This window comes from Schistocerca cancellata, chromosome 11 (assembly GCF_023864275.1).
Source record: "Schistocerca cancellata isolate TAMUIC-IGC-003103 chromosome 11, iqSchCanc2.1, whole genome shotgun sequence".
Taxonomy (NCBI): Eukaryota; Metazoa; Arthropoda; class Insecta; order Orthoptera; family Acrididae; genus Schistocerca; species Schistocerca cancellata.
Window position 1 is genome coordinate 140432172 of NC_064636.1, and position 144179 is coordinate 140576350.

Genomic DNA, 144179 nt, shown 5'->3' on the forward strand with positions numbered 1-144179 from the left:
ACAATGGATTTCTTAAGTTCAGCCTAACTGAAAATGTAATCACCTTTATTTCAGGTTTAGCTCTAAAAGATCTAATGTTATCTTAAATTGCAGCGCAGTGTGATTCTCGTGTGAAGTTCAGATTATTTTCCGGTAGTTGCTTTGTCACTACTTTGTGAGTAAAGTGGAACCATGTGTTGATCAGTAACTCTAACTAAGATCAATCTTAAATGTGAATGCTTGTGTGATTATAACGTCTCGTCTTGACAATATTTTTCAATATAGCAACTTTTCTTTATGTTCAACCCACGTGGGGTGTGCTTTGCGAGACCAGTACCACATGCTTATATAACTGTTTGACCCGTCAGGTTAACAGTAAGACGTTAGTAACCAGTTCGAGGTTTTTCTTTTGTAAATTGCTTCTCGATCTAATTTATTTTAATTATCAAAATTATTGTGGAGTTACACTCTTTGTGTAAACCAAGTTGACCACGTGAAGCAAGTGGTGTAATCATCAAAGTAGCCCTCAGCTATTCTTTTCGTGAAGATTTCACAGAGTTAAAATGAATTTAGTATACCAGTGTGTGGTAATTACATGACGGACAGGATTGTGCTAAGTACGTATCTTCTTTGGGTGAAAATTTGAATCTGTTGGTAGTGGTTAACTTTCTCTTGCATACGTTTCAACGTTCTTTGTGTGTTGTTTTATGAATGCAGTGTTGTATGCAGTCTCCCGATCTTGCCTCCATATTTGATGTCTTCTGTAAGATTGCAAACTCACATTTTCACAGTCCTAAATAAGGCACCAGCTCAGTTATAACTCACGTTTAATATGCTGAAATTTCAATGATCAATGTTAAAATAAATTTCCAAATATAAACTGATTTATTTCTTTTTATTTCAATTCACTTTTTTATATACATATCACCGGTTGTCGTATGACTATTAAAAGATTATAATTAATGTTAGTCTGGTTGGGAATTTGGGAAGCTAGACTGGATACCTGGTGAAACAGTTGCGCAGTAATGCAAGGTTAACTTCCCCAGGCAGCTCACAGCTTTTAACCCGCTTTTATTGTCCATCAGTACCGCTTTCATCACAGCAAATTAAAGTATCAATCTTACACATGGCGACCCTGTTCTGTGATTCCGCTAGACTCTGGAATCTCTGAAACGTTAGATTGCGAGCGTGTTATAATCTTAAGTTTTTTCCCTACAGCGCTGAAACAACTTTTGCGCTGTTTCCGAACAGACTTTCAAAAGATTCACGGCATTGTTGATCGGCGTTGTGTTGTTTGTCTTGTTTTGTTTTCTATATTTGTGTGTTTTATTTTTCTCGCTTGTAAATTCCACTGCTTCGATCAAAGATAAAAATTTGTTTTGCGTGTGAAAAAGTGCGTACTAGGTTGGGTATCTTTCATGTGACTGTCGTAATTTTTGGGGGACACATTTATGTTGATTAGTGTGTCGCGTACCGGGTATAAATTGCACTAATGCAGACACGTAACCAAGCTAAAAGTAAGCGGTCCGAAAAACTTAAGCAACATTGACCAAGGGGATAATTTGATTTCGAATGTTAATGCTTCGGACAGTTCCGAAAATACAATGGGAAATACTTCAGACGAAATGCAAAACAGGACGAACGGGCTCACAGCAGAGCCAGAAACAAATTTGCCTCCTACTAACCAAATTGATTTGGCAGAACTCATGAAAGCCTTATTGCAACAAAATAAAGAAAACGCACAGAAATCTGAAAAATCGATCCGCGAGCTAGGCGAACAAATGACGCAGAAATCTGAAAAATCGATCCGCGAGCTAGGCGAACAAACGACGCAGAAATCAGAAAAATCGTTCCGAGAACAAAAAGAATCATCCAAAAAATCGATCCGCGAGCTAGGCCAACAAATGACGCATAAATCAGGAAAATCGATCCGAGAGCTAGGCGAACAAATAGACAAAAAACTAATCCAGCAGACAAATAAAGTCGACAAGTCGATGCAGAGAGTGTCCGATGATATCTCACAAAGAATAAACAATCTGGCAAGTGAAATAAAAAGTGATATTATGAAAGAATTAGGCCGTACATTTGAACAAATCGATGACCATCTGCAAGCCTTAGAACAGGGCAAGCGGAGTGGCGATGCCGAATCTAAAGAGAGCGAAGAACAGCTACTTCCAAGCACTGAGAGAAGAATGCCAAAGGGAACACCAGCAGGTACTCTCGAGGGTCCAAGAGGCGGAAACGCATTGTCCCACGTCCGTTAGCAACACAATAGCGGACAACAGTCTAGCGATTCACGCGCTGGAACAGCAAGTAGAACAATTGAAGCAGACTGGGGTGGAGGACAAGAGACAAATACATGATAAGATTGCGGCATTAGCGGACATTGTAGGCACGATGAAGCTGACGGAAAGCGGGAACAATACTACACCGGTAGCGGCCGCAGAGACCGAAGAAGTGCGTTTGCTTCTTAGATTTCAGAAGGGACAGTTCGAAGTGAACAGGCAGCACAAAGCTGTAACAGGCGAATTACAAGAACGCGTGGCGCATCTGGAAAACCGCATGGCGTGTGATTCCGAACTCGCCAATAGCACTAAAAATAGCCGTACGAACAGTGCAGAGAGGGACTCTGGCCACGAGGGAGATTTTGACGACAGGGAAGAATGTATTTTGAGGGGCAGACATGAGACGAATAGAAACATACAAGGGCCTCGCCAGGAGGAAATGCAGGGATTTGATTTCAAACATTTCCTTACGGTGAGAAAGTTTGAGATATTCCGAAATTCGCAAAAAGGAATACATCCACGTGCATGGCTCGAGCAATTTGAGTTTTGTCTTCCCCCCGACTGGGCAAGTTCACATAAGATAGAATATATGTGTGGCTATTTGGAAGGCGAACCGGCGATTCGCATAAGGTCGGCAGCGCGTCACTGCAACTCCACTCGGGAGTTTCGACAAGCCTTTCTGTCCGCCTATTGGTCGGAAGCGGCACAAGACAGGATCAAACATGGCATAATTATGCTGCCAAATTTGAACCAGTCTGGTTTCGGCAGCCCTGCACGCCTATTCGACCACATGCTGCAGGCAAATCAATTTTTATACGACCCATACGGGCCTGCGGAACTAATTAGGATATGCATCACCAAATTGCCGATGCACTTGCAGCACGTCACTCTTGCGGGACGATGCAAAGAGGACATGGAAACGTTTAAAACACTTCGCCAAGAGTTGGAATATAATACAGCAGAATGCCCGCCTAATCAGGCACAAAGTTATTACGGGGCACAGCAGTGCGATCGCAGTCATGGCCGTAGTACTAATCAACGGCGTGACTGGTCGTCGCGACGCGAACGGAACAATAATCGGAACCGGCCGTATAGAAACTGGGGTAACAGTCGCGAACACAGGTGGAACAACGGAAATGATCGAGGACGTGGACAAGATCGTGAACGCTACAGGTACGGCAACCAGAATCGATACTACAATGAATACGGTGGGAATAGGACTGTAGGCGGAGCACCTCATGATGTTGAAATTCGGCCGGCTAACTCTAGACATAATCCAGCAAATGGAAATGAACAAAACCGGCAATGACAAACGATCAGCGCAAAAGGCGCCCAATCGGAACAAATGAGCGACATGGCTAATGAGTAGAAAGGACAGTGAGAAGTAGAGAGGACGGTGAGGAGAAAGAATTGATTAGTTTAAATTTGTGACGTATGCATTTCGAATAATATGCTGGTAAAAATAATGATAAAGATGTTTCTATGTGATTGATTGAAATGATGTTTTTAAATTTTTTTCTTTCCTTCTGCAATTAGGATTTAGGTTGGTTCAAAGGTGAAGATAAAAGGTTTCTTTGTGAACGAGTGAAATTTTGTTTATGTTTTTTTTGTGTAAATTGTAAACAGTTGCCCCAGAGAGAAGCAAGATCTGTGTTGAATTAATTCAAAACTTAGGGGAATATCCGATCTGTGGGTATTATGGGTCTGGCAAACCCAGGTCCCCAGCTGTTAGTAGCCTTGTTTCCGATTTTCTGCTTTCAGTGCTACTATCTATCTATTACTATTCTATATCTGTCAGTATAAATGAGGATCTCTTACTATAGTATGCGTGTTGTATAAATATTTTAAGATAAGTGAACTCTGAGAAAGGAATGAGTAAGTTTGGAATCTTGAAAACAGGATGCGATAATACGATTGTTCAACCAATGGCTTCCCAATATGCGATGATATGTTAATATTGATGATATATGTTTTTTTGTTCTTTATAGCTGAGTACGTAAAGTGCTGTCTGTGGATTTCGTAAGTATATTGATTCCCTTCAAGGTGAAAGAAGAATTGTGGTTTGTGTAATTTACGTCGCCCTGAAATATTATTGTGGCAGTTAAATACGAGCAGTTTTCCAGCAAATGGAGAATGGAACGGAAATGTGGATCCTTTTTGTAGTCTTGATTGATATTGAGCCAAAGCCTGAAAAATTATTCTGCGTTGATACTTGTCCTAGAAAAGAGTGGTTTATGTGTTTTGCTGATGCTGTGAGCATTACAGCTTACTGTTTTCGCTGGTGCGGGATGCACTGCAGCTTATGTGATTTGTACTGAGGAAATTTCCCTCTTGAAGGTAGAGGAAGATTAAATAATTTTGATTATGGGACCGAAGGAAAGCTTGGTTTAAGGTAATAAGGATGGTTCAAATGGCTCTGAGCACTATGGGACTTAACATCTCAGGTCATCAGTCCCCTAGAACTTAGAACTACTTGAACCTAACTAACCTAAGGACATCACACACATCCATGACCGAGGCAGGATTCGAACCTGCGACCGTAGCAGTCCCGCGGTTCCGGACTGCAGCGCCTAGAACCGCAAGACCACCGCGGCCGGCGGTAATAAGGATGAAGCAAAACATTTGTCATTTGGACTACAGGAGGATTCGGATCTTTTGTTGTAAGTTCAATATGTTAAGATGAAACTGTTTTACAGAATAGCGGTGACCACAATTTTGCCATTCATGAGAAATGAATCCAGAATAACCACCAAAGGGGAATACCTGATTTGGAAGCGAAAGGTAACTTCAAGAAGGAACGAAATCTCAGCAAAATAGGTAAGAAAAGGTAGTATAACCTGTATGATGCAGATATTTTTAACCTTCTCAGAGTCATCTGCGTGATTAACTCTTGTGATAACGTAATTTTAGATGAAATTGTCTTACTGTTTTATGTATAAACATATGAGTATGATAGATGTATAATTGCGAGTCTCTTATCAGGTGTGTCAACTGGTATAAATGTTTTTGCGTGTAAATAACCATTGTTCTTCTTACTGTGTATGTTTAAGGAAAGTTCTCCATATTTATCATGTGACAAGACATATGCCGCGAGCGTCAAGAAGAGGACGAATTAGAACAATGTTGTAGTGGTGTAAACACTTTGTTGAAGTAGCATTGAAGTAGCTTGTTGGATTAACTAGTAGTGGATTGAAGTAAAATTTTGAGTAACGCATGTTTATGGGTAGTTAGTTTGTAGAATAGACAACAGGTGTGCATGTGTGTGTGTAAATAACATGTGAACCCTATGCTCTCCTGACCTATACTTGCGCAAGGCATAACCCTATTCATTTTAGTGAATTAATAAGTGGCATTTGATTTATTAAAACACAAGTGAACCACATTAGTGATGTGGATTTAGATATTATATTGTCAGTTCATTTAATTCTTATTTTTTTCATTGTCAAGCCATTTAACTTTTATTTTATATTGTCGATTCATCTAATTCTTTTATTAAAAAAAAAAAAAGAGAGAGAGAGAATAAGTCTCACTTTTGTTCTTAAAAATTGTGAAAGACAATACTAAGTGGTATTATGTATGACATTGTGTAATAACATAACTATGATAAAAAAATTTCTGTGAATGCAGTTGAGAACGTGAAAGCGAACCGGCTAAACTCTTACGAGACAGCGGGAGCAGCCGGACTAGTTGTAAACTGGCGGGTTTCCCAGCAGGACACGCTGTCAACCGGGCCACTTCGGGAGCGCGGCCGACAACAAAAGAAGGGTACGCGGCAAACACTTTCCCTTGCATCTGGAGCTAATGGGCGGCCGCCCCGTGCGACCCTTCCTGGAGGCGATGACCTGAGATGGGCGAGCGGTCCACCGCGCGGAAATCCATCTGCTGGCAACGCACCACACGCACGCGACCGTGACGAGACGGCCGCGGTGAAACAACACAAGGGGCGTGGAGCCTTTTGACAGGTACTGTCCAGAGAAACTTGCAGACGTCGACGACGCCTATTGACATTTCCTGACGGATGCCTACTATCAAGCGACAGTAAATCATGGTTTGATGTTCTCTGGTCGCTAAGGGTGGCACAAAAGAAGAGCCATTAAGTGTCATCCTTGCCCAGGAATATCAAACCGGCGAGCCAATTGAGGATAACTCAAGAATGTAACAACACAAAGGGCGTGGAGCCTTTTGACACATACTGTCCAGAGAAACTGGCAGACTTCAACGACGCCTATCAACATCTCCTGACGGATGCCCACTGTCAATCGACAGTAAATCATGGTTCGATGTTATCTGGTCGCTAAGGGTGGCACAAAAGAAGAGCCATTAAGTGTCATCCTTGCCCAGGAATATCAATCTGGCGTGTCAAACGAGGATACCGCACGAATTTGACAACACAAACATGGAACCGAATCGAGATGCACGTGACACGGGCCACCAAGAGAAACTTCATGAGCGGGCAGAGACGGCGGGATCGCACGCAACAGATGGACAAAAATCCCTACTGACAGCTGCGGCGACGAACCCCCCCCCTTCCCCTTATATTGTGCCTCGGAACAGTGGAACTACTGAGTGTGTCAGTGAACAGTGATTATACGGTTCTTAGTTCAATGCATATACGTGTGTTGCTGTCACAGAAACTTTGTCTCGTGTGTTTTGCAGGGTTTCGATTTATTGGTGTTTATTAGACTGACTCTTGTATTTTGCCGGTGTTCTATTTATTGTGTTTTTTAGACTTTGACTCTTGTATTTTGCAGGTGTTTTATTTATTGGTGTTTTCTTTAGATGTTGACTATTGTACTGTTTTATTGATCAATGTTTGTTCTTGTGTGATGTATTAGATTTGTGTTATTTTGTTTCGTAAATTCATTCAAGTGGCATTGCTTCATTTATCAGTCAGATTGCTATTCATTCTCATTGGACTGTGATCGATTAGCCTTTGCATGGGGCATATTTATTATGAGGCACCCCTTAAGGGTAACAGTCACATAATTAATTGTGGTCTCAGTATAACGACACAGTGATCATTGTTTGCTAATTAACTGAAATATAGTAGAGTGATTAAATTAGTGCCACAATGTTATTTTAATTCTACAAATTATTAGTTTTATAAGATATAGAATTTTTTTGTGATAACCACTTTGTAAAACATGTTTTTTTCTTATCAATTTTTTGCTTTTGCGGATTGTGCATTGTAATGTTCTGCTTCATAATACTGATGTTATTTCATGTTCTTTTTTAATTGCTGTGGCACCTTTGCTATTTTCATAAATTTTGCTTGTTAATAAACAGTCATAAATTTTCCTGTGATCAGTTGGCTCTTGCAATGAGCAAATACTGGTGAACTCCATAAGGGTAACAACCAGAAATTGTTTTCATATTAATGACACAGGAACCATTGTTTTTACTTGCTGACCGAATTAGGTCTACACTATCTTTTAAATAGGTGTCACAGATTGTGTTCTTTTTTTTCTGTTTGAAATTAGTAGATTTTAAAGATTTGTTGAAATTATTGTGTTTTAGCAAGTAGCTGGTGACCTTTTACCTTTTCTTTACACTTTTGGTTTAAGTAGGGTGTGAGAAGCCTGCTTGGGAATGTCCTAGTATGGCAAGAAAATTCCCTGCACAGTCTTTTCCCGGAGCGTTGGGGTTATGAAAGGTCTCTGTTGCATTCCTTTCATGTTTAATTACTTAAATCTGTTGTCATTTACGGCATAAATTCCTCTTCTAAATTTACTGTGGCGTTTCTGACTATCTGGGAGGAGACTGAGTAGTGGAACGTGTTACTTTTGCACATAAACAAAAACAATCTGTCACACTACTACACTTTAAAACACAGTTTATATGTAATTCATTTCACACAGTCTCATACGGAACCTACATCCGCTTTCTTTTATATACTGTATATTATAAGATACTGTCATCCCCCTTCCCTTCTGTGTGAGAGGATGAATGAGCAAATGTATTTGTAGTTGCATGCTTGAGGGTAGCAGACAAGTCTGTCTGCTAGAGAACAGTAGGACCAACGTCGGAACAGGTAGCTACGCTTTCTAAAAGCAAAGAGGTTTCTATCCTTAGTATGGTCCTGTCCGTCCGTTGTCATGTTGGTATAGGAAGCTGCCCCTCTGGTCACTTCCGTTTGTATTTGGGAAGCACGCTCGGTAGGAGCGCAAGTCAGTCGGTCCGTGGCGAGCGTCTGAAGTGGTAAGATCTCCGGCTAAGCACGTGTCTGCTAAGTCCGTAGGACAATGGATTTCTTAAGTTCAGCCTAACTGAAAATGTAATCACCTTTATTTCAGGTTTAGCTCTAAAAGATCTAATGTTATCTTAAATTGCAGCGCAGTGTGATTCTCGTGTGAAGTTCAGATTATTTTCCGGTAGTTGCTTTGTCATTACTTTGTGAGTAAAGTGGAACCACGTGTTGATCAGTAACTCTAACTAAGATCAATCTTAAATGCGAATGCTTGTGTGATTATAACGTCTCGTCTTGACAATATTTTTCAATATAGCAACTTTTCTTTATGTTCAACCCACGTGGGGTGTACTTTGCGAGACCAGTACCACATGCTTATATAACTGTTTGACCCGTCAGGTTAACAGTAAGACGTTAGTAACCAGTTCGAGGTTTTTCTTTTGTAAATTGCTTCTCGATCTAATTTATTTTAATTATCAAAATTATTGTGGAGTTACACTCTTTGTGTAAACCAAGTTGACCACGTGAAGCAAGTGGTGTAATCATCAAAGTAGCCCTCAGCTATTCTTTTCGCGAAGATTTCACAGAGTTAAAATGAATTTAGTATACCAGTGTGTGGTAATTACATGACGGACAGGATTGTGCTACGAACGTATCTTCTTTGGGTGAAAATTTGAATCTGTTGGTAGTGGTTAACTTTCTCTTGCATACGTTTCAACGTTCTTTGTGTGTTGTTTTATGAATGCAGTGTTGTATGCAGTCTCCCGATCTTGCCTCCATATTTGATGTGTTCCGTAAGATTGCAAACTCACATTTTCACAGTCCTAAATAAGGCACCAGCTCAGTTATAACTCACGTTTAATATGCTGAAATTTCAATGATCAATGTTAAAATAAATTTCCAAATATGAACTGATTTATTTCTTTTTATTTAAATTCACTTTTTTATATACATATCACTGGTTGTCGTATGACTATTAAAATATTATAATTAATGTTAGTCTGGTTGGGAATTTGGGAAGCTAGACTGGATACCTGGTGAAACAGTTGCACAGTAATGCAAGGTTAACTTCCCCAGGCAGCTCACAGCTTTTAACCCGCTTTTATTGTCCATCAGTACCGCTTTCATCATAGCAAATTAAAGTGTCAATCTTACAACACATTTTAAATAACTTTGTTTATTAATGTTTTTTTACATGCACAAAATAAAAAAAATTGTTTACACATTTCTTAATATTCATTCTGTCTTATATCTCTACATTATTCTTTAAATAATTGGTTTTATTTATGCTATAAATTCTGCTTCCATTGTGTTCAATCCAAAAGGAGCAACGACGTATCTCCATTCTCTGTCTGTAAACCAGGCTCTACAGTTTCAATATTTATAGGATTATAGTAGTAGCCCTTGGTGCTGCAAGCATACATATGTTTACGTATTGTTCTAAATCATCTTGTATGCAACATTCATTTACATAACATACAACATCGTTTAGTAATGCTTTCACATATACTTGCCACCGTATTTGTCTGTTGCAAACCGTAGTGCACTGCATAACCAATACAACTTCATGACACTTTTATACAGGTCGATGATGGTTGCCTTATTGCTACAGATGTTCATCTGAAGAGGAAGTTGAAAAGGATTGTAGTCTGTTGTCATCAACCTCTCAGTGTGCTTCATCAGCTAACTCTGCTCGCTCTAACTCATATCTGTAAATTGTGTTTTACATTACGACGGACATCCTCAGTTTCTACTATAACTTCACACTCACGATCTCATGGTAATCCTACATTTACATGTTCTGAACCATAAGCTAACATGTATGTACTGGTAAATAGTAGCATTCTGAAATGAACTGATAATGTCATATAGCTGTATGGTTTATATACCTCTCTGCAGTATAGATGACCTCGAAATCCCAAGACTCAATGCAATAACATGCAAAAATTATATAGCACGACCACAGGGCAATTAACACACTTTCTAAGCAGTGAATACATAGTGAAAATGACACTGTGCAACTCTCAACATATAGTAACAATCGAAACACACTCTTTCGTTAAGAATAAAGGCGCTAGCCCAGCTTATGAAGCGAAAGTCATTTAAGGAAGAGAGACTCTCTCTAGTTACTTATATCGAAAATGAGTATGAGCAGAAATTAGTAAGTGTAGCTGCCTTTTTGGCCCTATCAGCTGTTCTCGACATTGCTTGGTGAGAAGCACTTCTTTAGAAATTCATGATTGTGTCGTAAATTTAAGGACTTAATGCAATAACATTCAAAAATTATATAGCACCACGACAGGGCAATTAACACACTTTCTAAGCAGTGAAGACATAGTGAAAATGACACTGTGCCGCGACTCTCGTCGGTAAGTACTATTTCAGTATCCACAGTCCAGTTCACCTCAGGATACAGAGACCAAGACCATGGGAGAAGCATAACTGATAAATAATATGTAATTATTTAATGACATTATGACATACACCTCAGGATCCAGAAGACAGCCCCTGGGAAATTGCATATCCTGATGATTAAGCATGTACATAATCGAATCAGCACGTGTGAGGATAAAGAGATCTCTGGAATTAGCATTAGATTTGATCATCATGTGACGTCACAGCAGCGGGCAAGACATGCAGCTGTCTCAAGCGTGTTGCAACATGTGACCCTGTTTCTGTTATGATAATTTTGAGGCCATTGAAACTGGAATATTTAGAAAGTGGCATTGAATTGTCTGTAAATTGAACACTCACCCCATGCTTAAGATAAGCACATCGGCCTTCTCCACTGCTAATCCATTTCAAGATCCTCTACTGATGTCTGGGGAGATCGAATCCTGTCTGCGTGAATGGGTCCTTGACTAGATGATTATTGACTATTGATGACGGATTCCACTGAATTTTCCGTAAATGGTTGACAATCAAAGAGGACACAACGAGGTTTTCTGCTGTGCATGATGAGGGTTTCCTTGATCTCAAGTGTTGATGTTCTGCCTGTGGAGCATCTCGATGACTGGCCAGCTGAGGATTCTTCAGAATGTTCTTCCAGACCTTTAGGATAGCTGGTTTCTTAGAGCTGGCGGTGGGATGATGCTGAGAACAGGAAGTCTTAGAGCGATTGTACTCTGAATACATCCCATAATACCTGATTCAGTTGGACATCTATCCTCTTAGTATGAGCACTATTGATCCTGGTCGAGCAGTAATCTTCAGCAACAGAGCACCTATGATAGGGTTAGAGCTATGGATCTCAAAACACGTGCATTAGCTCCCCATAAGATACCACCAAATTTTGGCTCTGAGCCATCAAGCAAATGTCATCAGCATAAATCAATTTTTTTGAAGACTTTTGGTAAGTTGTGCATGTACAGACCAAAGTGGTAGTGGACTCAGAACAGACATTTGAAGTAAACTATCATTTGGTTTAAGTACCCTGCATCTGTCGTTGTGAGAATGGATATGAAAAGCATGTTGTTAAGTAAGTCCTTAAATTTACGACACAATCGTGAATTTCTAAAGAAGTGCTTCTCACCAGGCAGTGTCGAGAACAGCTGATAGGACCAAAAAGGCAGCTACACTTACTAATTTCTGCTCATACTCATTTTCGATATAAGTAACTAGAGAGAGTGTCTTTTCCTTAAATTACTTTCGCTTCTTAAGCTGGGCTAGCGCCTTTATTCTTAACGAAAGAGTGTGTTTCGATTGTTACTATATGTTGAGAGTTGCACTCTGTAACTTCGTTGGTGTGACCAATAGTCTATGGAACATGTGGTTCATTAGTCAGCATGGTATGTTTTCATTATTTCTATTTGCTTATTTCTTTAATATCTGAAAACAGTTTACTATTCACATTCACCCGATAGGTACTTTCCAGTTACTTACACAGTTCCAAGATATGCTATTAGATGATGGCGTTCAAGCCTACAGAATTCATAGCCATATTGTATTTACCATGATTGGCATATCATCACGCAATACTACGTAACTTTGTTAAATTTGGTTAAATCTAAGGCAATTTCCTGTTTATTGTTTCTTTTACAAACTAACAATAGTTGATTGGCAACCAAAACGTGTAATGAATGGTAAAGCAATGTGTTTTTGCGATCAAGAAAATTAAAAGGTTTCGTAATTAAGTTTTAATGTTTTAGAAATACATAAGATCACTTGTCTGCAGCACCTGATAAGTCAGGTCTTAATAACGCGTGATTAATGTCAAGATCATTCGTCGACTACTTCAGACTGACTTTGTTAAAGAATGTCTGTTTCTGAGTTGCTGATCCCAATTACAGTCACTGTTGACAGGGGAGAGGTGAAAATGAAAATATTTAAGTTTAGTGTTACTCTTTGAACGGAAATGCGCTTAATGATGTAGTGACGCTGTCCATATTTAGTCTGATGCTCTTATTTTCGTTGGACACAGCGTGTAATCCTGGCGGATTGGAGGACGATGCTATTCTTACTGCTGACTCCTGGCATTCACCTTATGAATGGGTTAAAACCTTACTTTAAAAAAGCATCACCTGCGATTGTTTGTCGATCGTTATGGCATTTTGTGTCCTGTTACATTGTACTAGTAGTCTTTAAGACTAATGCTTAGGAACTAATCTCTAGTATGATACGAAGAGATTTGTAACATGACCGTGTAAGGCAGAGGTAAGTGCCATGTTATGTAGGAGAAACTGCTGTCTGAATGGTGTAGTGGTCTATGTCTTTGTATAGTCAATAGCATAGCCACAACATATTTAGAATATCTGCTGTCATGACATCACATAGGTTTTGTTTTTTATTAATGTAGTTATGTCAGTTATATCTCACTGAAGGTAATATTAAAGATAGGGAAGTGGTCATGGATGTAAATGAAGTGGGAGATGTAACAATGCGAGATCAAATTTGATAGTGTTCTGAAATATCTAAGTCGAAACGAGGCCCAGGGAGTAAACAGTCTTCCGCCAGGATTACAGGCAGCCTCGGGAGAGTCGGCCATGGCGGAGCTCTTCCACACGTGGGAACATGCGAGGCACAACTTGACCAAATGGAGGGGCGGTTGGTAGGACACGTTCCGAGACGTCGACAGGTAACCAATTTAGTTTTGAAGTGAAGTGTGGGTGAAAATCGTAGAGGTAGACCAGGTGGTGAATACAGTAAGGAGATTGGGATGGATGTGGGCTGCAGTATGTACTTGGAGATGAAGAGGCCTGCAAGTTATACAGTAGAATGGAGAGCTATTTTTAAAACCAGTCTTCACACTGAGGGGCGCAACAACATCTCTCTGTGTTATAACATCTTATTTTCCAGTTGGCGTATTTCTTCATTGTTTATAACTGACTGTCAGAGTACCTCTGAAATGACGTGAGGAATACATATTTATTTAAAGTATGAGTAGTTGAAGATCACAGGTTGGTGCTGAAGGATAGATTTCGTGGATCCACTGTATTTTAATCTACTCGACTTGCTTAGCGATGATTCCTGCTTGTTTGTGAAGGGGCTGAGCTGCTCGTTAATTCTGCCGCATGTCGGGCCGCGACAACAGTACGCAGTGTCGTCTGTGTACAGGGCTGTTGTTTCGATCCTCGACCTTTAGAGATGTCAGCCATGTTGTCGGTGTGTAGCAGTGGAGACGTGACTGTCCCACGTCGCGTCTCTGCGGCTGGCATAATATTTGTCCAATGGTGATCACCAAGCAGCGCTCGTACTTACTTGTTTCCAGCAACGTTTTTAGTAAGCTGCACACTTTGGCATGCGAAGTTCAAAAGTAACGTTTCAAAGAGCAGCCCAGCATGCCACAACCAATGGAAGGCGCGTTCGCCGTCCACGAGAAAGCGTGCTGGCGTTGCGCCTGCCGTGTTGCGTTCAGCCTGCGTCGCTCTGCTGCTCAGTCCTGGGACCGGGTCGCCTGTGCTGTGGTTGCCGCTGAACCCGGCTTGTTCTTGTGCGATTATGTTGCTCTACTCCTTGAATATTTTTAGTCTGTCTCGAAAGCTTTCCCTGTCACTGAGAGCACGCTAACCTATGATTTGGTGTTGTTTTTTGGTCTTTTCGGTTGGGAAATCATCCTGATTTTAGATTGCTTCTATTTTAGAGAGACTATTTTCAGTTTCATGGCCGCGATGAAGAAACGTTTGATGTTTTTGAGGCAGGTGTCTTGTGAAAGGAGTGATTTATTTTGTTATCTTCCAGTGCCTCCAGTCTCTGAGCTGCTTTCTTTCCATTTCATATTCGTCAATCTTATAAAGTAGTGGATGTTAAGCGGTTGCATTCGGATTTTCGAGTATTATTTCTTCGTCGGTTTCATCGAATTTTGGATACCGTGGATGACCGTGAATGTTTTTCTAGTACTTTGAGGAAATTTCTTGAGGTCGTCAGTAATGAATGACATTCTCATCTGCTATTAAGGATGGCTGTTCGCAAATGGTGTGGTATGACCTGTTGGAACTTTTTTCCAAAAACTACTGCTATTGTGGGACCTAATTCTTGTGATTACCTCGCGCATCATTTGGTGGGTTTCTCTTCTTATTAGGCCATTGAAAACGTTCAAGCCAATCGTAGCATATCCATTTGGTTAGTGCCGTTTTAAGTAGGCTGTTTAGGTTTTTATATTGGTAACGCCACATAGCGCTCTGTATGAAAATCACTGGCTGTGCTGTATGCAGTCTGTGGCTCGTTGGCATTGCTGTAATACTCGCCATTGTAGTGTTGGGCAGCTGGATGTTACCAGCGCGTAGCGTTGCGCAGTTGGAGGTGACCCGCCAGCAGTGGTGGATGTGGGGAGAGAAATGGCGGAGTTTTGAAATTTGTAAGACTGGATGTCATGAACTGCTATATATATTATGACTTTTGAACACTAGTAAGGTAAATACATTGTTTGTTCTCTATCAAAATCTTTCATTTGCTAACTATGCCTATCAGTAGTTAGTGCCTTCAGTAGTTTGAATCTTTTATTTAGCTGTCAGTAGTGGCGCTCGCTGTATTGCAGTAGTTCGAGTAACGAAGATTTTTGTGAGGTAAGTGATTTGTGAAACCTATAGGTTAATGTTCGTCAGGGCCATTCTCTTGTAGGGATTACTGAAAGTCAGATTGCGTTGCGCTAAAAAAAAAAAAATATTGTGTGTCAGTTTAAGCACAGTCATGTATAATTGTACAAAGGGGACGTTTCACCGTATGGTCTATAGAATTTCCCTACTGTTTAATTTTGTTTCTTATGTGCGTCAGGAGTCTTTCTCTTTGTTATGTTATTTTCTTCTTAGGGTAGTTTTAGGTATAGCAGGCTGTAATGCTTCCACTTGTATTTAGTGATTACAATATGTTATAAGGAGGGGCTTGAATAGTTGATTCGTTAGGTTTTGTGTTAAAACGTATCAATCTGAATTTTTCGACTATCCGATTTCGTGAGTTTATGATCGTTTTAGGTTTTTTTCTTGTTTTTGTGGTTCATAGCATAATAAATGTGAGGTATTCGTTAGCTATGCAGTCGACAAATTCAGTGTAGCTTCAGAATCTGGGTAGCTATGTTGTACGTAGTATATGTTCTAAGATAGAAGTGCAATAGTGATTGGTAAAAGGCGGCGAGTCATTTCTGGGTCTTGCGTGATTCAAAATGGCTACAAAAAGTTTAATATCTTTCTTGTTCAATTTTTCAGCAAATATCGCAGATATGGTACTGAGTCTCCTGTTCCTTTAGCTGGGCAAAATGAGAGTATATAATTCACGAGATCAGCTGGCAGTTCCTCGGCAGGATACATCGTTGTGGTGTTTTATATGAAAGACTCTGAAGCATCTATCTCAGCTTCTACTACGGTGTGGTTTGCGTGACAGTTATGTAGATTGATTTCTCTACCTGTTCATGAGGTATATGCTGCGACTATAATACCAACTTCTTTTTCTCTTACTATGCCTTTAGGGAGTTTGTTTTTAGAGCAGAAACCCAGTGCGTTGACAATGCAGATAGAGGCAATATCTTTCTTAGGCTTGAATGTGAAGGTTAATTCTTGTTTCCTGATGTCTCAGGCTAGGTTGGGCATAGGCCTTCTTGTCTATCAATATGGCGATATAGACTTGGATCCGTGTTCGCAAAAGAACGTAGTAGGAGGTTTTTAGAAACTGCTATTATTTCCCTTCTTTCAAATATCATGTAGTGAAGATTCAGAGTATGTTTTCCGTTTGATTGTTTTCGTGACATTTTTGGACGAAGACCGTGATAGTTTCATCAATGTGCTTAATGTTTTCAGTTTTGTTTGCTGAGATAGGCTGTTTTGGTCTTTCTTTGCAACTCTCATCACTATTAACGCTATCAGTGTTGCAGCTCCTGCATTTTGGTGCTTCTTGTTTCGGGTCTATTTTGCAATTAAAAATTGGATGTGCTCGACTCCGTTCTTCACATTTCAAATTATATCGCAGCTTTTCGTGTCTTATTGGAAAGTGTTGCAATATGGACGTTGCTGTTATTGAGGAGGTAGTGTTTAAATAGTCCAAGCTTGTGAGGTACACAGTGCATTCTGAAATGGTGAACAAGTAGCTTCTTAGTTGGTTCTTTGTAACTATAGATGACTGGAAGGAATAGCGGGGAACTTTGATTTAGTTTCCCGGTACCTTTAGGTCCCCTTCAGTTTTTTCGTTTGTTGTATCACGGTCAAAATTGGTTATCACAAAGGCGAGCGTGAGTCTGTGTGGTTTCTCTTTGGCTTAGTGTTTGGCGTGCGGTGTGATTAGTGTTACTGTTGCTTCAGATTGGTAAGTAACTCAAACTGTTCTCTCGGGTTTCGATATCTGATGGGTGTGTTGTGATGTTGGCAGATTTTTTCGGATTTTTTTGTGAACGACTTGGTGGCCCAGGCAACTGTTTTAGCGCAGGTTACAACGATTTGGCGATTTCTTTGCCACCTTCTTAGTTTATAGTTTATTGTAGCGTTTGCTAAAGTGCCATAAGTTGTGTTAGATGTGCTTTAATTCCATCTGCACCCAACCAGTTGTAAACTTTGTTCTTCGTGAGATGTATTTGGATGAGTGTAAACTTTTTGTAATTGGCGAGTTTCTTGTCCGGGTTTTCGGCTAGTTCGCGTAGCGTTGCGTTTCTGGAGATCTGCTGGAGACAGAGTTCTCTACTTCAGTCTGGTGCGCTCAAAAATGTTGTTGCATATCGGAAACAGGACGCCCTGCTTGAGAACGCTCGCAGTCAGTGTTGAGTTCTGTGCCTTTAGCCTCGGCAGATGCGAGTTGGTCGTCCCTGTCTCAAAGTGTGGCGGTTGTGCAGACTGCCGATCCCAAGTCTGAGTCGCTCTGACAATGCTGCATTTGCCGACAGAGGCGCGAGTTACGCGTCATGCACTTTGCAGGGGACATCGTCTGAGTGACACGTGTGCTGTCGAACAACTACGTACATGTAACAACAGTTCGAGCAGTTTCGGCTGCGAGAATGCTTGTCCCCAGATATATCAGAGGAAACCCCTTAGTAGGTATATCGGGTGCAGAAGTTAATGCTTGATACCCCACGAGTCAAAGGGTTGTAACAGGTAATTCCCTGACCACCCATATCTGCTCGCTGGTTCGCCTTTTTGAAGACCAGAACGTGACAGCAGCGGCTGTAAGCAGCAGCAGGGAGTGGCCAGTGGTGGGGCTTGCAGTCCTCTGCTGCTCCTGATTGGCTGAAAGGCCCACGTGTAGAAGGATTTCGTGGAGAGGCCCGGAGCTCGGGGAATCGAGAGCTGGCCGTCGGCGCCCGTGTGGCCGACGTGGCGGGTCGCGGGCGCTCTGGAGCGGAGTTCCGTGTCGCGACGCACAGTGTTCTCGAGTTTCCAAAGGCCTTCTCGTTTGCGCGCATTGATTACCGCCTAAGAACTTTGCTGCCGTTATCTGCGAATGTTGCATAGTAATTAGTGTGGGCGTTTACGGCGAATTGTAGCTCAGGGAAAACTCGGTGATGTTAGCTAAGTGGCAGTGGTGCTCCGACTCAAAGTGACTGACTTGGCTGGGGTAATCGGATAGCGATAATCTCAGTTTGTTATCCAAATCTGGGAGTAATGTTTGTGAGTGACCGTCTTCCTGTTGAGTTTGAACTGTGTATTTCGTACAGCCAGTCGAAAGTAATTTCCTGGACTTGGCTGTGAATGTTCCCAGTACTGCGGTCGGAACTCGGGATCTTGCCTGGGGGTAAGTAGGTAGCACGAGGGACGTTACCTTCTGGCTTTCGAGCGATGAGGTTGAATACTTTCCAGCGGGTCGAGGCTCGGCTGGCGACCACTGTGTCGGGCTGACTTTACGCGTGTCCCGGTGGTGCAGGACGCTTGTCTGGGTGGGCCCCGTGTCGGCTCTGGCCGCCACCACCTAAAGAGAAGGCCAGGGCGCGCTCTCGTGGCGTCACGCAGAGCGGGCCAGGGTTGGCTTGGCGCTGCGCTGACAGAATCGAGGCGCACGGCCTGCAAATCTTCGTCAAACGGTTTTACGGAATGTGTTGAGCTGCCGGCGCCCCCCTGCGGCCAGGCGGGCTGCACCCGGCACCTGCCTCCCTCGTGGCGCTGCGGCCTCTGGTTTCACTGCGTCCAGTACGGAAATCGCGGTTAACACTGCGGGTGCCTGGTAAATGCACAATTCACGAAAATCACTCCACGTAATACTATTTGTCACAGGATTTTCAGTTGGGCTGGATACTGAATTCACACAAACACTCCTTTACTTTGCACACTCAGGTTTTATTTGAACAAATTGGAGATCGTCTACTGATTACGAATCACAATTCGCCGTACTGTGTGCTTCTAGTGAAGCTACTATGGCACATGTTTACCAGGACTCACAGTACTGGCACAAGTTTATCCTTCCACAGTACTGTTTCTGTAAATACGCCTGTAAGTAATGTTCTTCCTTGCTCAAGAGTGGCACATGGAACATTAACTTTTAACATCTGCCATAGTACCCTTACAAACCTCTAGCTTAACAAATCACCACCTTGTCTCACAAACCCAATAATGCTAATCTCATATAACTCTGCCATTCGACACTTTGCGTTCACTTCAAGCCACATTTCACACAACAAGTCATGTGTTACTTAATTACTATACCTGTTTGAGCCACTCTATGTGATCGAACCACTAATAAGCTCAACAAACCCATTTACACTTTCATGCACACACCACTTCAGTCATTGGCCCCTCTCTTTTGATTTTATAAGTATCTGAATGTCTCTTTTCATGGTACTTGACATACTTATATACAAATCATGTAAAAGTACATCTTTCACACACATATGGAAAATTTCCTTGCTTCAGACATAATGTTATATACTAATATCATACATTATACATTAATAAAACCGACAAACTGCAAAGACAGATCCTCGAAGGAAAACGGAGAAAAAACGTGCTACGAACATGTGTCCAGAAATGCACCATCGCCACGGTAGATGACCCTGACGAACGGGAATTCCTCCGACAACGTGCTGCGTTTTCCTTGTATATAACAGGCCGTGTGATTGACGCAGCCTATTGTATACACAAAGCATTTCCCAACAATTTTAGTAAGTAGTCTCAGTGCATTAGAATAGGTAGACAGAGGCTACCACTCACAAATAAGCACACAGTTATAAATGAAGGAGACGTTAGGAAAGAGAAGTACTGGCTGTACGATATCAGATTTAATGACATTTAATATTGTCATACCAGGTAGAGTCCATTTTTATTTTTGGGTTTAAAGCAGTGTAGTGTGGAGACAGTTATTTGCGAAAAATACTGAAGGAGGCTACAGCGAGGATTCTGAAAAGGGAGACTGTTCATTGTTTCTCCTGGCCAGATTCCTCTCGGCTGCCGAACACAGCTCTAGACCTGCAGGGATGTCGGTTGGGTTCCACCAAAGAAGTATCCTGTTCTTCAGTACGGGGAGCGTCGTTCCATTGCAAACGAAACAGACGAAGAGCAGTGGTCCTTGCACCATCGTAGCTAGATGCATATAGTAGACAAACTGCGCTATTCCCTGAGCTTGGTGGAACCCAATTCTAATAATAATTCCTGTTCCACTTAATATAATAGCTTTAACTGACATAAAAAGACATTCCTTCTTTGAGGCAAATTTCTTGTTATCAACAATTTCGAGTTGCCGCATGGAGCACCGATTACGTAGGTACATGTATCCAATCAGTCCGAGACAAACCAAGTTGAATGCCACAGAGACTGAAATCCCTGCAAGGACTACTATGCGACTGTAGATCAGGTAATATTTACTCGTCTTTTCCAAAGCAACAGTTGCCACACATACTATACTCCACGGTATAAGCACACACAGCACCTCACGACGGAATAACTGGCTTACTTCAGCAGGTAGTAGCTGGTCAGGAAGCCTGAGATGGCGAACACAAGAATACATCTGGTAGCAGAATGAGTTCAGCCAGATACAGCTGAGAAGTGTGAGGGCGCTGTCTATCAGCACTGCTGTAGGTAAGTCAGGGACGCCTGCCATGCGATACACGACCTCAGAACACAGGATCTGGGTTATGCACGTGATCTGAAAGGACAAGAGTATCTTTCCAGGCAAGTTGCGTAACTGGGGAAGGTACATGTATACTCCGGCAGTCGAAAAACGGAAAATTATATTTACCAATACAAATGAGATTTCTAAAGGCTTCAAGCTGTCGATTTTGAAATCCTTGTATTTCAAGGTGGCGTTGGTTAAACTGTTTTTGTAGTTCAGTGTTTCTTCTGTTACCTTTTGATACAGTAGACTGCGACTACTATGGTATAATCCAAATACGGAATTAGTGAACGTACAATTATGGGCTGTCCTAATGGAGGAAAAGTCGCGACACTTTAGCAACAGAATAGCTCTGGAAACAGAGCAGATGGCGTCTGTAGCGTTCGATTGCAGACATGATTGATCGTCAGGACTATCGAAATAGCAGCGAGCATCGTGCACGGACTGTATCATACTAAACGGGATGTCCTGACAAATGCCGTACGAGTTGACCGCCATCCAGGCCAGCAGACAGAGGTTGACGTTCACCCTCTGCGTGTAGGCCAGGTAGCTGGTGACGGGTACGTGGGGCGACCTCTGCACCACGTCGTCCCACAGCTGCTCGCGGCACTGCTCGCGCTGCTTCACGGCTTCCAGTGGCAGGTCTTCCAGCGGACACGTGGGGTGGTCCAGGGCGTTCACCAACAGCTGCACGCAGTCAGTGCCCACGGAGAGCGTAGCGTGGCTTCTGTCCTCCAGCTGCCACTCCTCGTCTGCAAGAAAACGACAGCCAGTAGGTGGTGGCCGTACACTGCAGGCAGCTGAATCCAAAGTCTTCTCTGGATGACGAGCCTGGCCGTTGTTTACCCACATTATCCAGGTTCAGTTACCCAGAGCTATGTGAGGCGGCATGTCAACAAAAAGTAAGAGTATTAACAAAGACAGGTATCATTGTTAAAATTCACGTCTATTTCATCTACAGGGTGTCCAAGAAGTCCCTGCATCGCTCTTGACATAGTAAAAAAGAGGAAGTAAATAGGTTTTATTGATATTCCTGCATTGGAGATGGAAAAAACAATGTTATCAGAATTATATTTTTGTTTCACCACTGCAGTCTTTGAGTTCCGAATCCATGGACCAACAGTTATCTTGTAAAGGAGAGATTAGTGGAGGGTTCGTGGGTGCATGAACATCTGCAGATAGGAAAAACTATGTAAGGCATGATGAGACCATTTGCCTCAGTCCCCCTCGTAAAGAAGCCATGCCTGATTGAGATAAATGTCCTGTATTTTCAGGCTGTCTCAGACCACATATTGGAAGCAACAAAAAGTGACAGTAAAGTGTGTCACCCAGTCTCAATCATATGAGCAGTCTCCAATGAAAACCACTTGCAAAAGAGCTGTTCGACTTCAAGCATCTTGTTCAACAATGCACGACCATATTAAAAAAATTATGAATACGAAAGGATTTAGGCACATGTTTGTTACTGAATTATCTGACATTAGTGTGGAGCAACGATTTGTAACCTACCGTACTTTGTTGTGGCGACTTCTGCCATGTCTCGCTCAAGAGTGTTGTTTACGTATAAATGTGCCATATACCACTGTTTGATCAGGAAAATATTGTTTTCTTGTCTAAGGTAAGTACCCATTATCAGCAAGAGTTGGAAAGGAACCTACCTCACCTTATGTGGGCCATTGTGTGATTAGAATACCTGTTAGGACCACATTCTTTTGAAGCTTACATGAATGGGAACTTCCACTTCTCTGTACAACAAAAGTTTTCAGTAACTCACCTCCATGACAAGGCAATCGCGGATCTTGTGTGGTTGTAGAGGCAAGGAGCTCGAGTCTCATTTTGTTGTTCAGATGTGTGAGTTTCTTAATGAACAACTTATTCTCGGATTGTATTTGGTTCTGCAGCATTTAAAGCCACATTAAAATGGTTACCACGAAATCCCAACATTACCACCTCAACAACCTTTTGAAATCGTCATGACAAACTTTTGATCCTACCATGCAAATAACTGAATATGAAGAATAATAAAGTCTCATGTGGCACAACGTTGAAAGATTAATGGAAAATTGACAGAAGTGTTGAGGAAGTCTTTCTAAGCAGATTTACTAGAACGATCCGCAATAAAGCAAGGGGGACAGCGAGACACATAGATATCTGAGGAAGGTGTGATCGTCCATACACTGATACGTTGGATACGTATTTTTTTTAATGTCTAACTACGTCCATATAAAATATACTGTTTTGACATAACTCCATAGGCGTCCTGTACAAAGAAATAGGATGCAGGCTGAATTCTCGTCTGTGTGATATTTCACTTTCCTCCGTGAACTTAGTGACCCCATCACGCAGCGTAAAAAAAGGTGATGGAGCATATTTGTCACCAGTTTGTTTCGTTAGCACGAGATAGTCGAGAAATAGCACAACAAAATACAGTAACTGACGATTTTGGGAGTTCCTTTACCACAATGAACGATTTACTGTTAATACTCTGTTTGCATACATTCCAAAACACGCAACAAATGTAATTACTTCGTCTCATTCGTACCTTGTGTAATGATAATGATGCAGCAATAAATGCAATTGGGACATACATGCCTCAGCTGCTGAGTGGATGAATGTGGGATTAGAACTCCAGAGATTTGTGATTCAGGCATTGCTCCCGAGATTCCTTCTGTCACTTATCTCTTCTTTCACCTCTGACATTGATTTATGGAAATCGAAAATGTTGGAACTGTAGAATTGTTCGGAGACCCAATAATTAACTGTGTCAAACAATTATTAACTGGGTAAGTTAGTTCCAAAGTAGGAAGGCGGCGAGGGACCACAACGTGCAGTGGGACAGTGGCTCGCGAAGCACTGTGGTGACCAAACCAGGTCTCAGCTTGATGACGGCTTCACCTACTGCATTCTGAGAAGTCCTGATGGTCGTTTTCCTCGAGCACTATTCCTGTTCAGAGTACAAATCAAAGGAGAATGATACTGATATGCTACACATCATCCAATGTATACAGAGTGAGTCACCTAACGTTACCGCTGGATATATTTCGTAAACCACATCAAATACTGGCGAACCGATTCCACAGACCGAACGTGAGGAGAGGGGCTAGTGTAATTGTTTAATACAAATCATACAAAAATGCACGGTAGTATGTTTTTTAACACAAACCTACGTTTTTTTTAATGGGACCACGTTAATTTTGTTAGCACATCTGAACATATAAACAAATACGTAATCAGTGCCGTTTGTTGTATTGTAAAATGTTAATTACATCCGGAGATATTGTAACCTAAAATTGATATTTGAAACCTCCGACGTTCAGTTGCGTCTTGTAACAAACACGGGCCACGGTTGGCGAGCAGCATCTGCAGGGACGTGTTTACGATGACGACCGTGTTTACGAGTGTGGCTGTAGTGCACTGTTGTGGTTTGGTCTAGCTGTCGCAGGGTGCGCATGTAGCGCTTGCTGCTATTGTTATTCTGCATTCGTCTCCGCACGCAGACCAACTGTAGTACACCGTGTTACCAGACGTCTGTGATAGTGTAGTGTTGTAGGAACTGTGACCATGGTGTATACGAACTCTGAAAAGGCGGAGATGATACTCATCTATGGAGAGTGTCGACGAAATGCAGCTGAAGCCTGCAGGGTGTATGCAGAACGGTACCCGGACAGAGAGCATCCAACGTGCCGCACATTGCAAAACATCTACCGCCAACTGTATGCAACAGGTATGGTCGTAGCACGCAAACGGGTCCGTAAGAGGCCCGTCACAGGAGAAGCGGGTGCAGTTGGTGTGTTAGCTGCTGTTGCCATGAACCCACAAATGAGTACACGGGACATTGCGAGAGCCGGTGGACTGAGTCAAAGTAGTGTCATGAGCATACTGCATCGTCACCGCTTTCACCCGTTTCATGTGTCGCTACATCAGCAATTACATGGTGATGACTTTAATCATCGAGTGCAATTCTGTCAATGGGCATTAACAGAGAATGCGTTGCAGTTCTACCTGTTTACCGATGAAGCGGGTTTTACAAAACCACGGGGCAGTGAATCTACGGAACATGCATTACTGGTCCGTGGACAATCCTCGCTGGCTCAGACAGGTAGAGCGACAGCGACCGTGGACTGTAAATGTATGGTCCGGAATCATTGGCGACCACCTTATTGCTCCTCACTTCATTGCAGGGGCCCAAACAGCTGCAACATACATCGCGTTTCTACAGAATGATCTGCCAACGTTGCTCGAAAATGTCCCACTGGAAACGCGTCGACGTATGTGGTATCAGCATGATGGTGCACCTGCACATTCCGCAATTAACACTAAGCTGACCCTTGACAGGATGTTCGATGGGCGTTTCATAGGACGTGGAGGACGCATAAATTGGCCAGCCCGTTCTCCTGATCTTACACCTCTGGACTTCTTTCTGTGGGGTACGATAAAGGAGAATGTGTACCGTGATGTGCCTGCAACCCCAGAGGATATGAAACAACGTATTGTGGCAGCCAGCGGCGACATTACACCAGATGTACTGCAGCGTGAACGACATTCATTACGCCAGAGATTGCAATTGTGTGCAGCAAATGATGGCCACCACATTGAACATCTATTGGCCTGACATGTCGGGACGCACTCTATTCCACTCCGTAATTGAAAACGGAAACCACATGTGTACGTGTACCTCACCCCTCATTGTAATGTACATGTGCGTCAGTGAAAGAGACCAATAAAAAGGTGTTAGCATGTGGACGTAATGTGCTGTTCCAGTCTCTTCTGTACCTAAGGTCCATCACCGTTCCCTTTGGATCCCTACATAATTCGGTGCTCTCCGATACACACGATCGAACAGCGGAGGAGTGGTAGTCAAGCGTCAACTTTAGGTTACAATATCTCCGGATGTAATTAACATTTTACAATGCAACAAACGGCACTGATTACGTATTTGTTTATATGCTCAGATGTGCTAACAACACTAACGGGGTTCCATTTTAAAAAACGTAGGTTTGTGTTAAAAAACATACTTACGTGCATTTTTTTATGGTTTGTATTAACCAATTACAATAGACCCTCTCCTCAAGTTCGGTCTGTGGAATCGATTCGTCAGTATTTGATGTGGTTTACGAAATATATCCAGCGGTAATGTTAGGTGACTCACCCTGTAAGGTTCATTGGCGTGTTGAGCGCAAATGTATACCCAGTAAGACGAATAAGTTGTGAAAGATTCTTATACACAGGCACATTCTGTGAAAGGCCGAATGCACGACTTTGTCGTAGACACTCCATTTTCCTTCTTATTCATTCCACTCCCACCACATTATCGTGTGGTGCGCAAGCTTCTGACACTTTGCTGCTCTTCAGCCTATCGAGGTTAGGCCAGTATAGCTTTTATGGGAGAAAGAATAAAATGACAGGTTTCAAAAAAATAAAAGCCATAGCGTCTCTACATAAACGCATGTACATTGAAGTTGATGATGGTGCTATGGTGAAGATAAGGCTCGAGCTTCTGGAAAGTCACTGGCAGTTAGTTCCCAATAACTACTACGAGGGTAATACAGTATGATGCAGGTGTTCGCCAGAAAGGGTGTATGTATTCAAGGTGTTGGAGTGGGCTGGGAAGTATGATTGACAAGTTGATGTGGGTAGAGGTAGGTGTCAGGGAGGGATTACAGTGGTCAGGAGGCTGGAAGCGGGATCATCTACATATTGAAGAGGCATATACGCTAGGATTATAGCTGGTTGGAGGAGTAAGTGTCTACATACTATTATGGAACAGGAAGAACCAGCCAGCTGAAGTTCCGCTCGAATAGGATACAGAAGGGTGGCAAGTGGAGGGTGGATATGACATGTTGGTATAGGCGCACCAGAAGCCTAGGTATCCAGAGGATAGGCGAGAAATATTGCTTTTGTTCCCCACGTTTGTGGAACGTTTACAATTTGTGACAAAGTCTGAGGAACTTCAGAAGAGAGGACAATGTAATCGGCTGGCAGAGGTTGCGTCTGAGACGGCAAATATGATACAGAGTGCAAGGTGTTCTAAGACTGTAAGGAATGGTAAATTTTTGAGAGTGCTGAGATCCAAGCTATATTGGCGAAAGTAACACTGGGGCCACTAAGGCTTTTGGAAAGACGAAGGAAGAAAGAAGATCAGGGGTTAACGTCCTGTTGGTGAAACAGCTATTACAGCATAACCCAGAATTGGGAAGAACGGGGAAGCAGGACAACTGGGTCCATCCATAGGAACCGTCGTGTCATTCACCTTAAGCTGTGTAGGGACATCGAAGAGAAACTAAATATGGTCGAAAATCAAGTTTGGAGCCAACAGCTTACCACAGCATCGCCTCATTCAGTGGGTTTTAACCAAGTACAGAGGATGGCTGAATGATGGAATCCCCACATTGTCGAGTTTCCTGTCTTCTTAATTTGAGTTTGTTGTAAGCTGAGGATGCGTGATTATTCCAAGATATGAGAAAGTGAGAGTCCTCTGCCCATGTCAGCAGAGAGGAATGGAGCAGCAGGTCCACCGCCTTACTGCAAGCGCTTATCTTCCTCCACGTAATTGGGCACTGTCCTTGCATTGTGAGAGAACTGTGACTCGGAGTTATCTGTTGAGTCTACGTGACTGTAATGGATGCGTTAAGAGGTTAACATCCACATCCGACACACACGTTGTTGTGTCATGCTTTTAATAAATTTACAAGCAGATAAATGAAACAGTCAATGATCTGAACGCCTTATTGTTTGGAAAGCAATACACTTATCTTTAGCTCCTCGTGGCTGTGGCTGTGTGAGCACGTGTGGTATTAATTGGGGTCCAAATACACAGGAGCTGCTGAAAACACTGAGCGGCATTACAGTGCAAGTCTGCACATGATGAGCACTGAACGTTTACTACAACTGTGCCAAATATGTGTCTGTTGTTGGCCCTCGACTCTCTGTACGTGCATGCTTGGCCTAGGCTTGACTGAGTGACGTTACGCCGACGCTGCACTCTGAAGGCAGAAATTCGTCGCTTCTCTGCAGTCGTCATGGAACTGTTGATACCCTCGTAGACAGAACAGAACTCAGGCTGGACTCTGGCAGAACTCGTACCAGGCACTGGCAGAGCTGGAAATACTTGTCGTGTGTGGCGCCTCGAAGCTACAGGAGGAGTGGCTTACTACTTCTTTCTCATAGGCGGTGGCGATGCTGCTTAGGTGTACAGCATCTCTGCGGTGGTCGATTGACGATTTGCTGCAGGCGATTATCGTCGACACCACATGTGTCACCTTCAACAGTGTCACAGGCCTCATCAGTGTATCATGATACACTGAGGAGAGGCAATGTAATGTAGAACACTGACACGAGGTCTGGTGATGAGAAACTTTATGCTTCAATTCCCCCTCCCATTACTGGGGAAATACCAGCAATGCAAATGTCTTCCATCACCTGGATTCGAATCAGCTTACCTTTGAAGAGAGTACCACCACACAGTCATGTTTATGTGTGCCATGGTGGAAGTTAGGGAGAGAGAAATGATTGGTGGTATTTATTGTAATAATTCCTTGGGTTTTTAACATAAGTGATTTTGATGTAGCAGAGGCTACAAGAGGAGAAGTTACTGAGGCAATGGAGATACGCTGTTGAGTAAGATTTACAGTGACAAAAGAAGCATGGTGTGCCACACAAGGAGCTATACAGTAAACATAATTCACAGGTACACCTGGCACTTGCCAGTTTCCTCCTGGAGATCCGAATGTGCGACTAGTGCGGAGTATTTAGCTAATGGAGGAGTCATCGTACCACTTTTCAATTATAGGCCACATGTCCTGTGGACAGACACCAGTGGTTCCCATTACCTTCTGCATTCTCATGCCTTTGAGCACTGCTGACTCTTCAGGGTTTTAGGAGCAGGGGAAAAGAGTTCCTTGAAGCTCTATCCGCCCATCCATCATTACTGATGATTTGTATGCTAAATTTATGCAGTAGCGAGATTCGAACCTGGGTCCCATGACGTTTTGATTAGTATACAAAGACACTACCCTTAAATCATAGGTGAGCCATGGGATCTAAACTTGCATACAGTATGATATCACACAACTTGACTAGAGATAGTAGGAAATAAGAGTTTCTTTTCTTTTTTTTTTTTTAAGAAGGTCGAAAGTTATGGAGTCATGAGCAGCCTCTCATAAGAATTTCCTGAAATTGTAAGACGTCGTGGTCTCCTTCATTGCTTACATATTCCGCCCTCACAATCATATTCTGCACACCAAGACGCTTCATTCGAGCCCAAACTCGAAAAGATAAAGTCAGTATTGTATGAATTCATGTAAACGATATGCAAATAACTAATAAATCGCAAGTGCGCACCGTGGTTGAAATACTCGAGGCTAGCGTACACACATACATTCCAGACACGACGGTCACAGGAGCTTTTAGCTCGAGAGAGGCAACTGCACCCCAGGAGGCCGGTCCCAAGCTATCTACGTCGGCCAGTGACCGCCTGTAGAGCAGACAGCATTAGCCCGAGTGAAAGGACGACACCGTGTTCGGCTTTAAAGCAAATTCCGCTACATTGTGTGGTAGCGGTTAGCCTACGCATTCTTTACACATAGCACGCAGTTTCAGAGATTTTCACAGGGAGACAGCAAACGCCAGACACTGATACTACAGATTTCCGGATTGGTCACCTTAAACAAAACGTGATTCTCCCGTTTTAGAAGAGCAATGCTGATTGGCAGACGATATTTGTGACGCCTTGAGCTGAAGGAGTACTGGAACAGATCGAAAGATATACCCCTTCACGACTGGTGTGCAGAGGGGCTGTTCTGTTGTCGCTCTTGGAGCGAGAACACGTAATGAGAGCGTGCGCGCTCGTACATGTACTCAAAGAGCGAGGAACAAGTCTCTCCTCAGTACTTCACTGGGAGAGCACCTCTGTCGCACGCCAATAGACTAGGGGCGAATAGGAGTCCTTGACTTCATCAAGGCGTAGGGAGACTTTGATTGGCGAAGATCAATCCAGATAGAACGAGAGTTATCTTATTTGTCGGCAGCGAGCGGCGAAGACAGCAGTCATCACAGCTACAGTTCTTGCGACCCCCACATTTCCTCCACAACAGTACCCTTCTGTGCACATCACACGTGACAGCCTCAACTGTACCTAGCAACATTCTAACCCATAATTATTCAAGTCTAGTAGGTGCAGCTCTCAGCCATTCTGCCAAGTCAATAACAATCTTAAACTTTGTATAGAAATTTCATTTGCGAATCCTATCCTTGAGAGGTAACTTCACATTCTGAAAAGAACCCGCAAATAACGTGTTCAATTCATAACTAAAAGTGCTATTGTGATTTCTCAGAATTTTTGCAAAATAAATAATAATTTTCGTTACTTTCATGTTTTTCTTACACTAACTAGCACTACTCCAGTACCCAAGAATCCCACTAGTTACGTAATAAATTTTGTGAATTTTTGTGTCATATCCTTACAGTGGACGACTCCAGAAGGTATTTATTGCTGAAAGTTTTTCAGGCATTTCTCTTTAGAACGTTAGGAGTGTCCGTCTGACTTCTGTAGTAGTGTGGGGGTGGAAATTGCATCTTGCAGGGGCCAAAGGGTGAAGGGTACATCTCAGATTAATCTGTTGCGCAGAATGACAGAATAGCACCAACCCACACGCTCACAAAATGTGTGGCTTTATAATCTTGTGTCGTAAATACTATATTAAATTCGTTTTGTGGTGTTATAGACAGGTATTTTAAACTGGGACCAAGAGATATGATGGTCGTATTTATGTAACATTGTATGTACCGAATTGTCGAGCAGTCATTAGATACCGTGAGTATATCTTTAAGATATGAAGCACTGAGTCTGGCTTGTTGAGGTTGTTTGGTAACGTGAGGTTGTTATGGATGAGAGGAGAATGAATCCTTTTTCAATAGATTGTTCAGTTTATGGAAAATGTGGCAGTGTTTTTGTTCATGTGTACCACCAATGCCAGGGTTTCTGATGTGCAGAATGAGGTGCTGGTATCAGGATATCTCACAAGCACCCATTGGCAGTACCATCTGATTCTATGTTGTATCAATTATCTGTGCTTTGTAGAGTGTAGAGTGACTGGGACTGTGTTACGTGACTGTAACAATTTTCATTAAAGTATAGTTGTAGCATTGAGATAACATGTGACTGATGAAGATCTCGTTGGAGCTGATGGAACAGACATATGGATGGAATGCTATGCTGCTGGTTTGTCTTGATGTTTTATGCGGCGAAACAAGGTTAGGTATAGGTTTTAAGCTGATGTTTTGGTGTGGCTGAAGATAAAGTTGGATTGCTTTTTGGAATAGGTGACTTGGATGTTGAAATGGAAAGTGGCTGTGGCTGTTATCGTCAGCTGTTGGACGATATGTGGACGTTGAAGGAGAGTGAATGTTATGGAAAGCAGTGGTTCAAAACTGGATGTCTTTCATGTAGGGATGCGACACAAGAAACTGTTGAGATGATGACGGTGAGCAAGACTGACGGTGTAGAAGACTGTGGATCTGAACTCAATATCTTTGATGCTGAGGATGCAATGCATGTAGTTGTTGGGATGCGGAATGTAAGTTTAGTGTCGTGAATAATGCGTTTACTTTATATTTATTAGATCATTCGAATTGAGGCTGTGTAGATGATGCAATTGTGCAAGGATTGTACATTTGACATAGTTAACATGGGAGGTTTTACGAACTTCCAGTATGCTGCAGTAGTTTGGGTCAGCAACTTCTGGTAATCAGTGAACGAAAAACCGTTCCAAGGTTTTGTTCATTCGATGAGTTATCTCTATGCACTGTAAATGTTCATTCCACGTTTTTGACATCTTCGGAAATGCCATTTTCGACTATGTTATAGTGATTTGAAAATGGGTCTCGGTCCGAAACAAATCATCGAATGAATAAAAAATAAAAATTTGCATCTTGGACTGGTCTTGTTTGTAATTGGGATAGGCCAGGTGGTTCTGCGATACTGGGTCAGATAGTCGTCACACAGGAAGTATTTTTGACATCTGTAGCCTTGGATTTGCGATTTAGTTGATTTTACACATTGGCAGCGACAGCAAATCAGGGCTCAGTTCCTGATACGTTGGACTGTTGTGAGTAAGCATCTAGTTCTGCTGGACAGAGATGCGTAAACCAGCCGACAGTAAAGCACCACGGTTTTAATAGTGGCAACTCTTTCAGACAGGGCCGTTGTAGCAGCCTGCTGGATGTCGCAAACCATCTCCAACATCGCCACGTGCTCCGAAGAGATTCGCACCCGTTTCTTCTTTCCCTCCCCCCCCCCCCCCCCTCCCTATCTCGACCGAACTGCCACGATCTCTCCGTTCTCTCGGGATTATCATGACAACTTTCCCCTGAAGATATCTTCAATGTCGGGCTTGAAGTTAGCTTCCAGACAAACGGCTAGTTGTCGACAACTCTGTAAGGTCTTGTCGCTGCTCATTCTTTAATATCTTGTCGCTACTCGCGAGGAATAGAAACATCAACTTCAGCTCACACGTTTGTTCCCGATGTCCATTACAGTTTCAGTCATACTTATAGACTTGCTGCCGAGTGCAGCTGAGTCTAGAAACAGATGGGGTAAGAGTCTGCTTGTTTAGTAACTTGCTAACAATGCGTATTTCCGTTTATGTGCCACTATTATTCTTATGAGTGTCTGCAGTAAATTATCGGCTGCAGCAGAAATTTTGTAAAGGCCGTTCTTCGCAGTATTACAGTCCCTGGTTCTAATATACGCATATTCTTATGATAACTTACTTCTTTATCTGTTGTAACCCTTTTCGACCACCTTAGTTTCTTAATTAGTCGGTTTACTACCAATTAAAGCCCTGCAAGTTCGATTGCCTGAAGCGGTCAAGAGTGACAACAGCAAGCATAAATAATTTTTCCGCTGAGGGAGCACAAGCTCACTGTCTCCCCTTCCTCTCATTTAAATGGAGTTACCCCCTACCGAACAAGAAGCTATCAGACAGTTACAAAGAAAGAAATGGACGATTACAGCTCGTTTCATGTCTGGTGCACGATAGATAGATGATCGAGTAAGAGATAAAGTCCAGCAACGAGACTAAAATAATAAATTTAAAGAATATAGTGATTCGAACAAATAGAGTTGTTTAGCAGACAGGTGCGATAGCTGAAAATGCAGTGTTTCCTCAGTCCTACTACAGTTCATAGGATTAACACTTCTAAGGATAATATTAACAGTGTATTTCGTACAATTAAGTCTACAGTTACAAATGGAAATATTATTCGTCAAAGAAAATTAGTAAATACGAACAGTATCATGCCAGGATCACAGATGAGAAATGTAGAACACTACACCAGTTACAGTATAGACAAAACTTTAGCTTGTATGTAGCCGTTAAGTTGCAGAAACTATTCGCCATTTTTAAAACAAGCCTTAGACTAGGTCTGAAAAAAAAACTACGTGTACAGAATTTTAGAGCGTTTATAGAAGATAAGAAGGAACGCTTTTTTATATGAGGCACGTGTCGAACATGTATGAAGGTCTTATCTGCACTGGCGTTCAGAGACGTTGTTCAAAGTGCTGTGGGATGGGCCGTGGTTTAGAGGTGCTGCGTGCCTCCTACGGGAGGGAGACGAGTTGTTCAGTGTACCAGACACTGGCAGACACCACAGGCGAGGTGGTTGCCTGTTAGGCTGAGGCTGCAAACATTATTTGTGAGACACCCACTTGTTTCGAGTGTGTTGCACAATCGTTAGCACCCAGCTGGCACTTGAGTAACGTCTCCAAAACATCACACAGCCTCTGTACATCGCTGGCGTCGAAACCTTCACGGGCCACGAGCAGGTGGGGGTACACCTTTGACCTTTGTGTTACATAAACTTTGTTCTTTTTAATCATCTGTAAACAATCCAAAATTTTGTGTACGTAGTCTTTTTTTAGTCCTTCCATAATGAAGAAGTCAATAATACATCGAAATGAAGTAGTTAGCTTGTCATAGATCCAGTCGGAGAGTTGCCGAGGAATCTAAACACTGACTTTGGAAAGAGCACCAGAGATTATCTTGCGTGGCATGCCAAATCACGCAAGAGCTAAAACTACATATTCAGAAGGATATTTGAATGTCATTCCTCGAACAACTGATCAGTTGTCAGCGCATAACCTTGAAGTGGCCAAGTCCCAGTATTAAACTTACCTACAATCTTGAAATCATCTTCATAGAATGAATCGATGTACTCAGCTGCATGGTACCAGTAGACACGATGGAAGGCGTACAGATCGTCAGCGAGGCTGAACATTTGCGACGCCTCTGGCTGCCGCTCCTTGCACAGCGCACTGAAGTCGTCGTCAAAGGAGAGGTTCCACGGCTGATAGCGCAGCAGGCGTACACTCAACAGCGGCCGCCTGTAGCACACAAGGTGCGAGGTTAAAAGTTAAAAACCTAGCATGTATAGTTTATGCAAGAACGTACAAGTATCCATAAATGTGTGTGAAATTTTATGGGACTTAACTGCTAAGGTCATCAGTCCCTAAGCTTACACACTAGAGATGGGCAAAACTGTTCTTTTCAGAGATTGGATCTGAACTGTTCACTCCCTGAAATGAATTAGCTCTTTTTCATGACTCACCACTCATTTACAATAGAAAATAAATGGAAGGTACATTGCCCTTTAAACTTGGTTGATTCCAGTACTATACCTGTATTTTGATCTTATTTGATCCTGTTTTGAAGTAACACAGATAATGAGTAAGAATTTTGTATTGTTTATTGAAATTTCCACGATATGACAAAGTTTTTGATTATTGATTTATTTTGCACTATCGTGGTTTTTTGGGTGATCGGAAAATGTTGTAACTTGAGATTTACATTAACAATATATTTGGCTATAATGTATTAAAATTTCATTAACCTCATACAAATGCATCGCAAGCCATATATTTTTAAAGTGAACGTTTCCTTCCGAAGACGCCTAAAATCGCAAAACCCGTACCACAATAAGAAAAAAAAAATTTGACTGTAAAACGAAAGTGCTGCATATAGCCTTACGCAGAATAAAACAAGGAAAATATTGGTGTATCACATTTTGCGATACGTTTATCGGTTCGCTCGTAATTAAAGCGTAAATTCGAGTGTCCATAATAAAAATCCTATAGTAAGAGGAGTCATCAGGAACCTAATCTAATCAGTTTAAACAAATAAAAATAAAATAAAAACAATTGATGTATACATAACATAATAATGTAATATACATAGCGGTATTACTACGAAGAACAATATCCAGTAGGGACGAACTCCGATGCAGAGGCGCTGAGTCGAGCAGGTCGAGCCGCGAGCTGTATTACTGCGTGAGCTGAGACCGCAGAGACCAGAGTGACACCTGAGTTGCTTTGCTCAACGCTCTGGCTAGAGTCGAGACGGTGGGGTGAGCGTTGAGTGGGCGAGTTCCGAGGGCGGGGGGAGCGGTGAACTCACCCGCTCCGAGACAAATCGTCCGTTCCTTTGCGAGCAGGTTGTTGCAAGTAGTTCCTATGTTATCCGCTAGGTGGCTCTCTGTCCTGTTGCTCGCATCAACTGCCCAGAGGGCAGGACGTGCGACTGAAACGATCGCCGACAGAGTGCGATGCGAAGTTAAGCTGCGCCAGACACTGCACGCGGCAGACGACGCACAGAGACGGCACGGCATATGTGAAACACAAAATCCAATGGGGCACTGCACAATGCAGGCAGCCAAGGTTGAAGCAGGGCAGAGGCCGGCGCCGGCTGTGTTGTGTGGCGTGCACTGTGCTCTGACCAGCAGAGGCGCTACTGATATGCTCCGTCTCTCTCTCTCTCTCTCTCTCTCTCTCTCTGCCCTGGGAAACATTTGGAGCTACCGTTCTTTTTTTCTGAATCACTGATTGTTCACTCCTTTGAAAGATTCAACTCTATGAATTAGTTCAAGAGCGGATCCCCCATCTCTATTACACACTACTTAACCTACATTATCCTAAGGACACACACACACACACACACACACATACACACACACACACACACACGCCGGGACCAGCCGCGCACCCCATGACTGCAGCGCCCTAGACCGACCGATCAGCTAATCCCGCGTGGCTAAAAGTATCGAGAACGGATTTCCACTCAGCAGTGGATGAGAAACTTCCTGACAGATGAGTACTGTGTGCCAGACTGGGACACAAACCTGGAACTTTTTCATTCTTTAAAGGATGCATCGTAACACAGCAAAACAATCGCAAATCCATTGGTCTTTTTAGCATTTTAGCGCATCGAGATTTCATCTTTAGATTTCAGAGCACTTGAGTGAGATACCTATTGTAACTATTTCTTGCAGATCATCCACTCCGTTCTGTGCTGCTATATCGTTTGAACTGGTTTCAGAGACATAAAACAGCAGAACTGCAGCGCTTGCCGCAGAATACCTCTTTTCTTTAAAGAAGAATTTCGTATGCATTGCAAGAGAGTGAACATGTGGTATTTATGTTAAGGATATGAATGACTTGTTCAAATTTTGTTATAGATGATTTTAGACGCTGACATGTAGACATGTCTGTCATGAGCTGAAGCAAAATCTTCCACATTACCAGTTGAAAATGGCTCAAAAGGCCGAAACTGCAATAGTAAAACAATTTTTAAAGTCAATGGTGAATATGACGTCCTTAAAAAGATAGACATCGACCTAGGCAGGCAGGAACCGAGAGCCGCCGTCACAGCCTTACGTCCGCCAGTAGCTCAGCCGCTGCCTTCCGGCCGTCACAGAAGCTCCCCTGCACGGCTGGCGGGACCAGCGCTCCCGGAAGGACGGGCACTGCAGTGACCAGAGGCCTCGGGAGTTGCTTCCTGGCAGTGGAGAGTGCAGTCACTTGAAACGTCGGGGATCCGACACACGGCTCTGACCTGCCAGGGAGTTTCCTATCTGCTTTAGGTGATGTGACATCTGCGATAATTTTCCGTAAAGACTGTATGACAGCTGAAAGCAGAACTCCCACAGGAAGATGAGTTCAATGGACAAACGTGAATGTACCGTCAAGCAGGTCCACTTATTGAGTCCCTTTCAGCTAATCCAACGGCTAAGGACAATGCCATACGATGACTTAAGCTATTTCAAATCCGTCTTTGCAAGTACCAAACATGTGTTTTTATTTCACAATAAGTGTTTTGTTTTACTCATTATCAGTTGTGGCATTTTTATAATGTTTCTGCTTACATCCGGCAGTGTGCATCCCACCATCTCACACTTGTATGCTTGACGTGCAGAAGTACATGTCTGCTGACGTAAAACTTGACAAAATGACGCTTCACTATTGCATACAAATGTTTGTTTATTTGGCTCTGAAGCATTCGCTCGGTCTCGTTTCGTGAGTGGTTGGTGCGGGTCTCTCGTTTGGCAGTGGAAATTATCATACAGAAATTGTTGGCCGTAAAACTTTGTCCGAAGGTCAGTGTTCCGTATATCGATTCGATGCATCTGTGTCAGGTACATGTTGTGATGAGAATGGAGCCCTCAGAATCGGGTATGAGACAATTTTTTTCCTGATTAATCTACGACCGCATTCCCTATAGCCCGTCAACGATGGAAAGTTTCCATTCTGCCAGATACAATGCAGAACAATCAGTACTCCCTGTACTCCTTGTAGTATGGTCCTTGGTTATCACTGTTACTTGACAACGACGATGTCAATTAAAGCATGAAGCTGCATCATAATGAGTTCCGTTTGATGTCTGGGTCCCCAGTTTGACCGAAAAACTGTCCCTCCCATAAGACATGTGGTGCCATGGTGCTAAGGCTCGCAAATCATTTCCACTCTACGTACACCAGCTCGCTGTTCTGCTTGGAGCTACAGTACCACACCTACTCCACTGACAAGCTGGGACTCATAATCTGTGCCGTAAAGAAAATCATCATTTCTACGCCCCAGATGGAGGATGTACGTGCACACTGACAATGATCTGAATAAACATTATACGGAGATTTGGTTGGGGAAGAAATTCGGGAAAGGGCTGTTTTTAACGTAATAGAGCCGTTCATTCCATAAGGCAACGAAAGAACGGATTTAAATGCAGCAAGGAGGTGAACATACAATATCCACTGAAACAAGCTCTAAAGAAAATCTCGAAACTTGTGGACAGTTGCGAATGTACTACACAGCTATAATGATACAACACTGACTGCCATATTCAGTTTAGAAGCAAGTGCGTTGCCACACAAAGTGGTAAATCAACAGAGGACGCAATAAATAATCGCCACATGGAGCTGGAGTGTCGACAAGCGGGGCAGACCGCTGCCACGGAAGGCAATCGTCGACAATTTGCGTGCAGAGGCACGGTCAGTGTGCTATAGGCATCTTTGGCCTGTAGTGCTGGAGCCATTACTGAAAGTACCATGCGAGTCCAGTAACGAAGTGGATTGACGGAATTTAGAAAAGGCCGACTGTAAATGGCGATACGTGAACTACAGAAGAGACACGAAATGGTGCGCTGCCTGGACTACGAGGGCTGTACCTAAGCTGCACCACTGCCGCTGGAGCTCTGTGAACCCCTCCCCTCTTGCATCTCCGGTTTTCGACTTTGTACTGTGAAAGGGTACAGTACCGCCCGACATTGAAAATAGGTACAACATACTTCATTATTTTTGTCAGAACAACACATTTTTTTTGTAAAATAACTCAATTTCAATTAATACAGCGAAGCCGGATACCAGTGTGGGAAAGAACGACAATTTATTTAATTGATCACATGTGCATTCCCACAAAGTAAATCCCTACATCCAGTTTGGTGAGATCTGTGAAATGAATGAATGTATGGTCGTCTGCTAACCGCAGATAGTGAATGTGAATATATGATCATCTTTGAGACGATCCTTTGGCCACCTTTGGTGGGACCAAAGAGATGAAATTTACCTGAGCTTTGAGCGCGTGAAATGTGGCTGACCAATACGGTAGCATGCTCTTCCCCCACCTCGAGAGAGGTGCGAGATGACCTGGAGAACGGCCATGTTTCAGCACTCTGCCGCTGGATCTTGTGCTGTTAAGACCTGTTTTAGTTGTGCTCCGTAATGACGAAAGAGTGGAGACATGGTATGCATGTGGAATATTTAAGAGTAGTTTGAAATAATAATTTCTCTAATTCAGGAACTTTTGTGGGGAGAATTAAATGTCAGGCAGGTAATATTAATGGGATTGTAGTAATCTTCGGAAGTGACCAACGGTCACAATGAAACCACGTGTAGCAATAAGTTGAAATACTTCCGTGTGCGTTAGTTAAGCTGATTTACTAGCGTGTGTACATTAAGTTGAAATATTTAAGAAATAGCGTGTGTACCATAAGTTGAAATATTTAAGAAATGGCGTGTGCAGGACTTGAAATTAGAGACGAGTACTTCCACGTGGTGAGTACTGTGTGAGTCTCAAACTGTGTATGAGACAAAAGATAAAGAGAAGTACTCGTCCATGGTATCAGTTGAGGACTCGCGTGTGTGATGAATATGTTCTTAACATTACTTTGCGTGATATGATTCCGTGTGACGCTAGATTCAAACTCTGAGAGAGAAACAAGGAGAGTCGGCCGTCTATCCAGCAACGCCACTTGGCTTGCATTGCACAGGAAGACGTGCATATATCTCCAGAGTTCATAGTAGGAAAGTAGAATTACAAAGTGGGACAGTGTCGTGTGAAACTGGGATAAATATTAATTGAAGTGGGAAAGCTGAAAGTGATAGTGTTGTGACTATTTAGTGTTTTGTATTCCATGTCGTAGTGTGGTGTATGTCATGTAATTTGGGTATGTGTGGTTTGCATGGGAGAGTAGCAAGGTAGTTTCAAAAGATTAGTGGGTTATGCTTGTTCCTTCTGTGCCGCTCGGTCTGGAGGAAAGTTTCGTGATGATGATTGTGAGAGTCGAAGTGTGAGATATAATAAAAGATCCACCATCCTATCCAGAAAGTGCACTGTAGCTTAAATAATTACGAGACCATAATATAGAGATTCACCAATGTAGAGCCATGCCCACTGGGCGGAATTTCTCATGTGTTATTGTTGTAGGTTGTAGAATTTGTGTGTTTAGGTTATAGAATTTATCGGAATAAATAAGATAGTGAAAAGAAAAAGATTGGTGGACTTTTCCTTCAATTGTATGTTGTCATGATGTCCCGAATTTATGATGTGTGCGCCATTCATATTCAGTGCGGTGGCCACGTGTTGATAAAAGCCGTTGAATAAAAGACATAAAGAAAATGTGGTATTGCCAGTGCGTAGTGAACAGTCTGAGTTCTGTAAATCACTGATAGTCAGATGTGCGTTTCCGTTGCGTATTATTCATACAGGAGGATAATTTGTAACTTAATTGTGAGTACGAGAGTTGATGTTACTCGATAAATAAGAATGAATCCACTCGCTTGGCAGACCACTCATCTTGCAGGCCTGACTGCTTGATGCCACAATATGAGCAGGGCATGTGGGTGCCTCTCAACTGACATCCAACAGAAGGTAAACACGCTGGGTCGTATGAATAAACAAGACGACGTTCTCTGGAGAAGATTCTCCGAGCAAAAGAACATCCTCTGAGAAAGCTCTTACGAGCAAAACATTCGAAGCCATAATCTGTGACGAGAGGGTTCCTTTTCCTCACTACCTCTGCTCCCTGCTGAGTTCTCGGTGTGTGTGGTCTGCCGTGTCCGGCACAGAAAGCACGCGCAGTGTCACGTTTCATTCACCTCGTTCAAACGGGCGACATGTCTGGAACCGGCACCAGTGTGTTCAGGCAGAAATGCACTACGTTTCATTTTGTTTATTTTATGTGCAGCAACAAATTATCAAGACAATTACGTACAGCTTATGAAAATGCATTTTCTTGAGGTTACCGAATTTACAACATGCGGAAAACTTTTCAGTTATAGAAGTTAGGCGAACATTATGCGAACGAAATCTTAAGATTACGTGACTTTTTATCTACTCCAAGCCGGAACTCTGTCAGAGTTCTCCAACACGAGACAATTTTGGTTAAATACGGCGCACAGTGTTCTGCTCGCTTATCAAGTACGGAAGCGGTCGCCCGCTCTGTTCGTTACGGGAAACAGGTCGCTAGGTTTGTAAGAAACCAGTTAATAATTTTTGTGATCCGCCTACTTATTTATATCGTACCAAACTATAAGACTTATGCTGTCAAAAGACATCATGGTGAACATCTGGAAGTGTCAGTGACACCGTTGTTTGGTGTAGGCCTACACCGAAGTTTTCTCGTACGTTAGTCTGAAAACTTAGGTCTACTAAAAAGCAGCAAGAATGTTTTAATTTTAACTTCTTTTGAAAGGTCGTCCCCTCTTCTTTGGTGATTTTCTGGAGGGAAGTTCACCAGGCAAGTAATGTTCTTATTGTGAAACCCATATAAACTTCTGCAGTGTCTCTGTTCAGCATTTTGTTGGGCTACATATATCTTTTATTGCCTTCGAAGCAGCATGAATTCTGCCATTACTATAAAAAAGTATGTAAAACTTAACCGGAACAGAACTTACTCAGCTCAAAGAATGCTAAAGGGCTCGTTTCAATGTTTTACGGTTGTGAGAAATCGGAGAACGTTCTTTGTCTTAAGCAACATCCCTCACCTTTTTACTCACGTTGAGCACGTTCTCGGGTGGGGTATATTCTCTGACTCATTTTACTCATGTTAACCTCAAAATGTCCTCCCAAAATTTCCAGTACGAAGTATATCCTCCGTTTTACTAAAACGTCCCACTGTACTTCGCCAGCGCCTCAGCTCTCACCTGGACTCTCCCAGTGGTTCTTCGCCGATCATCTCCCACCCTTCGCCGTCGTCTTCATTGCTTCACCACTCACAGAGAGCCGTAGTCTGGCAGCCCCTTCGCCACTGCCTCCGTCAAATGCTCCACCACCGTCGCCGCCACCTGCGCCACCGTCGACTCCCTCTCCAGCAGCGACGCAGCCTCTGTCGCCGACACCGTCGCCAGCCCCAAACCGCGGCCCGCCCCATCGCCCCCACCACTGCCGGAGCCAGAAGTTCCAACCACATCCACCACCATTGCCACTTCGTCACCGTCGTCATAAACTCCTGTCAATGTCCTTCTCTACACCCAACTGGTGCCACCTATTACACCACAACCCTCATGCATGCAGTCATAAGACCAAACAAATGAAATAGAATAGATAAAACCTCACGATTCCAAATGAAACCAAGCCAAAAATGATTTCACTAAATTTACGGACATGAAACCAATAATTCCTCTCAAGTATCGTCCTTTGTATCTACATCTACATACATAATCCGCAAGCCACCGTGTGGTGCGTGGCGGAGGGTACCCTGTTCCACAACTAGTCGTTTCCTTTCCTGTTCCGCTCGCTGACAGAGCGAGGGACAGACGCCTGATATATGCCTCCTTAGGAGCCGTAATTCCTCGTATCTTGTCTTCGTGGTCCCTACCAGAAATGTATGCTGGCGTCATTAGGATCGTTCTGCAGCCAGTTTCAAGTGCCGGTTCTCTGCACTTCCTCGAAATGAGTGTCTTCTTCCCTCCAACAATTCCCTGCTGAGCTCCCGAAGCATATACGTAACACTTGCATGCTGATCGAAACTCCGGTAAGAAATCTACCTGCTCACCCTGAATGGTTTCGATGTCTACTTTCTATCCGACCTGGTGCAGATCCCAAACACTCGAGCAATGCTGAACAACAAGTCGCTCTGGCGTCCTATACGGGGTCTCCATCACACACGAACCACACTTTCACAAAACTGTCACAATAAACCGAAGTGGACCGTTGGCCTTCCCTACCAGAATCCTCACACGTTTATTTCATTTCATCTCGCTTCGCAACATTACGCCCAGATATTTAAACGAAGTGACTGTGGTAAGCAGGACACTTGGAGTGCCGTATCCGGATATTACGGGTTCGTTTTTGCTACTCATCCACTTTATTCTACAGCAAGAGCCACCTGCCATTCATCACACCAACCAGAAATTTTGTCGACGTCATCTTGTGTCAACCTGCAGTCACTCAACTTATTCCATATGCTCGTTCTTCCGTTAGCACCCCGCAATGGGAAACCGTGTCAAATGCTTTCGAGAAATCTAGAAATATGGAATCTGCCTGTTGCCCTTCATCCGTATCTCTCAGTACATCATGCGAGAAAAGGAAAAGGTGAGTTTCACAGAAGCGATTCTTACCAAAACCGTGTTGATTTGTGCACATAAGCTCCTTAGTCTGAAGAAAGTCGATTATGTTCGAACTGAGAATATGTTCAAGGATTCTGCAGCAAACAGGTGTTAGGGATATTGGTCTGTAATTTTGTGGGTCCGTTCTTTTACCTTTCTTATACACTGGTGTCACTTGTACTTTTTTCCATTCGCTTGGTTCTTAGCGCTGATCGCAAGATTCGCGGTATATGCAAGCTAAGTAAGGGGCCACTGCCGCACACTACTCCTTGTAAAACCAAACTGGCATTCCACCTAGGCATTGTCACTTATTTATTTTCAGCTGTTTCAGCTGTTTCTCTACGCCAGGGTTACTCATTACTATGATTTCCATACGGGACTCTGTGCGACGGTCAAGCGACGGCACGTTTGTACCATTCTCCTGCGTGAACGATTTCTTGAACGAGGAATTTTTTACTCTTTTTTTGTCCCGAATAGGACGAGGACACGCTCGCTTTTCGTGTCAGTATCTGTAACCACTAATACTTTCTCTAGTAAATGCAGTAACATCAGTTATTGTGTCAGTTTTCTCTGCTTGTCTGTTACGTAATACGTGGCACATTTTAAGACACAATACGAACAAAATATCGAAGGCAAAACGGAGTCAAAAAACTTTGTAAATCACGAGTTTCTGCAACCATGTCCTTCACTACTGTCTATTAGTGCTAGTTCTTTACTCCATTCTGAATTAAATGATCCCTGTGTTTTCTATAACTCTATGGAATACTTCCATGGAGAAAAGTGAGATAAACTCCAATAAACCATAGTGAGTATGACAGACATTTGAGTGTACACTGGTTTATACCTGAGTATCAAGTGCCCTAGCCCGTCCTTGTCTTCTTCCACCTCGTAGTGCTCCACCTGTTTGCTGGCTAATTGCATGTCATGTACCCATCCGGTTGATTTCGTGCGCAGCATGTCTTTCACACGTTTCATGTCCTTAATCCAACCGTGGAGTTGCTGATCGCTTGCGTGGTTACCCTGAGACACACAGAAAATAGTTCAAATTACTTTCATAACATCCACAAGCAGCAGCCTGTCTTAGTATACAGTTACATGTAGCACTATTACATGACACTGAAATTACTACCAGCGCATGAGTGTAGTACATTCAGTTTTGTACAGGCACAAAAGCATTAATGCACAGCAGATGCCTAGTGGGGTTTTATTAAATAAATACATTTCTCAAACTGTGACATCAGATAAGAGAGGTGCTGATATTTCTTGCTAGTTGACATTACAGACGTCTGAATGTACGAATGTATACTCCCGTGACGATGTATCCAACTGAAATGTTCTGGAGCTGGCAGCAGCGTCGAGTTCCTACTGTAAAGCCACATGGCGTGGCTGTAACTCTGAGGAGATTCTATTCAAACTTTTGAACGATTTTCGAAAATAGAATGGCCAGACTGTTGACAAATCCGTCAAAATTCTACTCGTTACCAACGCTGTGAGAAACCTGAACACACGTTATGACCTTCTACAAACGCAACGATAGACATCAGCCGCTCCATATCTGAAACATTGTCTGAGGTAGTTGTGCACACACGAAATGTCAGTTTGACTCAAAATTTTGTAGCGTTTGTCTGTTGCCTGGCTGATCGCTTTTGCCGAAAATTTGCGTTTGTTGCTCGTCATCTAACACAATGTCGTCTGTATCTGAACACGCCTCGAATATTGCAGATGTGAAGGAATGTATTGACTGTCCGAGTGTTAAGATCATTTTTTCTGGACCATTTTCGGGTACGAAGTTCACATTTATGTCACATATTAAGGTCTATGCTCCTTTGGCGTTGTACAAATTGTAGGCTTCTAAGTCAATGCAATAAAGATATGGCCATTTAATTACACATGTTCATACTTGAAAAATCACTCACAAAAATCTATAAGGCGCTCCCTGTTGATTTACAATCATGACTTTTGGAAGAAGCCAGATTTCACAGTGCAAACAAAGGAAAAAATTTTAAAATCCATAATTGGTAACTATATAAATCTAGAAAATACTTTTCGTATTATTTTTTATCAGTCTGTCTATTTGTCTGTCTATCTGTTGGGAATATTTTTCTCTGGATCAGTTCTGGGTATCATGTTCAAATTATGTCACATACAAAGGTATATCGACCCTTGGCGGCGTAAAAACTGTAAGCTTATAACTCACTCCAGTCAACAGATACGGCCGTTTATGTCTCGTGTTTTGATAATCGAAAACTCACTCATCGAAACCTATAGGGTGGTCTCCATTGACTTGGAATCATGAGATTTGGCAACAACTAAGTTTTCCGGTACAAGTAAAGTAATTACACTTTTCCTAAGCAGGTGCAGTGTATGATCAACGAAGCGTAGCTGCACCGCAAATGTAATAAAGAAGTCGTTCTTTAAACATTCTCGCAAGCTATGAGGTACTAACTCTACAAAATGTTGGATACATATCAGGTAAATTGCCTTTGCTGCAGTGAAATGCATGGATGATGGTAACGAAAACAAGATGCAATGACAGGACATGATACGATGTCGGCAGAAACCATTCTTAAACACGGAACCCGCAACTATCAATCTTTGAAATTACCATCCAGCAAACATCCGTAATATTTATAGGAAAAAGATTTAATCTACCCAGAACCTTTCCAGTTCACTAAAACAGGTATCGCCTAATTCTCCTCTCAAAGGATCCAAAATGAGGCTCACACGATACTTTAGGGATTGGCACGTTGCTACATACGCCACAAAATGTTACACAAAGACACAGATCATACTGCGTCCTTTTGCTTTCCATTTATACTACTGTCAGAATCCAAAGAGTCATAATGTACAGTGGCCATTCTATGTGTTAAGGTTGGGTTGTTTGGGGAAGGAGACCAGACAGCGAGGTCATCGGTCTCATCGGATTAGGGATGGTCGGGGAAGGAAGTCGGCCGTGCCCTAAATCAGAATGGCCGGACACGGGATTGAACCGTCGTCCTCCCGAATGCGAGTCCAGTGTATGTGTTAAGACCACATAGCTTTTATTCTCGGTCGTGGGAAAATCACTGGTGGTAGTGTTCATAAGTCATAGACAGAGAATTCAGACTCGATAATGGTTCGAGTTAGGCCACGAGACACGTGCAGAAAGGCTAACGACTGAGATGAATGCTCTCAGAAAGCAGCATCCGGTTTCACGTTAGTCTGGCACAGATTTTCATTGGCCTTGACGCATTCACCAGATATTCCGCTTGTGACTGTAGTAGCACAGTGCCTTTAACAAAGCCACTCGCTGGCGCAACACGCGCTAACTGGTGGACCCCAACTGCAGGTTTTCGTTATTGACGCGCGTCCTCTGTGGCTGCGGCGGCTGGGGCATTGCCGTGTCACACGGACAGTGCTGGCTGGCAGTGGTGAGCACAGGGGGCCACCAATGGCGTCGAGCCACAAGTGTCAGCTGCGCTATCGTCTTCTCACGTGAATGTTAAGGTGGGAAGAGTTTGAGCAGTTGTGTCGAAATGTATGAATTATGTGGTATGTATACAGGTTCATTACGAGATTTAAAGTTGACGAACCTCCATGTTGAGAGAAGTAATTTTATAGGCCTTCCATATGGACTAGAGATTCTTAGGAAGAGAAGATGCTGATGGTGACTTGAAATGCCACACTGAGACTCTAGACCACTCTCCACTAAATTTGAAGCTAACATGCTTCAGCTTGTAAAGCAGGATTGGATGCAAAGTTATCTGAATCTGTTAAAGAAGTAGCTAGCAAATACGAGAAAAGAAAGATACAGACGATTTTCTTCGATCTCTAACCATTCCGAGCTTAGCCTCCCTGTATCATAGCCCCAAAAGGCTCACAGAAGTAGAGGTTGGTTCAGAATTCTTCCAGGTGGTTAGTATTAGAACTGGAGAGCCAAAGATAGCTACAGTGTGAAGGAGGTAAACTGGAAAACAGTCTCCAAGAACTGACCAGGTGGTGTGTGTCATTTTCTCACCCCCTGTACGTATAATACAGTTTATAAGAGGAGGAAAAAACTCCACTTACCATACGTTCGAATGCGAGGGGAACCAACAGCTGTGAGGCGTGCGTCGCACCGAGTGAGAGCAGCTGCGCCAAGTTCCGCCAGTAGCTGGAGTGGCGTTCCCGGAAAACAGCCGCCTGGGCCTGCAGTTCTGCACAAGACGGGAGACGACGGACTGGTGAACAAGCCAGTGGATCAGACTTCTGTAGGAAGCACAGCTTTCACTTTCTGCCCCCACAAAGTGTATGCAGGTAGCATTTACCTTTTTAAACTAGATCAGTACACAACGTCAGTAATCGTATGAGTTACACCTTGACCGGACGTTACAAATCTCATATTCCAGCGACAGATTTAAAGAGCACATCGAGCAAAGAGAGAGGAGTATCACCACCTAACGTAGATCCAGTAATAAAAATTAACCTAAGGGTAGAAGTATCAAAATATCTGAAGAAGTGGAGATATACAACTATTTCAAAAATCACCCACACAGCTTGCCCAACAATAAGGCAGATTTAAGAAATAAGAGATCTTGAGATAGATTCCAGTCAGTTTTATGTGTTAATAATACACTCCTGGAAATTGAAATAAGAACACCGTGAATTCATTATCCCAGGAAGAGGAAACTTTATTGACACATTCCTGGGGTCAGATACATCACATGATCACACTGACAGAACCACAGGCACATAGATACAGGCAACAGAGCATGCACAATGTCGGTACTAGTACAGTGTATATCCACCTTTCGCAGCAATGCAGGCTGCTATTCTCCCATGGAGACGATCGTAGAGATGATGGATGTAGTCCTGTGGAACGGCTTGCCATGCCATTTCCACCTGGCGCCTCAGTTGGACCAGCGTTCGTGCTGGACGTGCAGACCGCATGAGACGACGCTTCATCCAGTCCCAAACATGCTCAAGGGGGGACAGATCCGGAGATCTTGCTGGCCAGGGTAGTTGACTTACACCTTCTAGAGCACGTTGGGTGGCACGGGATACATGCGGACGTGCATTGTCCTGTTGGAACAGCAAGTTCCCTTGCCGGTCTAGGAATGGTAGAACGATGGGTTCGATGACGGTTTGGATGTACCGTGCACTATTCAGTGTCCCCTCGACGATCACCAGTGGTGTACGGCAGTGTAGGAGATCGCTCCCCACACCATGATGCCGGGTGTTGGCCCTGTGTGCCTCGGTCGTATGCAGTCCTGATTGTGGCGCTCACCTGCACCTGCGCCAAACACGCATACGACCATCATTGGCAACAAGGCAGAAGCGACTCTCATCGCTGAAGACGACACGTCTCCATTCGTCCCTCCATTCACGCCTATCGCGACACCACTGGAGGCGGGCTGCACGATGTTGGGGCGTGAGCGGAAGACGGCCTAACGGTGTGCAGGACCGTAGCCCAGCTTCATGGAGACGGTTGCGAATGGTCCTCGCCGATACCCCAGGAGCAACAGTGTCCCTAATTTGCTGGGAAGTGGCGGTGCGGTCCCCTACGGCACTGCGTAGGATCCTACGGTCTTGGCGTGCATCCGTGCGTCGCTGCGGTCCGGTGCCAGGTCGACGGGCACGTGCACCTTCCGCCGACCACTGGCGATAACATCTATGTACTGTGGAGACCTCACGCCCCACGTGTTGAGCAATTCGGCGGTACGTCCACCCGGCCTCCCGCATGCCCACTATACGCCCTCGCTCAAAGTCCGTCAACTGCACATTCGGTTCACGTCCACGCTGTCGCGGCATGCTACCAGTGTTAAAGACTGCAATGGAGCTCCGTATGCCACGGCAAACTGGCTGACACTGACGGCGGCGGTGCACAAATGCTGCGCAGCTAGCGCCATTCGACGGCCAACACCGCGGTTCCTGGTGTGTCCGCTGTGCCGTGCGTGTGATCATTGCTTGTACAGCCCTCTCGCAGTGTCCGGAGCAAGTATGGTGGGTCTGACACACCGGTGTCAATGTGTTCTTTTTTCCATTTCCAGGAGTGTAGATTGGTTCACATGGCTCTGAGCACTATGGGACTCAACTGCTGAGGTCTTTAGTCCCCTAGAACTTAGAACCAGTTAAACCTAACTAACCTAAGGACATCACAAACATCCATGCCCAAGGCAGGATTCGAACCTGCGACCGTAGCGGTCTTGCGGTTCCAGCCACTTCGGCCGGCTGTTAATAATAGAAAGTAACATTAATGAGGATGTATAGTTTGGCTATTTGACTTTGACTTACTGAGAAGCATAGGACGTAACGATTTGCACAGGATCGTGTCTATGCTGGTTTTATAATATGAGTAGTCTTTATGATGTTTCCCATGAGTTGTATGTTTTGTATGGAAATCAGGATGAATTATGTCCACTCATACACGTTTTTATATTTAGGGTGTATTAATTTTAACGTAAGTAATATATTTTAATAATTCAGTAAAAAATTGAATAAGGTGTTTTGCAAGTGTAGCTAAAAAAAAAGGCATTCTCGGCCTAAACGTTCTAAGGACCATGGAAATGTATGACTACATTTGTAATGGTAGAGTACCTTACATATTAACAGTACATTTTGCAATTACATGGTGATACACATAATGTACTGTAATTTGTGTCAAGTATCCCATCACATGTTTTTATCTCATTCTTGTACTCCTTTCTTTTTTTATTTGTCCAGTGGATCAATTCATGTACGAAAGTTGTTGTGAAGGCGATTTATGCCTTTGTGATGTTAATATGGTACAAAGAATACATATGTAAAATGATATATATATATATGATTATTATTGCCATGTTTTTATGAGCAGCCAAGCTACTGTAAGCCTTTGACGATGGATACCATATGTACTAATCCGCACTATCACAATAAAGAAGTGTCAAATGATTGTATCGTAAACAGAATGGCAAATTCTGTTAACGAATGTAAACACAATGTTACCTATCGCTTCTGCCTTCCAAAGCTGTGTTAAGCTCTGACTCTTATGTGGGGTCACCGAGCGAGGTGGCGCAGTGGTTAGACACTGGACTCGCATTCGGGAGGACGACGGTTCAATCCCGCGTCCGGCCATCCTGATTTAGGTTTTTCGTGATTTCCCTAAATCGTTCCAGGCAAACGCCGGGATGGTTCCTTTCAAAGGGCACGGCCGACTTCCTTCCCCGTCCTTCCCTAATCCGATGAGACCGATGACCTCGCTGTCTGGTCTCCTTCCCCAAACAACTCAACTCTTATGTGGGATCTCCAGTGTCTTCCGTTGTGATTCTCATTTCTTCTTCTGTCAAGTCATCAGACGGGTCTTTCCCCTCGTAGATGCCTTCAGTTTACTCTCTCCACCTACCTGCACTCTCCTCTGCATTTGACAGTGGAATTCCCAATGCTCTCTTAAAGATGACGTCCTCACTTTTAATTACGTCAAATGTTCTTTTGAGTAATCTGTACAATGAATGAATCTTTCAGACGCCCATGTGTTATTCTTTCTCTTCACATTTTTCCAACAGCCATTTCGCTTTGGTTTCACATCTACCCCTAGTTACTTCGTTCCCAAGTGACTTATACTGCTGTATTCCTGTGTTCCTCTGAACGTTTTTGCACCTTCTACATTTACCGATCAGTTGCAGTGTTTTCTCTGTTTGCCAAGGTTTCTTTTCCGTTAGCTCCTTATATCTACCTTTGTTTGATATATGGAACATAAAATCCCGTCTGAGGCCTGCGATCATATTTATGTTAATAATTGGCCACCGATGCTGTTCAATCGCATGAGATGTTCAATTGAATCTTTTATTAGAACATGTTATGCGTTTGGGATTACACCCATCTTCAGACATATGTTACAAGAAAGTACAAAACATAAGTGAACAGCACACTCAACACGTCTCAACGTTACAGAAAATGAGATGTGGTCATATGAGTTACATACCACAAACTTGAACTCCTTCCTACCCTACCAGGCGTACAGTCTTGACAACTCAAAGAAAGTGTCAGGGCGCTGCATGGTCATGTGCTCCATGCATTCACATGTAATTCAATAATAATATACTCAGAACATGAATCTAACAGGGTGTAATTACGACAGGCTAACGGGTACTCGGAAAAATTTATACGAGAGCTTGGAGCTAAAATTCTTAACAAGACGCGGCAGTCAGGCCGCCAAAAATTAAATAGTAATATGGTGTCAATGGAATATGTTGGACCATATTGCCAAAAAATAACTAGAGCCTTCAGGAAGGCTGGCGTTTGCTTAAGCTTCCATACAAGGAAGAAGTTGGGGGGAAAATTTAGTACATACGGACGAAGGGAAAACAGATAAGTTTAAGCAATCCGGTGTATACGAAATTAAGTGTGGGGGATGCGCTGGGACATACATTGGCCAGACGGGTAGTGATTTTGCCACAAGGTTTAGAGAACATTACTATAGTAATAATAGTGGGCTGGGGTGACATATAAGGGAGACTGGCCAAAAGCGGGCCCCGATAGAAGATAGCCTAAGAATTCAGCATTTATAACCTAAAGGGAAGATTTTAGATAACTTTGAAGATCTGGAGATCTACGCACGTATACAGCACGCTGCACACCCAGTATTTAATAAACAGGCTTCCGGTGGGGACAACTGGTTTTCTGGCTTGTTTGAACGGATACTGTTTTGAACTTGGTATGTATCATCCCCTCTTTAGAAGTATAATTGTGTATTTTATAGGAGCTGGTGGTGTTCTGTCCACGTACCGTTATGATAAGCTATGTTTTTTGCCCAGTGGTTGGCTAGCTTATCGTCATACAGGGAAAGTTAGATGAGCATATAGGTTGTCATTTACAGATTTGTCCACCACGGTGCCCTTCGGGTGCTCTTTGGTGACACCATGGTTTATTTTATTGATTTTAGACTAAAGTTTTAACACTTTTAATGTTTTGTATTTGTTTTTTAAAAATCTATAGCTCTCCAGTATCCGGATAGCATAGGTAGGACTCGGGGAATTGTCGTGCCACTAGTTTATATAAGGAATGTATGAGGTATAGCCCACGTATCTTTTGCGATTTTATGAAAATGCTCTTCCTCTCACCATTCAACTTTTTCCATGTGGTAGAGGAGTGTAAGTTGGTGTTTGAAGGCTTCTGTCTGGACAGTCATGGCCCATGCGTATCACTTGGCTGTAACTCGATAGGCGGATGGGCCGATGTGGTTGCCGTTGGCTATAACAGATGGCGCCTAAGACGTTTGTGTACGCGAGCTGATCACAGGGTTTTAGTTTATGATGGATAATGTTGGTTATATATAATTTGGTGGTATTCTTTTAGAGATTTGAGAGGTGAAACGTTTATTCACCAAGAAACTCCCCCCTCTCCCTATTATTTATTTTATATTGACATATGTTTTGAGTAGTGTTTAGTGCAACTACTGGCTATAGGCATAGTATGGCAATGTAAAAAAAATTGGAGTTTAAAAAAAAATTAAAAAACTTTTAGTGTTAACGTGTACAGAAGTACTATTCCGACTGCTAGTCGTAATTACACCCTGTTAGATTTATATGATGAGTTTATTAAATTAATGTAAACCATACAGCACCCCATACCGAGGGCGCTTCGCTGCTGGTTGACTTGTTCAGCGTCAGTATACGCTCTGCTTCAAGACTGCTCGTGCCGCAGTCATATGTTATTCGACACTTTCTTTGAGTTGTCAAGGCTGTACGCCTGGTTGGGTAGGAAGGAGTTGAAGTTTGTGGTATGTAACTCATATGACTACATCTCACTTTCTGTAACGTTGAGATGCGTTGAGTGTGCTGTTCGCTTATGTTTTGTACTTGTTTGTAACATATGTCTGAAGATGGGTGTTAAACCCGAAACGCGTAACATGTTCTAATAAAAGAGTCAATTGAACATCTCTTAACTTTAAAGCGACTGTAGAGCATTGGTTGCCAGTTATTAACTTTGTTTGTCCAACTTCTATGATGCCCTTTTCATAGATGTCCATTCCTGTTCAAATGAACTGCCTGTGTGGTATTCATCAATGTAGTATCTATAGCCCAAGAGAAATTCAGAGGCATTTCATGAATGCCCTCCACTTCAGTGTCCCACTCCTTCCCGCATTTATTCTGCCAGACAATTCTCTTAAACCTCAATCCACTCTTCATCGCAATTCAATTGAGATCTGAGCTTATATCTGGCCCTACGCGTGCCACACAATCTACGAACAGGATTTAGAAAACGATAGATTTCGACTTCAAGCCGTAGATAATCGGAAAATTCTTCCCATAAATGCAGAAGTACGAGTATTAACAAGAGTCTCGCCAGGACGTAACCTCAGATGGAACTTTCCTGTGCCTCGATCCTTCTCGAAGCATACCTCCCGTGGGGAAGCGAGAGTTTTCTATAGCTACCGACGATTGCGAATTAAAACAATGAGCGACAGAGGGAGAGAGAAAGGGACTCCCCTCTCTTCCACTCCGCTCCAATGCCAAACCTCGTGTGCAATCATGACTGTTTGTACTGAAGCAATAATGTTATGTAATTGCAGTACGTAAAGTTTTGAAATTTATATCATCATGTAGTTTGTTAAAAGAAAGGCGAACAAACATGTAAAAGTAATGCATCCACAGTTTGAAACAGTTGCTGCAAAAATCGATGTTTTACGCTGTTTTACATCTAAATCAACTTAAAGATGCAGAGCTACAATTTTTGTAGTATGTGTAATCTGATATAAAGCATAACACGTGGAATTTATGAAAGCCCATACATTAACTTCTGTCATCAGTGATAATACCTGCAACGGTTGCAAAATTTTACATGAGCAGTTGATTTTATCAATGGGGATGTGTATCAACAGTTGTGCATGTCCCATCAAGAGAAACGTGTGTTCTTATGTGTCTCCACTGTTGTTGTTGTTGTTATTAGCAGAAGTAGTATAATTATCACTACCATGTGCTGCCCGTGTACTTCGCATGTCATAATGTTGACTCATTGAGATGTCAGGTTATATGTAAGAGAGTGCACGAATGCCTTAATTTTATCAGGTGGAATAAACGCATAAAGAAGTAAATAAATGTACACAATGTGCCAAATTCCGCTACTTTTTATAACGCACTTTACACTATTTCTAAGGACACGGGCTCTGTCGTTTCTTGCGACTCTTAGTGTCTGTTCTGCTGGGGTTGGCATCGTGTAGTGGATCCCCGTACGCTCTGTTGCGTATGGCATTAAAGGTCTAAAAATTTCGGAAAAGTTACAGTACCTTCCTGCATTGTCACTTTTATCGCAACGACAATGAACAGGAGTCTTAAAACGTCACGTGTCAGAGATCTGTGCTGAAGTTTAGTGAGCGAGCAGTCTAGATCGCATCACATCGCATAGTGATTTTTTAATCCGGACCTGTGCGCTACCTTCGTGCTGAGTATCCTGGGGACGCTCCCAAGACAGCAGCCGTGTTCACAGACCGCGTGGACACGCTCCTGGCTGGACAACCACTCAGTCAACTCCTGCCGCATCCCGACATGCCCGCCAAGCCATCCGGTCTCAGCCTCACAGCAGATGTCTGGCTCCAGCGTGTGGACAGCGGCGGTCTCAACGTCCCTGCGGTCTGGCGGCTCTACGGGACCTGTTGAGTGACGTCAGCTGAACACGACACAACTGGAGAGACTCGTGGACTCTCTTTGTCGGCCAACTCAGGCCCTTGTCAGGGCTAGAGGCGGTGTGCTCTACTGCTGTGTCAGCACGATCTCTTCTTATCTGACATCGAATGAAATCTGTCCTCAACCTTCATTCTTATTACTTGTAACCTTCCACGTAAACATAACTAACTCGACCTTGTTTTGTAAGGAGAAAAACGTACACTTGCAAGATCTCAACCCTAGATACCAAACACCTGCCCTCTCTTAAAATAAATTGCCATACTTATGATAATACTCTTGTTAGAGTCTTGAATGCAGAGTTTTTAAACTTCTGCATGAGCGGGTTGTCTGCCGCTGGCTCCGCCCCACTGCAGCTGCCTGATGCACGAGTGTAGAGTACTGTGCAGCGGGGTGACGTCCAGAGCCCTCAGACCCGCTTCATGTCGCAAGTGTGGGAAGACGTGTGTGGAGCCGGTCACGTCTGCCCCATGTGCTTCGAAACTTTGTTCTTCAAGTAGAACACATGTTATTTAACATGAAAAATGGGTAAGCAATATGAGCAGATAGTACTTCAATGCCATGCGCGTATATGATCAACACTGTTTAGCAATATTTTAGGACATATTCTGCAGCAGTTTTATGTAAAGCACAAACACACACACAGATCTCTGTTACTGACAGAGGCAAGGTGAAATCTGACAATATTACATCTTCAAAGCAAGCTTCCTAAACAGTCAGTTCGTGATTTTACGTCTCTGTCGCATTGTGCCAATGAAGTTGTTTGACGAAAATGATGGTGGTGAAAGGGTATTGTCATCATTTTTACCACCATCCTCTGATAAAGAAGAGTCTAACGTCAATCAACTATTGTTCTCTCCATTTAACGGGTCTCTCTATGACTGCCGCAACTAAACAGCAAGGTACAAATAGTAGCACAAAGAAACGCTCATAGAGTTTCTTTTGCCTCGTGTAAGAGTTAGTCGAATAGCCACTTATAACGACGCTTACCGGTCACAACTGTCGCGAGCTTTGACGTTTAAACGTGGCAATTTGACCGTCACTGTATACTGCTCCTGGAGGTGCCACACAGTCGCTTGTCGGTTGACCGGCACTATAAACGCGAACCTCTTACTCACCGTACCGTACAGTAGTTCGAGCTCCGGCAATGGGCGACCGCAGCGGAGCGTGCCAGAAACAAGTGGTACACGGGCGTTAAAAAGCTATGTGGTCAGAAGGTCTTAACTGCGTACAGTCATAATCGTGGCCCGAATCTCCGCGCGACATAGACAGCTGGCGCTCACACCTGCCAAGTGTGCGTTTTGTATGTGAGACCAGGTTGGTCATCTTCTCTTGTTAGATGCAATCGGTTGTGATTAGGTAACTGTTTCTTTTCTTCAGTGTGATTATTATTTAGTTCTTATGTTTTTATTTCTATGCACTGTTATTAGGACTGAATTTTAAAATGTGGTGCAACTCCATCATCATGTGTTCATAAGCCTCGACGAGAGTTTTATAGAATACCTAAATGAGCACATTACACTTAGTTTTTATAGAATACCTAAATGAGCACATTACGCTTTATTTAACAATAACGAACTTCCAAATAATATACTCACCAGGTTTATCCCTCCACTCAAACTGAGCATGACGCCGACTCTCACATTTCTCCCTGCCGACCCAGGCTCTTGTAATGCGTCGAACAGCATGCGCTGACTGGGACACGATATGACGCCTCAGATCATCTGTTTGCAGCGTTGTCATGTTCCATTCCACGTCGTTCAACCTTTCAAAACTAAAATGGTGTCAGTTTATGTGACGGATGATATTATGAAACTTGACTGTATTTTGTAGAATAGAATAGTGAAAACTAAACTCAACTTGCCCTTTTCCAGCTTTTACGTTTCCCATTGATAGGGGTCGCCAGCCCATTAGAGACGAATCGTGGGGTCAGGAATAATGGTGCACATTACGGCTGGTATGCGAGTCTGCTAACATATTCTGGCGAACTGATCGTTTCTGATGAAATACAAGAATTCACATACAAACATGCAGCCAGAACTATGATTGGACAAGCACGGCAGACCGCCTTCAAAGGCATGGAGTGGGCGCTCCCCCACAACATGGCTCATCGTCTGCTCCTTGGCGCCATAATCACGAGCAGCACTTGCACTATAATAGCACGTTTTCAAGACGTTGCCATGTCTCTCTTGTGCCATTTGGATGCGGTTGAATCTTGGTCTTTCGTGACAAGAAAGACCATACTGCGCTACCTTACTCAGTTGGACTGAATTCTTATTGCACTCTGTCTTAAGAATTAATACCTTGGCATCCTTAATTGTGAGATTAGCAGGGACAAAATTGGACAGAACATGCAACCCCTAAGTGGGAGCTGTTGTAGCAATGTCATTAATAGTCAACATGGCTCCTTATGTCTTAACTGTATGAGTGCCATTCTCCCACACTGTAGCACAATATGCGACAGCTCAATAACCAAGAGAAATTGCAGCCTTTTGTTTTGTTTGTCTACATATGCTCCCCAGTTTTTTGCAGGGAAGTTGTGCAGTTGATTTAGAATAGAACCAAACGACTTTCACAGGTCCGTGCAGTGCTGCATAAATGACAGTGACAGGAAGAGGGAGACACCAAGGTAATTAAGGAAGTAGCTGCAGGAAATTTTGGTCCTATCCAGGGGCACATATGACTGCCTGTGTGCGTCTGTATCATGGAGGTAGAACTCTGTGGGCTCAGTTCCACTTGTGTTTTGCTGGAGTCTCTATTTGTCTCTGTTTGGTGTCAACTTGGAGGCTCGTCGACACAGTCAGTAAGTAGCCAGTTCCACTAGATGAACGTGGTCACTAGGCGACCACTACGAACAACAATAAAAAACTACCTGGGACCTTGGAGTGCGAAGAAATTGCCTAAGGGGACACGTGAAACGGAACCTGGATCAGTGGAGTGGGCTTGTGTTCACCGGCGAGTACAGGTTTCGAACGTCGACTGGGGCTCGTCGTACAAGGCTGTGTAGGCGACCAGGCACCGGTGCAGGTCTCTATCCATGGGTTCTGCTGTGGGGCGGGACTGTCGTATTTTGGGCTTCTATTATGGTAATATCAACAGTAGCAGCAAACAGTATAACAGGAGTAGGATTCTTTAGGAAGGTAGAGCAGAGAGTGTGTTACAGTGAACAGTTCAGTGATACAGTTACGCTTATCACAATCGACAGCAAACAATACCGACAACGATAGTTCAGATAGTACATGCCGACGTCGGAAGCTTAAGATGAAGAGACAGAAAAAGTATATGAAGGTACTGAAAGGGTAATACAGCACGTAAAGGGAGATGAAACTCCATTACTCGTGGGAGACTGGAATGCAGCTGTAGGGGAAAACGTGGAAGAAATGGTTACTGGAGAATATGGGGTTGGGATAGGGAATGAGAGAGAAGAAAGACTAACTCGTCCTGTAATAAATTTCGGCTAGTAATAGCGAACACTCTTAATCGCAAGAGGAGGATGTATAATTGGAAAAGGCTGGGTGATATGGGGAACTACAGTTAGATTACATCATGGTCCGACAGAGATTCCGAAATGATATAGTGGATTGTAAGGCATACGCAGGAGCGGATATAGACTCATATCACAATGTAGTAATGATAAACAATACGTTGCAGTTTAAGAGATAAGTCAGAAAGAATCTATACGAAAATGTGTCAGTTACAGAGGTACTAAGGAATGACGAGATACTCTTGAAGATCTGCAAGGCCATGGATACAGCAACAAGGAATAGCCCAGTAGGCAGTCCATTTGAATACGACAATAACAAAAGTTGGAATGAAAAACATAGTTACAAGGAAAGTAACTGCGAAGAAACCATGGGAATTGAAATAAATAACTGAAGCATTTCTTTTATTACCCATGATGAAAGATGTGAGTTCAAAAATGTTCAGGGATATTCAGGAATACAGAAATGCAAGTCCTGAGGGATGAAATAGACAGGATGGGTAGGAAAGCTAAGACGAAATGGCTGCCTGAAAAATATAAAGAAATCGAAAAAGAAATGATTGTTGGAAGGACTGAGTCAGCGCATAAGAATGTCAAAGCAAACTTGAGTGAAATTGTTAGCAAAGGGTGGTAACATGAAGAGTGCAGTGGGAATTTCACCGTCAAAAAAGGAGGAGGAAGTGGATATATGGAAAGAGTACATTGAAGGCCTCCATGAGGAGGGAACATTTGTCTGATGTGATAGAAGAAGAAAGAAGAGTCCATTTAGAAGAGATAGGAGCCCAGTAATAGAATCAGAATTTAAAAGAGCTTTGGAGGACTTAAGATCAAATAAGACAGAAGGGATAGATAACTTTCCATCAGGATGTCTAAAATCATTGTGGGAAACTGGCGACAAAGCGACTATTCACGTTGGTGTCTAAAATGTATGAGTCCGCCAACATACCATCTAGTTTTCGGGTCCGCCGCTCGTGGTCTCGCGGTAGCGTTCTCGCTTCCCGAGCACGGGGTCCCGGGTTCGATTCCCGGCGGGGTCAGGGATTTTCACCTGCCTCGAGATGACTGGGTGTTTGTGTTGTCCTCATCATTTCATCCTCATCCAGGAAAGTGGCGAAATTGGACTGAGCAAAGATTGGGTAATTGTACGGGCGCTGATAACCACGCAGTTGAGCGCCCCACAAACCAAACATCATCATCATCATCATAGTTTTCGGAAAAATATCATCCACACAATTCCTAAGACTGCAAGAGCTGACAAGTGCGACAATTATCGAACAGCCTGCTTAACAGCTCATGCATCCAAATTGCTGACAAGAATAATATATTGGAGAATGGAAAAGAAAATTGAGGATGAGTTAGATGACTATCAATTTGGCCTTAGGAAAGGTAAATGCAACAGAGAGGCAATTCCGACGTTGCTGTCGGTGATAGAAGCAAGACTAAAGAACGATAAAGTTACGTTTATAGGATTTGTCGACCTGGAAAAGGCGTTGAGTAATGTAAAATGGCGCAACGTGTTAGAATTTCTGAGACAAACTGGGGTAAGCTGTAGGGAGAGAAGGGTAATACACAATATGTACAAAAGCCAAGAGGGAATAATAAGAGTGGATGACCAAGAATGAAGTGCTCGGATTCAAAAGGATGTAGGCAGGGATGTAGTGTCTCGCCCGTATTTTCAGTATGTACATCGATGAAGCAATGATGGAAATACAAGAAAGGTTCAGGAGTGGGATTAAAATTCAAGGTGAAAGGGCATGAATGATACGATTCGCTGATGACATTGCTATTCTGAAAGTGAAGGTGAAGAAGAATTACATGATGGGCTGAATGGAATGGACAGTCTAATGAGTACAAAATATGGGTTGAGAATAAATCAAAGAAAGACGAAAGGAATTGGAAGTAGCAGAAATGAGAACAGAGATAAACATAACATCAGGATTACTTGTCACGAAGTATATCAAATTAAGGAATTCTACTATCTAGGCAGCAAAATAACCAATGACAGATGGAGCTAGGAGGACATCGAAAGCAGATTTACACCGGCGAAAGAGGCATTTCTGCCCAAGAGAAATCTATTAGTATCAAACATAGGCCTTAATTTGAGGAAGAGTTTTCTGAGAATGTACGTTTGGAGCAGAGCCTTGAATGGTAATAAAACATGGACTGTGGGAAAACCGGAACAGGAGAGAATCAAAGCATTTGAGATGATGTACTACAGACGAATGCTGAAAATTAGGTCAACTTACAAAGTAAGGAATGAGGAGGTTCTGCGCAGAATGGAAGAGGAAAGGAATATGTGGAAGGGACACGATGGTAGGACATCTGCTAAGACATCAGGGAATGACTTCCATGGTACGAAATTGGAGAATACATCCAGCAAATAATTGAGGACGTAGGTCGCAAGTGCTGCACTGAGATGAAGAGGTTGGCATAGGAGAGGAATTCGTGGTGGACCACATCAAAAGAATCAGAAGACTGATGACTCAAAAAAAAAAATGGAAAGGTCTCTAACGTTTCGTCTCCAAATGCTGGAGACATCTTCAGAGGCTATAAAGGCTCAGGCAGCAGTTTGAAACTTCTATAAACTCTACAAACTGAACTGTTTGTTCGGATCCCTGACACAGTCGGGCTGTGATGTCGTCAGACGGCTGCTTAAGAGCGCAGAGTCACGAGTGCGTGTGTTGTCGAGCTTCTGCTGGGGAACACTTGCCGCTGGTTTCTGTATTCAGCACTGAGGCCAGCAACTAGTCTAATTTCTCTCATTCTTCTTTCCGTTAAAGTTGCTTTTGTGCTTTGGAATTTGAATGCCCTCTCTGTAAATTCAAGGAGAGTAATATTGGTTCCGTATCGCAGAGACGAATTTTTAGTTTCCCTGGTCCCAGTGGATGTTCTGCAACTGCCGATTTATTGCTATTTCGCAGATGACAACTGCTCTTCTGTTCCTTAAGCAAGAAATCATTACTTCTGTTTGCACTACACATGTGTGCTTGACTGTGGTGCAAGACAATTTATATATTCCTCCTGTGGCAAGTGCTGGCCGTACATTCTTTACAGTGTTCAGAACATTCACGATCCTTCGTAATTGGTATAAACACTGCATCAATACTATGTATTCCACGTACTCTCAACATGTGAACCATGACTGCTTTTACGAATAGGAGTAAATCTTTGGTTCTTCTTCATGAGAAGCTCCATACCTTTATGGGCTTATTGCCCTATTTATCTCTTTCTCAGATTAATCATTTCTTCTGAAAATAGTGATTAAATAGTCGGAGTGTTCCTCTAACTACTGTGGTGACACATTATTTAAGCCCAGCCCACCAATGTTCTCATCACTGCTCTTTTCAGTTTGGGACAGTGACTGGAATTTTAGTGAATGTATCCACATGTATGAGTGATGTTTTTGCAGACCTTCTATGCCTAACATCTGTGGATTTTCTAAGTAGCCGTACATTCTAAAATAATTCAACTTCTTTCTCTTTTTCTATACTGGATTTTTATTATAACTAATATCATTCGGAAAGTTTAGAAATTCTGTGTTCTTTTTGTCCATGAGGCTATATAACGAAGTATGAGTATCATCAATATAACAAAACCAACGATAGTGATTTTTGTTGCTGGGCTGATGAGCTGTTCCTTCCAGTTTTACATATAGAACTCCGTTGTAACTGTGCTGAGTGTGTTTCCTGTAATGTTGTAATGAATACAGTTTCAGAAAACTGGATGATTTATTCGAGAGCCTCACAAACTGAGCGAAGTCAATAACGCTTTGGTCCGCCTCTGGTCCTTCTGCAAGCAGTTATTCGGCTTCGCATCTGTTGGCAGAGCTGTTGAATATCCTCCTGAGATACATCGTTCGAAATCATGTCCAGCTGGCAGGTTAAGGTTAAGTCATGAAAACCCCGAGATGGTTGGAGTGCCCAGCCCAGTATGCCCCAAAGGTTGCCATTTGGGGAGAGGTTTGGTGCCCTTCATAGTCAAGGTATGTTTGGCGAGCAATAGAAACACTCGTTGTGTGTGTGGTCGGGCATTACCTTGCTGATTTGTAATGTCAGTATGGCTCGCCATGAAGGACAACAAAACTGGACGTGGAATATCGAATATCGTCGACGTACCGCTCTGCTGTGTGGGTGACTACTAAAGTGGTCCTGCTATGAAAGTGAACGGCACCCCAGACCATCACTCCCGGTTGTTGGGCTTCATGGCGGGCGACAGTCAGGTTGGAACCCCCCCCCCCCCCCCCCGCCCCCCAGTCTCCAAGGCGTTTCCAGACACATCTTTGCTGGACATTGGGGCTGAATTAGAAGCGAGGCTCATCATAGAAGACTGTTCCAGTCAATGAGCTTCCTGGCCGAAGCCGCATCTGTCTAGATGGTCGTGGTATACCAACCTTACTGTCGTCCGCCATATGGTCTGACAACCTCGAGTGATGGTGTGGGGTGTAATTTTTTTTCACAGCAGGACTTCTTTGGTTTTAATCTGTGGTACCCTTACAGCACAGCAGTTCGTCTATGCTGTTCTACACCCCGTTTTGCTGCCTTCAAGGTAAGCCATTCTTGGCTAACTTTTTTTCCAAAATAATGCCCTCTCGCATATTGGGAGAGTTTTTACTATTTGTTTTTAGTCTTGCCAAACCCTGCCTTGGCCAGCAAGGTCGCCAGACTTCTTCCCAATTGAGAATAATTGGAGCAATATAGGCAGGGACGTCCTACCAGGTCGGGATTTTGACGATCTACCACAGCATTTGGACAAAATATGGCATGATGTTCCTCAGTGAGACATTCAACAACTCTGTCAATCAATGTCAAGATGAAAAATTGTTTACATAAGGACGCATTATTGAATTACTTAACTTGTGAAGCTTCCCTCTTGAAGAAGTCATCCACTTGTTTGTCTGCTCATGTACAGCACAACTAAACTTTCTGTATCTTTCGGATATTTCCTTTACAGAGTGTTCCTTTTTTTGTCTAAGAGGGTAAATTCCATATGTGACATCGTTTTATTAAGACTAACTATAGTAAGCAGTAATAGAACGTCTAAATGGGCTAGTATCTGATGGACATGAAGGATTCTATTTTTTGTATAATGAACTGAAGCTTGTATACGTCTTTTTATGCTACAGAGGTCAGTAGAAGACTGTCCAGGTATTTGGCAGTCACGCTTGTCGAACAGTCCATAGCGCTAACAACTGGTCTTAATGGAATGACAGGTTTGTGAATTTTTGGTATACCACACAATCTTGATGGGACCAGTTCTGTTGGTGAGAGAAATCAAAGAGCCTTTTACTAGCTGATGTGTTACCCTAAGTACTGATCTTGGGAGATAGCTTTTAATCTCACTGTACCTTCCTGGTTGTAATACAACGCAAGTTTTTCTGCAGTAGGTTCATTATTTCATGAGCATTGTAGCGTTGCCCTTATCTGCTGGAAGCTCTAGAATACATCAAAATTTAAATCTCGGATAGGTCTCTTTCCACAAGTTAGTGTTGTGTCATTGTTTATTGCCTCTGGTGGTGTCTCTGGTGGCGCCTCCACATTTAGGAGACGAACTCTTAGGCACAGAAATATGCCATGGACAGTGGCCGAATACCCATTAAGCAAAATTTAAATTAGTTATCAGTACGAATACAGGTGTTAGTGTTTGCAGGAATTACAAAAGAAACGAGGAGTGTAGAAATCGGGTGGCCAAGACAATGGCTCATGGGCCATGCCCAGGCACAAGTGCATTTGGCTCATTTATTAAATTTTCTTTGAAGTGCTCAATAAACACTGGGTTGAGCAACCGTACAGTTTTATTTCAAGGTTTCTGAACTGTACACCTTGCTGTGTTTTCTAATTTAATCAACTGTACATCATGGGCTGATCATCCATTTATCAATGGAAAAGCATGTGTTAGTTTTACACCCTCTTGCTGCACAAATACATTATTTATTAGAGCGCTACTGCCTTGAGCTATACGTGTAGGGAAATTGATAGCTGATTCTATGTTATATGCAATTAATAACACTTACACTTTTCCGATCTGAACTGGTTAGAAAGTTTACTTAGAAATCATCACAGATTAACAACTTCCTGTTTTTGGCTGACAGACAGCGTAATAGGTCATCTACATATGCTAACAGATCATCTACTTTATTTTTTATTCCCCTGATATTCTGATGAAGTAAGTTGATACTACCCTTAGCTTCATCCCTATTTACTGTACATGAAGCTTCTTTTATTCTATTTTTTTTTAGTGTTGCCTGTTTGGACTTTGACCTTAACATAAAAAACCTGTCTACCAGGTCCCATTAACCACAGGGGCTATCTTCGTGTCACTGATGCTCCCTCTTAAAGTATCTGCTAATAGAGAAGCTAACTTATCTTTCCCCTTCCTATTTAGGTGCAGGCCATGCGTAGTGTATCCTCACCTACCAGTAATGTCAACAGGAACATCGCGTGTGTGAGGTTTTGGCGGTATATGGAACATCCCGTTCCTCCACTACTTCAGATAGCAAACCAGAGCGTTAACACGCCTTACAGCAGTGTTTACGCAGGACCGAACATGGCGCTGAAAGACCCCCACAAACACCACATTTGTGTGGCCAGTTCACGTTCCTATTCCATCCAAGTCTCTCGCAATAGTACACCTTGGATTCATACCACAGGCTGCTTCCTGCTGCCCCAACTGTAATTACCTGTTTCTCCCTAGCATTTATTTTCACAAAACTTGTGAGCTGGTACGCTGCACCTAATTCCTCCTGAAGCTCCTGGCCTTGACTGTTAACTATGAGCAATATTCTTCTTTTCCTATTCTGATTTGATCCCTACGTGTCTTTTTTTCTTGAAGCTAATATTCTGCTTCAAAATACATTCAAGTACATCTGGATGAGGCCCTTCCTCCACTACTTCAGATAGCAAGCCAAACTGATTTACCAACTGAATTTCGAAGTTTTTTCAACAGTGTCTCTTTTTGCTTCTACCTCTCCCGTCCCTGTTTCTTCCCTTAGCCTACATAATTCCAAGACCTCATTTTCTAATCCAGCCTCAAGGGCACAAGTTTTTGCCTCCTTTTCAGCGACTTTTCTGTCCTTTCCACATAACGTACGTTGCCATGGAGAGCGTCTTATCTAGCCAGTTTCCTCGCCGCTACATTCGCCCCAATAAACCACAACTTAAACAGTCTTCACATCCCCGCCTTCAGATTTCTACAGCAAGCATCACATTTGCTAGACATGTTTTGACAGAAAAATTAACTCAAAGGAAGAGGATAACTTGGCACAAGAGCACTGATGTTACGTAACCTGTATTAATACGCAATGAAGCGCTAATGTAAACAAACTTTTAAAAATCTCAAAAACTTTATAAAACTACCCTTGTAATGCTTTCTAGGCCACAACGTATTCTTCAAACTCCGTATTTCCTTTAACACCAGTGATCTTAGGGAACTTTACTGTCTTTGTCAGAATGTGTCCGTTCCAGAAACGCGATTTTCTTTTTAAATCCATCCCCATCAAATGAGGAAAAAGTTACCTTGCAGTGCATTACTGTGGGCAGTGTGCAGTCAAGTCCAGTTAAAATGTGAAATCTGCGCTAGATTGCACATGTTTTAACTTTCGTTCCTGCATTCGTTTATTAAACGCTAGCAAGTTTTAAGTCGTTCCAGGTATGTCTCTCGACATAACCTACGTACTTTGCAGTACGATATGAAGTCTCCATAGGAATTGTACAGTTTCACTGAAAACCGTTGCAGCTGAAAACGGAAGATGCGTGTGACTTCAGCAATTATACTATGCTTTCTTCCAATTTCGCCATGTGGCAAAGGCCTGCAAATTTAGCACAAACTGCTTTTTGATGTACAAAACAAGGAATCTCGTCTGTCGACATTCGTGATTTAATCCTGTTTCATTGTCAATCAAATCTTTAAACTCTTTCTGCATATTCCAGAATCCGAATCAAGAACAGTTCTCCACATGAGTAACCTAGAGGCAGATATCCTCCGATTTGTGAGGCAACTTAAATCACTTAATAACAGCAAGTCTTCCGGTCCGTACTGTATACCAATTACGTTTCCTTCAGAGTATGCTGATGCAACAGCTCCATACATAACAACCTTATACAACCGTCCGCTGGACAAAAGATCCGTATGAAAAAATTGGAAAGCTGCACAGGTTACACCAATATTCAAGAACGGTGGAAGGAGTAATCCAGTAAATTACAGGTCCATATTATTAACGTCGATATCTAGTAGGATTGTGGAACATATATTACGTGTGAGGACTATGAATTACCTCGAAGAAAACGGTCTATTGACAAACAGCAAAGACGAATTCAAAAAACATCATTCTTGTGAAGCGCGAAGTGTTGAGTGCTATCGACAAGGATTTCGAAAAGACCTTTGACATTGTACCACACAAGCGGCTTGTACTGAAATTGGGTGTTTATGGAATATCATCTAAGTTAGCTAACTGGGTTCGTGGTATCCTGTCAGAGAGGTCTCAGTTCCTTATAACTGACAGTCATCGAGTGAAACAGAAGTGATTTCTGGCGTTCCCCTACGTAGTGTTATAGGCCCACTGCTGTTCCTTATCTATATAAATGATTTAGTAACAATCTGAGGAACAATCTGAGATCAAAAAATGCAAAACGATTTGGAAAATATATCTGTATATTTTGGAAAGTGGCATTTGATCCTAGATAATGAAGTCCTCCATATGAGTGCTAAAAGGAATCTGTTAAACTTCGGTTACACGATAAATCACTAAATCTAAAGCGCGCAGATTCAACTAAAACCCTAGTAATTATAATTAGGAGCCACTTAGATTGGGGGTTGGGGTTGGGTTGTTTGGGGGAAAGAGACCAAACAGCGAGGTCATCAGTATCAATGGATTAGGGAAGGATGGGGCAGGAAGTCGGCCGTGCCCTTTCAAAGGAACCATCCCAGCATTTGCCTGGAGCGATTTAGGGAAATCACGGAAAACCTAAATCAGAATTGGCAGACGCGACTTAAATTGGGGAGAACACATAATGTTGAGGGGGAGGCAACCCAAAGACTGCGATTCATTAGCAGAATATTTAGAAAATGTAACAGATCTACTAGAGAGATGCTTGTATGCGCTCTTTTGGAGTACCGCTGCACAGTGTGGGATCCTCACCAGATAGGGTTAACGGAGTACATTGAGAAAGTTCAAAGAAGAGCTGAACGTTCTGTATTACCCCGAAATAGGGGAAACAGTGTTACTGACATGATACAGAATTTGGGGTGGACATCAAAAAGGCGGCAGAATCATCTCACGAAATTTCAATCACCAACTTTCTCCTTCGAATGCGAAAATATTTTGCTAACGCAGACATACTTAGGGAGAAACGATCGTCGTGATAAAATAAACGGGAGCTATCAGGGAAAGGTATAGACATTAGTTTTTTCCTCGCACTGTTCGATATTGGAATAATCGAGAATTGTTGTGAAGGTCATTCGATGAACCCTCCGCCAGGCACTTAAGTGTGATCTGCAGAGCATCCGTGTACATGTACATCTAATGTCGTTTCACAGTGGACATGCACTACCTGTAACGTATATGAATTGGGAAACCTCTTCGCTCTCTTCTGTCACTGCCACTCATTTTAAAGAATCGCGACGGTAGATCGCTCGACTGCCTCCTTCGTGCAAACAGCCACTGGCCCGGTGAACCTCCATCGTACCGAGATCACACAGCGAAGGGTAGACAGCGCTGACAGCGCGAGTCTGCCGAACTCGAGAGACTTGTGCCGGCCGGAAGACGCCGCAGCGCGACGCCGGATGAAGCGCCGCGCTCTTCCGGGCGCCTCCGAGGAGGACCGAGCGGAGCCGAGCGGCAGGCAGGCCGGGGCCGTGGCCCAGACACGCCGCACGCGTGACTTGTGGCACGGCGCGGCCGGCCGTGAGTATGAGCCGCTACCCAGCTGCGACGAAGTCATTCAGTCAACTCCTGAGGCGTCACCAGTGGCCACAGGTTGGATGTAAGATGTAATACCTCACATATGTTCGTTTCATATATTCCAGGAAAAAGATGTCCATTTTTACAAGTGACAAACAGCAAGCGTGTAAAACACAATGCATCAGAATAACACATATTAAAAGCATAATATTACCAAGGAATACAGCAGTATCAAGAGCCATCAACTAGAGATAATTACAGAGAACACTGCAATATATTGAGAAATGTCATTAGACCAGCTGATAGTATCAGCTGTGAGAGTAATATGTACAAATCTGACAATAACATCAAATTACGCTGGTATATAACGAGGACAATGCCAGGCGAGCAGCGGAAATCTTCGGTTATCTGTTTACTGAATGTCGCAGTGTGAAGACGTTACTAACGTTAACGGCATATGCAAACGTTTAAATGGTTCAAATGGCTCTGAGCACTATGGGACTCAACTGCTGAGGTCATTAGTCCCCTAGAACTCAGAACTAGTTAAACCTAACTAACCTAAGGACATCACAAACATCCATGCCCGAGGCAGGATTCGAACCTGCGACCGTAGCGGTCTTGCGGTTCCAGACTGCAGCGCCTTTAACCGCACGGCCACTTCGGCCGGCTGCAAACGTTTAAACAATAAAGTCTTGTACGTCGAAGAAAGTTCAAACTCCTGCGCCTCACTCACTCAAATTGCTTGTAACACCATTTTTATTGTGGGCAACTAAAGGTAAAGCTGAAGGATGCAAACTGTAAGGAAATGGAACCAGTAATTACACAATAAATAAGGGTGCATGTGCTTGAGATCATATATTATTTCGGACAATATATTTTTCTATATCATGCACTACCTAGCTCGTGAAATTTATTTTTTCCTGTGCGAAAGTAAATATTCAGTCACAAGGCTGTAAAAATAACATGTTGGTAATATCTAAATCACCTTCCACTTCCATACTCTACAAACCCCTGCGAAGTGCGTGGTAGAGGGTTTTTCCTGCAGTAGCACATGCTGGACCGTCTCCCCGGCCACTTCGCTCCTGTGCGCCCTGTAATTAGTGTGACCTCGTCTTTGCCGGCCCTACGAGAGCGACAGCCAGGCGTCCGTCTTGTATTCTCAGATTCTTCGCTTCATACAGCTTCTTGTAATGTTGTGAGTAGGTATTCATCTTGAGGTGATTTCTCAACATGAAATCTCAGTTTTTTTATCTCGTCTTTGATTTAAGAACAAAAATTTGAAAAGATTCAACCTTGAACAAACACGGTTTCTTCTCTTTTTACCGATACGTATTTCAGCCATATTTCATTATCACCAGCGGGTTTCCTTTGTTCTTCTGCAGAGTAAAGAGTAAAATATCGCATTGGGATACGCATATTTTTGGGAATGTGTTATTTTTGCTCAGAACGTTATAACAGACATGTAAACCACAGTAGCACATGCCGTTGTTCATGTCGCTGCACGTCATCTGCAACACCGAGATACCAGCCAAACTGGAAATAGCAGACACAGACATCAGCAACAGCATGTGCCATTAACGCATACATTTTTCTGAGAGCGTTTTGAATGCAAATGTACAATTCTAAAATTATACGTTTCCCATTGTAACAATATATTCTTTCTAGAATGAAATTTTCTCTCTACAGCGGAGTGTGCGCTGGTATGAAACTTCCTGGCAGATTAAAACTGTGTGCCGGACCGAGACTCGAACTCAAGACTTTTTCCTTTTGCGGGCAAGTGCTCTACCAACTATTTTTATTTTCTTTTTTTATGAAGAGGAAAAGAATTTCTCGCATCCACCCACGCGCGAACCCATGACCTTCCGTATCCTATTCCCGCGCGCTAACTACATTTTTTTTTTTAATTTTTTTTTTAAGGAAGCTCAGGGCGTCGTGGTACACGCCGCACTAGCAGTGGGGTCTCTTCACGGCAGTGCCGGTGCGTCGAGGCCCAAACCCCTCCCACCCCTTTTTTCATGTCCCCAGTTGGGTCATAGCACTAAGTGTGCAGAAATCTTAACACAAAATTCCCATTCTCCGATGTAAGAAAGACAAAGAAACCTCTTCTCTGAGTAGAAACTGATCACTGACAAAAACTTAACAATTCTTCTTGAATCACACAAATACTTTGGAAGTCGTACACGAGTAATTCTGAACAAAATGTTTTGAAAAAACTCTTCCTGTAACACAGAAGTAAATAATAATAATAACACAAGTGACTTTTAATTTTCTTCGTTCTCGTTCAAGGTGTTGTAGTGGTGCCACATATTTAACCGACACCCATTCTTTCAAAAATGATCTTCAGCATGTTGCCGTAGTGCTTCTTGTGGTTGCGATATGTGCTGATTTTTGCGTATTCACACTTCATGTAAACGCGGAATTCTATCTCGTTGTCTGACCCAAGTTTGTTGATGACATAACTAACATATTTTCCCAGTAACCAGCTAATGGCGTTGGTTTTTAATTTCGGAAAGTATATCATGTCTGGTCTCAGGAGGAGCGATTGCGTTATACATTCGGCCGAGGATCTGGCGAGAAAGACGATTTGTTGGCTGATACAATTGCAGTTATTCACACTGCTGCCACAGGTGAATCTGTGGATGAGTGTATCCACCAGTCTGCATTTTCCACAAAGTTGCCCATGCCAGTCGGAGGTGATCTAGGCACCGCAGATTCAATATTTTACTTTTGTTTTCATTGGTTGTCGCTTCCGACGCTAGACAATACCTTTGGATTTCTCTTTCCAGTGTAACTATCTCCTCCTTATTCCTTATTACAACACCCACGTCATCAGCATAAGCTCATATGACGGTTTTCTCACCACTCAATGTTATGCCTGTTAATCTTGCGTGGACAGTGCGGAGAAAGGGCTCTAAAGATACGGAAAATAAAAACATAGATAAGGGACTGCCCTGTGGAACCCCACGCCTTATCTGTATGGGTTTATATGTTTAGCCATTGATTGCTATTTTCGCATTTATACCTGTTGCAATATTTCTTAGCATGTTGAAAATCTGAAGGTGGAAAGTCATTTTTGACAGCGTCGCAAAGAGGTATCTATGACTAACGCGGTCAAAAGCTTTGTTGAAATCTATAAAGATTAAAGCACATTTTATACTTGCCACTGACGTAATTGCAATGACGTCTCTCTATGCAAATAGACTTTCGAATATCGTTCTGGTTGGAGAAGAAGATTAATGATGACTCAATATTTTGTTGGAAAAGGCACGGAGTCTTTTGTTGATAATACGCGAAATTATTTTGTAATCAGAATTTAGTAGTGAAAGAGGCCGATAATTGTTTAAGTTGGTTTTGCCTTTACTCTTAGGAATCAGTACTATTTTACTTTCCTTAAGCTCTGCAGGGACCGCTTTTCCGGTCAGGACCTCATTCGCCATGGAAGTGATCTTGTCCCCAATTATTGACCAGTAGTGGGCTTAAAAATCCACAGAGAGGCCATCAAGTCCCGGAGATTTTTTGAGAGGTGAGTTACGTACTGCCTCATGCACTTCATCTTTAGTAATAGGTGACAGGATGTCAGCGTTTTCTGTTCCCGACAACTGTGGACCTAAAATAGTGAAAAAGTCCTCGAGAGCTGCATCGTCCACTGTGGTAGGGGCACATAAGTTGTCATAGTACCTGTGGACTTGGTCCAGTATTTCTTTCTGGCATGTGAGCCTTGTACCAGTATGCGTCTGGACTTCAGCAATAAAAGCTTGACGTCTGTTTTTAGCATGCCGCACCAAGTGATACAGAGAAGCAGTTACGTCAGCTACTACTGATGTGGCTTTCGATTTAATTTTTAGTCCCTCCATCTGTTGCTGTTTAATGCTTCATAACTTGGCTTTTATTTTTTGATATCATTTAGACGAATTACGTCATCATGTACCTCTTGATATGTCTCTTAAAACTTTATAATAAAACTCCATTGTATTCCTCAACTCCCTGCGCCTCGCTACACTATACTGCAAGACAACTTTCAGCAGCCTTGGTTTAGCCCTCCTAGTCCACCAGTCAATGACTGTTGGGTGCTTGTCTGCTGTGCGGAGGCCCATAGTCCACGCTACTCTTATTTCCTGTTCCAGTTCTTCGTCAGTTAAAACAGATATATTCAAATTCCTACTCTTATTTCCTGTTCCAGTTCTTCGTCAGTTAAGACAGATATATTCAAACTCCATTGCCCTCTGAATCGACGGGTTGGCTGTACACTTAAATTAAAGCAGTTTAAAAGTGTACTGTGATCGCTAAAATACACGGGAACTGTTTCAACGTTTAATATAAAAATTTCCAAATTTGGTGGCACGTAAATTCTATCTAGTCTGCTGCGGGAGTGGCTGGTTATATACATGAAGTCGACTGATGTCGGGTGCTGAAGTTCCTATACATCTTTGAGTTGTAGATCACTTACTAACTTTTTTTAACTTTGGCGAGTAGTTGAAATTGGGTTGTTGATCTTTCTGGTTTAAAACACAGTTAATATGTCCATCTAATATAAGAGAACACGGATTTTTCCTCAATAAATAAATTAGTTCGTCTTGAAAAAACATCGCACCATCCAATTTATGGGAATTTCCTGATGGGGCGTAAAGGTTAAGCACGGTCATATCGAAAATTTTTATGCCTACGGCTCTTCCTGATTCTAGTCGTTCGATTTCAGTCACCGGAATGCCTTCCCTTATAAGAATGGCTGTATCGATATTAAAGCTGTGAGGACGGGGCGTGAGTCGTGCTTGGGTAGCTGAGTTGGTAGAGCGCTTCTCCGCGAAAGGCGAAGGTCCCGAGTTCGAGTCTCGGTCCGGCACACAGTTTTAATCTGCCAGGAAGTTTCATATCAGCGCACACTCCGCTGTAAAGTGAAAATTTCGTTTTAGAAACATCCCCCTGGCTGTGAGTAAGCCATGTCTCCGCAATATCCTTTCTTCCAGGAGTGCTAGTTTCTGCAAGTTTCGCGGGAGAGCTTCTGTGGAGTTTGGAAGGTAGGAGACGAGGTACTGACAGAAGTAAAGCTGTGAGGACGGGGCGTGAGTCGTGCTTCGGTACCTCAGTTGGTAGAGCGAATGACTGCGAAAGGCGAAGGTCCCGATTTCGAGTCTCAGTGCCTTTCCCCATAAGCGCGCCCCTCACTTTCGATTTCCTTACTGCAAGCGTTGGTGGATTTATGGAGTCTACATTCATTGTATAGGGAGTCAGATATTGCTGACAGCTCGCTTCCACTGTCTATTATCGCCGTGCAGTTGATCTCGCCTATCTTTATTTTCACCAGAGGGTATATTTCTGCCCTACATTTCGTATCCTTTTCTTCTAATAGTAGTTTACCCACATCTTCGTATTCTAGCATGTTCATTTGACTGTATCCGATATTGTTTTCGGGCTGTCTTTGTGTCGTGCCCGACCTGTGGCCTAGTCAATTATCATTGTCTACTTCGATCGCTTGTACGCGTCCCGGATTTGGTGGCCGAATTTCAGCTTCATGCCTATTTTCGGTGAGTCCGTTTCCTTGCCAGTTCTGATACGTATGCGTTCGGTTGTGGTTTCTGTTGTTGCTCCACTGTCCGCTGTTACTCCTCCACGTGTTCGCTCTCTGATCATTATGCTGCCTGTTGTTTCGATTGTTTGTCCAATTGGGATTGTTCCCTGTCTGATTTTCACGTGGGAAGTTTCGCGGAGGCGATCTACGACCATCATTGTGCCAGCCCTGTCCACTACTGTTTTCGTTCTGGTTTTCCCAATTAGCACTTTGTGTGTCCTTTTGCACTTTCCTTTCTCTGTTTTGCTGCTCATTAAAAGCGAAATCCAGTTCCCTTAACGTGCCTTTAAATTTCTCGATGTTGTCGCCGCACCTACCAGCTAGGGTTTGTTGATACGCGATCGGTAATTTCATGTAGCGTAATCTGATTATTTCTGCTTGGCTACACAGTTGGTCTAAGTACTGGTTTCGTTTGGTCATGTTTTCGAAATATTTGACGGGGCTGCGGAAACCTGAACTTTCCAAATTTCGGCTCATCATGAGTTCTTGTTTAATTCTGTCTTGCGTTTCTTTCGACCAATACTTGTTGAGGAACGCAGTACGGAATTCTTCATAGGTATTGCAAGTTCTCGCAATGTTTCGCATCCACTGTGCGGTGGCGTCTTCCATATGTGAACAGACAAAGTCTAGCTGATATCGGAGCGGCCAATGCGGCGGTAAACTTAGGTCAAATAGTCCGATGAATGTTTTTGGGTGCAACAGAATACCGTCGTCTTTGTAGTGCTTGAACCGCTGGACCGATATAAAGTGCTTAAAATTGAAGTTGTCTTCTGACTTCGGTATCTCACGTCTTTCTTCTCTTCCTTGCTGTTCACTGTACCGGCAGTTTTCGTTCCTCATTGTAACGGCACATTCGGAATTATACAGTTGATGTGCGGTGGTTTGGATTAACGGACTGCAATTACTTGAGTCGACCGTAATGTTGCTATTCGTACGGTTGTTGATTATTGGGGCAGGTGGATTCAAAGGATTTGTCCATTCTATGCCACCGTTCTCCATATTAAATTCCCTCTCCGTGTTCCCACGGTGGATTACTTTAATTTCTGATCCGCTATTCGCCGTTTGCGTGTGACTGGTTGGCAGTGAAATTGCTCCTGTTCTCGTCGTTCCCTCTGTACTTGTGGGGCTGTTACTTCGGTCTTCTATAATCTCTGCATTTTTGCTCAGTGACTTTATTTCCCCTGCTAGCCGCTCCATTTCATTAGTCACGTGTATTTTTAGTTGTTTGAGCTCTGCATTCGGTGCTCCGTTCTGTGGAGCATCTTTGGTACGTAATTGTGTTTCTTCGACCTTCTTTATCCGGTTCTGGAGTTTGTGTATCGCTCCCCTTCCCACTTTCGCGGTTTGAAATGTTTCCTCTTTGGTTGCACGAGACATGCGCTTCGCGCCCTTTGCTATTAATTTCGCTTCGTTTGCCGTTCTTTTAATTTCCGCTACCTCACGTGCCAATGTGGCTTGTAACGCAGCTGCATCGTCTTTCATGTCTTTCGTTTCCGTCTTAATCACATTAATATCCATACCAACGTGATCTATCCGGCTGCGGATTCCCTTTATTTCGTTTTTCATACTAGTTTGAATTCCCTTAATTTCGGTTTCCATACTACTTTGGATTTCTGTATTCTTTCTTGCATTTTCTTTTCCATACTAGTTTGAATTTCTATCTTGATACTTTGCATTTCGTTATTCATATTTTTAAGAAACGCGAGTATGTTTGCTATTCCTACCGCGTCGATACCTTGCACGTTATTTGACACAATAGGTTCTGAACAAGCGCGGACATACCGGTACTGTGTTCTATCAACCTCCTCTTGCCTGCTGTACGTACCATAACCTGATGTGTGGCCGTGTGCTGCCGCATTTGATTGTGGTCGGTTGTAGTAATCACTGTCGCTTTTGCGTTCACGTGGGCTGACTACACCGTAGTTTCCGACGGTAACAACTGCACCTACGTGTTCTCTAAGGTCTTCCTCGCTATCAGGTTCTCGTCCCCTGGCTTGGCTGAGTCTGTCTTCCTCCAGAAACTTCCTGTGAACCGCGTTCACCTCACCAGTACCCCGCGCATCTCGCATTCTCAATTCTGTCTCGTCCCATCGATTCTCGTTACTCCTATTTACTCCCACCATTTCACTATTAATTTTGTCTATTGTATCTACTTCTTTCTGTAACCGAGCTTTAGCTCTTGTTAGCGTGAGGCGTAGGCTTACTCACTATTATCTCTCACACAAATAATAACTAAATTGTCACACGCACGCCTACAATAAATAACATAGTAATCACTTAATTTTCCTACACAACGTCGTGATTGCGCAGCGCACATACAAACACACGTATACACTCCTGGAAATGGAAAAAAGAACACATTGACACCGGTGTGTCAGACCCACCATACTTGCTCCGGACACTGCGAGAGGGCTGTACAAGCAATGATCACACGCACGGCACAGCGGACACACCAGGAACCGCGGTGTTGGCCGTCGAATGGCGCTAGCTGCGCAGTATTTGTGCACGGCCGCCGTCAGTGTCAGCCAGTTTGCCGTGGCATACGGAGCTCCATCGCAGTCTTTAACACTGGTAGCATGCCGCGACAGCGTGGACGTGAACCGTATGTGCAGTTGACGGACTTTGAGCGAGGGCGTATAGTGGGCATGCGGGAGGCCGGGTGGACGTACCGCCGAATTGCTCAACACGTGGGGCGTGAGGTCTCCACAGTACATCGATGTTGTCGCCAGTGGTCGGCGGAAGGTGCACGTGCCCGTCGACCTGGGACCGGACCGCAGCGACGCACGGATGCACGCCAAGACCGTAGGATCCTACGCAGTGCCGTAGGGGACCGCACCGCCACTTCCCAGCAAATTAGGGACACTGTTGCTCCTGGGGTATCGGCGAGGACCATTCGCAACCGTCTCCATGAAGCTGGGCTACGGTCCCGCACACCGTTAGGCCGTCTTCCGCTCACGCCCCAACATCGTGCAGCCCGCCTCCAGTGGTGTCGCGACAGGCGTGAATGGAGGGACGAATGGAGACGTGTCGTGTTCAGCGATGAGAGTCGCTTCTGCCTTGGTGCCAATGATGGTCGTATGCGTGTTTGGCGCCGTGCAGGTGAGCGCCACAATCAGGACTGCATACGACCGAGGCACACAGGGCCAACACCCGGCATCATGGTGTGGGGAGCGATCTCCTACACTGGCCGTACACCACTGGTGATCGTCGAGGGGACGCTGAATAGTGCACGGTATATCCAAACCGTCATCGAACCCATCGTTCTACCATTCCTAGACCGGCAAGGGAACTTGCTGTTCCAACAGGACAATGCACGTCCGCATGTATCCCGTGCCACCCAACGTGCTCTAGAAGGTGTAAGTCAACTACCCTGGCCAGCAAGATTTCCGGATCTGTCCCCCTTTGAGCATATTTGGGACTGGATGAAGCGTCGTCTCACGTGGTCTGCACGTCCAGCACGAACGCTGGTCCAACTGAGGCGCCAGGTGGAAATGGCATGGCAAGCCGTTCCACAGGACTACATCCAGCATCTCTACGATCGTCTCCATGGGAGAATAGCAGCCTGCATTGCTGCGAAAGGTGGATATACACTGTACTAGTGCCGACATTGTGCATGCTCTGTTGCCTGTGTCTATGTGGCTGTGGTTCTGTCAGTGTGATCATGTGATGTATCTGACCCCAGGAATGTGTCAATAAAGTTTCCCCTTCCTGGGACAATGAATTCACGGTGTTCTTATTTCAATTTCCAGGAGTGTAAAAGACTCCTTACGGCTCCAACCATCGAGCAGACGCTCAAGCAAGTCACTCCTTCAAACAACTGAAAACACTGGAACCAACGAGCAGACGCTCAAGCGCAACAGTAATTCTACAAATTATTCTACGACATTGAAGCCAGCGAGCACACGCTATAGCGCGGCAACAAATGCAATTCTTATTGAACTAGCAATTATAACACGTGGTTCTATGCATCTGTGCATAATTTATTCAGTCAAGCTAAGATCACGATTAATAAGTAAGTACTGAGACTTCAAACTGCTATCCCTTCGAATTTTTGCTGACTGTGTTTCAGGATTCTCAGATACTTATCCTGGCAGGGTAAGCCAATTGTAAGTAATCGCTTCTGTTTGGCTCTTTTCTGCTGATGGGTAAGCCTGCGAGCCGAACGTATGAGTGAAAAATTTTGCACAACGGATTTTATAACGCTAATTTGTCGCCCTGACACTACGCTCTCCAGAAGGGTAAGCTTATCCTTTGCTCGATATGTGACGTCAACTAGTCGTATGCAAATCTGATTAGTTTCTAACCATATCCTCAGTATACGCTAGAATCTTCAGATGTGCTGACCTACAAACACTGCCTCCACTAGGTGGTTGCAAACATGAAATACACAAATAAGGAGATAATAAAATGACAAAGGAGTACTAGCTATTAAATGATTCACTCAGTAGTGTTAAATTCTTTACTCTTCTGCAATTTACTCGATACAAGATTACACAGTACGAGCAAGATTATAGTTCTGCCTATTCACATTTGGTAATCGCTCTGTCTGGCACTGTCCTGTGACATATAATCGCGGTCGTTAATTCGAGCGCGGAATACTGACATGAGCTATGGCAATTGCAATTATATTTAGAACTACACTCGCGACTAGCAACGTGAAGCCTCAGCATAGAACGAAAAAGACACGTGATCAGCAATTTACTTTACTTCCCTAACCGCCGTTGCGATTGCACGACCACTACAGTAATCTGACGCTTATCGCTGCGATGGTTCTCGCCTCAGCGAGATAACATAAATTCTGCCTCACCAAAAGCTTCCGTGGGCGCCTCCACGGCTGCCGTGGAACGCCAGACGATCCTCAGGCTCTCGCTACAAGTCCTCTGTCCCAGTAACGAGGTTGCACACCTCGCCAGGACCAACCTCTCTTCTCGATGCTCCAGAAAGAAGTGTTTCACAGTGGCTACGCTTTTTCGTAGCTCCTGTTCCTTTTTCTTCTTCCCGCTTTAATGTGTGTGGCCAATCATGTTGCTGGAAGGCGTTCGTTTCCGAGCGCCGAGCAATCTCATTTTTGCAACCGACCGAAGCTTCTAGAAGCTTCCAGACTGTTCCAGAAGCTTCCGCTCCGGCCGTTTGGAACACGTGCACGCCGCCACGCGTTTTGTGGGCGAGCCCCTGTGTCTTCTCCTTGTCGTGGGCCACGTGGCTCCCGCTAAGCCGCGGTCCACCGGCCTGGGGTTTCCAGGAGCTTATGTTCGCTGTTGTCTTTAGCTCTCAGGCCTGCCTGCCACGCTTGTGTCTTTCCCGTTCTCCTGCCAGCCTCCCGTCTCCGTCCGCTTCACTATCGCCCAACGTGCAGGTATTCTGCTATAAATTAAGATCCGTAGCCGATGCCAGTATCGTTAATGGTTTCCTGTCTCGATGTTTATACTATTAACGTGTCTTCTTTCCGGAGTGGTAGTTGTAATGTGGCTCAAAACGATGCCACCTTACAACTTTTCTAACTATGTGAACCAGATTTCACCTTTACTAGTAGATTTCGACCGCAGTTTAGATGTTTAAAGACGGCCAAACTAAGCGAAATATTGAAAATTAAATTTCTGTCACCCCTGCAAGCCGCTAGACAGGCAACCTCCAATCGCTCTAGGCTTGTGGGCTGGTGGTCCAGTATCACAGATAACCACGGCTGCAGGAATCCGTGGCGGAAGACGCCGTGCCGCACTGAAACCCACTCAGTCCCAAGTGCTGACTTTGATGGTTTTTGCGTACTTGCGTTCAACGCAATTCTGTAGGAATCGACACTGGCACATCGAAACACTGGCCGACTGAATGTGGCGGTATTTTCCATCCGTTCAGCCTTATTCTTGCTCAAGTTTTCACCGGTTAAAAGGCTGGAGCAAGGCGATAAATAACGAGCAATAAATTACTGAACACTCAAAGCAGTAATTTAACATACTGTTCGCCATCCCTTTGTTCGTAGCCATCGTGATTTATAAAAGTAAGAAAATATATTAAACAGGAGCAGTTCCTTGACGTTGCCCTTATTGAGTTACGCGACAAACCACCCAAAAGCGTGCAGAACAACGGCAGCTTCCAGTAGCTAGCTGGCCGCCTTACCTTTGTCAGGCCGCACGCTCCTCTCGCCTCGGCCGCTCCCTCACAACTGGGCCACACAGACAGCCGGGGCGCGCGGCTGCCCCCACCCAGCGGTGACGTCACGGGGCGGCGTTGCCAGGTTCTCCTGCGGCAGAGCGAGAGAGGCGTCTACGTCGAAGTTGGCACTGCCGGACCGCCTGCCTACTTCCACGCCACAGTCCGCTATCTCGTACCGCGCTATGCAGCTGGCAACACACACCCCGGTGGCATGGGGCTCCCAAAACCGGACTTCATAAACTGATCTTCCGATACCGCTTCTGGGTGGTCATGTAATGCCTTAAAAATCGATTCGGGAAATCCGTTTCTAGTTGCCGATTATCCAGTTCCGCAATCGACTTCCGCTCTCATCTAAACGCAACCAGTTTTGAAAAGTGCTTGGCCGGTCATGTTTCGTCCTTTCTCTAAAAAAGATTGGGCTAATATGGACAGAGTGGCTTTTTGGTGCAGTGAAGGATAAGTAGAAATATCAGACTGTAGCTATTTACACCTCGTCTAATTGAAGAGAAATAGCGATTGAGCTGACTAAATCAGTAATTGTAACAGCTGTTTTCCGGGAGCTATATTTAACTCGGCTACCAAATCCTCTTCAGACCTTAACGTGTAAACACGACAGCGCAACGGTGTCCGAAATTTGATTTTCGTCTTTCGGAAGATGTGTCACATGTAAACGTAGTGACGGCGCTTACACATCAGGGCGTAGACTAGGTTGAGCGGATGTCCCGTTTTCAGTGGGCATGTCCTTTTCATTATCTCCCACTTTTTTTAACATGTCATGCCTTCTGTGTTTCTTCTTTGTAGAACTTTTTTCCGTGGGGCATTATGGAGTATCATGTTGAAATTTATGTCTCATACTACGGTCGATGGTCTGTTGGCGGTGTAAATGTTTCGTGCTCCTAAGTGAAGGCCATGAAAAGTTACGGCCACTTGTGTGACATGTTTCGATACTCGAGAACACGCACGGTCAATAGCAGTAACGTACTTTGAGTTGACCTAGAACTGTGAGACCTGGAAAAAAACAAGGCTTCACGGTGCAAGTAAAGGGAAGTGAGCATCGTCAGCCGATGACTTCCCGTCACTGTGCGAGGGTGTGTGTGTTCGTTGCTGCAGTAGCGACCTCTGATTGCGTGACCCGCTTGTAGTACCGTCAGTAATCTGTTTCGGCGTGCTACTTTGTAAGGCTAGGACGGGCACACATGGTCTATGGGCAGCGTCTTTGACTAGTAATCAAAACGTCCTTGGCCTTGGAATCGATCCTCGCTGCAGGGATTTCTGGTCAGACAAGTCAAGGGTAATATCAGCAGCAACAGAAAATAGTAACGGGAGTAGGATTTATTATGAACAGGAAGGTAGTGGAGAGAGGGAGTTACTGTTAACATTTCTGTGAGATGTTTGTTCATATCAGGATCGACAGCAAACCAACAGCAGCAACAGTAGTTCAGGTGTACATGCCAATATTGCAGGCAGAGTATGAAGAGATAGAGAAAGTGTATGACGATACTGAACGCGTAATTCAATACTAAAGGCAAATCAAAATCTAGTAGTTGTAGGGGACTGGAATCCGGTTGTAGGGGAGGGAGTAGAAGAAAATGTTACAGGAGAATACGGGCTTCGTAATAGGAATGAGGCAGGAGAAAGACTAATTGAGATCTACAATAAATGCCAGTTAGTTATAGCGAATACTCTGTTCAAGAATCACGAGAGGAGGAGGTAAACTTGGAAAAGGCCGAGTGATACGGGAAGATTCCAATCAGATTACGTCATGGGAAGGCAGCATATAGGACTGTAAGGCTTACCAAAGGGCAGTTCTACTACCAGATCACAATTTATTAATGATGTTGAGTAGGCTGAAGTTTGAAAGACTAAGTACAAGAATCAATGTACAAAGAAGTGGGATACAGAAGTACTAAGGAATGAAGAGACGCGCATTAAGTACTCTGATGTTATAGATTCTGGCATGGTGAATAGCTCAACAGACAGTTTAGTTGAAGACGAATGGACATTTCTAAAAAGGGTAAGCACGGAAGTTAGAAAGAAAACCGAAGAAATCATGGATAACAAATCAAATACTTCAGGTGATAGGCGAAAGAAAGAAGTACAAAAATATTCAGGGCAATTCAAGAATACAAAAATCAAATCTGTTAGCAACGAAAGAAACAGTATGTGCAGGAAGGCTAAAGCGAAATGGCTACATGCAAAATATGAAGAAATCGAATAGAAGAACGGATTCAGCATACAGAAGAGTCAGAACAATCTTCGGAGAGATCAAAATCAAAGGTAGTAACATTAAAAGTGCAACGGAAATTCCGTTGCTAAATGCAGAGGAGACAACAGATAGGTGGAAACAGTTTACTGAAGTCCTCTTTGAGGGGCCAAGGCTTGTCTGATGAAGTGACAGAAGAAGAAACACGAGTCAACAGGGAGGAGATACGGCATCCAGTATTAGAATCAGAATTTAAAAGAGCTCTGGAAGACTTAAGATCAAATAAGGTAGAACGACTAGATAAGATTCCAGCGGAATTTCTAAAATTATTTGGTGGTAGACGCAACAAAATGACCATTGACGTTGGTCCATAGGATGTACGAGTCTGGCGGTATACTACTATACTTCCGGTAAAACATCATACACAAAATTCCGTAGATTAGAGCCGACAAGAGCGAGAATTATCGCATTAATCAGCTTAACAGCTCATACATCCAAGTAGCTGACAAGAAAAATATACAGAAGAACGGAAAAGAAAATTGATTAGTTAGATGACTATCAGTTTAGCCTTAGGGAAGGTAAAGGCCAACTAATTGTCATCTAACATCACGGTTGATAATGGGAGAAAGAGTGAAGATAATTTAAGACACGTTCACAGGTTCTGTCGACGTGGAACAACCGTTTGAGAAGGTCAGATGGTGCAAGATGTTCGAAATTGTGTTGAAAAAATAGGGGTAAGGTGCAGAAAAATATGTAGAAGAACCCAGGGGGAAGAATAAGACTGGAAGACCAAGAACGAAGTATTCGGATTAGAAAGAATATGCGACAGGGAATAGTTTTTTACCCCTATTGTTCAGTCTATTCAACGAAGGAACAATAAAGTAAATAACAGAAAAGCTCGAGAGTGGGATTAAAATTCAGGGTTGAAGGATGTCAATGGTAAGATTCGCTGATGACACTGCTATCCTCGGTGGAAGTGAATAAGAATTACACAGTATGTTGAATGGAATGAGCACTCCCATGAGTACAGAATATGAATTGATAGTAAATCAAAGAAAGACAAAAGTAATGAGAAGGAGCAGAAGAGAGAATAGCGAGAAACTTAATGTCAGAATTGGTTATCACGACGTAAGGAATTCTGCCAGGTATGCAGCAAAATCACCCATGATGGGCGGAGCAATGAGGACACAAAAAGCAGACTAGAATAGCCAAAAAGGGCATTGCTGTCCAAGAGAAGCCTGCTAGTATCAGACAACGGTCTTAATTTGAGGAAGAAATTTCTAAGAATGTACGTTTGGAGAACACCACTGTATGGCAGTGAAACATGGACTGTGGCAAAACGGCGCTAGAAAAGAATCGAAGCGTTTGGGATGTCGTGCTGCAGAAGAGTGTTGAAAATTAGGTGGACCGGTAAGGTAATGTATGATGAGGTTCTGCGCAGAATCAGATTAGGTGAGTGAAGGAAAACGTGGAAAACGCTGACAAGAGGAAGGGACATGATGACAGGAGATGTGTTATGACACCAGGGAATGACTTCCACAGCACCAGAGGAAGGTGTAGAGCCTAAAACTGTAAAGGAAGACAGAGATTTGGATATTTCCAGCAAATAATTGAGGACGTAGGTTGGAATTGCTACTCGGAGACGGAAAGGTTCGCGGAAGAGAGGAATTCGTGGCGGGCCATATCAAACCAGTCAGAAGAGTGATGAATTGAAAAAGAAAAATAGGTAATTCCGACATGAAGCAACATTGCGTATACCGGTGTAATATTTCTAGCTTTGTAGCAATCATATTCGGCTAGAAGAAGCTCTTTGTGGAGTAGTTGAGAAGGCAGCTGTGGCAAGATGACGTAATGTGGTGCGACGTACCGATGACAGATGGTTTGTTCGGTACGGGTATAATGAGGAAGACCTCCTAAATTGTGGTCCGCCTCTGCGACTGGCTGCTGCGTTCGGAAGTTCCGCGCCAAAATGATAATTTTCTATTATTAATGTTAGACAAACTACACAGCGTATTTACCTGCATTTCATATTTATAGCACCTCGCAATAGCGTGCTATTATTCCATTGTTTCACAAGTATCAATAACTAGTAGAATAATAAACAACCGCTAAATGAAGAGGCAGACGAAGCGCTTTGGCGATCTTCGCATTGCGCCTAACTTGGATGGCGGGCGAAGTGATTCGGCTACAACTGTAAGATCAGAATTGGCTTGGCAGTGTTGGAGGACAGACATGTTGTCTGACGCGATCGGTGTTAGTTAAGACTTTATTAGCAGTCTATAGTTATTTGGGAAATATAGTTGAGAAAAGCGTGACAGTAACTACGGAGATACGCAATTCAATAATTTGCTGAAGATTAGAGGTTATTTGTGACCCTAAAGTGAAACGTAATTGTGCACTTTCTCGTGTTCTGCTAATAAAATGCGAGTGGCTTCCCATACAAACAAACTGATCGGAAATTTAATCATTTCATAGATAACAATTCCTTGCTAAGAGTTTCTTACTGCCTCAGGATAACGGGTTCACCAGCTGCGTGCTGTTTCCTGTGCAGGGGACAACAACTATGGAAGACTGCACGTTGGTGAACATTTGTTAGAACTTACGCATTCCACTCAGCGTAGTGTAAACAAACAGGCAACTCGTGTGTACTACAACCTTAGAACAAATGAGATCAGTGACACGTCATCTGTGGTAACACAGAGGAGGTATTAAGATGAAAAATGTTTTTGAGGGAAGGGATTTATCATACGGACGTATAAATTTATCCCTCTCTCCCTTTCACTCTCTCATTTTCGACTTGCCGTGCCGGTCAGTAGGTGGATGATTGTTCCTTATGTTGGGAATAGCAATCTAGACCATCTCTTTCTGGGCCGGTTTCAATTCTCGTAATGATCAGTATTTCAAATATCTTTCGGCACTCTCTTTGTCTCTCTCTCTCCCTCCCTCAGCTCAGGAATTGGAGCATTCATCGAAAAATCCGTAATTTGTTTCCTGTTTACTTGTTCTTGTTGCCTTGACCTGCAGCGAGACCAGTTCTCACCAGTTTCTTAGCTCAATCTGTGTGCAGCAACTCTTACTCACTTGTAACAGACTAACTCTCAATGTCTTCTTCCACGACAGTATGTGCAACGTTTTAGCAGGCCTATCTGTTTTTCCCTGTTCTGTGGTTTCCACTGTGTCTCTTTTTTTTTTACCAACTGAATCCTAAAACCCTGGCTAGATGTGATGGAGGTGCCGACCGCGGTCGGAACAAAAGCAGAACAACAGGTAAGGTTTAGCACCGCCAGTCCGTTAGTGGCACAAGAAACCTGACAGCCAATTTAGTCGTCGCTAGAAGACTTTCTGCTACTGCCTTCATCTCACGCCACGTCAGGAACCAAACAGACACAGACATGGCGATCGTGACAGGATTCTTTAAATTTCAATGATTTTAGAATCTGTGAGGCTGTCTCGCTCACCAAGCTCTTTCGAACGTTGCACTACTGCCTCAGCGTTGTTCTTGTTGGCCACTACTGGCCAAGCGGTAGCGGTTACAGGAATGATACCTGTCTCCCATCAGGGGCAGGTACGCACCCAGGGGAAAAGCTATTGTTCTCTTTTGATTGACAGGTACTTAACTTACTGTTCTGCTGAAAACCATCCTTCCTTTTGATTGACAGGTCCTTAACCTGTTGTTCCCCAGCCCCCTCCCCCTCCCTCCACCCCCTCCCACCCCTCAGGAAACCTCCCTCTCGCTGCTACAGGTACAATTTCAGGTCTGTGTTATTGGAATACTCCTCTGACACCAGTTTTATATACTACTTAATTACATTCAATTAATTAACCTCTGTTCTCTGGTAAACCGCCTCCCCTCCCACCCTCCCTCCAAAAAATTGGCTGCTCTTTGGTGGAGACGGGGAGGATCTCATGATAGGAAATCCAAGAGCATAATAATATTTATTTATAAAAATTAAGTTTGTTGGACTTAGATTTCTCTTGCTCATCATTCTCTGCTGTTTAGAGACATGTAGGGGTTTTGTAAGAAGTAACTAGATCGATCGCTTTTCTTTTTTTAATCCAATCACGCAATACCATATGAAACACCTATCACAAATAAATCGTGAAGCACACACCGCCCGCCACTCCCCTGTCACTGGACCGCACAGAAAACGCCACCGCACAAGTTACCAATAGTAGGGGTGCACCGGCTGCCCCTCTGAAGTAACGACGAGGACGTCAGCTGCCAAACCATGTGCAGGTGTCAGTTTGTGCTCCAAAAGCATGACGCAGTGCGTTCCCTTTCATACATGAGACATACCTGTCGAAATACGTGTTCACCTAGGCACTGTTGCTAGCTCAATGACACATAGCTTTCGTATCACCCTTGCAGGCGCAACTACTCAATGTTATATGACCATCAAATGTCTAAGTAAATAACAGCCAAGTCTACCCCTCAGAAATTCTAAGGTGCTAGAGAAATAATTAACGGTCGCTTTTGTAGGATCTTTCGTGATTTCTCAGCTTGTCTGATGGAAATTTTGGCCCTAACAGAACCTGTTCACGAAAATAGCCCAGAATAACACCGAGTTCATTCTTCCCCATGATTCTAACGGGACAGCCTGTCTGTCACTGAAATTACCCATCAAACTGCTGCTCTTGTTGGGTGGGAGCACAGTCCAACATTGTTTTCTGTTGATGAGACTTTCAGTGGTAAAACTATTCTGTACAGGTCGCCATATGGCACTGAGAGTTAAACCCAGCAGAAGTCGTCAAATACACCCCACGTACTCACCGTGCCACAGTGCAGCGCCCTCACAAGAAATTGCCGCCATACACGACGCCCTGGACGACAGCCGCAGAAGTGCGTGTCAGCCAGAGAGAGGTCAGCCGGCCATGCATGAGGGCCCACCCCAGGAGCACCTAAAGGGAACTGCCCAAATCATGCAGCATGCCTTGCGTTATGCGGGCAGGGGGCACATAACCATGTCCACTTCCAAAGTTATACAGGGTGGTCCACGGATAGTGACCGGGCCAAATATCTCACGAAATAAGCATCAAACGAAATAAACTACAAAGAACGGTACTCGTCTAGCTTGAAGGGGAAAACCAGATGGCGCTATGGTTGGCCCGCTAGATGGCGCTGCCATAGGTCAAACGGATATCAGCTGCGTTTCTTTAAATAGGAACCCGCATTTTTTATTACATATTCGTGTAGTACGTAAAGAAATACGAATGTTTTAGGTGGACCGCTTTTTTCGCTTTGTGATAGATGCTACTGTAATAGTAACAAACGTATAAGTACGTGGTATCACCTACCAATCCGCCAGTGTGGGCGATATTGGCTTCGTGATACTTTACCCGTATTAAAATGGACCGTTTACCAATTGCGGAAAAGGTCGATATCGTGTTGATGTATGGCTATTGTGATCAAAATGCCCAATGGGCGTGTGGTATGTATGCTGCTCGGTATCCTGGACGACATCATCCAAGTGTCCGGAGCGTTCGCAGGATAGTTACGTTATTCAACCACGACCTGCAACAAATGATGATTCCCAAGTAGGTGTTTTACCTGCTGTCGCGGCTAATCCGCACATCAGTAGCAGACAAACAGCGCGAGAATCGGGAATCTCAAAAACGTCGGTGTTTAGAACGTTACATCAACATCGATTCCAGCCGTACTTTGTTTCTATGCACCAGGCATTGCATGGCGACGACTTTGAACGTCGTGTACAGTTCTGCCACTGGGCTCAAGAGAAATTACAAGACGTTGACAGATTTTCTGCACGTGTTCTATTTAGCGACGAAGCGTCATGCACCAACAGCGGTAACGTAACCGCCATGATAAGCACTATTGGGCAACGGAAAATCCACGATGGCAAGTGGAACATCAGCGAACTTGGTCGGTTAATTTATGGTGCGGCATTATGGGAGGAAGGATAATTGGCCCCCATTTTATCGATGGCAATCTAAACGGTGTAATGTATGCTGATTTCCTGCATAATGTTCTACCGATTTCACTACAAGATGTTTCACTGCATGACATAATGGCGATATACTTCCGACATGATGGATGTCCAGCACATAGCTCGCATGCGGTTGAAGCGGTATTGAATAGAATGTTTAATGACAGGAGGATTCGTTGTCGAAGCACAATACCATGAGCGGCACGTTCACCGGATCTGATGTCCCGGATTTATTTCTGTGGGGAAAGTTGAAGGATATTTCCTATCGTGATCCACCGACAACGCCTGAAAACATGCGTCAGCGCATAGTCAATGCATGTGCGAACTAACTACTCGCTGTTGAGAGGAATGCCGTTACACGTATTACCAAATGCACTGAGATTGACGGACATCATTTTGAGTATTTATTGCATTAATGTGGTATTTACAGGTAATCACGTTGTAACAGCATGCGTTCTCAGAAATGAAAAGTTCACAAAGGTACAGGTATCACATTGGAACAACCGAAATAAAATGTTGAAACGTACCTATGTTCTGTATTTTAATTTAAAAAACCTACCTTTTACCAACTGTTCGTCTAAAACTGTGAGCCATATGTTTGAGACTATTACAGCACCATCTATCACAAAGCGAAAAAAGTGGTCCAACTGAAACATTCATATTTCTGTACGTACAAACCGAATATGTAATAAAAATGGGGGTTCCTTTAAAAAAAAAAACGCAGGTGATATCCGTTTGACGTATGGCAGCGCCATCTAGCGGGCCAACCATAGCGCCATCTGGTTTCCCCCTTCAAGCTAGACGAGTTTCGTTCTTTGTAGTTTTTTCGTTTGACTCTTATTTCGTGAGATATTTGGCCTGTTCCCGATCAATGGACCACCCTATATATAGCAGACATGTCTAAAATTATATCTTCTGTGCCTGAAGGAAACCACAGACATAGCATGTGGTTAAAAATGTACACTGTGAAAGTGGGAAAAGGGTTGAAAACAAGAACACAGAGGTTGTGAGGTAAAAAATCATTTATTTGTAATCCAACTTGGAAGTAATTTTACATTTTCATAAGTAGCCACAGCAACAATATTTCCACACATCTTCTTGTTCATCTTCTTGAGTCGATGGAGAGAAGGACACCTGTAGAATTCAAGGTCTTGAGTAGCAGCAAACTTAAAGATTCGATGCATCCATGAGCCCTTCTCCTTCCCCTTCACGTACATGATGATATCCGTGTGGTCGAATAATTGAAGCGACGTCACCATGTCTTTACAGGGTATGCCATGATCATCCCAGTCAATTCTATGGTAGAAATGTGTTAACCACTTTGCACTCTTCCATGTCTTAGCACACTTCACACATTTGAAAGACCTAAGTGATGCAATGTTTACTGAGAATGTCTTTATTATTCCTGCATCTTCTGTGTATGCTAAAAACGCAACTTATTTAAATATGAACTGTCTACGCTCACCATCATACACACCCTGAGCATCCGCAATGATGTTCACACCTTGAGACGTCACTGTAAATTGCTCTAGCTGTGGTGCAGCACCTGTTCATTTGCGCAGCTTGTTTCACAACACTGGCGAGTGGGCAGTAGTAGATCACACGGTCATGTGGAAATAGAGCATACACGGCAGTGTGTTCTGTGGAATTTGTACAAGATTCAAACTCATTTCGCATGTCTATCAGTCGAGACTTTATTATTTTGTTGTGTTTCGAGCAGTCTGTTACGATGATCCGTGATAGCTCTTTGAACTTCCATGAGCTGAGTAGACAACCTCCTCCTTCTTCTTCGGCACTTCCATAGTAAGAAGCGCGAAACCTTGCGTATATGTCATATGGGTACAAATATGAATTCAGGTAGACTTTGGCATTAGTTAACTTGCATTTGTCGGACACGGTGGAATCATTTGCTATATTCCCTCGTCTATCAATTTGAAACGCAAGTATGGTGTATTTAGGTGTCTCTAGCTGCGAAGAGGTTTTAATAGCCCTTGTTTTACTGCTCGCAGTCGGTAACACTGGGTACTCGAAAAACTTCCACGAGCGAAATGTCAGTGACAGAAATGTACCAGAATTCAGGACTTTTAAAAGCTTCAAATGCTCCTCTTCTGATGCACTGATGTGAGCCATTTTCCATACTATCTTTCTGATTGTGATCATTTTCTCCTCTTGAGCTCCTTGAATGTATGATTTATTATCTGTCGCACTCCGCACCACAATGAGTTCCTGTTTAGCGTTCATAATAATGTGCCTCATGTCCTCAAAGTACCCCATAAGTATTTTTAGAGGTATGCATGCAGTAAATCGCTTATACTCTGCAACTGCTCTGTCCTGTGTATCGTCTATGAATCATCCCGCAATTTCTAAACTATTCAAATCTGCACGTGATGCAGAGTTGATGCTATGCTGACACTGCGTGTACAGTCGATCTCAGACCCACTGAGTTCATAGAGTATCTCTTGGAACAGGAATGTCGTTCTTATTAAATGTGGTTGAAGCGTAAGGTTTACGCGAGAAGTATTCCTGAGGTATAATTCTCTCATCATTCTCTACTGGACTGATTACATTGAGTGAGGGCGTCATTGCGGGGTTTCAAGCCAACTGACTTAAGAAACTCATAGTTCGCACATGTTATCACTTAGCAGTTTGGTAACGTAGTGACATTCTGTAGATTGCGACCACTGGTTTTATGCTGTATGCCCATCTTGCGTTGGATGTAATCGTACAATGATTTCCTCACCACGAAAGTCCACAAGGTGTTTAACCTGGTGCACAATACGCAGCGTCAAATAATCCAATACCTGAGCTGTCACTGGAAGGTATATTGCATCGGCGGTAACTGCCAGGAGAGTTACCACGACACGTCACTCACAAAAGACGTGTGTCCTACAATTTCCGGCGCTATCAGGACTTTAATACACAGCACTGTGTACAACTATGTATCGTGTTTCTCTTGTCGTTTACAAAGAAGGAGAAGGAGACTATATAAGGAGGAGGTTTAACCATTCCTTCATCAGTTAAAGTCGTAAACTTTGATGTTGAAAGAACGATCATCTGTATTGCATGCAAATTGCTTCCCGCCAATTGATTTGAGTATTGGTGAATGTAGTATTGCACTGAATGGACTGGAGATGTACAACAGCATCCCAAATATCACCGAGACTAACAACAAACTGCACCTGGATATTAATTGTGAAAAAGATATTGTGTAAATAGAACCGAGTGCATACGATATAGACAATTTAAATAAAGTCTTAAAACAGTCTCGAAAAGGTATTTCGCTATGTGCAGACATCAATACATTTAAATCTGAAATAAGGACTGTAAATGCAACGATTGACTTTAACCAGATAGGTTCAATAGGGCGCCTACTGGGTTTCACGAAAGGGCACGTTTGAAGAAGGAACGTAGTAAATTTTACAAGTCAGATCAGGCTGTGGACATATTTCCCATCAGTACAATCCTTATCAAGTGTAACATTGCAATGAACTCTTATCTCAACAACAGTCTGATTCATACTATTTATGGATTCATCCCCTCAGTTACAATGGGGTTTTAGATTGTTGAGACTCCTGTCGATTCAATGTGCCTTCCAGTGACAGCTCTGACATCGCATTATTTGGCACTCATTCATCAACATCTCCCACCAATTGCCCGTAATCTAGCCTCACAAGTCAAAGACCACTTCCTTCGCTGAGTCTCCTGTATCCCCACCTATTTACCTCCTGAATCCCTACTCATCACTGTTGATGCCACCTCCCTATCAACCAACATCCGTCATGCCCATGGTCTTACCACTATTGAATGCTATATTTTCCAAGCCCCCTACCTCATTCCTCACACACTAACTATATCCTAAAACACAACTACTTCTCATTTGAAGGGGAGGTACATGAACAAATCAGCAGTACAGCTATGGGCATCTGCATGGCACGCTTCTATGCCCACCTTTTTATGGGGCATCTAGAGGAGATCTTCCTAGCATCTCAAAACACTGAACCTCTAGTCTCATTCTGGTTCATTGATGATATCTTCATGATTTAGTGCCAAGACGCCCTATCTTCGTTCCTTCACAACCTCAATACCTTCTCTCACAACCACTTCATGTGGTCTTCCTCAACCCAGTGTGCCAACCTTCAAGATGGTGACCCCCACTTCTATGATGCTCCATCTGCACCTCTGTCCACAATAAACCCAGCAACTAACAACAGTATCTGCATTTTGACGGCTGTCATCCCTTTCACACCAAAGAACCCCTCACATACAGCCTGGCTACCTGAGAATAGCATATCTGCATTGACAAAAACTCCCTTGCTCAGTATGTGGATGCTCATTAAGGCCTTCACAGGCAGGCACTATCTCCAGACATAGTCCACAAACAGATCTCTCATGCATGTGATTTCTCCTCATAACCCCAATCCTCCCAACACCCCCCAAAAACCAGCCACAAAGGAGTGTCCCCTTTGTCATCCAGTACCATCCTGAACTGGAACAACTGAACCATATCCTTCGACAGGGCTTTGATTATCTATCACTGTGCCCAGAAATGAGGGCTATCCTACATGCAATACTTCCCACTCCTCCTAAAATGTGTTCTGTCGCCCAACCAACCTCAAAATCCCAGCCGATCCCTGTGCCACTCCAAATGCCAGTCCCTTGTCACAAGAGGTCACATCCCTGTGAAGTAACTAGGTGCAAAACTTGCCCAATCCCCCACCAGCACTTCCTATTCCAGACTTGTCACAGGTTTATCCTACCCCATCAGGGGCTGGGTTGCCTGTGAAAACATCCATGTCATTTACCAACTCTGCTGCAATCACTGCACAGCTTTTTATATTTGTATTACTACCAACCAGCTGTCCTTCAGGATGAATGGCCACTGTCAAACAGAAGCCAAGTAGACCATCCTGTGGCACAACATGCAACTGAACGTAACACACTTGAGTTCAGTGGCTGCTTCACTACCTGAGCCATCTGGATTTTTCCCTCCACTACCAGCTTTCCTGAGCTGCACAGATGGGAGTTATTCTTACAAAACATTCTACAGTCCTGTAATCATCCTGGCCACAACCTTTGGTAACATATTGTTTCCACATCCTCCACCAGTTTCCTCTGTCCTCTCATCTCCTCCCCATTTTTGTCTCCCACCCAGGTTATTTTCAGCCCTCTCCCAATGCATCTGCCCGTTTTTTTCTGCTCCTCTCCTTTTTTGTTCCTTTTTTTCCCACCTCCCTGGTCCACAGTCTCCTGATGCTGCACCTGTTAGAAGTCTAGTCCCTGCACACTCCACCACACAGTTTTCCATCTCTCTACCCCCATGCCATCCTCGGGTAGCCAGGCTACATGGGAGGGATTTTTTGGTCTGAAAGGGATGAGAGCTGTCAAAATTCAGGCACTGATGGTGGTGGTTTGAAGCAAAGTTGACAATTTCGCTTCGTTTGGATGTTATTTCTGGAGCACATCTCCAAATGAAACTATTACTACGTTCGTTCACATTTTGAATAAAACCGCCCAACGAACGCTCCAGCAAATCAGGTTTACTCAAATCGGTAAAAATGGGGGTGAAGGCATCGATAACGACTTGTGGAAAGCGGTTCTCTAACGCCGAGGCGTGCAGTGCACACTCGGATTCACACGCTCACAGAATCCTTACTTTTTAGAGTTCTAGCATAATATTGTGGGGAATAATTTCATAATGAAAAAAATTTCGAGATTTTTCGACCGTCAGCCTGTCGTTCCTACGGCAGTCACGAAGATCTACATCTGCGTGATTACTCTGCTGTCCACAATAAAGTGCCTGGCAGAGGTTTCAAGGAACCACTTTCAAGCTGTCTGTCTACTGTTCCACTCTGGAACGGCGCGCGGGAAAAACGAGCACTTAAATTTTTCCTTGCGAGCCCCGATTTCTATTATTTTATTGTGATGATCATTTCACCCTATGAGGATGTGTGCCATCCGAATGTTTTTACATATCGGAGGAGACAACTGATAATTGAAATTTCATGAGAAGATCCCGTCGCATCGAAAAATGTCTTTGTTTTAATGATTGCCACTCCAGTTCAGATATGATGTCTGTGGCACTATCCCCGCTATTTCGCGATGATACAAATCGACCTGTCCTTTGAACTTTGTCGATGTCACTGAAGCATACTGTAGTTACCGAACGGCTTCAGTTCTGTATTCGGACATAATGGATCGATAAGCAAAATCGACTGTGGTTTCATTGCAATTTATTGTGCATGCAGATAACTCAGTGTGATTGCCAACCACATGTGTTTTAAGCACATATCTCGGAATACAAAATGTTTTCTCGATCCTTAGCGGATCGAGATATCTACCTGTTTCGTTTTCGTCCCGAAAGCTCAACAGATTGCGGAGTTGGTCAGGGGTAACCTATACACTAAAATCTATCTGTCTAGCTTTCGGCTTCTTTCCCATAGCCACGATCTCGCTTCTATTCAACATCTCTCTTAGACTTTTGTCGGCTTCTTGCAGTGACGAACTGCCAACATGATCTAACGCACACCCACGTGTTGCCTGTGGTGGAACATGGCTGGTCACAGCCCTGCCTGTACACGATGTTCTACTTACACACACCTTCACAATTTACATTACAACTTTTTATACTCTGCGTTTTTACACTCGTTACTGCATGTGGATGCTAAACCCTCGAAGTCCAGCTTGTATTCCTCTTCATAATAATAACACCAGAAGTGTAACTGCGCAGGCTTCCGCGGCCATAGTCAGTCGACATAATAGTTTTCTGGGTATGGTATCGCGCATCATACTGTATAAAATTCTGCTGTAGGAGAAAAACCTACGTTTCGGCCACGGTTGCAGCGGCCTTCTTCAGGGTCTACTGGTGCGTTCTAGCTAACAAGTGTCCCTTATATTTTGTTGTTACTGTTCACTGCGCATGCCATTACGTCATAATTTTAAAAAGATGGTTCGTTTCATTGGTCACTAAAGGAAGAAGGAAAGGGAACTTTATTTTAATAGGCCACTGTGGTGGAGGGAGAATGTATCCTCTGTTGTCTGATGGCTCCTGTGTTATGTGCCGTGATTGGTGGTCACCGTCGACTGGTAACTTGGCTGCTGTTTACCAAATGCTGTACGTCGGCGGCGCGGCGGCAGTTACTCGGCGGCAGTGCTCGGGCCTCGTGTTGACAGCGCGCTCTGTCGGGCTCCGATTGCTGGCAGCCAAGGTGGGGCAAGCCTGAGTCCGGCCTCCCTCTTCACGTTATTGGGGTGTTTAAGTATTTCGATGGCGTCTCTGATTTTGCGTTTCGTCATAACCGGCTGGTTGGCCTGTGTGTTGGCCACACGCTCGCAGCCAGCCATGGTTGACAACCGGTCACTGCACCAACTCCGATAACGTCGCACACAGGGGAAGCAAAATTCCAGACAAAACTGTTAAGGGGGGACGTTGGCAAAATTGGTCAAACATTATAAAAGAATTTTTGCCCTCAGATAGTTCTGTAGAATGTTAGAAATACTGTCTCCAATTTTCACAGATTAATTCGAACTACAAATGATAAAAAACTGTCTTTTTTCAATCACTGCTCAGCGCCACGCCCACTTTTCTAGACGACATTCTTCTTGTTTGCGATGTTTTATTACTTCCTGCTGTCATAAAAGCATCGGAACAGTATAGAACGCTGTGGACCCGTTTACGTCGTGTTATCATTGCTTTCTGCTAGCTATTTTTGGCAGCTGTTATTGTCTGTGGTGCAGAAATACAAACATTTCACTTCTTCTGTTAGTGTGAGAATTACGACTGTGTTCAGACTTTTTTTGTGTGATTTACTGTATAAAATGCCAAGATATAGTGGTAAAGTGCTTAAGAAATTGGCCAAAGCTCGCCATTTACGTGTGAATATCAGCATCTACAGGTGAGTGAACTAAGTCAGCAGAAGACAGTTGTGAAGCTAAGACGACGAGCAGTTCACAGAAGAAACCTAGATCTAGTGTAGAGTTTCCGTCCACTAAAGACGAAGTGAATAGTGGTTTTACGATAAGTGATTTAGAAATTGTGTGTTCTCTTACTAGAAATTCTTGTGGAAGTGGTAACTATGGCAATAAATCTTAGAGCTTAAACGACATAATGACCGAGACGGTACTGTATGTATTATGCAGTTGTTTTGAACTGAATGTCAATTTTACACCAGTCACAAAACATCACTGCTAAGTATTGGGTGTACAGAGCCAATATAAGATTATGCTGTGGGATGAGATGTTTTGGTGTTAGAAGGGAACTTAGTAATTTGTTTTGTACAGTAATGAATGTGTCATCTCTGTCTGCCTCGTACTCTGCACTAAACAATCATCTTCTGAATTGACTGCGAAGGATATAGCCAAAAGGACAGGCCAGAAACATCAGATAAAAGGGAAACAGGTACGCGAACAGCAAGAAGACCAAATGTATGGTTATGGTCAGCATTAAGGTACTAGTTTATGGAGTAAATCTTTATAAAACTTTTATGTGTATTTCCCAGAACTTTCATTTTTCAGTGTACAAGAAACATTTTCCCCTGAACCATTGGAGAAAGAAAAGTAAAGTTTTCTGCAAAATTTGTTCATAGTGTAACACAACTTGGTGTGGTACAAATTTTTTCTAGGTGTATTTCTGTCAAAATAATTTACTTTTCTGTGAAATTGGAATTACTTTGTTTCATATGGATAATTTTTAAAAATAAACTGCAAGGGCTCTAAAACATATTAAAGAAAGCTTTTGCTTATCTGATTACTAAGAGTTCCTTATCACAGTATGAAAGTTGTAAGTAAGGTAACTTTTGTGAAACTGTTCCTTGTGTGACAGCATGTCTTGTGAAAATTTCCAATAATGCCATAATCTAATTTTTGGAGAAAAAAAATTGAAAAAGTTTCAGAATGTAGCCCATAACATAATTACCTCACGTGCAAAGTTTGGTTCTATTATCTCTCAAACACCAAAAACCGTTCAAAAAAATGGTTCAAATGGCTCTGAGCACTATGGGACTCAACATCTGAGGTCATAAGTCCCCTAGAACTTAGAACTACTTAAACCTAACTAACCTAAGGACATCACACACACCCATGCCCGAGGCAGGATTCGAACCTGCGACCGTAGCAGTCCCGACCAAAAACCGTGTTAGATTATGTAAACACGTCCATTTTCTCCTATGTCCAACCTTAAGCAAGACATTTCAAGAACTAATACTGTCACCTACATGTCGTACTTTGAAACCTGATCTTTGCGAAACTGTACCAAGAGTGGGTCATGGGTTGACATGGGTGCACGTAGGGCGGCCCCGGTTTCTGACGTCACATCCGCGCTGTGGCTGCAGGCGGGAAGCGGCCGGCCGACACTCTGCTGCAGCTCTGAGCCGACAGCCAAGCCGGGGGGCGACAGCCCTCTCAGTGCAGTGGCGCAGGTAAACGTATTGACCACTGGTCTTAGGAGCTCTTTATTACCTTATTTACTACAAACCAGGGACAGTGGCAAGGGGGGAGGGGGTGGGCTATGGGAGCTGTAGCCCCCCCCCCCAATGGAGTATTATATTACACTAGATAAAATGACTTCAGAAATCAGCGAGTATATTACTTCAACAGATTCAATCATTTTTTTTTATAATTATGTAGGAATATAGGTTGCAATGTATTTCAAACACATTTAAAAATAAGAAATAAGAGCGGCAAATAGTTCAGTATCTAAATCAATCAATATCATTTAACTTAAAATGGGCGTCTTATTATTTATTAATATACATTGGATGTATATCAATGTATGACTACCACATACAATAATCAATAAAGTTAAATACGCCAGGTATGGCTACCAATACTTAAATTCCTGACCCCAGACAAAAACTTCGAAATCGCCGGACATCTGGGTCAAATCGTATTAATTTCCTGGGCACACACATTCTGTAGACACGTTTTTACCCTGAACTCCAAAACAGTTACAAAAAACTAGTTTAAGCAACACCAAATTTCACCAATTTGTCAGTGGTGGACCCCAACTCTCCTTTTGTTAAGCGATAGTCCATTCCCCCAAACCCCCTGCCCCCCTCTTCCCTTGACCAACTTCTAGAATCGCCCCTGCTGCAAACAACTAATTTTATTTCTATTAAGACACTCGCAGTCGTTTCTCTGAAGAGTATGAACACAGTTTTTACGTTTCTATGTCTACAGTTTCGATACTTCAGCTAAAAAGTGAGAGAGGTGTAGGAGGGTGTGCTGGAATGAAACGCTGTCGAGTTTGAATGATATGAACTTTATACAATTTTACATCAATATATATTTCTCAAGATGGTCAGTCTGGCGACGAACATATTTCTCCCAACGAGGGACCAGTTTGCTGATACCATCACTGTAGAGTGTCTGACTATGTTCAGGGAGGCACAATATCACCTCTGTTTGCGCTACGTCATCACTACGAAAGTGAAGTCCACGAAGGTGTTCTTTAAGTTTCGGAAGCAGTTGGAACTGGAATGATGCCAAGTCATGCATGTATGGAGGATGATGGATGTCAGTGAACCCAGACTGTTGCAGATGTCGCAGTGCTCGAGTTTGGTCAGGCATTGTCATACTGCGTGCGAGGACGAACAGTTCGAATTTGTGCTCTGACTTTTCTGGGAGTCTCACAGTAACCTTCTAGAGTTCTAGAGTCTGTGGTGGTATGAATTCGAAATGCACCACTCGCTGAACATCCCACAAAGCTGTGAGTCTAACTTTGCCAACTGAAGACAGGGTCTTGATCCTTTTGCTGTTGGTTATCCTCTGCAGCGGGATTCCATTGACGACATAACGAAATAATAAGCAGTCAGCTGCATAAAAGAAATTTAATTTTCTTGGTCGTTTCCATCACTGAGTGCCTTTCTTCAGCAAGTTATGCCTATCGTATTATTTGCGAGTGTCAACAATAAAATTCACACAGCAAAATGCTATTGTCGTGTGGTTCATGTCTGTTCATCTCTAGTAATCTCGTCGATCGCGTCACGTCGCTCTTTTCAGTTCTGAGCGCACAGTGGGCACGTATAGATGCCTACATCAACAGCGTCTCCCGCCAAGTATGGGGGCCAGGTGAGAGATTTCGCCTGATGTCACGCAGCCCGCACAACATTTTTTACACGTGTCCTTCTTCATGACAATTCTCGGCCGCACTCTGCAGGGGCAATGAAGACGCTGCTGCAGCGTTTTTGATGGCAAGTGTTTGATCACCCACAATACACCCCGTAATTGTCTCCCACCAAGTTTCATCTCTGCCCACTTGAAACGCTGGCTATGAAGACAACATTTTGGCGCACACAACGATCTGCAGAATAGCGTAGAGAACTGGCAGAAAGCAGAGGCGTCTGCCTCCTATGACGAGGGTACAGGAAAGTTGGTAAGTGCCACAACAAATGTCTAAGTCTGAGCGGCGACTACGTAGACAAGTATTTGGAAGGTTTAGATAACTGTTGAAAATAAAACATTTCTGATATTCGCAGTGGTTTCCATTTCACGACCGATCGGAACTTACTTTCGAATAGGCGTCGTAGTATAAAGAAGCGAAACAACATGACATGGCGACAGGGGAGCAACATGTGGGTGGTTTCGTTTCGCGGATGGACACAGTCTGGATTTTTGATAAGTGAGACGTTATGATGCGATTAAGGTAACTTGCTGTGAATCCGCCTAAAAAAAATTCGTATTTCTGTTTTTCATCTTAAATCGCTATTTAGATATTTTTGAAGAACACGTTGGTTAAAAGAACTGAATTGGACACCAGGAAGTTGTTTAAAAATCAACCTACAGATCTCTCAGTCCATGTCCACACCCACATCCCTGCCGCTTCGACACGTCAATACAGTCATCACACTCTTGTTGGGGAAAGATATACTATATAACTGTTTCTCAAGTTGACATACCTGCCAGACTATATGCTGTGCGATGCTGTTATGTTTCCATTGTGTATTTCTAGTTTTGCGAACTTCGATTTTTTTAAAAAATTTTCTATAGTTTGAGTTGCTGCTATTTTGTCATTCTCGAAACTTATTATGCCTGTAACTCGTTTTATGGTGGGACAGTTAGCCGGTGTTGGGTTACTACAAGACAACCAGTGTTGGCAGTTGGTTCTGTGAGAGTTGTCATACCTGAAAAGTCAGTCCCAAAGGCAACAACAACGCCAGAACAACGAGGAGAAAGAAGGAAATGAGATGAGAAGATAAGGAAACCGTAAACCAAGAAGATTATGCAACTGTAATGTATTAGGCACTGCAGAGGTGAGTTACGGATATGAGCCAAAGAAGTGAGGGTGGCAGATGTAACGCACTCACGCACCCACTGTCGGCTGTAGCTGTCGTGCACATAGACTATTCCTTACAGATGAAAAACGATCTCACATGGAAACTTAATATTGCTGTTTGCATACGGAAGTAGTTGTTATTTGTCACGAGACTGGAGGTACACTATGTGATCAAAAGTATCCAGAGACACCCCAAAAACATACTTTTTCATATCACGTGCATTGTGCCGCCAGCTTCTGCCAGGTACTACATATCAATGACGTCAGTTGTCATTAGACATCGTATGAGAGCAGAATGGGGTGTTCCGTGGAACTTATGGAGTTTGAAGGTGGTCAGCTGATTGGGTGTCACTTGTGTCATATGTCTGTACGCGGTGTTGCCACACTCCTAAGCTACCCTAGGTCCACTGTTTCCGAAGTGATAGTGAAGTGGAAACGTGAAGGGACACGTACAGCACAAAAGGTACAGGCCGACCTCGTCTCTTGACTCACAGAGACCGCCGACTATTGAAGAGGGTCGTAATGTGTGATAGGCAGACATCGATCCTGAACATCACACAGGAATTCCAAACAGCATCAGGGTCCACTGCAAGTACTATCTCAGTCAAGCGGGAGGTGAGAAAACTTGCATTTCACGGTCGAGCGGCCTCTCATAAGCCACGCATCACGCTTGTAAATGCCAAAAGAAGCCTCGCTTGCCATAAGGAGCGTAACATTGGACAATTGAATAGTGGAAAAAATTTGTGTGGACTAACGAATCACGGTACACAACGTGGCGATCCGATGGCTGTAGATACGGCGAATTCCCAGTGAACGTTATCTGCCAGCGTGTGTAGTGCCAGCAGTAAATTCGGAGACGGTGGTGTATGGTGTGGTCGTGTTTTTTATGGGAGGGCTTGCACACCTTGTTGTTTTGCGTGGCACTATCACAGCACAGGCCTACATTGATGTTTTAAGCCGTCCACTGTGGCCGAGCGGTTCTAGGCGCTTCAGTCCGGAACCGCACGACTGTTACAGTTGCAAGTTTGAATCTTGCCTCGGGCATGGATGTATGTGATGGCCTTAGTTTAGTTAGGTTTAAGTAGTTCTAACTTCTAGGGGACTGATGACCTCAGATGTTAAGTCCCATAGTGCTCACAGCCATTTGAACCATTTTGATGTTTTAAGCACCTTCTTGCTTCCCACTTTTGAACAATTCGGGAATGGGGATTGCAACACGATCGATCACCTGTTCATATTAGACGGCCTGTGGCGGAGTGGTTAAACGACAATAACATCCCTCTAATGGACTGGCCTGCACAGAGTCTTGAATCATACAGAACACCTTTGGGATGTTTTGAAACGGCGCCTTCGTGCCGGGTGTGACCAACCGTCTTCTATACCTCTCTTCAGTGCAGCACTACGTGAGGAGTGGGTCGCCACGATCTTGTAAGTCATTTTCAGTCAGGTGTCCGGATACTTTTGATCACAAAGTGCATATGCAACGTAGCGCAACTCCGATTCTGGTGTATAATCACCGACTTGTCGGCAAGGAATTAGTGTGGCATTCGTGTTTTTCTCGGCTGCGAGAGGTAAATGCGAATTCGCGACGTTATTACTAAGTACATCCGGATAAGACCAACGTGCTGTTATTCTTTCTTACTGCCGAGGGACAAACACGGGTAGGCATCCATCAGAGAAGGAAGGACGTGAATGGGGAGCATGTAAGTCGAAACCTGCCGTTGTGGAACGGTGGACCAAGTTTCGGGCTCGTGGCGATTCCACGCAAGACGCCAGCGATCTGTGAAGCCAGCCCTATCCATTACGGGCAACGACCCGCCCCTGTAGTCCTGATTTCCCCCCGTGCGATTACCACGTCTTTTGTCCATTGGAAAAGGTCCTGACGTGTCGACAACTCCTATCGGACCAGGGCGTGCAGCAGGCAGCCGCGGTCCTACCTGCCCACTGCGGCCGCCCTCCGCCGACCTGCTGCCGTCGGCTTCTCTGACGTCACTGAGGTATTGATGTTGGCCTCTGCTTTATATGCCCGACTTTTCGTTATATCTACATATCAGACGGAGCAGCCACAAACATCTTCGCCGTAAAGGCGATTAAATTACGGGTTTTCGTACTAATTAACGTTGTCTTTTTGCACAGTTTATAACCCTTCGTTTGTTGCTGCGTTACCGAAGACAAGGTGGATAATAACGGTTTTAGATATTAGTTATTATCTCCACTCCCTATTTCCCACGTTACTACTTATCCGCACTGTTTCTGATTTCCTATTACTTCTCTCCGATTTGGAAATGAAACGTTAAATAACTTTTAAGTAAAAATTTACGCTTCATAACATTTCATAATCGAACCTTCCGTCATCCAGAGATACCGTCGGCAGCTTGCCTATGATTATCATTGACCAGTACACACGCTATTGTGGAAATCACTTCAGTTTGTTATTAGCAATATTTAATAATAATTCAGTGACCATGAATGACAGAATTTTGTAAACAGAGAAACGGAGGGTTGATCCTACAATTACACTCAGCAATTATGGCGACTAAAATATCCATGATTTTTATAGTTCATCACACAAAGATATTATAGCAAAGACTGTGGTCTCTCACTACACTCCAATACAGTTGTAGGCCATAATTTAAACCCACATACAGCTTTGACAAATTAATTTACTTTTTACTACTCGGAAAAGAAAAACTAACTCAACTAACAGTCCAAAAGTAAAAACGTACATCTAACGTCCGCTGCACTTGCATGGAGTAAACGAAGCACTCATCACTGGCTACTCCCACGTTCCCACACAGCCGCCCTCTTAAAGTGCGGAGCACCCAGGACAAATGGGTACATACTTGACTTGTCTTCCTGCTCTCGCATGGACGACTTGCTGCTGCGAGGATGGGGGAGCCGCTGTGGGCTTTTGCGTTGTGGTTCCATGTCCTCTTGCCATGGGTTCTTCTGCCATATGATGAGTGCCATATCATAGTGAGTTCCAAACGTTGGTCCTTCTTCTCCTGTTGAGTGTCCTCGTAGTCCAGTTCTGGTAAGCCCCATGGTGGTGTCACCCTCTCTGTGGACACATTGATAGTTCTGACGTTCTGTGAGATGTCCGTAGTGTGGGTCTTGAGTCGTACTATTCGATAAGGTTCAGTATATGGAAGTTGTAGAGGCTCTCTGACTGAATCTGTGCAGAGCATGACATGTGTACGGTCTGCCAACGCTTTATGCACGAAAACTCACCATATCTAGATACCGTAGGCTTTCTCATTGTTTCCACATGCTCACGGATTACATGTACAAGTCATGAGACTATTGTTGGCATTAGTGATGCGGCGGCGGTTAGGTAAAATGCCGGGATTCTCAGTGGTTCCCCATACACCAATCCCGCCACTGAGTCACCGATGTCCGTTTCGTATGCAGCCCGTGATCCAAGGAGAACCAATGGTAATGTTTTCGTCCAGCTTCTCTGATGACACATGAGAGCTGCCTTCAGCATCCTGTGCCACCTCTCCACCACACCATTCCTCGCTGGATGGTAACTTGTTGTATGGTGGTGCTGGAACCCACATAAATTAGCTAGCTCGTTGAACAGTCTGAGAGGTGGCATGAGCCCCCTCTCATATTTCTATCTTACGATTCTCCTCTCTAATTGCATGCGGTGGAAAGTTGGTATTCTTTCACACGCGGACTTCCCACGCAGCGTCTCTCGTCACCCGGGTGGTCCAGTGACAGGCGGGCTCATTTGACTTTGAAAGGGTAAGCCGACAGGTCTGAGGGAGTCGAGTGAATGCTTTCCAGACGCCGACATTGTCAAGAGGCACGCCCGCAGGGCCTGAGGTAGCGGCTGGGCTAGAGGTTCCGTTACTTTGCAGAAACTTAGCGAAAACACTTTCTGGCGGGCTACCAGCGAGGCGTGGGAATGACTTGTGTACCCAGGCAGCTGTGGCGGGAAAATTCCCGCTCTTTCTGCAAAATAGTAACTGTGATTGGCTTGCTCAGGGCATAGCTCCGTGACGTAGCAAGATCGGCGCAGAAATTGGCACCAAGAATCTCCATTGGTGGAATGGTAGTGTTCCGGCAATGGAGTGGAATTTTCCGCCGGTTTTCGAGTTGCTGATTGGAACGTTTAACCACGGCCACTGTCGTGGGGGCGGGAATGTTCTGTGTTCGGTTTTGTACGGGTGCTCTTGTGGGTAGTCGGCTCTCGCCTTTTGGTCGAGGACGTCGAAGCAACCAGCCATCGGCTCCGGTACGCCAGATCGTGTTCTGGCAGTTAAGAAGACAGTTTGGTAAGGTATGTCCGCAGCACCGGCAGACAGGGATTTTCCTAGGTCATAATCAGAGCTCAGCAGAGCGCGCCTGTTCGTCTTTTTCTAACTTTGTTCTGTCTTGGGTAGCAGGAATTAATGTTGGGTTGGCTATGTGTTTTCTCTAAGATTTGAGTTGCAAGGAATTGGCTGCACATACCACTTCGTCATAATCCTCACAATCTAGTTTAGGGACAACTTCACATTCACAGCGCTTGTTTGAGTCTCCAATTTGAGCCAATTTGATGTATTATAAATGTTTCATGTGTTTTTGTTTATTATTTTGTGTTTAGTCTTAATAAATCATATTGTTATTTTGGACAGAACTTTCATTCTGTTAATCGGTAGAGCAACCCCATCATTCCTATGTTAATGAAACCTTCGTTTATTTAACTTATTTATCAAATTAAATTATTGCAGGTGCCAAACTCTCTTCTACACCACTGGCAGGGTTGATTAGAGTCAGTTCGCGTATTTTTTTCTATCCTTGTGCAACAGCAAAAGTTGGAGTTAGAATAGGGGGGCTTAGAGCATCATGTACATATGTAGATTCCAGAAGAATGAGTGTTAAATACACTGCTAGCCCTGGCACCTCGCATAAAATGGCGACCCTTAGCCTCGGATCTTTCCTGAGAATCACTGATTAACAAACAGTATTCTTAGTACGAACATTCAAATTTTTTTTCTCTAATTTTTTTTAATGATTAATACCTAAGTCTTTTTCTGGTAGTTCCACATTTAGTTTTAAGTAGCGGCGCATGATTACAGTTTTTGTTTTCAGTGTATATATTTTTTTTGTTCATTGTTTTTGTGTTCCTTTGATGGTGTGCCCGTATCACATCACACTTTGTTGGGTTTGTGTGCGGTTTCTGTACCACAACAAATCGTGCGTATAATTACAGCGTTGGAGCGTCGTTGTTGAAACTTTCTGTCTATGTGTAAAAATATATGGAGTAGATTAATTTTATTGTGCATTTTAGATAAATTTGTTTTTCATGAATGATAACGAGAAGTAAGGCACGACTATTATCGAGCGACGCTAAAACAAAAGAGGATAGCATAATGGATAAGGGGCAGTTTACCGACGGGAATAGGTTCGGAGATGAGATGGGCACATTTTTAGCAGGACAGGACGCCAGGGTCATTGATGAGGAAGGTGATTTGGACGCGATCTTAGAGCAGCGTTGCGGCCGTGATTATGATAGTGAGGTAGAGGATGAAACAGAGACAGGCACACAGGTCGAGACGGTAGCAGAAGTTTATAATCAAACGAACGAGAGCAGAGAGGGGCCAGCTCGGCCACGTCAGAGCTCTAGCGCCCAGGTGTCCAGAGTTACATCACCCATGGGTGACGAGGATCAAAATGATGACATTAACCCAATACTGAGCTTCCTACGATCAATGAAAGAAGAAGCTGACGAACAACGTAAGAAGGAGAAGGAAGAAGATGAGAAACAACGTAAGAGGGAGAAGGAAGAAGCTGACGAACAGCGTATGAAGGACACTGAGGCAATAATTTCGCGTATAGGGGAAATTCGTGGGGAATTACTAACAATAAAGAAAGAATGTGGAGAAGCAAAACAAATGTCAATGGTAGCACAAAAAGTAGCAGGCCTAGCCAAAACGGCAGGGCAACAGGGGCAATGAAAGTCGCAAAAGTAACTTCTCAACTCGCAGGGCGCTTGTGACCTGCGACACAAGCACACTAAAAATCCCTAGCGGTCTTAAAGACTCAAGGTAATATTGTGGTTACGAACATCACGAAACGAATGAAAGAAGTAGAGAGTCGGATAGCAAAACTAGAGCGAAACGGGCACACGAGCACTGCGCGTTCGGATACCAATGATGGAGTTCACGGAATTGTGCCTCGGAGGAAAAGCCCGCCGTGCTCTAGCCCAGTGACAGCGTGCGGAACGAACAATGCACACGCAGAAACAGCGAGTAATAGCTCCAATAATTGCAGCCCACTTAGAAGAGTGAATGCTGAATGCCATGTCCACTGTGATACAGAGGTAGCAAATCACAGTTATCAGCAAGATAGATCAGGACACTCAGCAGACGTGCAATTATCGGAAACGAGTGACAACAGAAGTGCGAGGATCGGACAGGATTTTGATCACAGTCACTTCCTGTCGATACTAAAATTCCAGACGTTCAAAGATAATGGAGGGTCGATGCATCCGAAAAGCTGGGTGATGCAGTTTACAAATTCATTACCGTCGTCATGGCCAACTCAGGCAAAATTAGAATTCATGTGTGGACACATCGAAGGCCAAGCCGCGGAAAAGATGCGGGGCGTGGCAGCGACGTGTCGGACTTATCAGGAATTTGTTGGTGCATTCCTGCGGACCTACTGGTCAAAGGAAACGCAAGATAGGATTAAAGAGGAAATAATATTTTGTCCTGAACTGGAAGTGTCCGGGCATAGGAGCGCAACCAAATTTTTTGATGATTTACTCAAGAAGAATCAGTTTTTAGATAGTCAATATAGCAACGGAGAAATCATTTAATTTTGCTTTTCCAAATTGCCAGTTAGGTATCAACAGACACTTGTCGGGAAGTGTGGATCTGACATAGATGCATTCAAGAGTCTAATGCGCGAACTCGAAGTAGTCTTCGATAAACAAGACGCAAAGGACAGGAAGAAGGCGCAAAATAACAAATACCACGGGCCAGCAAGGGAAGACGACAACAGATCGCATAATCGCACTGGTCAGTTAGGAAACCAGGGTTACGGAAGTCAAGGTTACGCTATTCAAGGTTATGGAAACCAGAGACACGGAAACCAGAACGTCAGGGAATAGGGTCAATCTAGACAAGCAATCTGGGACAGGAGGAATGACGAACGGCAAAGCGACCGTAATTGGAGAGAGCGAAATCAAGGACAACAGGAGAACCAGGAGATTGAAATTAGACCTGCAAATCCTAATGCACGTCAGAGGAGGGGGAGTCTAACAAGGGATTGGCGCTAGTCCATAGGATTCCACCACATCTCTCACACAAAGAAGTTCGTGGAATAATAGTAGTTTAAGTGGTGTACATAGTAGAATAGGCAAATATATGAACCTTTCTTCGGGGAACAATAATCGTTGCATTAATAGATTAAGATTGTTAAATTATTAGCACGCTGCGTTTTCTCGCATAAGAATTTACTGCTGTTAACTTTTTTTGTCTATGTTCGCGATCTCCTCTGTCGTTGCGATAAGAGGCACTACCTTTCCATGAGCAATGTTTGTGTCCTTTCCTATCTGGTGTCCATGTTAAGGGGTAAAGATGAGTGACGAGATGTCGCACAAACGGGCGCATACAAGAGCGTGCTCTTAGAAGCGTTCTGAGAAGTCGTGACACGCTCCATAGCGGCCACAACCAGTTCGTGAGACGTTCATACCAATGCTTGCAGACACGCGTCAGTGCACTGCAAGATTGTGGTATATTGCGTGATTTCGAGGATGAATATGGGCAGTATAGTTTCTGCAGAGCTGCGCCAGCATCGTCGTCTTGCAAGTCGGGGTGAACCTGTGAGCGTTTGACTCCAATGGTGCCCTAGACGATAGAAATGCGGGCATAAAGCCTACCATGCCAATGTGCTGGTTGGGGATTTAGCGTGCTGCTCATGACTGTCACAGATGAATAACCAAGGAATTATACTTGGAGATTCGTGACATACTCTGTAGCTGGCGTGTGTTGGGCGACTGAATCCTCAACAGGAACCAGTCCTGGCTTGGTCATATTACATTGCCTCTGGAAAGGTGTGCTTTGATCGCGAAAACCGCATCACATAGAGAAGGAAGTTGCAACTATAAATTTATTGTCGTGTATAGCCATGGCTAACCCAGTCTCCGGAGTTTCAGTGAGGCGTAATGAAAACTCGGAGGTCATCTCGTACGGCGCACACATCACTGTCGGCAATAGCGGCGAGCAGCGAGACATTCAACGTAACAGGAATTATGTAAGAGTATTGTATAAGGCAAACAAACAAAAAAAAAGTTACGATATACTAGGATAAATTAAACTTTAGGATTTTGCAATAACTAGACCCTTAATAGTGTGGCGGTTTTCTACCACTAGTGTTCAGCAGAGCGCGCCTGTTGAGATGCTATTTTTCAGGTCACCAAACCACAGACCCGAGATGGAGGTACGACTGGCGAGTGAAAGTAGCATAGTTGCATGTTCTTTATAGCACAGTAAAACTTAGACCTGCATAACAACATAATTTAATTAAAAGACATAGAATGTAGATTGTTGGCAAATGGTAGTTAATCCTTGAGCATGTCTACTGTCGATCTATATAATTAATAGTAATATTAGTGCAGGCCCACACATTTAGCTGTTCATCCAGTGTAGCGACACACACCATGCACAGTAGTGAGACCGGTCTCTATTTTGTTATAATGATAGCCATAGATTAATAGCTATAAAAGTAAAATAAGAGTGTCTGAAATGACAGACCATCAATGTGTCATTATGTAAATTTATTATAACATAGAAGGTCATGAAAAAAAATTAGGCATAAGATTTTTGTCAGAACGGTGCAGATGATGGGTATCGTGGCAATGCAGAGGCCAGCCAGCGCAAAAACAAGAGGTCTTCGGCCACCTGACGCGAAGGGTGCGAGAGCATCCGGTTCTACAAGCTGACAGTCACCGGGCCGTATACCTGAGGGATTAGGCGGCAGACAGCCCTCGCCGGGCCACAAACGAAAGTGAGGCTGGCCGTTGTCACTGACACGTGACCCACACGCAACAGCCAGCTAGCTCTCCGGACGCGGCAGCCGTTTGGAGGGATTCCCTGCGGCAGACCACGTTGTCGTGAGTACAGAAGAAGATCACATATGGTGTCATAACTGGCGTCTCATGTGCCTCAGGACAGAAAGGGACGCTATATACTCACCTGTTTGGGTTTTTACAACTCACTAGCATTGGCCGATCCGCATACACAAAGCAGTATCGTGCCACACTAACAAATGTATGGTCTCATTTCTAACTTTTCCTCTCTATTAGAAAGCAGTTTTAGCAATCGTCGCTCCTAGTTCGATCCTGTATGGATGACCTCACACACTTGTGGAGTCACTCCACGTGCCATCATCCCTCGTCGAACTGCAATATTGGGAAACATAAAGTACTGTCCAGCGAGAGAAGAGACCTAGACTAGTGATGTATCCCAACAAGTAGACCTCAGAGACAATTAATCGACGTGAGGAGGGCCTATCACTGTGTCTTCCTACCGTACTGCCGTGATCATATGCGTAGGTCTTGGTGCAATCTCAACAGAGTACTGCAGATGCTCCAGCACACCCTATTGCTGTTGCAACAATGTAGCAACAACACCCGACGTTTAGCCCTATGTGATGTCAGTACTGTTGGCCCCATCCCAAAAGCCCCCCTCAGATGCTCAAGACATGGAACCACGTGCATCAATGCATATGACTCAACATACCAACCCCCTCAGAGAAACTAATGAATTTGTGAAGTGCTTCGAACATTTCTAACAATGTGATTTAGTGCCTCATTCTCAGCACAGTCGTGAACAGTGTGCAATGTGCACACACAACTTAGTGTCCCATGAACCTTGTTTTTTTCCTTAAATTTCTTTCTCTACTGTTGTTTTTGTAATGTATGTGATACCTTGTATGTGTTTGTTTTACACTGTAATTCTTATTACAAATTACTGTATTGTTCTCCACACCATGTTTTTTTTGTATCTTGTATTTATTGTTGTGTGTATGCAAACAGTGTGCCTGAAGTCCCCATAAACTGAAGCAGATACCACCACTGTCATTGTGAATGGACCATCAGTTCAGGGAACATTTTGTAAAGGTTATTCTTGCTGCAGGGAGACAGAATGAATCGGAGGTTGTAATTAGATTACAAGCTCACAAAGAGATTGTTAACTTAAATAGTATCATGTGTGAGTGAGTTCAGATTAGTTTAATGATTAAAATTGTTGTAACATCTTGGGCATTTAATTGCGGAGCACTCCAACTCTGATTGTAAAGAATAAATTGCTCCATATTTGGCTCACATGTCCGGGCCATATTTAGAGAGTGAATGTCAGTGTGAATCGGTGTTTGGAAGGGGCTCCCTGGGTATGGATGTGTGATGTGAGTGTTAGTGTTCCATATTAAGATGGTGAAGTTGGCTACATCATAAATAATCGTCCCTCTATGAGCTGCATTTTTCAGTTGCAGTGATTTTCTTTATAGAGTGCGGCATGTGCAGCCAGTTTGCGAGATTGTACTTGGGTGATTGACTCACTACCTTGCTCCTAAGTGAGCCAACCGCCCACCAATTACAATCTAAAATGGCGTAGGGGCTATGAGAGATGGCAAGAGCCCCCTCTCATATTTCTATCTTACGAATCTCCTCTCTAATTGCATGCGGTGGAAAGTTACTATTCCTTCACACGCGGACTTCCCACGCAGCGTCTCTCGTCACCCGGGTGGTCCAGTGACAGGCAGGCTCTTTTGACTTTGAAAGGGTAAGCCGACAGGAGTGAGGGAGTCGAGTGAATGCTTTCCAGACGCCGACATTGTCAAGAAGCACGCCCGCAGGGCCTGAAGTAGCGGCTGGGCTACAGGTTCCGTTACTTCGCAGAAACTTAGCGAAAACACTTTCTGGCGGGCTACCAGCGAGGCGTGGGAATGACTTGTGTACCCAGGCAGCTGTGGCGGGAAAATTCCCGCGCTTTCTGCAAAATAGTAACTGTGACTGGCTTGCTCAGGGCATAGCTCCGTGACGTAGCAAGATCGGCGCAGAAATTGGCGCCAAGAATCTCCATTGGTGGAATGGTAGTGTTCCGGCAATGGAGTGGAATTTTCCGCCGGTTTTCGAGTTGCTGATTGGAACGTTTAACCACGGCCACTGTCGTGGGGGCGGGAATGTTCTGTGTTCGGTTTTGTACGGGTGCTCTTGTGGGTAGTCAGCTCTCGCCTTTCGGTCGAGGACATCGAAGCACCCAGCCATCGGCTCCGGTACGCCAGATCGTGTTCTGGCAATTAAGAAGACAGTTTGGTAAGGTATGTCCGCAGCACCGGCAGACAGGGATTCTCCTAGGTGATAATCAGAGCTCAGCAGAGCGCGACAGTTCGTCTTTTTCTAACTTTGTTCTATCTTGGGTAGCAGGAATTAATGTTGGGTTGGCTATGTGTTTTCTCTAAGATTTGAGTTGCAAGGAATTGGCTGCACATACCACTTCGTCATAATCCTCACAATCTACACTCCTGGAAATGGAAAAAAGGACACATTGACACCGGTGTGTCAGACCCACCATACTTGCTCCGGACACTGCGAGAGGGCTGTACAAGCAATGATCACACGCACGGCACAGCGGACACACCAGGAACCACGGTGTTGGCCGTCGAATGGCGCTAGCTGCGCAGCATTTGTGCACCGCCGCCGTCAGTGTCAGCCAGTTTGCCGTGGCATACGGAGCTCCATCGCAGTCTTTAACACTGGTAGCATGCCACGACAGCGTGGACGTGAACCGTATGTGCAGTTGACAGACTTTGAGCGAGGGCGTATAGTGGGCATGCGGGAGGCCGGGTGGACGTACCGCCGAATTGCTCAACACGTGGGGCGTGAGGTCTCCACAGTACATCGATGTTGTCGCCAGTGGGCGGCGGAAGGTGCACGTGCCCGTCGACCTGGGACTGGACCGCAGCGACGCACGGATGCACGCCAAGACCGTAGGATCCTACGCAGTGCCGTAGGGGACCGCACCGCCACTTCCCAGCAAATTAGGGACACTGTTGCTCCTGGGGTATCGGCGAGGACCATTCGCAACCGTCTCCATGAAGCTGGGCTACGGTCCCGCACACCGTTAGGCCGTCTTCCGCTCACGCCCCAACATCGTGCAGCCCGCCTCCAGTGGTGTCGCGACAGGCGTGAATGGAGGAACGAATGGAGACGTGTCGTCTTCAGCGATGAGAGTCGCTTCTGCCTTGGTGCCAATGATGGTCGTATGCGTGTTTGGCGCCGTGCAGGTGAGCGCCACAATCAGGACTGCATACGACTGAGGCACACAGGGCCAACACCCGGCATCATGGTGTGGGGAGCGATCTCCTACACTGGCCGTACACCACTGGTGATCGTCGAGGGGACACTGAATAGTGTACGGTACATCCAAACCGTCATCGAACCCATCGTTCTACCATTCCTAGACCGGCAAGGGAACTTGCTGTTCAAACAGGACAATGCACGTCCGCATTATCCCGTTCCACCCAACGTGCTCTAGAAGGTGTAAGTCAACTACCCTGGCCAGCAAGATCTCCGGATCTGTCCCCCATTGAGCATGTTTGGGACTGGATGAAGCGTCGTCTCACGCGGTCTGCACGTCCAGCACGAACGCTGGTCCAACTGAGGCGCCAAGTGGAAATGGCATGGCAAGCCGTTCCACAGGACTACATCCAGCATCTCTACGATCGTCTCCATGGGAGAATAGCAGCCTGCATTGCTGCGAAAGTTGGATATACACTGTACTAGTGCCGACATTGTGCATGCTCTGTTGCCTGTGTCTATGTGCCTGTGGTTCTGTCAGTGTGATCATGTGATGTATCTGACCCCAGGAATGTGTCAATAAAGTTTCCCCTTCCTGGGACAATGAATTCACGGTGTTCTTATTTCAATTTCCAGGAGTGTAGTTTAGGGGCAACTTCACATTCACAGCGCTTGTTTGAGTCTCCAATTTGAGCCAATTTGGTGTATTATAAATGTTTCATGTGTTTTTGTTTATTATTTTGTGTTTAGTCTTAATAAATCATATTGTTATTTTGGACAGAACTTTCATTCTGTTAATCGGTAGAGCAACCCCATCATTCCTCACTATGTTAATGAAACCTTCGTTTATTTAACTTATTTATCAAATTAAATTATTGCAGGTGCCAAACTCTGTTCTACTCCACTGACAGGGTTGATTAGAGTCAGTTCGCGTTTTTTTTTTATCCTTGTGCAACAGCAAAAGTTGGAGTTAGAATAGGGGGGGCTTAGAGCATCATGTACATATGTAGATTCCAGAAGAATTGAGTGTTAAATACACTGCTAGCCCCGGCACCTCGCAAGTCTATGTTCGAACTGGCGGCCTTAATCTGTTATGATACAAAGGGGGCACACAAAGCGAGCTAGCCAATGAGACACAAACGGCTTTCTAACGTTTATGCCGCTATTAAGTCCTGATGGACACGGGCAAAACTTGATGGAGACCGTGTGAAACTCCCATTTTGCACGTGACCGTGTCGTCCTACTTTGCAACGCTGACAATGTAGGCATGCGCGAGTCCATTCCCTGGCGTCCTTTGTAATTGATGGTTAGACGAAACGTGCTGTCAGTAACTTGATCGTGGCTTTCGCCCCTGGGTGTGACAGGCCATCAAAACTGTCAAATGCCGCATTACGGAATTGTTGTGGAATGTATGGGCGCGGCTTCTGCCGTGATATATGGCACCATGACTTAAGCCTTCTTCTTGGCACGAGTATCCGCAGTAAGTGTAGCCCTGCTGTGCGTTCCGTCAATTACTTCTGCAGATCCAGATCTGCTTCCTGTGATGTTGCGAGTTCTTCCTAGTTTATTGTGCTGGTCACAGAACAAACACGAGATAAGTAATCTGCGACTAGATTCTCCTCGCCTCTGATGTGCCTTATATCCCTGGTGAATTGACTGACAAACTGCCTAGGCGAGTACTTATTGAGATGTGTATTCTTATAGAACAACTATCCAATGAGTTCCACCCAATAATATCCAAACAGCAGCCTCTGTACACAATTTATTAAATTGCCAATACTAAACTTTTTTAAATAACAACAAATTCATATAACTTACAAAACTTAACAAACGGTTAAAGAGTGAGCTTTAAAAACGATAACGGCGGCTTGCCACCATAAAACCAAGATCATTTTACAACAGTGCTTTTAGAGTTTATCCAAACGACAAAATCCAATAATAAGTTAACTTGGCATTACAATTTAAAATGATTTATATAAAAAAACTTTTAGAAAGATAATGGCACTTGGCACCATAAAATGAAAGAAACGCAGCACCCATCCAATAAATATAATAAAATAATAATTTGATACAACCAAAGGGCGAAGGCAGCTCCCAACGTAACCACAGACGAGCGAGCTCTCAACACTTCGGAGCCTTCCCACTAGAAACGGTCCCCGAAGTAAACCGCTGAGAGCTCCCCGACACGCCTCCCACAACTGCCCATCACTTACGCTCCTTGGTTATGTTCTGTAAAACACGACAGATAATATCAACACAAGATAAAATTAAAAAAATACAGTATAACATCCCGACAGCACATGATAACCACGGCGCCGTTAACTCGGGCGCTCTTTACAAGTGCCGGAAGCCAACACACACAAATCTCAAACAATTCTCGCTTCCTAAAACGAAACAATGAAAGTCAAGCGCACATGAATAGCCAAACCACAGTCTCAGAAGTGCCTTAACGGCACCATACGTGGCTATTCTACCAAGTTAATAATAACACAGTGAAAAAAATACAGAACATACCACTAAATTCCGTTACACAACCACATTGACTAGATCGTGTTGTTCAGGCCCCAGAAGACCACATGTACCAAGCAGCAGTAATTCACTATGTATGTACTGTACAAAACCGCCCTTCTTAGGCAGACTTTACCCAACACATCGACTGCCAAATATACCATACATGAACGCAACTCCGGGCTGGACTCCAGTTGAGCAAATAAATTAGTACCAACAAATATCGTAACGAGCCACACACACACAGCAAAAAGTTCCAACAACACCGTCCCAAATCTGAAAAGTTCGGAAACGGCTGCTGGAGCTTCCATGGGAAAATCTGAAGAGCCAGCCGAGCCCACACCCTAACCTGGCAGACGACTCCAAAATTCAGCAGCTAGTTGTCTCCGGGCCAGAGTATCACAGGACCCCACCGGACCTCCACGTCAGACAGGCAGGAAGAACAAGTACGCCGACTCCAATTAATCACCACCGCATGGCCGGCACAGCGGCGAGTCGCCTCCGCCCCAGACCACTCTGCTCGTATTGCGAGGCACAACATCCTTAGCGCTAGTCAGCAGCAGGTCAGGCAGAGCGAACTTCACGTTCAGTGTAGTACCCGGAAAACGACTACCCTCTCGCTTTCCGCCGGCCACCGCAAACACACGCCAGCGACGTCACAGCAAATCGCCACCGGAGCGCCACCCACTCCAGGGCAGCGAACTATAATCGATTACAGTGCGCGCTCTGAACAAGATCACAGGTTAGCGGCGCGTGCCATATCACTTATCACTAATGTTGCTGAAAGATGACAGTATGAGTTCATGATCGGTGGAAATTGTTACTGGCCTAGCTTCAGTATACGGGCTGAAATGTCTTTCATATATTGCCAACAGCTCTCTGTCATATGCACACCATTTTGCCCGGCGGAGTTGTAGCTTCTTTGAGAAGAAACTAAGATTTGGCCAATGTCCATCGACCTGTCATTGCAAGGCTGCTCCAGTTGCGGCCTGGCTGGCGTCTACTACAATGCTCGACGGTGCTGCAGGTATGGGGTGCGCGAGTAATACTGCCTCCTCCAAGCTTCTTTGTAAGTCGCCAAAAGCTTCTGATGTCCATTGCAGCTTTCACTTTCCTGTGGTATTATAGCCAGCCGGTGCATTCGTACGCGGAGACTGTCTTTCAGCGGTAATTGGCAAATGTCGCCGGTAAAAATTTACCATACCCAGAAACGCCTAAGCTGTTTGTAGTTTGTAAGTTTGGGTAGGTTACGTAACTTGTCTATCTTCTCTGGGAATGACTGTACACCGTCGGCTGAGACCATACAGGGTGGTCCATTGATCGTGACCGGGCCAAATATCTCACGATATAAGCGTCAATCGAAAAAACTACAAAGAACGAAACTTGTCTAGCTTGAAGGGGGATACCAGATGGCGCTATGGTTGGCCCGCTAGATGGCGATGCCATAGGTCTAACGGATATCAACTATATTTTTTTAAAATAGGAACCCTCATTTTTTATTACATATTCGTGTAGTACGTAAAGAAATATGAATGTTTTAGTTGAACCACTTTTTTCGCTTTGTGATCGATGGCGCTGTTATAGTCATAAACATGTAGCTAACAATTTTAGTCGAACAGTTGGTGCCAGGTAGGTTTTTTAAATTAAAATACAGAACGTAGGTACGTTTGAACATTTTATTTCGGTTATTCCAATGTGACACATGTACCTTTGTGAACTTATCATTTCTGAGAACACATGCTGTTATAGTGTGATTACCTGTAAATACCACATTAATGCAATAAATTCTCAAAATGATGTCTGTCAACCTCAATGCATTTGGCAATACGTGTAACGACATTCCTCTCAACAACGAGTAGTTTGCCTTCCGTAAAGTTTTTCACGTGCATTGACAGTGCACTGACGCATGTTGTCAGGCGTTGTCGGTGGATCACGATGGCAAATATCCTTCAACTTTCCCCACAGAAAGAAATACGGGGACGTCAGATCCGGTGAACGTGCGGGCCACACTATGATACTTCGACGACTAATCCACCTGTCAGGAAATATGCTATCCAATCCCGCTTCAACCGCATCATGTGCCGGACATCCATCATGTTGGAAGTCATGCAGTGAAACATCTTGTAGTAACATTGGTAAAACATTACGTAGACATTGCACCATTTAGACTGCCATCGATAAAATGGGGGCCAATTATCTTCCCTCCCATAATTCCCGACCGTACAGTAACCCGCCAAGGCCGTTAATGTTCCACTTGTCGCACCCATCGTGGATTTTCCGTTGCCCAACTGTGCATATTATGCTGGATTACGTTACCGCTGTTGGTGAATGAAGCTTCGTCGCTAAATAGAACGGGTGCAAAGAATCTGTCATCGTCTCTTAATTTCTCTTGTGCCCAGTGGCAGAACTGTACACGACGTTCAAAGTCGTCGCCATGCAATTCCTGGTGCATAGAAATATGATACGGGTGCAATCGATGTCGATGTAGCATTCTCAATACCGACGTTTTTCAGATTCCAGATGCTAGCGCAATTTGTCCGCTACTGATGGGCGGATTAGCTACGACAGCAGCTAAAAACCTGCTTGGGCATCATCATTTGATGCAGATCGTGGTTGACGTTTCACATGTGGCTGAACACTTCCTGTTTCCTTAAATAACTTATCTATCTGGCGAAACTCTGTACCTGTGGTCTAGGGGTAGCGTCTTTGATTCATAATCAAAACGTCTTCGGTCCCGGGTTCGATTCCCGCCACTGCCTAAATTTTGATAAATAATCAGCATTGGCGGCCGAAGACTTCCGGCATAAGAAGTCAGCCTCATTCTGCCAACGGCCTTGTCAAAGAGGGCGGAGGAGCGGATAGAGGTTCAGGGCACTCTCTGGTCCTAGGGGTGGGAAATTGCCCCTAAAGGCGGAAGAATCAGCAATGGTCAACGACATGAGGGTGCAGAAGGCAATGGACACCACTGCATTAAAGACACGTAACGTGTATCCACAGGACATGTGGCCTGTAATTGAAGAAGTGTCATGATGATCTCTCCAGTGGCAAAAGACTCCGGAATAGTCCCCCATTCGGACCTCCGGGAGGGGACTGCCGAGGGGGAGGTTACCATGAGAAAAAGACTGAATAATCAACGAAAGGATAACGTTCTACGAGTCGGGGCGTGGAATGTCAGAAGCTTGAACGTGGTAGGGAAACTAGAAAATCTGAAAAGGGAAATGCAAAGGCTGAATCTAGATATAGTAGGGGTCAGTGAAGTGAAGTGGAAGGAAGACAAGGATTTCTGGTCAGATGAGTATCGGGTAATATCAACAGCAGCAGAAAATTGTATATCAGGTGTAGGATTCGTTATGAAGAGGAAGGCAGGGCAGAGGGTGTGTTACTGTGAACAGTTCAGTGACCGGGTTGTTCTAATCAGAATCGACAGCAGACCAACACCGACAACTATAGTTCAGGTATACATGCCGACGTCGCCAGCTGAAGATGAACAGATAGAGAAAGTGTATGAGGATATTGAAAGGGTAATGCAGTATTTAAAGGGGGACGAAAATTTAATAGTCATGGGCGAATGGAATGCAATTGTAGGGGAAGGAGTAGAAGAAAAGGTTACAGGAGAATATGGGCTTGGGACAAGGAATAAAAGAGGAGAAAGACTAATTGGGTTCTGTAACAACCCAGGAGCAGATATAGATTCAGATCACAATATAGTAGTGATGAAGAGTAGGCTGAAGTTCAAGACATTAGTCAGGAAGAATCAATACGCAAAGAAGTGGGATACGGAAGTACAAAGGAATGACGAGATACGTTTGAAGTTCTCTAACGCTATAGTACAGCAATAAGGAATAGCGCAGTAGGCAGTACAGTTGAAGTGGAATGGACATCTCTAAAAAGGGCCATCATAGAAGTTGGGAGGGAAAACATAGGTACAAAGAAGGCAGCTGCGAAGAAACCTTGGGTAACAGAAGAAATACACTCCTGGAAATTGAAATAAGAACACCGTGAATTCATTGTCCCAGGAAGGGGAAACTTTATTGACACATTCCTGGGGTCAGATACATCACATGATCACACTGACAGAACCACAGGCACATAGACACAGGCAACAGAGCATGCACAATGTCGGCACTAGTACAGTGTATCTCCACCTTTCGCAGCAATGCAGGCTGCTATTCTCCCATGGAGACGATCGTAGAGATGCTGGATGTAGTCCTGTGGAACGGCTTGCCATGCCATTTCCACCTGGCGCCTCAGTTGGACCAGCGTTCGTGCTGGACGTGCAGACCGCGTGAGACGACGCTTCATCCAGTCCCAAACATGCTCAATGGGGGACAGATCCGGAGATCTTGCTGGCCAGGGTAGTTGACTTACACCTTCTAGAGCACGTTGGGTGGCACGGGATACATGCGGACGTGCATTGTCCTGTTGGAACAGCAAGTTCCCTTGCCGGTCTAGGAATGGTAGAACGATGGGTTCGATGACGGTTTGGATGTACCGTGCACTATTCAGTGTCCCCTCGACGATCACCAGTGGTGTACGGCCAGTGTAGGAAATCGCTCCCCACACCATGATGCCGGGTGTTGGCCGTGTGTGCCTCGGTCGTATGCAGTCCTGATTGTGGCGCTCACCTGCACGGCGCCAAACACGCATACGACCATCATTGGCACCAAGGCAGAAGCGACTCTCTTCGCTGAAGACGACACGTCTCCATTCGTCCCTCCATTCACGCCTGTCGCGACACCACTGGAGGCGGGCTGCACGATGTTGGGGCGTGAGCGGAAGACGGCCTAACGGTGTGCGGGACCGTAGCCCAGCTTCATGGAGACGGTTGCGAATGGTCCTCGCCGATACCCCAGGAGCAACAGTGTCCCTAATTTGCTGGGAAGTGGCGGTGCGGTCCCCTACGGCACTGCGTAGGATCCTACGGTCTTGGCGTGCATCCGTGCGTCGCTGCGGTCCGGTCCCAGGTCGACGGGCACGTGCACCTTCCGCCGACCACTGGCGACAACATCGATGTACTGTGGAGACCTCACGCCCCACGTGTTGAGCAATTCGGCGGTACGTCCACCCGGCCTCCCGCATGCCCACTATACGCCCTCGCTCAAAGTCCGTCAACTGCACATACGGTTCACGTCCACGCTCTCGCGGCATGCTACCAGTGTTAAAGACTGCGATGGAGCTCCGTATGCCACGGCAAACTGGCTGAAACTGACGGCGGCAGTGCACAAATGCTGCGCAGCTAGCGCCATTCGACGGCCAACACCGCGGTTCCTGGTGTGTCCGCTGTGCCGTGCGTGTGATCATTGCTTGTACAGCCCTCTCGCAGTGTCCGGAGCAAGTATGGTGGGTCTGACACACCGGTGTCAATGTGTTCTTTTTTCCATTTCCAGGAGTGTACTTCAGTTGATTGATGAAAGGAGGAAGTACAAACATGTTCCGGGAAAATCAGGAATACAGAAATACAAGTCGCTGAGGAATGAAATAAATAGGAAGTGCAGGGAAGCTAAGACGAAATGGCTGCAGGAAAAATGTGAAGACATCGATAAAGATATGATTGTCGGAAAGACAGACTCAGCATACAGGAAAGTCAAAACAACCTTTGGTGACATTAAAAGCAACGGTGGTAACATTAAGAGTGCAAGGGGAATTCCACTGTTAAATGCACAGGAGAGAGCAGATAGGTGGAAAGAATACATTGAAAGCCTCTATGGGGGTGAAGTTTTGTCTGATGTGATAGAAGAAGAAACAGGAGTCGATTTAGAAGAGATAGGGGATCCAGTATTAGAATCGGAATTTAAAAGAGCTTTGGAGGACTTACGGTCAAATAAGGCAGAAGGGATAGATAACATTCCATCAGAATTTCTAAAATGATTGGGGGAAGTGGCAACAAAACGACTATTCACGTTGGTGTGTAGAATATATGAGCCTTTCGATATACCATCTGACTTTCGGAAAAGCATCATCCACACAATTCCGAAGACGGCAATAGTTGACAAGTGCGAGAATTATCGCACAATCAGCTTAACAGCTCATGAATTGAAGCTGCTTACGAGAATAATATGCAGAAGAATGGAAAAGAAAATTGAGAATGCGCTAGGTGACGATCTATTTGGCTTTAGGAAAAGTAAAGGGACGAGAGAGGCAATTATGACGTTACGGCTAATAATGGAAGCAAGGCTAAAGAAAAATCAAGACACTTTATAGGATTTGTCGACCTGGAAAAAGCGTTAGACAATATAAAATGGTGCAAGCTGTTCGAGATTCTGAAAAAATTAAGGGTAAGCTATAGGGAGAGACGGGTCATATTCAATATGTACAACAACCAAGAGGGAATAATAAGAGTGGACGATCAAGAACGTAGTGCTCGTATTAAGAAGGGTGTAAGACAAGGCTGTAGCCTCTCGCCCCTACTCTTCAATCTGTACATCGAGGAAGCAATGATGGAAATAAAAGAAAGGTTCAGGAGTGGAATTAAAATACAAGGTGAAAGGATATCAATGATACGATTCACTGATGACATTGCTATCCTGAGTGAAAGTGAAGAAGAATCAAATAATCTGCTGAACGGAATGAACAGTCTAATGAGTACACAGTATGGTTTGAGAGTAAATCGGAGAAAGACGAACGTAATGAGAAGTAGTAGAAATGAGAACAGCGAGAAACTTAACATCAGGATTGATGGTCACGAAGTCAATGACGTTAAGGAATTCTGCTACCTAGGCAGTAAAACAACCAATGACGGACGGAGCAAGGAGGACATCAAAAGCAGACTCGCTATGGCAAAAAAGGCATTTCTGGCCAAGAAAAGTCTACTAATATCAAATACCGGCCTTAATTTGAGGAAGAAATTTCTGAGGATGTACGTCTGGATTCAAATGGTTCAAATGGCTCTGAGCACTATGCGACTTAACTTCTGAGGTCATCAGTCGCCTGGAACTTAGAACTAATGAAACCTAACTAACCTAAGGACATCACACACATCCATGCCCGAGGCAGGATTCGAACCTGCAACCGTAGCGGTCACGCGGTTCCAGACTGAAGCGCCTTTAACCGCACGGCCACAACGGCCGGCCATGTACGTCTGGAGTACAGCATTGTATGGTAGTGGAACATGGACTGTGGGAAAACCGGAACAGAAGATAATCGAAGCATTTGAGATGTGGTGCTATAGACGAATGTTGAAAATTTCGTGGACTGATAAGGTAAGGAATGAGGACGTTCTACGCAGAATCGGAGAGGAAAGGAATATGTGGAAAACACTGATAAGGAGAAGGGACAGGATGATGGGACATTTGCTAAGACATGAGAGAATGACTTCCATGGTACTAGAGGGAGGTGTGAGGGCAAAAACTGTAGAGGAAGACAGAGATTGGAATACGTCAATCAAATAATTGGGGACGTAGGTTGCAAGTGCTACTCTGAGATGAAGAGGTTAGCACAGGAAAGGAATTCGTGGCGGGCCGCATCAAACCAGTCAGTAGACTGATGACAAAAAAAAAAAAACCGGCGAACGGTCCGGACACTTGGATGATGTCGTCCAGGACACCAAGCAGCATACATAGCACACGCCCGTTGGGCATTTTGATCACAATAGCCATACATCAACACGATATTGACCTTTTCCGCAGTTGGTAATCGGTCCATTTTAACAAGGGTAATGTATCACGAAACAAACACTGTCCGCACTGGCGGAATGTTACGGGTTACTACGTACTTATACGTTTGTGACTATTACAGCGCCATCTCTCACAAAGCGAAAAAAGTGGTCCAACTAAAACATTCGTATTTCTTTACGTACTACACGAATATGTAATAAAAAATCGTGGGTCCCTGTTTAAAAAACGTTGTCGATATCCTTTTGACCTATGGCAGCCCCATCTGGCGTGCCAACCATTGCGCCCTCTGGTTTCCCCCTCAGGCTAGACGAGTTTCGTTCTTTGTAGTTTTTTCGTTTTATGCTTATTTCGTGAGATATTTCGCCCGGTCACTATCAATGGACCACTCTGTATAGCTGAGAAAAGTTGTTGTTCATGACGCATTTGCGTTCATTTAACACACTCCATATGTATCGAGCGCCTGTCGTACCTCTTGAATATGTCTATCACGTGATTGCATATCCTCTGAAAATACCAAAATATCATCCAGATATGCATAACAGAAAGGTAATCCGTGGAGCACTTCATCAATGAATCTTTGCCAGGATTGGGCCGCATTTTCGAGTCCGAATGGCATAAACAGAAATTCGAATAGCGCAAAGAGTGTAATCACCGGCGTGTTTGCCACAGGAATCTGATTGTATGCCTTACGACAATTCAGTACTGAGAATACTTTCGCACCCGCCAGAGCGTAGGTAAACTCTTGAATGTTTGGTATGGGGTACTTGTCCGGGATCGTTCTCGCGTTCAATCGGCGGTAGTCGCCACAGGGACGCCATGTGCCGTCTTTCTTGCGTACTAGGTGGAAGAAAGGTTAAGGAAAAGCAAGCCTACGTTTCTAGCATTTGTAAACTTAGAGAAGGCTTTTGACAATGTTGACATGAATACTCTCTTTCAAATTCTGAAGGTGGCAGGGGTAAAATACAGGGAGCGAAAGGCTATTTACAATTTGTACAGAAACCAGATGGCAGTTATAAGAGTCGAGGGGCATGGAAGGGAAGCAGTGGTTGGGGAGGCAGTGAGACAGGGTCGTAGCCTCTCCCCGATGTTATTCAATCTGTATATTGAGCAAGCAGTAAAGGAAACAAAAGAAAAGTTCCGAGTAGGTATTAAAATGCATGGAGAAGAAATAAAAACTTTGAGGTTCACCGATGACATTGTAATTCTGTCAGAGACAGCAAATGACTTGGAAGAGCAGTTGAACGGAATGGACAGTGTCTTGAAAGGAGGGTATAAGATGAACATCAACAAAAGCAAAACAAGGATAATGGAATGTAGTCGAATTAAGTCGGGTGATGCTGAGGGAATTAGGTTAGGAAATGAGACACTTACAGTAGTAAAGGAGTTTTGTTACTTGGGGAGCAAAATAACGGATGATGGTCGAAGTAGAGATGATATAAAATGTATACTGGCAATGGCAAGGAAAGCGTTTCTGAAGAAGAGAAATTTGTTAACATCGAGTATAGATTTAAGTGTCAGGAAGTCGTTTCTGAAAGTATTTGTATTTAGTGTAGCCATGTATGGAAGTGAAACATGGACGATAAATAGTTTAGACAAGAAGAGAATAGAAGCTTTCGAAATGTGGTGCTACAGAAGAATACTGAAGATTAGATGGGTAGATCACATAACTAATGAGGAGGTATTGAATAGGATTCGGGAGAAGAGGAGTTTGTGGCAGAACTTGACAAGAAGCAGGGACCGGTTGGTAGGATATGTTCTGAGGCATCAAGGGATCACAAATTTAGCATTGGAGGGCATCATGGAGGGTAGAAATCGTAGGGGGAGACCAAGAGATGAATACATCAAGCAGATTCTGAATGATAAAGGTTGCAATAAGTACTGGGAGATGAAGAAACTTGCACAGGATAGAGTAGCATGGAGAGCTGCATCAAACCAGTCTCAGGACTGAAGACCACAACAACAGGTGGAGGGGGGAGGCCCAAGAACTCTCAGACCTCCTAATTACTCCAGCCTGAAGAATCTCCTCAAATATCGCATTTTCCTCTGCTAATCGCTCTGGGGCTAATCTGCGGACGTGCTTCGATACTGGCGGACCTATTTGATCCGGTTGTAAGAGAGTTATTTGCCAAGTCCACGGTGAGTGCAAAATGAGACAAGGAAACTGCACCTAAGATTGGGTGTAAAATATCTGCCACTACAAAGTTCCACTTATAATGGGTAGATAAACCAACATCTATCGTGAGCTTTACGTGTTTATACTTGAGAGTATCAACCACTTGTAATCTAATCTGCGCGATGTTAGCTTACACTCCCAGGTTGACGCAGAGTGGCATAAAGGTGCAGCATACGGGAAGCCTTCAAGCGCCTCTCCTTAACTGTGCGTGGTGCTGCCTGCAACTGTCAGCTGGTTCCTGGTTCGCATACGGCGCCGATCCTGAGTGCCGCAAGCCTTGGCGCCTAGAGCGGGCTGCCCTCGCCATGTGGGTATCCGCAAGGTTTTGCACACCTCGTAGCTTGTGGCCCGAATCGTCTGTGATACCAGCAAAAACTGTCAGTGTGAGCTTCATCCTGTTTGGAGAGTGACTTCTTGTTACTGGTGGATGTCTCCAGCTCCAAGCTATGTAGCCGAGTAGCCATATTTTCCATCGCGTCTTGCAGTTTCCTGATCCCGTCAGCGATGCCTTGTTTTTGTCTGTAACCTGTGGCTGCACAGCTTAACTTCGATTCTTCTAACCATTCCGATGAGTCATCATGGGCTTCCGTTGCAGAAGTGGCAGATGTTGCCACGGACGTTACGAGCGTCGACTGTAGAGTAGCGGAAGCTCTGTCAGCTGTTTGCAGTTGCTTGTCGAGAGGCTGTCCGTCGTATGCAATCGACGTCAGCTGAACTTGACGAGGAAGCTCATGTCGCAAGGCGTGCAGTAACAGTTCACAGGACATCACGCTTGCGTCGACGATAGTGCGTAAATGTCTCAAAAATTAAGATGGCCTTCTGTCACCGCGTTTCTCATGATACATCATCTGGGAAGGTTGTGGTTCAAGTGATTTCATGCAGCGAGCGATCAACGCCGTTTTAAGTGTGGTGTATGATTGTTGGAGCGGCGGATCTGTGATCATATCAGAGACTATCGCTGTTGCCCTCTGATCCAGGTTGCGAATTGCGAGAGTGAATTTTTCTCTGTCTTCGGTTATGCGTTGTTGCTCGAAGATATTCTCTGCAATCGCAAACAGTACGTCTGGTTCCGCAGGCATGAATGGAGACGCTCTTAAATGCAACCGTGGCGCGGTTGATAGCGGCGCGTTCGTGCGTGACAAACCTTCGGCATCTGAGTGTGCTAGCGTTGTGCCGGCTACTACCGGAGTTTGCAAAATTCATAGATTCCGTTTTGCTATCATTCTTCGGCGTTGCAAGTTCCAAAAGCCCAGTCACTTGCTTTAGCCGTCGTATCTCGTCGTTTGTTGCTTGCAGAATTTTGTTCGCTTCTTCCATCTTTCGCGAAACTGTCGCACGATATTGCGTTTCTAGAGCTTATCTTACTTTTCCCGGGGTCACCAATTATGTAGGCAATAAATTACACCCACATACAGCTTTGCACAAAACGCTTTATATATCCAACTGGGAAAAGAAAAACTGACTGAACTAACAGTGAAATACTAAAAACTTATAACTAACGTCCGCCGCACTTGCATGGAGGCCGGCCGGTGTGGCCGAGCGGTTCTAGGCGCTTCAGTCTGGAACCACGCGACCGCTACGACCGCTGGTTCGAATCCTGCCTCGAGCATGGATGTGTGTAATGTCCTTAGGTTAATTAGGTTTAAGTATTTCTAAGTTCTAGGGGACTGATGACCTCAGATATTAATTCCCATAGTGCTCAGAGCCATTTGAACCATTTTGAACTTGCATGGAGTAAGCAAAGCACACATCACTGACTACTCCCACGTTCCTACAAGTTTATTAAATCGTTATTTCGCCACAAACAGCACGAAACACCGCTGAAAACTATGAAATTTAGTAACTCTATAACAGCGCTCAAATAACTTTGTCAGTACTTAGCTTTATAGCCGCTACAGCTGCAACTGTACGCCGCGGAATATAAACATACTACTGAGGCGGCTTGGATGAGTCACGTAAGCACAGTCACGACTAACAGACCACTCGAGTCAATAGCACAGGAAGAAAGACTGGGGTTAATGAGAATCCACTAATAAGTTATTTTTACAGCAAATATTAACACAAATAAACTTTATAATGAGTAACTGAAGACAAAACCTTTCTAAAATACTGACGAGCAATTTCAACAGCAGTCCAGCACGCGCGACGTCTGACCTAAAATGGTTGCATCTAGCAGGAAATAAGTGAACAGGCGCAACCTATGCAATTCTTTTTATTAAAAATGGAAGCCACAACGGATTTCTTTGAGAGTGTATGTTTGCGAATACGTATCATTATACCGAATAAAATTAAAAATGTACAAGAGATCTGATGGCGCTCGTTGGTTATGTTCATGGTATCTGTAATTACGTGGATGACGTATTACTCTTATCCTACAGATTTTTGATGAGAAAAATCATTTACCCGGGATCACGCTGTCTGCCCTCTAACTAACTATACAGCAGATTTTATGAAGTAGGCAGCGTGTCAGGTCGTACACACATTTCACCTTTCATTAAACTCACATCAGTTACATTTTCTTTTCCTACTCAATTTCGTCAAAAAGAATTCGTCTGCGCCGCAGAATAATGCTCTCTGAATATCTGAGTTCTGCACCGTGTCTGCCTCTGTGGTGTTGTGTCGCGTGTGTTGATCACCACCACCAGAAAATAGCGACGCAGCGTCCACAGGCTGTGGTCTGGTCGCTGTTTCGAGTCCTCTTCAGCTCCCGCCTGTTCGCGGGAAACGCGTGGTAGTGCCACTGGCGAACTGCCTGCATTTCGCGTTCGCCTCCATTCGCCGTGGTGGACAGCTGCTTTAATATCGAAGCGACGGAGACGTGCTCTGCTGCCAGGTACAGGCGTGCGTGACGTCATGGGTCCTCAGCGGCGATTGGTGGAAGGAGCAAATGAGCAGACGCCGTAGTGCACTACGTCTTTCTGAAGGTAAATTTCCATTTTCATTAATTTCTGTAATGAAATTCGCATGCTACGAGAATACTTCATTATTAATGAATCTAAATCGCGTCGTTGTTGATACGACCAGTTGTACGAAGAAAGCCGGGCGACGATCCGCTGCCTATAATAAAAAGCTGAAATTTTCGATATTGCTGTTCCCATTCGATACTCCTTAAAAGTGTCATCACATTTACATACGTGTTGAATGGAATTCACATCAAAGTCATTGTGACAAACACAAGAAACACACTGAACGCTTAAGGTACACCTTAACTGATTTATAAGTTCAAATCCCACACTCTTTAGCCACAATTGACTACTCTGTCATTTGTTTGGGACAATCTTAGCAGCAGCCATCTTGGCTGTTGGAAAACAGATACAGGCCAACTTTCCCGCCAAGTTCCGCACAGCCTCATGGACGACAACTTGACATTACGAATGCATTAAATAAACTGACATCTGTATCTAAATCGCTACCGGACAACAGTCTTAATTGAGAAACAATGCTATTCAAATCCTTCTAACAAGAAATACAATTCGCTATTTAGATATGTCTGTTTATGTGCACCAGCTCAACTCATTTCCACAACGAAATCTATTCGGTATATCACGTATTTACCTGTATCCAGTAATTACTGTTAGTTGTGTGTAGTTCACAGGCTAAGTACTCATGATATGCCGTGTTGGCATCGACGTTCTCTGCATACTTATGCTGTACAAATACAGGTGATATTTTAATTTTAACTACTGACGACGCGTTTGGCACGATTGTTTTATGTATCTCCACTGCAGGATGCGATTTTAGTATATTTAGATATACTGAAACCATGGTCTAGGATATCAATAAATCTTTATCCTGTAACTGTTTGGCTGTTATCATTTACCGTGATGTGAATTGTCTATAAGTAACGAGAAAAAGGATCTGATACTAAATGAGCACTAACAGTAATGTCTTATAGAATCTTGCAAAAAAAAAAAAAAAAAAAAAAAAGGAAAATCGATGGAAGAAGCAAATATTATGTGCTTAGAAATACCACATTTGAAATTTACACTGGGTTGTAATGTCTCAATTTAAGCGTCCTGTTCAGCTTCGCTACAGCAATAAAGTGCAGACACTAAGCACTTTCTCAACATAATTACTGTGGTAACTGCTGAAATTAAAATTCTTCGTTTCCATCGCCTGCTAATTGCATTGATTACGAGAATAGTTGGAAGAGTACAGACTTTGATAAACAAAATTCGAACAGTTTGGTTGTGGGCTGGCCAAGCCAAAGATTGTAAATGCGAATCTATCATTGTGGCAACATTTTGATCTGCTGCATAGCCTCATATCTGCGTTCGCGCTATGTTTAACACACTTTTCGTTATAAAAATAAAAAGTCCAAACTGAGTTCAGAAAATCTGTATAATGCAATGAACAAACCTCCAACGAGTATTTTGATACATATTACATATGGCTCTTGGACACTAACTACAAAAAATGCATGTAGAGAGGGGGCGATGTTACACTTTTACAAAGGTAGTTAACCTGCTTCTCACAATGGATTGCAGTCGCAACCTCTTCTCATTCTTTGTTATTTACATTTAACAGATGACGATCTATCGTTTTTTCCATCACATTAGGGACATCAACATATCGACACTGACTTCGAAAAAAAGTTCGCGGGGGGTATGAATCATTCTGGAACCCACACACACAACGCTTCTTAGTCGTCATTACTGCAGCAAGGCATCTGTGACCAAACAGTAGTTATGGCGCTACTAGAATACGTAATGGGCCTCATAAGAAATTAAAAAGACTTCACATCGAAACGAAATGTTTGGTACGCTGTTAACATATCGCAGAACTTTGACGGGTGTGTTATCTGTCGCTCTAGAGCTGTTTGAATATGAGCGAGAGCACTGCAACTGCTGTTTGCATACCAGCTGTAACGGTGTCGTTCTGAACTTGATTCTGAGTGCTTCCTGTGGTAATCCGGTCTTCAAATCATTTTCCTCATTTTGTCGGAAGTCTATTTATAGCAATAATAGATTAGAAGCACAAAATATTGAAAATTTTTTGAAACTTTTCGTAACAAAAAATCTGCACGTGTAAGTGGTCATATTTTTACACGACAATAGCAAGAGAGCTGAAAGACGAGGCGATATTGGAGTTGCTCTAGGAACACTTTCCATCTGGTACTGACGCTCTTATTCCATGAACGAATTTCTGTTTAAAAACTGTTAGCATGAGTGTGGTTGAACGAGCAGGACTACAAAATAATGCGTCCATAATTCGTTCCACATCATTGCGATACGAGAATCGTTCAAATGAGCTAACTCTACATCCACACTCCGCAAATCATTGTGATGTGCATGGTAGAGTGTACATCCATTGTACCAGTTACTTCAGCTTCTACACGTTCCATTCATGTATGGGACATGGGAGGAATGGTTATTCAGATACCTCCATCTGTGACATAATTAATCCACTCTAGTCCTAACGATCTCTACGGGAGCAATATGTGGGCGACTGAAAGATGTTCCTAGAGTCATAACTATAACTTCGTTAGTAGGCTTTCTCGAGCGAGTTTGTGTCTGCCAGTTCAGTTTCTGAAGAAATTCTGTGATGCTGTGCAATAGGCCAAACAAATCCGTGACCATTCAAGCGGCCCTTCTCTGCATGCATTCAATATCCACTGTTAGTGCTATCTGGAACGAGTCCGACACACTTTCACAATATTCCAGAATGGGTCACGCAAGGGATTTGTAAGCATGTCCTTTGTAGACCGATTGCATTTCCACAGTTTTTTTACCAGTGATACGATGTCTGCTACCTGCTCCACAATTGAGACTATATAATCATTGCCTTTCACATTCCTATAAATTGTTGCATCCACGTATTTCTACTAGTTGACGTATTGTAACTATCAGAGGATTATATGTTTGTACATTTGAAGCAAGTTTCTAATCATTGTACCACTTCAAAATTTTATCAACACCTGACTGAATATTTGTGCATATTTTTTCAGACAGTACCTGATTATGTACAACTGCATTATCTACGACAAGTCTGAGGTTACTATTGATATTGTATGTAAGGTCGTTAACATACATCATGAACAGCAACGGCTCCAACGAACTTTCCTGGAGCATACCCGAAGTTACGTCTACATGTGTCGGAGACTCTCCATCCAAGACAACTTGCTGCATCTAACTTACCAAAAACCCGCTCAATCCAGTCATAAATTTCGCTTGATAACCAATACGCTTCCACTTTTGATAACAAAAAAAACAGAACTGCTGCGACTACCTGACTCCCTTGACCCATGAGTTTCAGGACGTCACGTCAGAAAAGTGTGGGTTGGCTTTCACATGCTCGATGTTTGCGGAATCCGTGCTCGCTGACAAGGTAAAAAGAATTTTGCTCAAGATAACTCACTAAGTTTGAGGTCAGATTTTGCAGCAAATGGGTATCAAGGACATTTGACAGTAGTTTTGTTGTAATGGTACTTTGACTTCCGCGCCTCCGCCAATACCAAGATATACACTCCTGGAAATGGAAAAAAGAACACATTGACACCGGTGTGTCAGACCCACCATACTTGCTCCGGACACTGCGAGAGGGCTGTACAAGCAATGATCACATGCACGGCACAGCAGACACACCAAGAACCGCGGTGTTGGCCGTCGAATGGCGCTAGCTGCGCAGCATTTGTGCACCGCCGCCGTCAGTGTCAGCCAGTTTGCCGTGGCATACGGAGCTCCATCGCAGTCTTTAACACTGTTAGCATGCCGCGACAGCGTGGACGCGAACCGTATGTGCAGTTGACGGACTTTGAGCGAGGGCGTATAGCGGGCATGCGGGAGGCCGGGTGGACGTACCGCCGAATTGCTCAACACGTGGGGCGTGAGGTCTCCACAGTACATCGATGTTGTCGCCAGTGGTCGGCGGAAGGTGCACGTGCCCGTCGACCTGGGACCGGACCGCAGCGACGCACGGATGCACGCCAAGACCGTAGGATCCTACGCAGTGCCGTAGGGGACCGCACCGCCACTTCCCAGCAAATTAGGGACACTGTAGCTCCTGGGGTATCATCTTGTGGTGCAGTTCTCCTGGGGTATCGGCGAGGATCATTCGCAACCGTCTCCATGAAGCTGGGTTACGGTCCCGCACACCGTTAGGCCGTCTTCCGCTCACGCCCCAACATCGTGCAGCCCGCCTCCAGTGGTGTCGCGACAGGCGTGAATGGAGGAACGAATGGAGACGTGTCGTCTTGAGCTATGAGAGTCGCTTCTGCCTTGGTGCCAATGATGGTCGCATGCGTGTTTGGCGCCGTGCAGGTGAGCGCCACAATCAGGACTGCATACGACCGAGGCACACAGGGCGAACACCCGGCATCATGGTGTGGGGAGCGATCTCCTACACTGGCCGTACACCACTGGTGATCGTCGAGGGGACACTGAATAGTGTACGGTACATCCAAACCGTCATCGAACCCATCGTTCTACCATTCCTAGACCGGCAAGGGAACTTGCTGTTCCAACAGGACAATGCACGTCCGCATGTATCCCGTGCCACCCAACGTGCTCTAGAAGGTGTAAGTCAACTACCCTGGCCAGCAAGATCTCCGGATCTGTCCCCCATTGAGCATGTTTGGGACTGGATGAAGCGTCGTCTCACGCGGTCTGCACGTCCAGCACGAACGCTGGTCCAACTGAGGCGCCAGGTGGAAATGGCATGGCAAGCCGTTCCACAGGACTACATCCAGCATCTCTACGATCGTCTCCATGGGAGAATAGCAGCCTGCATTGCTGCGAAAGGTGGATATACACTGTACTAGTGCCGACATTGTGCATGCTCTGTTGCCTGTGTCTATGTGCCTGTGGTTCTGTCAGTGTGATCATGTGATGTATCTGACCCCAGGAATGTGTCAATAAAGTTTCCCCTTCCTGGGACAATGAATTCACGGTGTTCTTATTTCAATTTCCAGGAGTGTAATTTACGATCGCGCACGCAGAAGAGCGCTGCGCCAGCGACCGATTTTTATAAATAATTTTGTTCGTCTTTTTACTTTTGCGTAGGTTTTTTGTTTTTAACAACTAATTGATTACACTCTCTCTCTTGTCTTCAATGAAGGACGTGTATTTTTCGGCGATGTGTTGAATTTGCTTTTTGGGTGGAAATTAAAATTACATTACCAAGTGAGGTTGTTTCAATAGTGATTAGAGGTGTTTATCGCCCAATTTGCTAATTGATCATGACAGTGACAACTTGAAGAAGTTTTTCAACAGACGGAGAAAAGTGAAAGACGAGTCGTCCTACAAGACAAATTAGGAGGACAGCCATGAAGACTATATTGTAATTAAAACTGCATATCTAACAAGATTATAAGGTAAAATTCAATTAGTTTTCTGATGCTATTTCCGTACAGTCGCTTTTTGTAGTGTTGCCGACCCGGTCTGCCATGCACGGTCAAATTACAGCACGATCTCAATCAATAATAAGTACGCCTTATCCGTAACTGAAACCACCAAAATTCAAGACATCAATCAGATTTTCTATTTTACATTTTTCACGGCAGAACCCCGAGGATAAAAGGAAACACTACAATTGGCGTCCTGGTGACAGGACTTGCAATCTTCGGATTTGATACAAGTGCAGTTATTATAAATTTTGGACACTTTATCTAATTTTAACCACTTAATAGCATCAGAAAATGAATTTGGACTAAGTCTCATTCATTTCAATTGTAATATTACGGCATGAAATTTACAACAACATTGTTTTCCCTGTTATTAATTCGTGTTAATTTTCATTTTCATGCTGAGGAAATTAATTTGGTAAAAAAAAAAGGGAAAAGGATAACGTTCCATAAAAGAATTTGCACGGACACGAAAGAAAAATTTTGGATTGAAAACTGTATATCTGAAGCTACATTTGCAACATAAGACTGAAGAACAAAAAAAAAAAAAAAAAAAAAAAAAATGGTGAGTACAGAAATTTACATTTCTTCCAGTTTCAAACAGCCATCTGTACTTCCTTTATTCCTATCCATTTATTTCGAAATTATTTTTTCAAATTGTAGTTTAAATTGATTTACTGTTATTGCAAATGTTAAGTGAAGAGCATATTCACAGGCATTTATTTGTGAGAGGGAAATTTCAGTCCCAGTTTAATAATTCAATTTCTAATTAAAAATCATATAGAAATATCCATTTTCATAAGAGAAATTTCAGATTTCAACATATCATATTTTAAAATTTTTTTTGCCATTGGAAAATTTTATTTACAATTAGTTACGAAAATCGTAAGATGGACGCTAGACGCGTAGAAATTGTTTCCGCGGACGAGCTTAGTGAAAGTGACACATTGCAAAACATGTCCGACAGTCAAATGAATATTGAACTTAATTGTGAGGATGTTCTAGAGATAATTTTACCGGATCGATTAAGACAACAACCCCTATATTTAAACAGATATACAGGTGAATGGACAGTGAGTACTACGCGACAAAACGTGACATTGACAACGTCAACTTCAGAACCAGACATCAATCAGACACGAAAAAATGACGAAACTAAGACACAGGACTCTGTCTGACATGCTCAACCAGATTCTGAAGTTACTTGGTGACCAAATCAGAAAATTTGACAAAAGATTTGACGCTTTAGACTAGAAAAATGACAATTTAAAACGTGACATTGGGAAATTTGACACTAAATTCGATGAACTGACACGGGACATAAAACAAAATTTTGAAAAACAATCGAGACAAATTTGGACTTGACAGAAACCACCAGTAGTGTTGGAAGGAAATTTACTGACTTCTCAGACAAGGTTACGAGACAAGAAAAGGTATTTGTGGCATTGAGTGACGAGACAAAAACTGACTTACAACGATGTAATGTGATATTGTTAACAGTAGTTTTTGAACAGCAGAAAACCAGTACCCAAGTTGACGAATTACGACAGTCACACAATTCCGTAAAAACAAACCAAGAACACTTAGACCTGACGATTACAGACCTTTCAGACAGATGAAATGATGTAACATTGGAGCAGCAATCCTTACAGGAAAAGTTAGAAAAACTTGAAGACAGAGCAGATGTAGCATCTTTAAAGAATGACACAACTCTAGCAGAGAAACTCGTACATGAATGCAAATTATGTGATGATTATTTAGATGAGAAGTTTGAGACAGTGACACAGATCATTTTAGATAAGACAAAGGAACAAGTAAAGGGAGAAACAAATAATATTCAGAAAGAGGTACGTAAATTTAAAGAAAATGTAATATCAAGTTTGTCAGTGATACCAAAACCCATAACAGGCAACTAAAACACAAATGAGAATCATAATAATGCTAGACCCAGCACACAGCCGAAAATAGAATTGCCAATGAGTGATACGAATCCCAATGAACCATTTTCAATGCTACCACAAGATCAAAATTACTATCAGACATCACCACATACTATGCACAGTTTGACACAAAATGCAGGACCCATAATACCATCGGGAGTAGCTGATGAAACATTAGTACGACATGGATACTTTCAGACATTTTCATGTGATGAGAAAGACAAAGTTCATCCGATAGTTTTCATCCGCTCTTTTGATGGTATTTTCCCGAGACATTGGTTAGAAGCCGATAAAATTCGATATGTTACAAATTTGTTACGTGGAAGGGCAGCTAAGTGGTGAGCAGCAATGAAAAGACGATGTTTAACATTTAAACAGTTTGAACAAGTATTTCTTGAGGAATTCTGGTCGATCACAGAACAGCAAAGTTTAAAACGAGAAGTATACAATACAGAAATTTACAACCCGAAGAAAGGGACTTTACGTCAATACTTTGAACGCTACCTAGACAAAACATTATATTGGACAAAACCAGCTGATTTACCAGACGTAATTAGAACACTTAAAAGCCACTTACCATTTCCTTACCGTGACAAATTAATAGGAGTGTCCGAGAACAAAATAAAGAATTTTTTCAGTTATGTTGATGAGATAGATGTTGTTTACAGAGATGAGATCAGGAATTTCAATCAATTTTATCCGATCCATCCAAGCAATTCGCGTATGCACAACAGAAATGACAGAGGCTATTGGAATCCGCCTCTGACACCACAACAAAACACTCAAAGAAACAATTCGCACTACAGTGGGACAAATCCATTCATTATTAGGAGAAACAACTCGCAGCATTGGCAAGGAAACAGTAATTATTACTATAATGGTTATCTGAACAGTAATTACAATCAGAACAATAACAGTTATATTCAAAATAACAACAACAGAAGAAGGAACCGAAATCATAGAGATCAAAGAAGAGAGAATAACAGGTACCATCCAGGATATTTTCAGAGAAACAACATCCAACAACATCCAAACATGTATTGCAGGAATAACAGTAATGAAAATACCAGTTACAGTCATGGGCGAAATAACGTATGGGGAAATCACAATGGACCACCGCCACGACACATGCAATACAGCAACCCTCAATTCCTACCTAACGGAACTCCCAATGTGACGCGAGGTAATGTCAACAACCAAACAGCTGATACTTGGGTGACACGCAACAGAAATGTAAATATTATTGAGTTGGGCAATGACCCCAACCCGCAGCAACACCCGAATTTGCCGGAAAATGAACGACGACCGAGCTAAGCGCTCGAGTTACGATCGATAGGGAGCAGAGCGCAACGGAACCGACGATTTGTTTTCTCCGATATGATGACAGTAAAAAAATAGAAAAAGAATTATATAAGGATGTAGATTTTAATAGTACCAGTAAAACAAAGAAGATTATTCAGGCTATAACACGAATTATGATCGGTAGTTATGAAGTGGAAGTAATGTTAGATACAGGAGCAGCAGCAAGTGTCATTTCAATGTCCTTACATAATGAACTCAAACAAATAATGAACATACAAACATTGCCAGTACAGAATTGTCACATTATAAGTGCCACCGGTAACGAATCAAAGAATGTGAAATTTCAAGCGCTAATTAACTTCACATTTTCAAATATACCACTCAATTACAGTTTTCTGGTAGTAGACAAATTAGTTATGCATTGCGTATTAGGAATAGACTTTTTGAATGACTATCAAGCAATCATAGATTTAGGAAAAGGGAAACGTCATTTAACCGTAAACCAACAACAACTGACAATAGAGTTAACACAGGGTAAAAACTTAAACAGTAAACAAGGTAAGTTTGAACAGTTACATTTTGTGTATCCACCAGCAACAAATGTATGTGATTTAACTTTTAATGAAGCTGTATCTCAGGGAATTAAACCTAATGATTTATATGAGAAATGCACAGAATCTGAATATCTGACGAAGGAACAACAACTTGAATTACTTGACGTTTTGCAGCAATTTGCTGAGGTATTTGTGGAGGAACCTGGAATTATTAGAGGCTATACTTATGAGATGGATGTTAAACCACACAACACATACTGTAGAACATATTATAATATTCCTTGGTAAAAGAAACCCGCAGTTTTGAAAGAGATTGAAAAAATGCAAGCTTGGGGTATCATTGAAAGGTCACATTCACCATATTGCAGTCCAATACTAGCAGTTAATAAAGAGGATGGTAGTATAAGGTTAGTGCTGGACGCACGAGAAATCAACAAAGTTATAATCCCAATCAACACACGACCTATAAATTTGGAAGAACAACTTTTAAAATTTCATAATGTACAGTATTTAACCAATATCGACCTCCGCTCATCATTTTGGCAGGTGAACCTCCATAAAAACAGTCGTAAATACACTGCATTTCTATGTGAGGGACGTAGTTTTCAATTTTGTGTTCTACCCTTTGGTCTACGAGTGAGTGCTGGAGTATTTATTGAAGCCTTAGATGCTGTTCTTGGGCCACAATTGTTATCGCAAATCACAGTTTATGTCGACGACATTGTCATTGCCACCACTACTTGGGAAGAACATGTTAATCTTTTGAAGCAACTTCTGACTAAATTTTCTGATGCAGGTGTCACTATCAATTTATCAAAGACTTAATTAGGGAGGAGAGAAATCAAATTCCTTGGTCACATCATATCAACTGAAGGCATTTATCCATACTCAAGAAAAATTGATGCAATAAAGAATTTTCCATCCCCACAGAATCGTAAACAACTCAAAGCCTTTCTTGGTCTATCTTCATTCTTCAGGAAATTTGTACCCTACCACCTTCTTAACAGTCCACATCTTCTATCTTTACTCAAAAGAAATAATATTTGGAAATGGACAGAGTTCTGTCAGACAGATTTTGAAGCGATTAAGAATGCTTTAGTAAATGCACCGTTGTTATGTCATCCTGACATGACGTCAGACTTTTGCCTGGTAACAGATGCAAGTTCCTATGGGCTCGGAGCATTTTTATTCCAAATTCATGTAGAAAATGAACAAACAGTCATCAAACCTATAAGGTTTGGTAGCCGCACGCTCACTGAATGCGAAAAGTCATATTCAGTGACCGAGCGCAAAATACTTGCCATAGTATGGGCATTTCACAAGTTTCGCTACTGTCTCTGGGGAAAACGTACTAAGCTTTATTCCGATCATCAAGCTCTTTCTTTCCTGCTATCATGCAAGTTATTACATTCACGTCTTGCACGCTGGTGTGCATCACTACAAGAATATGATTTTGATATTATATACATAAAAGGAGAATCCAACATTATAGCCGATGCTCTATCTCGTTTGCCACAAGGTCTACAAGAATTTTCAGGTGTGACAGAACAAACATCATATTTCAAAATTTTACACATGTATGATGGTACATTTGCACCTTACTACAAAAACATGTGCAGGAAGTTAGCCATATTGCAGGACAATGATCCCAGGTGGATCCAGATAAAGAATAAATTACGTGCAGGAACAGACCCACATCTTGAAAAATATTACGCATTACACAAAGAAGTATTATTTCACTGACGAAACCCTGAATCACAGCATTGGTGTGTTTGCTTACTTGAAGCTCATGTTGATGATTTTATTTTATTTACACACAGAACTTGGGGACACAATGGTGTAACCAAATGTACAGAAAAGATTATACAATATTGCTATTTTCCAAATTTAAGGCGAAGAGTATTGAGTAATATTGGGAAATGCATCATATGTCAGAAAGCCAAATATTCTAATCGCACAATCGTGGATGAATTGGACCCAATCATACCTAAGAGGCCATTACAGCTAATTTCTTTAGATATTGCAGGACCCTATCCACAAGCACGTGGAGGAATTAAATACATCCTTGCTGTGTTAAATGTTTTCACAGAGTATTTAAAATTATATGCTTTACGTTCAGTTTCTACCACTGCTATTACCAGACGTCTATTAACAGATTATTTTGTAAGAATAGGAAAACCTGAAGTTATGATCACGGATAATGCAGCATATTTTACCAGTTTAAAATGGAAGACTTTTATTGAAGAACAGAATGTTAAACATATTTTAATTTCAAGATTTCACGTGGCAGGAAACCCAGTAGAAAGAACATTTCGAGAATTTGGACAGTTTATGAGAACACACATACCAGAAAAACACACAAAATGGGTAGAATACCTAGCACCATTTGAACAAATAGCGAACCATTTAACTCACATTTCTACTGTATACACACCAACTGAATTAATTATGGATAAAACAGAAAGAAATGAATGGACAGACCCTCTACCTAAATTTACAGCAACAACAAATCATGTAAGTTTAGAAGAAAAGATAAGACAAGCTTACAAAACATTATGTGACAAAGCTAAGGAAAGAAAGCAGAAATATGACAGAGGTGTCAGGAAAGCAAAACCATTTCAAGTTGATGAGTTAGTTTTACTAAGAACACATCCTAAACCCACAAAACTGAAACATTTAAACAGGAAATGGCAGATCTTATACTCTGGACCATACCGAATTGCAAGTATTCCACACCCTAGCTGTTATTCGTTAGAATATCCATTAACACATAAACCCAGAGGTGTACATCCACACAGACATTTGAAAAAATACATACAGTAGAATGTTAGTTAATGAGAAGAAGATAATTAATATGATATACAGTTATGATGAGCCTACATTTAAGTTATACATATACTTACAATCTAATGAATGCAGGTAAGTCTAGAAAGCAATGTGAACAATCCAATACCTAATAAGATATTTGGTTATAAGAGGAGTTGCTATTGAGGCATATACACATTAGAGGAGGCATATACACATTAGAGGAGGCGGAGAACTGAAGAGAATTATTTTCTTTAGGAGGCATGTGATAATAGTAATGTTGATATGAGTGACTGAATAAGATGAGTGAATGTAATTTTAGTTTAATAAGAAGATAAATAGTTATATGAAGAAAGGTAAATGGAATATAAGATGAGAAAAGGGTATTATTATTATTACTCCTGTTGAAGTAAAAAAAGTACATGATGATGAATAAGAGAAATATATATATATATATATATATATATATATATATATATATATATATATATATATATATATATAATGCTGAGGAATAAGTATATGTTATTTTGTGAAGAATGAATAATGGATAGGTGAGAATGTTATGAGTAATTGAGAATTTTTGAGAGGAGAGAAACTAGATTTGAACGCTATATCACATGTACTCATGGAATACAGAATGAAGGTAGTGGAAAGAATATTATTTATTGAAAGATTGGTATGCCTGAGATAATAACTTATGTGATATGTTATATATTCTTATAACTAAAGGTGAAAGTATAGATTTATGTGGAAAGAATTATTTACAACAGCCACTGTTGGAAATATACCAGAAGATTTAAATCTATAACACTTTAACACTAATCTAACGGGAACTTGTAATGAAATTTTTGGAGTTATGTAGGCTTGACACTTCAGATTGGAAGAATTATTTAAGAGAACATATTTAGCAGTCATCTAATGACATAATTAAACCTCATCTACTGAACTGAACTAATGCACCATTAAATAGAAAGGAGAATAAGGAGAAAACAAAACGTCGGTCCTCTGTTGTGGCTCATACTTTCATCCATCCAATAGAAAAATTTATACATGTTGATGAAATATTTGACATTATATAATTCATGATTATCTGACAGTATGGAGAGACATACACACATTTATTTATGAATAGAATTTTACAGGTACTATAAGGTAAATACAGAATGGATATACAGCATGGAACGCAGCAGCAATTATCTAAGAAGATTTATTCATTTATTAAGTAAAACATTTATTTATATTGCTTGATACTCATGAAAGGAAGGAGATGAACTACACAAACTTTATAGGAACTTGATTGACTTGAACTAGATATATATATATATACTTACCACACTGATGTCCATACTTGTAGGATACTAAGATATTTAGAGGGCACCGCTCTTAGAAACGGTAATAGAGGGGTACTACTCTTAGAAACAGCAATAGTGGGGACACCCAGACTTAGAAACGGTATTAGGTATGGGAACTTTTACATTATATTAAGTTAACATGTATTTTATTCATCATATTTTATTTTGTGTAGTCCACTGTAGGAGATGACTTCACAAGTATTTATGAAGTAGTTAGCAACCATCCCATGAACCTATCCTCCTACAGAGGGCTGTCTTGAAGCTTGAAATACGTGTAAATTTTATTCCAGGAGGCAAAATGAATTTTAAGTTGAATATTCTAGCGAGTTGCCACAATTATCTTCAAATGTTGCAAGTGTAACGAAAGGGAAAGGAACAAAAAAAGGAAAGAAATGAAAAAAAGAATGAGGTAACAAATAAAATGTATATTTCAATCTGAATGTAATGTAATTCACATGTCAGCACAATGATATTGAATGTAACGTAAAAATTTACTATATTTTTCATTTAATTCTGTATATGTACTATATGACAACAATGTAACTATCTTATGTAATGATTAATTTTAAATATTTGTATATTTATGTACTTACTATATCATGAAATGTATTTTAAGGAGATATTAATGAACTGCAAAGGAATGTGCATGTAGCACATGATTCATATATATGGAACTGAAAATGCAAAGAAGAAACCAACGTGGTGGAACACTTGTCAAGAAATATTTATGTAGTGTCAATATGCCTTGAAGTGTATGGTGTAGTGGAAGCTGGCAGGTCTTCAGGTTGGTGTAAAAGACAAGCTCATCACCTGTCGTAGGCAGTGAGGCGTTTCCTGTGCCCTCATTGACCATTTATACCCTGGTAGACGCCACCAAAATTCGACTGCTGGAGATCACAATTTCGTGTTGATACATTGAACAAACTTCGGATTTTCTTCAAGTCACACGCAAGAGATCCAGACAGTACACACACACTCAGAATCCGATACTACGTTTAAAGACATTGGAGCAATATAATAGAAACATTTATTGTTCGAATTAATTCCATTGTAAACGCGAATCATGTGAACTGAATTCAAACACTGTGCTAAGCAACGATAATACGTTACAATTCTATGACATTAATGTTACGACTCCTAAAGAAGATACACACCAAAAAGACTGTATACAAAGACTGATATGCAAAGAGCATTGTGCTCAGAAATGTTTTTTGTAATATGTAAATTTATTATTTTCTCATATATATGTATCTATGTAAATTTTCTATACTGCCACGCTCGCTTGCGGAGCGTGTCAGTAGAGGAGGCATTGTAATGGTACTTTTAACTTCCGCGCCTCCGCCAATACAAAGATATAATTTACGATCGCGCATGCAGAAGAGCGCTGCGCCAGCGACCGATTTTTATAAATAATTTTGTTCGTCTTTTTACTTTTGCGTAGGTTTTTTGTTTTTAACAACTAATTGATTACACTCTCTCTCTTGTCTTCATACGAAAGACGTATAATTTTCGGCGATGTGTTGAATGTGCTTTTTGGGTGGAAATTAAAATTACATTACAAAGTGAGGTTGTTTCAATAGTGATTCGAGGTGGTTATCGCCAAATTTGTAAATTGATCATGACAGTGACAACTTGAAGAAGTTTTTCAACAGACGGAGAAAAGTGAAAGACGAGTCGTCCTACAAGAGAAATTAGGAGGACAGCCATGAAAACTATATTGTAATTAATACTGCATATCTAACAAGATTATAAGGTAAAATTCAATTAGTTTTCTGATGCTATTTCCGTACAGTCGCTTTTTGTAGTGTTGCCGACCCGGTCTGCCATGCACAGTCAAATTACAGCATGATCTCAATCAATAATAAGTCCGCCTTATCCGTAACTGAAACCACCAAAATTCAAGACATCAATCAGACTTTCTATTTTATATTTTTCACGGCAGAGCCCCGAGGATATTCTGCGACCCTTTCAGATTTTTCGTAAAAGACTTCGCTTATTGTGGACAATTGCTGCAAGTAAGATAGAGGGGCGTAGATTACAAGTGGGGTCAGAATTAAACTGGATTTTCATTTGCAAATGAACATCTGAAAGTGAAATATTTCTTCTTTTATTTCGCTACTCTCAATTTCAGCCTCTTTATCGTGTATGAGTTGTTGGACAGTAAGTTTGGTACCATTAACAGTCTTTACATGTATGACCAAAATTTTTTTGGGTTTTGTGAGAGATCTCTTTCAACGTCCCTCTTCAGTAGGCGTTGAAAGCGTCATGCATTGCCCTCTCGGCAAAAATGTGTTTAATTTAGCAACTCTATCTCTAGACCGAATCTTTGTTTAACGTTTATTATGCGGTAGTCTGTTTCTTTAGACGTTTTTTGGTGGGGTTGTATGCTATGGAGTGCGTTTCCCACGATGAAACGTTATACTAGGTACATATCTATCGAACACATGGTCAATTAATCTTATAAACGTGAGCCAGAGTGCTTCAACATGCTAAGAGTTCCTAATTGAGATACAATGTTGCTATCCCACCAACTGCCAGAGATCGAAAAAGGACCTGAGTACTCAGGTGTTAAACTCCAAAGAAGTCTGCCCTGAATGTGGTGTAACAGTGTTCATGACTCTAACTCTCCAGAGGACCTCAAACACTAACTGGTGGAAAAGAAATGTCACAGTGTTGAAGAGCACTTCCCACATTAAATTTGTGTATATTGTTATTAGTAATCATTGATGTTAGAACATAGGGAAAAAGGTAAGGAAGTACATGATAATGAATGTTTTCTTTTGTGACATAGGCTATATTACGTATACACCTTGTAATCCTACAGGATAAAATAAAATTCGATACAATTCAGTCCCCCTCCATGAACCATGGACCTTGCCATGCTCCGTGGGGAGGCTTGCGTGCCTCAGTGATACAGATGGCCGTACTTTAGGTGCAACCACAGCAGAGGGGTATCTGTTGAGAGGCCAGACAAACGTGTGGTTCCTGAAGAGGGGCAGCAGCCTTTTCAGTAGTTGCAGGGTCAACAGTCTGGATTATTGACTGATATGGCCTTGTAACAGTAACCAAAATGGCCTTGCTGTGCTGGTATACCAAACAGCTGAAAGCAAGGGGAATCTACAGCCG

The 144179-nt window shown here is 43.3% G+C and overlaps 1 protein-coding gene across 1 annotated transcript; it reads right to left on the reverse strand.

The window, feature by feature from the left end:
* Nucleotides 1-19131: 19131 nt before the first annotated feature.
* LOC126108566 (uncharacterized) lies at nucleotides 19132-79754 on the reverse strand. The gene is made up of 6 exons (XM_049913854.1): nucleotides 79722-79754; nucleotides 56264-56439; nucleotides 47098-47225; nucleotides 43895-44070; nucleotides 34074-34282; nucleotides 19132-21653 (listed from the first exon to the last, which is right to left on the reverse strand). The coding sequence occupies exons 2-6, from the start codon at nucleotides 56406-56408 to the stop codon at nucleotides 20176-20178; spliced, it is 2136 nt and encodes a 711-aa protein (XP_049769811.1). The 5' UTR covers nucleotides 56409-56439; nucleotides 79722-79754; the 3' UTR covers nucleotides 19132-20175.
* Between the last annotated feature and the right edge of the window lie 64425 nt (nucleotides 79755-144179).

Coding starts and splice junctions, on each gene's coding strand:
- LOC126108566 (XM_049913854.1), bottom strand. CDS start 56,408: ATGACAACGCTGCAAACAGATGATCTGAGGCGTCATATCGTGTCCCAG. Junction 44,071..47,097: donor CCCTCGCATTCGAACGTATG/GTAAGTGGAGTT, acceptor TGTGTGTCTCAG/GGTAACCACGCAAGCGATCA. Junction 34,283..43,894: donor CTAGGGCACTTGATACTCAG/GTATAAACCAGT, acceptor TGTGTGCTACAG/GCGGCCGCTGTTGAGTGTAC.